Source organism: Salmo salar, chromosome ssa09, assembly GCF_905237065.1.
Source record: "Salmo salar chromosome ssa09, Ssal_v3.1, whole genome shotgun sequence".
NCBI classification, from domain to species: domain Eukaryota; kingdom Metazoa; phylum Chordata; class Actinopteri; order Salmoniformes; family Salmonidae; genus Salmo; species Salmo salar.
The window spans coordinates 33,004,734-33,148,912 of NC_059450.1; the positions used below are offsets into that span (position 1 = coordinate 33,004,734).

The 144,179-nt window shown below is 41.9% G+C and overlaps 5 protein-coding genes across 10 annotated transcripts; 2 read left to right on the plus strand and 3 right to left on the minus strand.

The window, feature by feature from the left end:
• Window positions 1-839: 839 nt before the first annotated feature.
• cf12 (cofilin 2) lies at window positions 840-5,132 on the minus strand. The gene is given in 4 exon segments (NM_001139701.1): window positions 840-1,868; window positions 2,266-2,342; window positions 2,678-2,985; window positions 5,017-5,132. Coding segments are annotated over 4 exon segments (501 nt in total). The 5' UTR covers window positions 5,020-5,132; the 3' UTR covers window positions 840-1,755.
• A 267-nt stretch (window positions 5,133-5,399) lies between these two features.
• Window positions 5,400-44,105, minus strand: LOC106611229 (bromodomain adjacent to zinc finger domain protein 1A). 5 transcript variants are annotated; one of them, XM_045723601.1, is made up of 26 exons: window positions 43,982-44,105; window positions 43,506-43,656; window positions 41,831-42,109; window positions 35,100-35,249; window positions 34,823-34,921; window positions 34,608-34,695; window positions 32,164-32,298; window positions 31,861-31,915; window positions 31,482-31,642; window positions 31,260-31,355; window positions 30,846-30,984; window positions 30,526-30,672; window positions 30,210-30,305; window positions 29,882-30,106; window positions 29,061-29,414; window positions 28,256-28,843; window positions 27,815-27,978; window positions 26,517-26,659; window positions 23,619-23,788; window positions 17,019-17,090; window positions 13,508-13,755; window positions 13,058-13,230; window positions 9,120-9,475; window positions 8,663-8,841; window positions 6,467-6,554; window positions 5,400-6,365 (listed from the first exon to the last, which is right to left on the minus strand). In XM_045723601.1, the coding sequence occupies exons 2-26, from the start codon at window positions 43,616-43,618 to the stop codon at window positions 6,193-6,195; spliced, it is 4,491 nt and encodes a 1,496-aa protein (XP_045579557.1). In that variant the 5' UTR covers window positions 43,619-43,656; window positions 43,982-44,105; the 3' UTR covers window positions 5,400-6,192. The 5 variants fall into 5 exon arrangements, with proteins under 5 accessions (XP_045579557.1, XP_014066694.1, XP_014066697.1 ...); XM_014211219.2 differs by having other exon boundaries at window positions 8,663-8,844; XM_014211222.2 differs by having other exon boundaries at window positions 8,663-8,844; window positions 43,506-43,648; window positions 43,982-44,098.
• An 822-nt stretch (window positions 44,106-44,927) lies between these two features.
• On the minus strand, window positions 44,928-49,645 carry zgc:109986 (class I SAM-dependent methyltransferase). Its single transcript, XM_014211224.2, has 8 exons — window positions 49,471-49,645; window positions 49,238-49,359; window positions 48,486-48,624; window positions 46,585-46,706; window positions 46,320-46,430; window positions 46,104-46,210; window positions 45,438-45,528; window positions 44,928-45,324 (listed from the first exon to the last, which is right to left on the minus strand). The coding sequence occupies exons 1-8, from the start codon at window positions 49,565-49,567 to the stop codon at window positions 45,208-45,210; spliced, it is 906 nt and encodes a 301-aa protein (XP_014066699.1). The 5' UTR covers window positions 49,568-49,645; the 3' UTR covers window positions 44,928-45,207.
• A 227-nt stretch (window positions 49,646-49,872) lies between these two features.
• LOC106611232 (signal recognition particle 54 kDa protein) lies at window positions 49,873-56,748 on the plus strand. The gene is made up of 17 exons (XM_014211227.1): window positions 49,873-49,960; window positions 50,351-50,465; window positions 50,564-50,661; window positions 50,811-50,902; window positions 50,990-51,074; window positions 51,728-51,832; window positions 51,941-52,007; window positions 52,109-52,166; window positions 52,343-52,493; window positions 54,081-54,229; window positions 54,369-54,469; window positions 54,569-54,655; window positions 54,809-54,882; window positions 55,129-55,237; window positions 55,350-55,520; window positions 55,821-55,916; window positions 56,158-56,748. Exons 3-17 carry the CDS (start codon window positions 50,584-50,586, stop codon window positions 56,247-56,249), a joined length of 1,515 nt encoding a protein of 504 aa, XP_014066702.1. The 5' UTR covers window positions 49,873-49,960; window positions 50,351-50,465; window positions 50,564-50,583; the 3' UTR covers window positions 56,250-56,748.
• A 568-nt stretch (window positions 56,749-57,316) lies between these two features.
• Window positions 57,317-94,865, plus strand: LOC106611231 (protein transport protein Sec23A). 2 transcript variants are annotated; one of them, XM_014211225.2, is made up of 18 exons: window positions 57,317-57,513; window positions 61,584-61,817; window positions 66,548-66,692; window positions 67,095-67,411; window positions 68,674-68,818; window positions 69,294-69,452; window positions 70,277-70,392; window positions 70,730-70,853; window positions 71,147-71,227; window positions 71,466-71,555; window positions 79,159-79,265; window positions 80,066-80,219; window positions 80,627-80,704; window positions 80,905-81,066; window positions 82,598-82,684; window positions 91,097-91,252; window positions 91,341-91,406; window positions 93,395-94,865. In XM_014211225.2, exons 2-18 carry the CDS (start codon window positions 61,597-61,599, stop codon window positions 93,482-93,484), a joined length of 2,298 nt encoding a protein of 765 aa, XP_014066700.1. In that variant the 5' UTR covers window positions 57,317-57,513; window positions 61,584-61,596; the 3' UTR covers window positions 93,485-94,865. The 2 variants fall into 2 exon arrangements, with proteins under 2 accessions (XP_014066700.1, XP_014066701.1); XM_014211226.2 differs by lacking the exons at window positions 82,598-82,684; window positions 91,097-91,252; window positions 91,341-91,406; window positions 93,395-94,865 and adding an exon at window positions 81,447-81,663.
• Window positions 94,866-144,179: the final 49,314 nt, after the last annotated feature.

The window sequence follows — 144,179 nt, forward strand, 5'->3', positions numbered from 1 at the left end:
GTCCCCAAATCCAGAAAAAATTCAATACAACATACAGTATAATTTAGAGCCCTTATTGCATGGAACTTCCTACCATCTCATAATGCTCAAATAAACAGCAAACCTGGTTTCAAAAAACAGATAAAGTAACACCTCGCGGCACAACGCCTCTCCCCTATTTGACCTAGATAGTTTGTGTGTATGCATTGATATGTAGGCTGCGTGTGCCTTTTTAAAAATGTATGTAGTTCTGTCCTTGAGCAGTTCTTGTTTATTGATGTTCTGTATTATGTCATTTTGTATTATGTTTCATGTTTTGTGTGGACCCCAGGAAGAGCAGCTGATGCTTTTGCAATAATAAAATACCAAATGCCTAGTTAAATAAAATAAAAACAGTTGACAGTACTCCAATTCATCATGACATACAGTATGATCGGTCATGAATGATTTAGTGTACTCCTACAGAAATAGCCTTAATAGTTTGGCTTCCCTCATAAGACTGTAGACATTACATATAAAAAGCATCAGAGAAACCACCTTACACAGAAATTATAGACCTGAAATGATTCCTTCTTCTACACAACAGAGAATGCTATCTATTCTAAACAATATATTTCTATGCGAATGTTCTGTAACATTGTACTGTTCTGAACTGAGCCAAGAAGATCGTCACCCACTGCATCAGGTTTAATTGAATAAAACATTAACCAGTACAATGTAGCAGAACACAGCATGTAGACCAGATCTTTTCTATTTCCTGTTAGAGGAAATCAGTCGCGTATCTCTTTATTGTTACCCAGCCCTCCTGATGAACAGATGTACACAGACAGACAACACAGAACAAAAGACACTTCTTTTTGTTATCTGCCACAAGGTTTTATTGTAAAGTGGCAACCTCCTCACCCAATCTCAAAAACAATGTTCCACTTAAGGCTCCAAATGCACATATTGCCATCTTTATTGACATATTTGAAATATCTTTCTTTTAGTGTTAAAAAAACTGCAAGCACCAACCCTCCTTTTTACTGTGGTGTCCTGTACATTCAAATGAAAGTAAGGCGGCAATTGAACAGTCAAATACTAATCTGTTCTTGTCCATATGGATAAAAGGAATGAAAACCGGTAACATCTCTATCTAGTTAACATAAATACAGATATTCTTTAGTTATTCTTGACCTTTTTGCCTAAACTTTTGTAGTGTATTAACAAAGTGCTTAGTATATGCATAGTCTATTACGTGTTTTGCCATGTCAAATAACATATTGGATAAGATAGAACATTGAAAATAAATAAGTCAGTCTTATGAAAACCTCATGAGTGCAAAATACTTGCTATTAGCTGTAACCTGGGCAGTGAATATGACTGTCAAGGCATTATAGAAAGCATTCACATTTTCCTACACTACTGAGCATTTAGTCATCATTGTTTAAGTGGCAGAGAACGCAAAAACAGTGCTAATCTTAATGTTTTTGTTGTGGGAGTGTTATTAATCTCAGGTAGTGTGGCGTTGCTGTTCATATTTGTTTGGAAAAACCCGTGATGTGTGATCATTCCTTGAAGGTTAAAAAAAATAAAAAAAATACACAGATTTTTTTGAAGAAGTTGTCTGGCAAAATAACTTGTAGGCTTCCGCATATGTTAATGAGATCTCCTTCCATTGTGTGGAAAAAATACAGACCAAAAAAGGCTAAAGCTATTCCTTTAGACTCAAATGCTATAGATACAGCTGCTAAGATGAAAGCGTCTGGAATCCAGATGGCACGTAGTATTTCCCATTTACAATGGTAACCCTTCGAGTGATACCACCACGTTTCCTCCCAACTTGTCTGCCAGGGTGGCGCGGTCCTGGATGTCGTCTAATCCGTTGACTTGCCATTCGTGTTTGATACCTAAAAAACCAAGGGGAGTATATCAAGTTAATTCCCATCTGTTTTATACTGTTGTGTTGAATACTAAGGAAGCACTTTCAAAAATTGCAGGGGTATCTGGGGGAATTTTGTTTGATCCCACACATTCTTCTCTAAACTTTCAATGGATCTATGGGGTAGAAATTAAATGGTATTTTGAAAAATTTGAACCGCCAGACATTCACGACACTTTCATAGAACATGAATACGAAAAGAAAATAACTCGTAGTTATTAATAATTGATAGTTTTGATAAGATAGCCTAGTTTTTACCATGCAAATTCTCTGACATCACCTGAATAAATTACTGAACCACACGATCATTCAATATAAGGTCAAACATACAGGAATAGTGATTGTATATAGCAATTTTCACTTACCTGTGAACTTCTTTTTAATGGCATCTTTAGAGCTAGCATAGATCATCTTGCTTTTCAAGGGCGCACCCTCAGGTGCCCTGGAATGAGGAAGGAAACACAATGACTTAATAAGCCTAGCTAATAACGGCTTATTCCATAGGAATCCATACTACACAAATGAAAGCAGCAGCAATGTTTCTCAAACTTTTTATACCAGGGACCACCAAGCTATGGTCCTCCTGACAACACTTAATAAGAATTGACTAATTCGGTGTCAGATCCCAGCGATTGAACCAGTGGTTGACACAGCCACTGATCTAGAGTGCCTACCAAATGACACCCCAGCCAAGCTAGGGAATATAGGCTTTTAAGAAACATTATTGACAGTAGCTTTGCACCTTTCAAACTAACAAAGGGCAACGTACAAACTTACCAAAATATAAATACCAGGTCTTCTTTCTTGGATTCTTTTGTTTCGTATGTGGCATCGTATAAGCCGTATCTGCAATCGTTGAGCGGTAAAAGCTTGACAAAACAGGCGTATGGGTCGTCCACCGACTCCCCAATGTCACCAACGAGGATCCACTTGCCCTCCTCTACGATGATCTTCTTCTTGTCATCGCTGAGGCAAAACAGCACAGCCTTTTTACGCTTTTTTACATCTTCGGTAGAGGATGACTTCCTGACCTTCATGTCATTGAAGACCTTGATGACTTCATCGTTGACAGTGACACCTGAGGCCTGTGGAAAGAGGGGAGAATGATATACAAGGTTCATTCAAGGTGTGATTTAGAACTCAAATGTGAACCAGATGATATAGCAGCCTAGATTATTGTTGTCGTCTCTTCAATAGCTAGTAAACACAGGGTACATGGCTGATATTAAAGACTGCAAAGACATCCTGTTTATTTATGATGTGGACATTGAATCTAGGTCTATAGCTAACAGCATGGAGATGGGAAATGCTTTCCTTAACAAGGTATTACAAATACAAACCTTCACACATACAGTATGTAGCTAGCTACCAGTAGTCATGCAGACAGAATAACAAGTGACTGCAGCATTGATCATAGCCTTTCTTTCCTTTGACACTCACAACGAATCAACACCATTTTACTCTGACACTACCTACCGCCACACATGCCGAGTCATTTTGCATAGGCTGCAGGCCGGCAGATGGCGTATTGATGGTTTCATTTTACCGTCCAAAAGCTTTGTATGCAGCCGGCAATACACTCATATCCCCCTCGGACCGGTTCGTACCTAAAACATTCTCGATTCAGGCTGCAAAGGCATAGATTCTTATTTGTTCACCTTTTTTATTTTGTCTTGGAGTAGACTTAAAAAACGTAAAATATGGGTACTTTCTTTATGAGACACACATTTCCACTACAACGCTAAAGCGCTAATGCGCCTAGGAATGCTGGTCCTGGATGTTGCGAATCGCGTTCAGCCAATTAGCTTGCAGCAGTCCGTTGTTAACTCTGGCTGAAAGCAGGGCGCAACATCAGGATGTAACATTATCATGGTGGTGGAAATGGTCTTCTCGCCAGTAAATGTAGTTAAGGAGGAAATCGACGACTTTTCGGCCTGAATGGAGAACGTTTTAGGTACGAACCGGTCCACGGGGTATTGGAGTGTATTACCGACTGCATACACATGCGTTTGGATCAACAATATCGCCATCTATCGGCCTTTGGGCTACTACATAGGCTGCTATGTCAGTTGGCCAAAGTGTTCTCTCTATTAAAGATGACAATTGGACCAGAAAGCCAAGCTGTGGCAATATTAGGACATTCCAACAGTGGTGACTGCTGATTAGCCACCCTCAATATATCAAAAGAGTGCACGAAACTCGCTGACCAGTGACTAGTTGGTGACCACCACACTGTCAACCGTCAGTGAATGAGACAGGTAACTCGCTTGGTGTATAGCAACATGTGCATGTGTCAACGCCCACCGTAGCCGATTAAACTCAACTCCACGAGCTGTGTTGAGGTGCGATCAGTATGGGCGGACTGGAGCTACGACGTCAGAAAATGACGTTTTTAAAAACGACTGATTTGAGTACGCAAAGGATAAACTGCAATTGCACACTTGTCTTTTGGGTCCTGAAATAATTGTGTGACTTCGGAGCACCAGTGCGTCGCCACTCAACTATATTGTAAATAGTTGAGTTTAGTCGGTTAGGCCCACTACAGTAAACCAGTAGCTATGGGAAGAGTATTAATTTGCAAATCCGCATGGGCGTATTGGCTTGAGTGCAATCAAACAAAACAGGAGGCAGGCAAGACAATTACAAGTTGACGTTAGATTGTCCCAATCATTAAAGGTAGCTTGTCGTGTAGAAAAGGTAATCGCTATCAGGTAGCTATGTTATTAGCTAGCAAGCCAACTTGGCTAAACTTTCAGATCATGAAGGTAAACTGTCAGTAGTAGAGTGAGAAACGTTACAGTTAGATAGCGGACTGCGCTATAATTAGGTTAAAATGGCCGCCTGAGGATGCAGGCCCTGTGACAATCCTAAATTGGAACTGATTTTACAAACGAAATCACGTTTATATATATAACAAACATTGTAGCTATAGCTCACCACTGCGGAATGTCGAACTGTAACCAGCAATCAATACGTTGGTGCGTAAGCAAGCAAACCAATGTTACTGTCGAACACTACCCAATGTTGCAACAAAGTTACAAAAAGTTAAAATCATCACTCAACTAGAAACTACCAGAGTAGCTTCAGCACTCAACTAGAAGAGTAAATTATCCTACCATGTTTGTAAGATCGTCGGTCCCGTGAGATTTGCTATTATGTGGTGAAATCTTTAGGGGTATAGCGATATGGGAATGAACGTCCTGACCGGGTGGTATGAGCCACTGCACTTGCGGCGGGCGGGCTCAGCAATGGGATAAGGGGAATTTGTCCTGTGACATACGGTTGACAATAAAGCTAAATTGACTTGCGGACTTCTACACTTAACTTAACTTTCCTGGTGGGGAAGTTGGTGTTATTTCTCAAACCCTATCAAAAGATCGAGCCCATTTTATCTCTGAGGTGTAGAAAAAAATTACCTAAAATATAGACTTTAATATATTCATGCACTTCATATTTATGCATCAGAGATTGGCAACACAAGTGAGAGCTGACCAAGAAATATTAAAACAGTGAATTTATTTTTACATATAGAAAATATACACGATAGCAAATACAAAAGCTGAGGTGAGAAAGATATGGGGACAAAACTCAGTATTTAAACCCTACCCCAAACAGTTTCCTATAGTTTGAACTAAAAACTAGGCCAATAATTCTTTACAAAAACAAACATGTTCTATAAAAATATAATTTAAAGCAAGTTCTTAGCTTAACTAAAATAAATAACCAATGAATTATAGGAAATAAGGAACAGTAAATCAGATTCCAGTGTAGTGTTTCCCTGAAAGATGGGAACCTGAAACAGTCCATGCAAAATGAGTTTTTACTGTGAAACGAACAAATGCAAAATTGTCCATATTAAACTTAATACTCAAGTCATCTAAATTAACTGAAATGGTCAAAGAAAAGTATGTGCACAAAGAAAGTGTAGAAATGCTCACAAGATACAAAATATAAAAATGCACTGTTAAACACTTATTTCCAACCACAATTCGTTTTCCCTGAGTGAATACGAATAGAAAAGAGTAGTTTTCAAATATTCAGTGCAAATACTTTTCACAGCGAGATAGTTGTTCCTGCATTATCTTGAGGGAATGATATTACACTGCACAATGCTTTGGGAATGTTCAGACTTTCCAATGAATGATGGTATTCACTAGAAAACAAATGGATGAAGACAAAAGCAAAACAGGAAGGGACTACCTGAATTTGTCCAATAAACTTGTTTATGTCAAAAAACATTTTGCTACGGTGTGCATTAATGAATACGACCAAGTAGTTTCAGTCAGTCAGCTTTACATCCGGGACCGCTTCGGTGGAGGAGTGGTCCGGTCCGCCAGCCCCAGGTTAGAGATCTCGGAGTTGAAGAAGGCTTGGAGCCTTGCTCCTGCTTTAGCTTCATTTGTGTGCTGAGGGTTGTATTGTAAACAGTTGGCGAACATGAGTTCCACGTCCTCAACGTATGCCGCTGTGAGAGAGAGAGAAAAAAAGTCCCCATCTGGTGAAGTACAGAAACATGACGGCATAAACATGTGTTAGTTAACACAGAAAAGCAAAATATCAACTTACTGGCTGTTTTATATGCACAGTTGTTAACCTTTTCTCGGATAGTGCTCAGCGCAATGGGCTTTTTGATAATGTCAAAGTAGTCTGGAACCTGCAGAAGTGAGGAGACAAAATCAGGTCATTTAAAAAAGACAAAACAATCCACAAATCTCAAAGCAATACAACAAGGTAGTATTGAGGTTGACTAGTGAAGTAGTTAAAACCTCTACAGGATCGGTGCTCCCCCGCAGGACGGTTGAGCTAACGTGCGCTAATGTGATTAGCATAAGGTTGTAAGTAACAAGAACAATTCCCAGGACATAGACATCTGATATGGGCAGAAAGCTTAAATTCTTGTTAATGTAAAACTGTACTGTCCGATTTATAATACCTATTACAGTGAAATAATACCATGCTATCGTTTGAGGAAAGTGCAGTTATGAACTTAAATGTATTAATAAACCAATTAGGCACATTTGGGCAGACTTGATACAACATTTTGAACAGAAATGCAATGGGTCATTGGATCAGTCAAAACTGAACAGTGGCCAAAATCTAAATTGCGCCTAAACTGGAATAATACTTTATGGCCTTTCTCTTGCATTTCAAAGATGGGGGAAAAAAATAAAATTAACAAGTTTCCCCCCCCCCTTTGTATTATCTTTTACCAGATCTAATGTGTTATTCTCCTACATTAATTTCCCATTTCCACAAACTGTTTCAAGAATATGCATATCCTTGCTTCAGGTCCTGAGCTACAGCTACGGGTATGTCATCTTAGGCAAAAATGGAAAAAAAAGGGTCCGATCCTTAAGAGGTTTTAAGTTGCATGGACTCACTGTGTGCAATAGTGTTCAACATGATTTTTGAATGACTACCTCATCTCTGTACCACACACATACAATTATCTGTAAGTAAGGTCCCTCAGTCGAGCAGTGAATTTCAAACAAACAGATTCAACCACAAAGACCAGGGAGGTTTTTGCAAAAGGAGGGCACCTATTGGTAGATGGGTAAAAAAACAAAAAGACTTTGAATATCCCCCTTTGAACATGGTGAAATTATTAATTACCCTTTCGATTGTGTGTCACTACAAAGATTCAGGCGTCCTTCCTAACTCAGTTGCCGGAGAGGAAGGAAATCACTCAGGGGTTTCACCATGATGCCAATGGTGACTATAAAACAGTTCAAGTTTAATGGCTGTGATAGAAGAAAACGGAGAATAGATCAACATTGTAGTTAATCCACAATACTAACTGAGTGAAAAAGAGGAAGCCTCTACAAAATAAAAATATTCCAAAACATCATCCTTTTTGCAACAAGGCACTAAAGTAACACTGCAAAAAATGTCAAAGCAATTTATTTTATTCCTGAATACAAAGTGTTATGTATGGGGCAAATCCAACACAACAGATTACTAAGTACCAATCACCATATTCTCCAGCATAGTGGTGGCTGCATCATGTTATGGGTATGCTTGTAATTGTTAAGGACTGGGGAGTTAAGGATAAAAAGAAATGGAGCTAAGTATAGGTAAAGTCCTAGAGGAAAACCTGGTTCAGTCTGCTTTCCACCAGACACCTTTCAGCAGGACAATAACCTAACACACAAAGGCCAAAGTCGCTTACCAATAAGACAGTGAAGGTTCCTGAGTGGCAGAGTTACAGTTGACTTAAATCTACAGCAAGACCTGAAAATGGTTGTCTAGCAATGACCAAACACCAATTTGACAGAGCTTGCAGAATTTTGAAAAGAATAAATGGGTAAATGTTGCACAATCCAGGTGTGGAATGCTCTTAGAGACTTACCCTGAAAGACTCCCAGCTGTAATCACTGCCAAATGTGCTTTTACAAAAGTATTTACTCTCAGAGGTGTGAATTCTTATGTAAATAAGATATTTCTGGATTTAATTTTCAATAAACGTGCAAACATTTCAAAAAACATGTTTTCACTTTATCATTATGTGGCAGATGGGTGAGAAACAAATAAATTGAATCCATTTTGAATTCAGGCTGTAATAACAAAAATTTGGAATAAGTCAAGGGGTATAATCATACTTTCTGAAGGCACTGTATGCGTGTCACTAGTGACGTAGCTAGTTATGTAAAAGTATAGGAAAACGTATTCATAGAAGTGCTTGCATGTGTGTGTGCTGTTTTTTCTAAATGCATGCATGTCGCTCTGCGTGCCTCTCCTATCAGCCTTTAAGTCATGTATTACCTGTGTCCTAGACACCAGTTTCATGAAGGGCCAGCTGTCTTCATGTCTGACTAGCTCTACAGTCAACTGCTCGCAGGCAGACAGCTCATGGACTCCTAGGTTCCTCCCTGAGCTGCGGCGATTGGAAGAAGAACCTGAGACTGAGGGAGTCAGGACCAGCCTGGGCTTGTGGGAGACCTCTGCTGGAGAAACAGCGGAAGGAGAATATAAACCCAAAGATGAGCACAGTAAGTGAGAAAGCCCCAACTAGAGGGAAGTTGTGTAATTGATACATGACAAAATTAACATTCAACACTTCTATACAGACATACATTTTTTTTGCATTACATCTTCAGCAATATAAAGACCCTGGCACATCATGTTGACACACTACTTTACAAGAACACATTTTTGTATTTTTAAATCACCCAACACAACCCTCTTCCATCTCCCCCTCCACTGTCTTAACTGGTCTTACCTGAGATTGGTCTTTTACGGGAGACTGCCAGAGAGGGAGATGGAGCAGGCTGGCTGCCTGGCCTGCTAGAGGTACCGTTGGTTGCCAATATCTCATGACTGAGCCGGGAGCTGACTCTGCTGCCTGGCCGTGGTGGAGGTCTGCCGTTGGAGACTGGGGAGGGCTTATTGGAGACTGGGGTGGGCTTCTTCCCTGAGGACCTGGAAGCGGCTCCCTTCCCAGCTGAGAGGGCCTGTTTGGGGGTGGTCTGCTGGCTCCGGGGGGTGGAATGACTTGAGTTGGTCCTGCTGTTCAACCGACTTCCTTTGGTAGTAGGCACAGGAGGCTTCACAGCAGTCCGGACCTTTTTAGCGGCACTAAAAGGAGAAGAGGGAGACAGAATTGTGGGAGGGAAACTTCAGATATCTGAATAAACTAAATGTGTTGGGTTGTTTTTATTGTTTTAAAGTATTCAATTTAATAGAAACTACGGCTGTACAACAAAAATCTTGGTTGACCGAGAGTAGTTTGTTCTTTCGATCAATCGATATAGACACCTATGCACTGAGCTTGTCTAATGCTTTAAGTGCACCGTTTGATGAAATAATGACACACAAATGGCTCAAAAGGAAACAAAAAAGACAGCGAGTGTGTCTGGCGCATGTGGTCTCGCTCCTCCCTGCTGCATCTGACAGGCAGCACAGCATGTGTTTATCTCGCCGTCTGTGCTGAAGCTGCAACATAATTACAGCCATTTAGTTTGTTATTTCTGGACTGAAAAGTTCTGTTACCGAAATCCGTCATTTGTTTAGGAAAAATATTCCTTATTCCCTCAACATTTGCGCTCTTTGTTTGAAATGTGTGCATTGCATGCTCGTGACCAATAAGGCCTGACCTATAGCCTATCATAATCGCATTAATAAATTGGTTATAAACTCTATACGTGACAGCAAAATGGATGCAGTGGACATGAAAAATAAACTCGAAACATGAATGTTTACTGGTTGCTCAGGAGGGAAGGGGGAAGTTAGATCTGGGTAAGACATTTTACTTAGTTGTGGAAAGGAGGTTATGGGAGCAAGTGCTGCATGAGGATTATATGTGCCAAACAAGTGCGGTCAGATTACAATAAAAAAATTAATAATTGAGCATTTGGAACAGTGTAAACACAGAAATTATAAGTACCATAGACTGTCCTAATTATATTTTTTATGAAGCCTTTATTACAGCAAAGACAAAAAACATTTATTGTTTAGGCTAATTATTCAAGGCTTCCTTTGTTATTGCATTTTAAAAACAAAAATGCTTGATTGCATTTCAAAGCATGCATGCTGAGTGATTACATGAAGGAATAATTGATACAGTAGCCTATATTGAAATAGGCGTAAATTACAGTATTAAGTCTAAACCAGACGCACTCTTAGGGCTACAGATTATAATTATTGTAATAACAATAAGGAGATCATGAAAAAGGAGGGTATAGGAGCAAGAGCTGCGTACATATTATTAAGTGCTGTTAGATGCCAATATTACTTTTCTGACCACTTGGAACAGTGTAAACACTAAATCAATTATAATACCAGAGTTTGTTAAATTATTATATATATTTTTAAAGCCTTTATTACAGCATAGCAAAGATATGACAAAAGACGAATTTGTGAAATTGCTTTATCTGACATGTGGTTGTGAGGCTTGGTCCTCGCAGAATCAGTAGACTATTAAACAAACACAAAACAGGATACGCCTTATTTCTGTAGATACAGTTGAAGTCTGAAGTTTACATACACTTAGGTTGGAGTCATTAAAACTCGTTTTTCAACCACTCCACAAATTTCTTGTTAACAAACTATAGTTTAGATAAGTTGGTTAGAACATCTACTTTGTGCATGATGTCATTTTTCCAACTATTGTTTACAGACAGATTATTTCACTTATAATTCACCGTATCACAAGTGGGTCAAAAGTTTACATGCACTAAGTTGACTGTGCCTTTAAAACAGCTTGGAAAATTTCAGAAAATGACATCATGGCTTTAGAAGCTTCTGATAGGCTAATTGACATCATTTGAGTCATTTGGAGGTGTATTTGTGGATGTATTTCAAGGCCTACCTTTAAACTCAGTGCCTCTTTACTTGACATCATTGGAAAATCAAATAATAATCTGCCAAGATCTCAGATTAAAAAAAAAATTGTAGACCTTCACAAGTCTGGTTCGTCCCTGGGAGCAATTTCCAAACGCCTGAAGGTACCACGTTCATCTGTACAAACAATAGTACGCAAGTATAAACACCATGGGACCACGCAGCCGTTATACCGCTCAGGAAGGAGACGCTTTCTGTTTCCTAGAGATGAACATACATTGGTGCGAAAAGTGCAAAACAATCCCAGAACAACAGCAAAGGACCTTGTGAAGATGCTGGCAGAAACGGGTACAAAAGTATCTATATCCACAGTAAAAGGAGTCCTATATTGACATAACTTGAAAGGCCGCTTAGCAAGGAAGAAGCCACTGCTCCAAAACCGCCATAAAAAAGCCAGACTACGGTTTGCAACTGCACATGGGGACAAAGATCGTACTTTTTGGAGAAATGTCCTCTGATCTGATGAAACAAAAATAGAACTCCTTGGCCATAATGACCATCGTTATGTTTGGAGGAAAAAGGGGGACGCTTGCAAGCCAAAGAACACCATCTCAACCGTGAAGAACGGGGGTGGCAGCATCATGTTGTGGGGGTGCTTTGCTGCAGGAGGGACTGGTGCACTTCACAAAATAGATGGCATCATGAGGAAGGAAAATTATGTGGATATATTGAAGCAACATCAAGACATCAGTCAGGAAGTTAAAGCTTGGTCGCAAATGGGTCTTCCAAATGGACAATGATCTCAAGCATACTCCCAAAGTTGTGGCAAAATGGCTTAAGGACAACAAAGTCAAGGTATTGGAGTGGCCATCACAAAGCCCTGACCTCAATCCTATAGAAAATTTGAGGGCAGAACTGAAAAAGCATGTGCGAGCAAGGAGGCCTACAAACCTGACTCAGTTACACCAGCTCTGTCAGGAGGAATGGGACAAAATTCACCTAACTTATTGTGGGGAGCTTGTGGAAGGCTACCTGAAACATTTGACCCAAGTGAAACAATTTAAAGGCAATGCTACCAAATACTAATTGAGTGCATGTAAACTTCTGACGCACTGGGAATGTGCTGAAAGAAATAAAAGCTGAAATAAATCATTCTCTCTACTATTATCCTGACATTTCACATTCTTAAAATAAAATGGTGATCCTAACTGCCCTAAGACAGGGATTTTTTTACTCGGATTCAATGTCAGGAATTGTGAAAAACTGAGTTTAAATATATTTGGCTAAGGTGTATGTAAACACTGCAACTATATATATGGATTTATAAAGCCAGGCAAATTAAACAGTTAGGTTATTGGATAATAGACCTAATTAAAATTGGGGTTTCCTCTCCTAAATTTTCTTAGACAATTAAGGCAAGGCCCATTTCCTCACTTCGTTGCTGCCACGCCGTATTGTTCTCAACACCGATATACTGGTTAACTTCGCTATTATGCACATAGCAACATATAGGGAAAGGCGCCAATTCAACTGCATACTGAAGATTACGTGTCAGAACCGTGGACAGCGACCACTAACGCAGGAGAAAGCGCATTTGTTATAGAATAAATATTTTTTATTTCGGTTGCACCATTGTTCTTATGTAATAGCAACACGTACAACTTCAGTAGCACGTCTTGGAGTGATGGACTGTGCCATCCCCACGGCCTCCACAATGGATTAGTCCACTGAGAAAGGCGCAAATTAGACAGGTGTTTTGAACTACAAAAATATATATAATTTGTGACTACTTGACTAAAGAAGTCTCGGTCGACCAACAGCCTAAACGGGGTCTGCCTAATATCAACCCAATGAAGTACAGTGACGCCCAGAACACACCTCTTCTCCTCTTCCTCCTCCGTCGTCTCCTCCCCAGAGTCTCCTTCCTCAGAGTCCTCCTCCTCTTCCTCCAATTCCTCAGAGTCGACAGAGGGCCGTTGGCGGGAGGGGAGGCGGTTGGCTCGCTGTTTGGGACGGCACTCCGGGCAGAACCAGTCCCCTTCTGGGACGGCCTGGACACAACACAGAGCAAAGAGGTTTAGATTACACCGGTACAGTAGACAGCAGAGTTACAGGCGACCGGGAACTACACCCTTTCAGCAGGTTACTTTAGAAGACAACAGGGTCCCCAAATGAACCTCAAAAAGGTTTCATACCAATTGTATCGATATAGTTCCAATTATTTTAAGGGGGGGGGGGGGCAGAGGGTGCTTTCCCCACCATTAACATTGTAGGGGAAACACAGGGTATCCATAGGCCATGTGTGAAGAAAAGCATCATCCATCCTACCTTGAGTTTGGGGCGGACACAGTGGATGTGGTGTCCTCGATCGCAGCAGTCACACAGCAGCATGTTCTCTGCATCTCCCTTCCTGCGACAGACCTTACAGCGGGCGTTGAGCAGGGACTTCGCCCAGATGACACTGCGCTCCAGGGTGGAGAGGTGGAGGAAGACCTGGGACATGCTGGAACAACCCAGCAGAGACTCCCTCCAACGCTCCTGGACCGTCTTCACCACCCGACCACTGTCACTACCGTCTGGTCAGAGAGAGAAGAGACACACACAGACAGACATTATTACAGTAGTATTCACCACCCCGTCACTACCGTCTGGTCAGAGAGAGAAGACACACACAGACAGACATTATTACAGTAGTATTCACCACCCCGTCACTACCGTCTGGTCAGAGAGAGAAGACACACACAGACAGACATTATTACAGTAGTATTCACCACCCAACTAGGGATGGGCATTTAAGATGTCACAATGTATTTCAGATATCCGGATAGTTGAAATACATGCGTTTAAAAGAAACAACTTTTCCTACTGCAATGGGTTCTCGCTCACGCGGAGGTGCACTCGTTTCAGCACAGATGGTGGGGAGGGGTGCGAGATGAGCAGGGGCCAGTGTGTCTGACACGGAAGGAGAGAGAAAGTAGCCAAACCTATTTGCGCAAGTTAGACAAACTTGCTGCGATAGGTTAAAGAAGCTAGCTAACTACACTAGCCAGTTAGTTACTTAGCCTTGCTAGCTGGCTAACTTAAGGCTGCACTCCCCACATCCATTCATATTAAAAAACAGCCTACCTGTTGGTTGATCATTGCAGCCTACTACTTCTCATTTAGCCAACTTATTTCTGTAATATTTATTCCTTTTTGAATCGATTAGAAACCTCCCACTTCACTTGCTACACAAGGAGCCTCTGACAGTAGTGCCGCTTTGATCGTCAGACAAAAAGCTACATGCACCAAAAGTGTGTTGTCGACCAGTACATCTTACTTTATCAGGGCGCACTCAAAGTCAACCTGTTTCATTAAAATGTCTAATATCATGATCTATCCTTGTATGTAGCACTGTCTCGTCGATAATTACATTTCTTAAAAATAGGCCTCTTATTAAAAAAAAAAAAAAAGTATACTCACAAGTAATCAAATACTGACGTCCATTTGGCTATTCAAATATCCGTGCCTATCCCTAGACCCGACCACCATCCCTACCGTCTGAGGTTCAGAGAGAGAAGAGAGACCGGAAGGCCCAGAAGATGCAGCCACCCAAGCCATAGACTGTCCTTTCTGCTTCCGCATGGCTAGTGGTACATCAAGTCTGACACCAAGAGTCCTGAACAGAATCTATCCCAAAGCCATAAGACTGCTAAAGAGCTACAAGGACTGAGTTGACCCACCCTTGTATTTTATTGTTACACAGGACTCACACACTGCTATTGTTTATCATATATCCTGATGCCTAGTCACCTTACCCCTATACATTTCTACCGCCAACACTACAGTATTCCTGCATATAGCTTCTTACCTTCGTGTGTTTTTGTTCTACCTTGTTATTTTTAGTGCTACATTGATTACTACATTATTGGGTTTAGAGCTCGCAAGAAAGGCATTTCACTTTTCTTGTGCACATGACATAAAAAACTTGAAACATGTCACAGAATGCAACACTCCTCTCCATCATCTACAATAAGCCAACAGTCTTCACCACCCCACCACTGTCACAGCACTCAGAGGGGAGACAAACTGTCAGATCAACAGCAATCACTCACTAATTCCCTTAAAATATATAATTAATTATTATACAGCGAGGGAAAAAAGTATTTGATCCCCTGCTGATTTTGTACGTTTGCCCACTGACAAAGAAAGGATCAGTCTATAATTTTATTGGTAGGTTTATTTGAACAGTGTGAGACATAACAAAAAAATCCAGAAAAACATGTCAAAAATGTTATAAATTGATATGCATTTTAATGAGGGAAATAAGTATTTGACCCCCTCTCAATCAGAAAGATTTCTGGCTCCCAGGTGTCTTTTATACAGGTAACGAGTTGAGATTAGGAGCACAATCTTAAAAGGAGTGCTCATAATCTCAGCTTGTTACCTGTATAAAAGACACCTGTCCACAGAAGCAATCAAACAGATTCCAAACTCTCCACCATGGCCAAGACCAAAGAGCTCTCCAAGGATGTCAGGGACAAGATTGTAGACCTTCACAAGGCTGGAATGGGCTACAAGACCATCGCCAAGCAGCTTGGTGAGAAGGTGACAACAGTTGGTGCAATTATTGGCAAATGAAAGAAACACAAAAGAACTGTCAATCTCCCTCGGCCTGGGGCTCCATGAAAGATCTCACCTCGTGGAGTTGCAATGATCATGAGAACGGTGAGGAATCAGCCCAGAACTACACGGGAGGATCTTGTCAATGATTTCAAGGCAGCTGTGACCATAGTCACCAAGAAAACAATTGTTAACACACTACGCCGTGAAGGACTGAAATCCTGCAGCGCCCGCAAGGTCCCCCTGCTCAAGAAAGCACATATACATGCCCGTCTGAAGTTTGCCAATGAACATCTGAATGATTCAGAGGACAACTGGGTGAAAGTGTTGTGGTCAGATGAGACCAAAATGGAGCTCTTTGGCATCAACTCAACTCGCCGTGTTTGGAGGAGGAATGCTACCTATGACCCCAAGTACACCATCCCCACCGTCAAACATGGAGGTGGAAACATTATGCTTTGGGGGTGTTTTTCTGCTAAGGGGACAGGACAACTTCACCGCATCAAAGGGACGATAGACGGGGCCATGTACCGTCAAATCTTGGGCGAGAACCTCCTTCCCTCAGCCAGGGCATTGAAAATGGGTCGTGGATGGGTATTCCAGCATGACAATGACCCAAAACACACGGCCAAGGCAACAAAGGAGTGGCTCAAGAAGAAGCACATTAAGGTCCTGGAGTGGCCTAGCCAGTCTCCAGACCTTAATCCCATATAAAATCTGTGGAGGGAGCTGAAGGTTCGAGTTGCCAAACGTCAGCCTTGAAACCTTAATGACTTGGAGAAGATCTGCAAAGAGGAGTGGGACAAAATCCCTCCTGAGATGTGTGCAAACCTGGTGGCCAACTATAAGAAACGTCTGACCTCTGTGATTGCCAACAAGGGTTTTGCCACCAAGTACTAAGTCATGTTTTGCAGAGGGGTCAAATACTTATTTCCCTCATTAAAATGCAAATCAATTTATAACATTTTTTACATTGATTTTTTGTTGTTATTCTGTCTCTCACTGTTCAAATTAACCTACCATTAAAATGATTAACAAAGAAATGATCAGTCTGTGGGCAAACGTACAAAATCAGCAGGGGATCAAATACTTTTTTCCTCTCACTGTATATTGTCATCTAATTTCAGGTTACCTTTATTGGGGTACAACCAGTCTTGAGTAAGACCATCAAATCCGTTATGCTAGAGGAAAAAGTACAAGATTTCATTTTGCCTTTCTTGCTTCCTATCATCCTTACCTTCACTGTGTTGATCCTCATCTTTCTTCTCCTTCTTCTTTGCCTTCTGGTCCTTTTTAGAGTCTTCGTCACCTGTTGGAGGGGAAATAAGGTGAGGCAATGTTTTGCCATGAGAGTCAAGAGATATCAATTTGTATGTCAAACATAATCAAAAAGTGCTAAACCCTAAAAGATAATAAGCGAGGACTGTTCAAATGACCAGTTTAGAGTGAAAAATACAGGTCACAGCAGACATTAAATCACAGGGAGCACTCATTCCCTGCCTGGCTGGCAGATAAGGTCTGTTGAAAGTAGCGCTGCGAGATTAACCAAAATGTCTTATTTTTCAGTTTTTAAAACAACTGACTGACATCGATTCAATTATTTGAATTCAATTTTTTTTCCTGTGAGCTCAATCTCTAAAGATGAATCAGATCCAGCCTGTGTGATGTAGAAGGGAGTTGTAGTTGCCAACAGGCCAATATTCTTCATTTTATGCGCTAAACTACCTACAATGACCATAAGCCATTGTGCAGCTACTTGTCCGGTCTGTTTTTTTTTATGCCTGGTATGGAAGAGGAATTCGTGATCGTGAGGGGATATACAGAGCAGCTGTTGCTTGGCGAGGTATCTCTCCCTGAAAACACATCATCTAAGTGACTGATAGTTGGTATTCAGCAGTCATAAAAGTATGCCTTAGTTTGAAGAACTACAAAATAGTGATTTTGTCAGACAGCATAGGAAGCAGCTCTATAGAGATGACTAGTAATTAAATAAAGTCAAATAAAATAAATTAAAAGTAATGCGAATAAATGGTTAATTGGTGATAAGCAGTAATGGGCAATCACTACCATCACAGGACTTGTATTAATTGTTTTATTGTTACAGAATTCAACCCAAACAATCAAAATCAGTGATTATTTAAATAAATCGAACTGACCTCAAGTAAGCACTAAGTGCTCAGCCCTAGTTAAAATATGCTCAGATAAAGGCCTCTGACCATGTCCCCTCCATTTTTTCTGGCATGGAGCAAATTTCAGGTCTGCTGAGTGCAGACTTGAACGTTGTGAAAAGTCTGTCCAACTTCCAGCGTGCATTTACTTTGAACACTGAGGCTGTACCCACTTTAAGTTACAGTTATAACGGTGACCAAGTTGGCTACTGTGGCTATTTGATCATAATTAAGGCCTACCAGAGTGACCTACCAGAGTGACCTACCATCAAAAACAATGGAGAAAATGCATCCCATAACATTTTAACATGGGGAGAAAAAAAAAACTGTTCTATCGTTCAGCCTACAGTAGCAGCCAATGTGAGATATTCAATGTAGGCCTACATTCCATGAGACTTTTGAAAAAAACATGCAGGGCTTGACATTTACCTGTTTATCCACTTTGCCTTTCGGACGCAACTGAAAATGTGGTTGATGCAAGAAACCACTTTACAAAATAAAATGCACTATTATTCCCATACCATTATTACAAAGAAGCAGACAAATTATGCTACCCTCTGCCGACTTGATTTATTCAAGCCCGTTTCAAAATACAACACTGTCCCTTTAAGAAAAAAATAAAAGAACTTCACCTGACTCACTTTTCAAAGATGTCTAGAAACGTACACCTTTTGTGCTCTTGTAGGAAGCAATCACTCCCCTATTCCTGACAACAAATGATCTATAACTTAGCTAATAACTCACTAACTAGCAAAGGATATGAACACGTGGCTACATGCAGCCTCTGCTTTGATCTCAAAACCAGCGCATCTACTCATGACCGCTCATGCTGTAAACACAGTCCAGTTCAAAGTAAATGGCACAAATCCATATGGCAATGGTCTATTTGCATACTTTATATAGACCAGTGTTGCATAAACTACAGGTTGAGTCATGCGTGTCATTGCAATAGAATCCTACTCTGATATGTTCTGCCTACAATAAAATCTCTTGCATTGTTTGTTTTATTTGATATGTTGCATTGAAAATGGCTAACATTGAATCAACACAATCACAATTGCCACAGTAAATGGAAATGTTGATAGTGTTAACAGGGAAAACTTTAGAAAAAGGTTGGTGAACACTGTTCTGAGTCAAGATAACTTTCAGTCAAAATGCAAGCCGAGATCTACCGCACAGATTATTTTTTAATATGACTTGAAAAAAACGTAAGCCTATGCAACATTAACCAATTAAAAACAGTACTGTGGCAATGAGGTTTGTGCAGTAAGCTATAGGCCCAAAACCTTATCACCACATATTGGCTTTGCTTGAATTGCCCTGCCAATGAATGCATTGTTGTTCAGGCCATTTTTTAAAATTATATTTCATAATTTGAGGCATGCTATATGATCACACCGGTAATATATCCATTGTTGTATTACTTGTGAAGTACAGCTGAGTGAGCATACATTTTTATTAATTTGCTATTTATTTTACTGGGTGGATGGTGCCTGGATATGGTCAGTCTTAGTGGAGGGAGAGCACAGCAGACTGAGGGCCTGCTTCTCAACATCACTCCACTATCCCTTTCCTCCACTGACCAAAAAACGGACACCATCTTCCAGCTCATGGTGAAACTCGAGTTGCACCGCATTATTTCTGCCTCATGAACAAATTCATGTTGTTACTCCTATGAACAGAGAAAGTGAAATGTTCATTGAAGTTTAAAAAAATACCCAAGCCACTAATAACGCAAGCCTATCGATACACTCCGCCAACCCTGATGTCTTAGCCCATCTGAATCCTGGCTAAGGCCGGCCACCAAAAATGCTGAAATTTCATTTTCCAACAAGATATAACTGCCAGGGGGTGGAGTTGCAATCTACTGCAGAGATAGCCTGCAGAGTTCTGTCATACTATCCAGGTCTGTGCCCAAACAATTAGAGCTTCTACTTTTAAAAATCCACCTTTCCAGAAACAAGTCTCACACCATTGCCACTTGTTATAGACACCCCCCTCAGCCCCCAGCTGTGCCCTGGACACCATATGTGAATTGATTGAAGATGGGAGTTCGTACTGTTCGGTGACCTAAACTGGGACATGCTTAACACACCGGCCATCCTAGAATCTAAACTAGATGCCCTCAATCTCACACAAATTATCAAGGACCCTACCAGGTACAAATCTAAATCCATAAACATGGGCACCCTCAGATATCATCCTGACCAACTTGCCCTCCTAATACACCTCTGTCTTCAACCAGGATCTCAGTGATCACTGCCTCATTGCCTGCGTCCATAATGGGTCCGCGGTCAAACGACCATCACTGTCAAACGCTCCCTAAAACACTTCAGCGAGCAGGCCTTTCTAATGGACCTGGCCCAGGTATCCTGGAAGGACATTAACCTCATCCCGTCAGTAGAGGATGCCTGGTTGCTCTTTAAAAAGTGCTTTCCTCACCATCGTATATAAGCATGCCCCATTTAAAAAAAAAAAAAAAGTAGAACAAAGAACAGATATAGCCCGTGGTTCACCCCGGACTTGACTGCCATTGACCAGCACAAAAACATCCTGTGGTGTTCTGCATTAGCATCGAACAGCCCCCGTGATATGCAACTTTTCAGGGAAGTTAGAAACCAATATACACAGGCAGTTAGAAAAGCCAAGGCTAGCTTTTTCAAGCAGAAATTTGCTTCCTGCAACACAAACTCAAAAAAGTTCTGGGACACTCTAAAGTCCATAGAGAATAAGAGCACCTCCTCCCAGCTCAGCTGCCCACTGTACTAGGAGAGGCTAGGAAACACTGTCACTACCGATAAATCCACGATAATCGAGAATTTCAATATGCATCTCTACGGCTGGCCATGCTTTCCACCTAGCTACCCCTACCAACAGCTCTGTACCCCCCGCAGAAACTTGCCCAAGTCCCCCCCCCCCCCATTTCTCATTCACCCAAATCCAGACAGCAGATGTTCGGAAAGAACTGCATCCCTACAAATCAGCTGGGCTAGAATCATCTGGACCCTCTAAAATTATCAGCCGAAATTGTTGCAACCCCTATTACTAGCCTATTCAACCTCTTTCGTATCGCCCGAGATCCCCAAAGATTGGAAAGCTGCCGCACTCATCCTCCTCTTCAAAGGGGGAGACACTCTAGACCCAAACTGTTATAGACCTATATCCATCCTGCCCTGCCTTTCTAAAATCTTCGAAAGCCAAGTTAACAAATACAGATCACCGACCATTTTGAATCCCCCCGTACCTTCTCCACTATGCAATTTGGTTTCCGAGCTGGTCATGGGTGCGCCTCAGCCACGATCAAGGTCCTAAACGATATAAGCCTTGGCCAGGGACAATACTGTGCAGCTGTATTCGTCGACCTGGCCAAGGCTTTCGACTGTGTCAATCACTGTATTCCTATCAGCAGACTCAACAGCCTTGGTTTCTCTAATGACTGCCTCGCCTGGTTTACCAATTACTTCTCAGAGAGTTCAGTGTGTCAAATCGGAGGGCCTGTTGTCCAGACCTCTGGCAGTCTCTATGGGGGTGCCACAGGGTTCAAATCTCAGACCGACACTTTTGTCGGTCTGTCTGTCTATATCTATATCTCTCTCAATGATGTTGCTCTTGCTGCTGGTGATTCTCTGATCTACCTCTACGCAGATGACACCATTCTGTATTCATCTGGCCCTTCCTTCTTTGGACACTTAAACCTCCAAATGAGCTTCAATGCCATACAACACTCTTCCATGGCCTCCAACTGCTTTTAAATGCATGCTCTTCAATCGATCGCTGCCCGCACCCGCCTGCCCGACTAGCATCGCTACTCTGGACGGTTCGGACATAGAATATGTGGACAACTACCTAGGTGTCTGGTTAGACTGTAAACTCTCCTTCCAGACTCACATTAAGCATCTCCAATCCAAAAATCGGCTTCCTATTTTGCAACAAAGCCTCCGTCACTCATGACGCCAAATATACCCTCGTAAAACTGACTATCCTACCGATCCTCGACTTCGGCGATGTCATTTACAAAATAGCCTCCAACACTCTACTCAGCAAACTGGATGTAGTCTATCACAGTGCCATCCGTTTTGTCACCAAATACTACCCTCCACTGCGACCTGTATGCTCTCGCTACATATTCGTTGCCAAACCCACTGGCTCCAGGTCATCTAAAAGTCTTTACTAGGTAAAGCCCGCCTTATCTCAGCTCACTGGTCACGATATCAACACCCACCCGTAGCACACGCTCCAGCAGGTATATTTCACTGGTTATCCCCAAAGCCAATTCCTACTTTGGCCACCTTTCCTTCCAGTTCTCTGTTACCAATGACTGGAACGAATTGCAAATGTCACTGAAGCTGGAGACATATCTCCCTCACTAACTTTAAGCATCAGCTGTCAGAGCAGCTTACCGATCCCTGTACACAGCACACCCAACTACCTCATCCCCATTTTGTTATTTATTTATTTTTGCTCTTTTGCACCCCAGTATCTCTACTTGCACATCATCATCATCTGCACATCTATCACTCCAGTATTAATGCTAAATTGTAATTACTTCACCTCTATGGCAGATTTATTGCCTTACCTCCCTTAACTTACTACATTTGCACACACTGTACATATATTTTTCTATTGTGTTATTGACTGTACGTTTGTTTATCCCATGTGTAACTGTGTTGTTGTCGCACTGCTTTGCTTTATCTTGGCCAGGTCGCAGTTGTAAATGAGAACTTATTCTCAACTGGCCTACCTGGTTAAATAAAGGTAAAAAATAAATAAAAAAATCCTACTCATTCATTACTGCTGCAGTGCTTGTTGTAGCGCTGAGTGGAAAAAGGCAGAAGGCGCTTTTTATGGCTTATAACTTAAACATGAACTCACTCAAAAACAGCAGCTCTTTGCTGTATTCATTGATAATCTCTCTAGTTATGGTTTTAAACATTTTGAAATCTCACAGTATCAACTTAGCTGGAGCTTTCTTTTATGCCTGCAACGATACTGCAGACAAGGTCATCTAAGCCATCCGAGAGGCTAGAGGTAGGCCTCCCTGGGCCCGCCGGGAAGGCAGAGTTTGTACCTTCAGACACATGAAATGGTTCAAAATGGCAACAGTTGGCCTACCCGGTGCGCAGGGCAGCTGAAGCGGGTGTACCTACCGTCAACAGCCCGTGATGAACATAAAAAAAAGGGAACACAAGGCTTTATCGTTGGGTTTTTTACAGAAATGTTTGGTGATGGAATAAGAATGCCTTGGAGATCACCCAGTTGGTGACCACTGCTCTAGAAAGTTGAGTAAAGAAGTTAAATCTCGTGCTTCTCTCTGTGGGCTGATATTTCTGCGCAGCAGTAGCGGGGAGGTGCGCAGAAGTCATGGGCCTACTGCGCACACTCGTAGCTTAGAGGGAACATCATCTGTGACTAGAAGCTTGGCCTAAAAAGCATTAAGAGATGCTCAATTACAAATTTTTTTATCCAGGAAAAGTCTCATTCTGGATCTCAAAATTACTACATTTAGCATTGATCTAAGTGTGCACACTGTGCGTCCCAAATGGCACCCTATTCCCTATGAGCCCTAGTCAAAAGTAGTGCACTATAAAAGGTATTAGAGTGCCAATTGGGACAATTCCTCTTCTTTGCAGGAAGGCATTATGATGTGAGGAGGAGTTTTGCTGGCCTACCCAGTGGAGCCTTGAGGAACTTTCTCTCAATTCCCTGTTGGATGTGGGCCAGGGCCTGAGCCAGGTAGTGGACAGTGTTGTTGACCATCTGAGGGGTGTTGGGGCTGGGGGACGCTGTGCTCATACTCTCCCCCTTCAGTTCCTGTACCCTGAACAATGACACCTGTAACCTGCACAACACGGACAAGACCGAGAGAGATTGTGTTAAACTTTGATTCCTGGGGAAGCGCAGTCTAAGATACTGTGGGGGGTAAAAAAAAAAGAAAACAGGAAGGTATGTGGAATGTATGACTTATTGTACCAGATGTCGCTTGTTCTTGGGGTCATGAGTTTCCCCATTACAAACATTGACAAAAAGAGTTCAACAAGTCTGTTACCTATAGTTAGCTAACGCACTTTTGTACATCGCACTGTAACTTACAATTTACCTTATTTTAGCGGCCATAAAAACGTAATACTTCCAGGTCAACTGTAATATGAAAACCATTGTAAAGCACAATTTGTACCCTTTCCACAATATCAATGACGAGACCTTCATGCTGCCCGTCTCTGCATGATTGAAGAAGGCAACGAGCGCCGTCGGGTCTTTTTAAAAATGTCAGGTGGGGAAGCGAAACCTGCGTGATAGTGAAAGATAAGCTGTGTGGGGAAACTGCTTTTTTCACCTGACCTGTCCAACTTATCACCTCTAAAATGTAAATATAAACTCTTTAGTGTTTTATAGTGTGTCATTAAATACCCATTTGAAGGTGTGTCGAATTTGAGTCAGGTTTTTAGGGCGGCGCTAAAGTTATCTTCAGAAGTAAACAGCGGCTGTCACGGCTTTTGAGAGTCATGGTGGCTTGCAGTGATGACGCAAAAAATGAATACATTCAGGTTGTACAATTGACTAGGTATCCCTCCTTACCCTGTCCCTTTCCTGTTTTTAATCCGTGAGAGAAGCGCTACACCTGGTGGAGAGAGGCTGTACGACACGTCACAATTTAACGTACAGCGTCAGAGGGGTCCGGTTTTTTCTACTTTTCTCCAATACTATCGAGCCATTACCATGTCAATCAATGCTTGAATAGGAACCTACAACACACCCCAGATTTTGATGACAACACAGTCGCTACAGTTCCATTAGTTTTCATTGCAGCCTGATTGAAAGTCGCGGTTGCGCAAATTTGTATGGACTGGGGTTAGTCAACAGAAAGCCTTTTCTCAACTAACTCACACTGTAACCATATATCTAGCTAACCTCTTGGTCTCAGGCTTCAGCTCCTGTCACCTGACCAGTGAAACCTGTCACCTGACCAGTGAAACCTGTCACCTGACCAGTGAAACCTGTCACCTGACCAGTGAAACCTGTCACCTGACCAGTGAAACCTGTCACCTGACCAGTGAAACCTGTCACCTGAAGAAAAAAAATAAATGCTTTTTACTGATCCGGTGCAGTCTCAGCTCAGGGAGTCAATAAAGATACTGTGAATAAAAAAAGTTACTCATTTTTAAGTGTCTGGTGGCTATGCCTTTTTCTCAAACATAATTGAACTCAATGTAACCATATTAGGGATGTGACAAATGGACAACTTTTCTTAACGTTTAAACTGCCATTTTATCGGGGTTTCCCCCCCATCTTTTAATAAAAAATAAAAAAAATCATACAATTTTATGTCAATATTGACATGATTGATTGACGGTTGGTGGGGGCGGGAGGTGCTGTATAAACAAACTCACTTCCTTGATAACTTCCTCACACAACAGCTCTGCAAAGCGCAAGAAGTATGAATGCCCTGACTTCTCCAGAGGCCGTATCACAGTAAATGCTGCACGGCCACTGCAGAGATTGGATTGACCATGCAGAGCCTTTAATGGTCCAATTACATCCGTATGACCACTAGTGCCGGGCAATGAAGTTCTCTCCCGCAAACCTTTAAAAACACAGAATGCAGCTACAGTAACATGGCGATAATTTATAACCTTCCAGACACTTAAAAGTGCTGCATCAGAAGCGTCTGTACCTTTGCAGACAGTAAAATTCTGTGCCGTCATATAAATGTTATATTGTTTGGTAAGTAAATGTCTTGGTAAGTCGATGATTAAAAAACTAAAGTACTTTAAGGAAAGAGCAGTCAGCGCGCAAGGCAGCAGGCATGCTAGGATTGACAGTTCTGGTTGCCTATTGATGGAAGTGAGTCCCACTTCAGAAGCAGCGTTACTTTACAGACAAGTAAATTATATGAACTGTATGAGAAGGTTTCGTGTCGACGTTTAGAAGCCGTAATGTAGCCTAGCCTAAAATACATGCCGTAGCACTTTCAAAGGGCCACATACCAGTCTATCTGAAAAGCGTAGGCCTAACCGATACAGGCTATACCGGTAGCCTACGGTCATTTCATATATGAGGCAAACACCCCCCCACCCACTCAGCAACGAAGATTAGCCAACCCCGTGCTCGAAAGACTGGCCTGAAGATACTGTACTTCCATCTCGGTCCCATGAATAGCCTAAGCTAGGATATTCTACACGCAGCATACCAAAGACTGAACACTCGTCAGTAGCAAAGAGAAAAAGCAGGCAGTGCGAGAGGCGGAGCAGGCATGAGCATGTTTTGGTAATCTACATCTCGCAATTGTCTTGCAAATTCACCTTGTTGCCTAAAGTTCCTCTTCCTCTGGTTTTATTTCAATTACACGACTTTCCCCAAGCCTTTATAACCATATCGTTTAGTTAGCACAGCATTATTCTCTGTGTTATAGCCTAACGGCACTGATTTTAATTATGTGGGGGGGTTTCAGTTCGGTTCCCAACTTTGTTTTAACGTTTACACCCCTAAACAATATTCATTATAGCTAGCTAATGTCAGTGCACAAGATGACAGACTGGACTATGATGTGGTGAGTGTACAGTACTTACCTGTCTTTTTTCAAGTAATGTATTTCCATGTTCTCCACGTCACAGTTCTCTCCTTTCGTGACACCATTCTCCTTCAGCTCAGGGCTCAGTAGTTCATAGTGTCCTTCCTCCAGTGCTTTCCTCCATACACTCCTCTCCATCACCTACCATACAAGACAGACAATAAGCACCCATGTTTTTACTCACTGAAAATTACGTTCGGATTTAAAGTTTGGGAGTTGGTTTTTTGTTGCATTCAGATGCAATTCATGACTCAACATACAGCACTTCTGCATACCAGCTCATTCCTCATCTTACCCAAGTGTAATTACCTAATCATTACTATAAGAATGAACTGATTTGCACTAATGGAAGTCCCTCTGGATAAGATGGTATGCTAAATGACTCAAATGTAAATGTAATGCGGTTGCATCTCAACTTAATTACTATGTGAAATAAAACAAATTATTAATCAGAAAGAGCTATTGCCCAACCAAAGCCTCGACTATTCCCCAGTGTACCCTGGCAGATGTAGTCTAACCTCGACTATTCCCCAGTGTACCCTGGCAGATGTAGTCTAACCTCGACTATTCCCCAGTGTACCCTGGCAGATGTAGTCTAACCTCGACTATTCCCCAGTGTACCCTGGCAGATGTAGTCTAACCTCGACTATTCCCCAGTGTACCCTGGCAGATGTAGTCTAACCTCGACTATTCCCCAGTGTACCCTGGCAGATGTAGTCTAACCTCGACTATTCCCCAGTGTACCCTGGCAGATGTAGTCTAACCTCGACTATTCCCCAGTGTACCCTGGCAGATGTAGTCTAACCTCGACTATTCCCCAGTGTACCCTGGCAGATGTAGTCTAACCTCGACTATTCCCCAGTGTACCCTGGCAGATGTAGTCTAACCTCGACTATTCCCCAGTGTACCCTGGCAGATGTAGTCTAACCTCGACTATTCCCCAGTGTACCCTGGCAGATGTAGTCTAACCTCGACTATTCCCCAGTGTACCCTGGCAGATGTAGTCTAACCTCGACTATTCCCCAGTGTACCCTGGCAGATGTAGTCTAACCTCGACTATTCCCCAGTGTACCCTGGCAGATGTAGTCTAACCTCGACTATTCCCCAGTGTACCCTGGCAGATGTAGTCTAACCTCGACTATTCCCCAGTGTACCCTGGCAGATGTAGTCTAACCTCGACTATTCCCCAGTGTACCCTGGCAGATGTAGTCTAACCTCGACTATTCCCCAGTGTACCCTGGCAGATGTAGTCTAACCTCGACTATTCCCCGTGTACACTGGCAGATGTAGTCTTACCTTGACTTGTCCCAGTGTACCCTGGTAGATGCGGTCCTCTATATCTAGCAGCAGGTCTCTCAGCCTGTTGCCCATGAAGTCCTCAGCAGGAGCCGCTGTGCCCTCTGGGAGAGGAGCAGACTTGGCTGAGACAGCTTTGTTAACACCAGCCTCTGGTTTAATATCTGGAGAGAGAAAAGACAGGCAAAACAGTGAGTATCCCAAACGTCCAGTAGTTTGGGATACTCCACTCTCTCAATACTCCAATCATTCACTCCTGAAGCGATTGTCAGCTGAAGTGCAGTGAGACAAACCAACATAGTCGACTTGATGACAATTGATGTAAAATAATAAAAAAAGTGATTCAAAAATACATTTGATTGATTTGCCATTTGGATCAGGTTGCTCTAGTCTAGCCAGAGGCCTCTCCTCTACAGTCTGGTAGACTGCAGTAGTCAGTACCTGTCTGGTGGTAGCGGTCAGCGGTTGCTGTACCGAGGAGCTGTGCAATACGTTCCTTCTCCTGCACCAGGACCTCCTTCAGGGTGCTCTCCCTGTGACCCCGTGGATTCAGGGCCTCGATCAGTGCCTCCACCTCCTGGGGACTGCTGTAGAAGGCCCAGTGGTTAGGACGGTTCACTGGGGGAGCAGAGCTGCTCTGGACGGGGGCTGGGAAGATGGTTTTGGAGTCAGGGTCTGGGGTCGAGCCTGTCTGGGAGAGGTCCTCTGGTTCTCCGGCCTCGTTCGGAGACACCTCCATCTCCTCAGCCTTGGCTGGCTCCTGTTCAGAGGTCGGTTCCTGGGGTTCCAGCATGTCCTCAGTCAGGCCGAAGTAGTCATCCTCCACGAAGAGGGCAGATGTGGAAGGGAAGAGCCAGTAACGACGGTATAGGCGGTCGCGCCCCAGGGGGAGGATATAAGTGCAGGCTGCAACCTTCTGGATGCGCTCCTGGAGATCCTTCTCCCTCGGCTGCTGCTCAGTGAGCTCTTCTGGGGTCAGGCCTGGGCTCACCTCTTTAGGCTGCATCTCCTTGAGATTGCTGCCCATCACTAAGGGTGAAATCAAAGGGTTGTGTTAGAATGGCAATATGGTACTAACCAGAGGTGAAAATATTTGACGATGCATATAGAACTGGACTACAGAATATAAAACATTTCCATTGCAAAATGTGCATTCTATTGTTATCCGCAACAATTGATCGAGTCACACTATGTGAACGCTTTCTATGATTGCTAGCAGTATGCCAAGAGGACTGAAGGCTATTACTCTTCCTAGTCCTGTTGATCGTCTGCTCCTCCTCGTCTTCGGTCTGATGTTCCTCCTTCAGGCTCTCAGTGCTGGTGTTCATCTCTTCAGTTTTCATGTCGCCGTTTCTTCCTTCCATCAGCTTTTCATGTTTCTCTTTCAATTTCATCTCCTGTTCTTTTAACTTCTCCTCCTTCCTCTTCCGTACTCTGATTGCAGCCTCTTCCCTCTCTCTGCGGTGCTGCTCAGCCTTCAGTTCCCTGAGCTCCTGCTTGGCCTGTCTCTGCTCGTCAGCGCTGTCCTCTATGAAGTCCCTGGTAGACACCAGAGTCAGCAGCTTACCACACAACGCATGGAGGATCTTCAGCTTCTCACCTGGGACAGAACACCAGACAAATTACACTCAATTCGATAAACAGTACTTATTCCCAAGCATGGCTCTGAAGTGCGACAATTTTGGAGTGAGAACTGGAATTCTAATAAAAGCCAGATATGTTGTAATGATTAAGCCTCGCTCTACCGTTGTTTCCAGGAACCCTAGAGAGAGAAAAAAAAAGTTTGCAGTCGTTAACTCTGTGGTGGTACCATTACTACAGCTTAAATGGCATGTTTCTAGACCAAACAGTTCACCAGATATGACCCATATTACTGGGAAACTGGTTTTCTTCCTGTCTAATTGACAGGCCTGATAACTTTACTAGTAGCCTACATCCGAACACTTGGGGGCACAGAAAGAAAAAGAGATAGCAGAACTGAAGAAGCTTCTTTCCTTAAGCAACAACCTGAAGAGGCTGTGTGTGTGTGTGTATATATATATATATATATGCTTGTCTCAGTGTCACCTGGCAGCAGGTCGTAGACAGCAGTGCAGGACAGCCTCTTGAGCAACCCAGGGTTGGCCAGCCTTAGCTCAACACAGGGGTCGTCTGTAGAGCCGAATCCTCCACGTTTCTGGTAGCGGAACTTGGCGTTGGCAGAGTTGCAGTCAGCCCCCGATGCCAGGATGTGCAGCCTCAGGATCTCTGACAGAGTACAGCTGTCCAGGTCCAACTGCTTCAGACTGCAGCCTACAGAGACATGAAGAGTCAGGCTCTCAGTACAAAAGAAAGAAATATGCGAGTAGTTGTATATGAACATTGACTATATTAAAGACTGTCGTCCTTCTCTCACCTTGGTAGAGCTGAGGCCAGGCAGCAGCCAGGGAAGCCACAGCACTGATGGCAGACTGGGTGGGGTCCGCATCATCATCCAGAGCCTCACTCAGATCTAACAAGGAAGATTCACACACTGACAAACTAATATATTTGCAATATGCTAAACTTTGTCATTAGTCAGTCAATTCTACAGCCTGGGTGAAATGTCACCATTGATAACTTTGTATTGCTCACTACCAAAGTATATTTGGTGACCAATCACGATCGGTTAAGTAGACTAAACAGGGTGTTGACAGTAAACAAGTGTTGTCGAGGCCCGTTTCTGTCCCTACCTTTGGCGTCAACCTCAGCCACCTGGTCGCGGGCCACCTCCTCCTGCTCCTCAGCCAGGGCCTGGAAGATGGCCGACAGGAAGAAGAAGAGCAGCTCACAAAGTGGCCCCTCAGGGTCCGACCCCACCAGGGCCTCCTCCAGAACCTCTGGAACACACAGACAAGGCCCAACAGTCAGAAAACTCTTGACAACAAACACTAAACCAGACTGTCACTACTTTCACACAATGAACTATATTCTAATATCAAACATGGGTGATAAACCTAAAGTTGTAGAACAGGTGATTGTATTTTTACAACGTTTTGCCAGTGTTTCTCACCGAGCGTGAGGCCTTCTGGGAACTCGTCCTTGAGGTCAAAGAGCTCTCCGAAGGCTTTGAGGAACTCCAGCACCATGAGAGCATCTCCAAACAGCTCTGCAGGCAGACGGGTCTCCACCGGGACAGGGGCTGGGAGATCCTGGACATGATTCCATATAGGAGAGTCAGAGGCCTAAACATGCTAACTTTACTTACCAACTTAGAGATCCCATTTAGGACAATGTTTCACAACCTTTGTGTCTTAAAACACAAAAGGCTAACATGGTCGCAGATGTGTTTCTGCTGTATAGCCAACTCATATCGAACACAGAAGTCTATACAGCACCAACTTTCTTGTATCAATTAGAAAAAGTAAGCGTTTCAATTACGGAGGATGAGGCCAAACAAAAACTAGCTAAGGTTGGGGCTGCTTACCTTCAGGTCGTCACACTCCATGTCTTCTCTGGGTTTGCTCCAGATCTTTAGTCTCTCTGCATATTTCTTCTTCTCCTCCTTCAGCTTCTCTCTCTCCTGCAATATAGTATAACGATACATACAGTATAATCTATATTAAGTGATCTGAGACGTTGTATGGTGTACAAACGTAAATTAAAAACCCAGCGACCTCGATCAAAAATAACGTTAATCGTAACGTACTTTTTCCTTTTCCACTTTCATGCGTTCTTTCTCGTCTTTCCTCCTCTGCTTCTCCTCTTCAAACATCTTTTTCATCTCTTCCCGCTTCTTTTCTTTGTCCTCCTTCTCTTTCTTTTTGGCCCCCAGGTCATCTTCCCTCTCCCGATTGGCCTTTTCATGTGCTGAACACGACAGATTTATTGTATAAACAAACGCATATTGTTTTAATGCTGTGAAAGTCACCATTCTTGATATATAGATTAAATGTGACAGCCAAACCATGGGATCATTCGTACATCTTTTGGCACAGACTCATTAGCACTTACATGCTAACAGTGCACTACTTTCTGTACTTACATGATAACAATCTACCAATATCCAACTAATCTACTGCACTCACCCGTAGCCATCATCTCCTCTTTCTGCTGCATCAGACGAAGCTTTTCCTCTGCTGCCTTCAGTAAAGGAAATAAATAATCGAAACACAATCGTCTCTTAAAATGCTTCACAAGTCATACTGAGCAAATTCATGGTGGAAGTCAAACAAAAGGTTAGTATTACAATATAATAAGATTGTTATCTTCGCTGAGTAATCATAACAAAGGGTGTACATATGGGATGTGTCCCAAATGGCACCCTATTCAGTGTAGGACTTGACCAGGGCCTGTAGGGCCATTTGGGACAACTACATTGCAAACCTCACCTCTCGAGGAGAAGAATCATTCTTGGGCCTGCTCCGCCCTTTAGGAGGAGGACTGAAGACGAACACAGGCGGCTGGTCAGGGAAAAACTGGGAGAAGTGCTGTTCTGCCAACTTGTACTTAGCAACAGTTGATGCCTAAGCATGAAACACATAAGAAACTGATGGCAACAACACTAGCACAAAATGACAGTTACTTGATTCTAGGGCTGACCCAAATTAGTCGACAGGCTGTTGGTTGACAAAGATGTTTTTTTTTTTGTCGTCAAGCAGTAGCGTGCACACACGTCGGGAAGTATTCAGACCCCTAGACTTTTCCCACATTGTTATATTACAGCCTTATTCTTCTCTGCAGATCCTCTCAAGCTGTGTCAGGTTGGATGGGAAGCGTCGCATCACAACTATTTTTCAGGTCTCTCCACATGTTCGATCAGGTTCAAGTCTGGGCTCTGGCTGGGCCACTTAAGGACATTGAGACTTGTCCCGAAGCCAGTCCTGCGTTGTCTTGGCTGTCTGCTTAAGGTCGTTGTCCTGTTAACCTGCTCAGGGCCTCTGACTGGGCTTCAGCAAGGATCTCTCTGTACTTTGCTCCGTTCATCTTTGCCTCAATCGTTCAGTCCCTGCCACTGAAAAACATCCCCACAGCATGATGCTGCCACCACACTCCCCATAGGGATGGTGCCAGGTTTCCTCCAGACGTGATGTTTGGCATTCAGGCCAAAGAGATCAATCTTGGTTTCATCAGAGCAGAGAACCTTGTTTCTCATGGTCAGAGAGCTTTAGGAAGACTCCAAGCAGGCTGTGATGTGCCATTTACTGAGGAGTGGCTTCCATTTGGCCACTACCATAAAGGCCTGATTGGTGGAGTGCTGCAGAGAGATGGTTGTCCTTCTGGAAGGTTCTCCCATCTCCACAGAGGAACTCTGGAGCTCTGTCAGACTGACCACCGGGTTCTTGGTCACCTCCCTGACCAAGGCCCCTTCTCCCCCGATTGCTCAGTTTGGCTGGGCGGCCAGCTCTAGCAAGAGTCTTGGTGGTTCCAAACTTCTTCCATTTAAGAATGATGGAGGCAACGGTGTTCTTAGGGACCTTTCAATGCTGCAGAAATGTTTTATTACCCTTCCGCAGATCTTTACCTCGACACAATCCTGTCTCGGAGCTCTACGGACAATTCCTTCGACCTCATAGCTTGGTTTTTGCTCTGACATGCACTGTCAACTGTGGGACCTTATACAGACAGGTATGTGCCTTTCCAAATCATGTCCAATTAATTGAATTTACCACATGGACTCCAATCAAGTTGCAGAAACATCAAGGATGATCAATGGAAACAGGATGTACCGGAGCTCAATTTCGAGTCTCATAGCAAAGGGTCTGAATACTTGTAAGGTATGTTTATTTTTTTTAATAAAATGTGAACATTTCTAAAAACATGTTTTCGCTTTGTAATTATGGGGTATTGTGTGTAGATTTTAATTTTAGAATAAGGCTGCAATGTAGCAAAATGTGGAAGAAGTCAAGGGGTCTGAGAACTTTCCGAACAAACAGCTGTCTGTCCCAAGCTCACTGGTGCAGGAAACTGAGGGCCCAGAAATTTGATACAATGTTGCAAGTTCACTAGCACCAGCTTCAGGCCTGAGCCAAGTTAATACAAAGTTTCCAGTTCATTGCAGACAGGCCATGCTTAGACAATGTGACTTAATGTTTAATTTGTTAGATTTAATTAGGCTATTTTTACATAGTTGGCAATATTTATTCATTTATTTTATTTAACAAGGCAAGTCAGTTAAGAACAAATTCTTATTTACAATGACGGCCTACCAAGAGGCAAAAGACCTCCTGCGGGGACGGGGATTAAATAGAAGTTACACCTAAAAAGTATAATTTTCTTTTAAGATCTAATTTTTATTAAATCACATGACAATGATTGAGATATGAAGACTTATTATAAATGAAACTGTTCCACAGAAATGTTAATATGAAAAACATAACAGGCACACAGATTGGTAGAATCGGTAAGAAATTGGCATTCCACATGAGAAAGGTTGCCGACTCCTCGTATAGCCTATTATAAGCAACTTCAGGAGAGTAATGACAATGCGAAAGCCAGCAGTAGTTTGAAGAGAATGGTTGGGTCATCTAGATCTCTGGCTCCTTCGAGTAATTTGTGTGTTATTTCATCGAACAGTAAGCTTAAAGCATCAGATAAGCTCAATGCATACAGTGGATTTTTATAAAAATAACACATAGGGTCTGTCTATATGGAAAAATACACATTTACAAATCGATTGGTCGAAAGAACAGACACATTTTGGTTGACCAAGGTTCTCTAGTTGGGGACAGCCCTACTTGATTCAAATGGCCACAAGATCCTTAGAGTTTTTGCTTAAAAAGGAACTCACACCAACGGGCATATTTCATAATACTTTAAAGTTCAATCTTAATACCTTGATCATAACGACTCCGTTCTGTGGTTCACAGTGCTGTTTGAGCAGCAGCTTTAGTCTGTCCCGTGAAAAAGTGTTCTTCTTACGGCTAAAATAAGCGAGCAAGAGACAGGAATAACAGTTAGTGGTTCCATTTAAAAAGTCAGTGGGGATTAACTGTTGAATAATAACAATACAAGCTAACAGAACATTGTTAGTCAGTAGGTCAGTCTCACCTCATCTGACCAGCCTTGGTGAATATGGGAACACTGCCTTCCTTGATGGGCCGTACTTTGTACTTGAACACAGACGGGTTGACAGATTTCTTTTTCTTGCTTTAAACACGAGGGGGGGGAAACAAAAAGGTATTAATCCATGCTAACAAAGGTACTAAACAGGGGCAAAGACTTGGTGTGCATGTGCAATGGCACCCTAGTCCCTATAAAGTGCACTACTTTTGACCATAGGGATTAGGATGCAGATGCAGCTCTGAATAGCTTGGCTTAGACTGACCCATTGGCCTTTGATTTGGGGCTTTTAGGAGTGTCCTCCTCACTATCACTGATGACGATGAAGTCCCCCTCCATCTGAAGTCTGGCATGCCCATTGACCGGCCCATTGGAATGGTGGGGAGACTGCACATCCAGGATTTCACATAGCTGCCTGTAGGAAATATTCATAACACATTTCAATTGATTGAAAAACACAGCTGCATGGTCAAACCGATGCCTGCATTGGCCGTGCAGCACTTACGGCGATAAGGCCTCTGCAGAAGTCAGGGCATTTATACTTCTTCCACTTCGTGTAGCAGAGCTGTTGTGAAGGAAGTTGTCTAGGAAGTGAGCTTGTTTAAACAGGACCTTACCGCCCCCACCTACCGTCAACCAATCATGTCAATGCGGAGCTATACGGAGCCCTCCGCTGACTTCCAGGTAAAGTGAGCAGTGTGAAGCAGGTGGCTAGGCGGTTATGTTTTAGAGGACGCATGTCTCGACCGTCGCCTCTCCCGAGCCCATTGAGGAGTTGCAATGAGACAACGTCATAACCAGCAATTGGTGAGAAAAATGGGGGCAAAACACATACACCAAATACATTTCAACTCAGTTTCACAATTCCAGACATTTAATCCTTGTAAAAATTCCCCGTTTCAGGTCAGTTAGGATCACCACTTTAAGAACGTGAAATGTCAGAATAAGAGAATTATTTATTTCAGCTTTTATTTCTTTCATCACATTCCCAGTGGGTCAGAGTTTACATACACTCAATTAGTATTTGGTAGCATTGCCTTTAAATTGCTTAACTTGGGTCAAATGTTTCGGGTAGCCTTCCACAAACTTCCTACAATAAGTTGGGTGAATTTTGTCCCATTTCTCCTGACAGAGCTGGTGTAACTGAGTCAGGTTTGTAGGAGGCCTAGGCTTTCAGTTCTGCCCACATTTTCTATGGGATTGAGGTCAGGGCTTTGTGATGGCCACTCCAATACCTTGACTTTGTACCCCTTAAGCCATTTTGCCACAACTTTGGAAGTATGCTTGGGGTCATTGTTCATTTGTAAGACCCATTTGTGACCAAGCTTTAACTTCCTGACTGAATGTCTTGAGAAGTTGCTTCAATATATCCACATAATTTTCCTGTTCATGATGCCATCTATTTTGTGAAGTGCACCAGTCCCTCCTGCAGCAAAGCACCCCCACAACACGATGCTGCCACCCCCGTGCTTCATGGTTGGGATGGTGTTCTTCGGCTTGCAATCCTCCCCATTTTTCCTCCAAACATAAGTTCTATTTTTGTCTCATCGGACATTTCTCCAAAAGTACAATCTTGTCCCCATGTGCAGTTGCAAAACCGTAGCCTGGCTTTTATATGGCGGTTTTAGAGCAGTGGCTTCTTCCTTGCTAAGGGGCCTTGAAGGTTATGTCGATATAGGACTCGTTTTACTGTGGATATAGATACTTTTGTACCTGTTTGCTCCAGCATCTTCACAAGATCCTTTGCTGTTGTTCTGGGATTGATTTGCACTTTTTGCACCAAAGTACATTAATCTCTAGGAAATCGAACACGTCTCCTTCCTGAGCGGTATGATGGCTGCGTGGTCCCATGGTGTTCATGCTTGCGTACTAATGCTTGTACAGATGAACGTGGTACCTTCAGGCATTTGGAAATTGCTCCCAAGGATGAACCAGACTTGTGGAGGTCTACAGAGTTAAGGTAGAGCCTGTTTTTTCATCAATAACTAAGGTACGGCTAGTGCCCAGGTATCATTAACATTTTGAAGCTGAGCCATTTGCTTATGCTCTGCTGCGTAGTACATATCACATGTACATATAGCGTCAGAAGTGCTTCAACCTCTTTAAAAATAAGACTAGAACATTGACTGACTCCACAGGAGAGATAATTTTCCCGAAAATAAAATGTTCCTTGAGTTTAGAGTGATGAAAAGTAGCTGGTTCACAGCTAACTGCTCTCGGTCTCGTCACCGAGCAGAAGTGTTGCTATGGATACTCAAGTCATGCATGGAGTGTATGCAGCGCAGGACAGATGAGCAGCTAATGGAAGTTATTTCTGATGTAGGGCAGAACGGGGGCTTAAATTTCACAGAAGCAAATTGGGCCTAGGTAGGGTAGGGTCTGAACGTCACGAGCATGGGTAGGGCTTAAAATTCATGCCGTGCAAGGCTCTAGGTCCAGTTCATTAACTTGTGTTTACAATGAGATTGAGCAGATTTAGTAACTGTACTTGTAACAATAGTCATAGTAGCAGAATTTAAAGAATGGTCATTGTTGAGGCCCAGACTTAAGAATATTTGTAACAATACATGTTCACACTAATACCTAAACCACTGGCCTACCCCCCCTTCCCTCCGCCCCTCCCTGCTGTGGGTGCATGTTGCTTCTTGTCTGGCATTCTCTCGCTCAGCTGCCTACTGCGAAGCTGTGATAATGTAATGTCTGGGTCAACTCCTTTTGCTGGCACAGCCAATCACAGAGCCTGCCTTAGGTCCATCCACTCAGTCACTACCATTGTGTTATTTTCAAAGTTCAGTTTATGATGGCTGACCGATGTTCTCTTGGAATAAAGAGGGCTCATTTATTTAGATCCATATGCCCAGTGGCTTCTATAATCTAGTAGCCACAGGATTATGACAGTGAGGAGACAGCCTACAGAGGGGAGGTCTGAGACTTAGTGTGGTCCCAGGAAAATAACCTCTCCTTCAACATCAATAAAACCAAGGAGCTGATCGTGGACTACAGGAATAAGAGGGAAGAGCATGCCCCCATCTACCTCGATGCAGCAGACTTGTCAATCTTGAAGAATGTTTCCCAATACCACTTCTGTGCAGCGGCGGTACCCCGGTCCCAAGGACCCTACAATGGCACGTGACATCCACACTACTCAAATCAAAAGGCCAAAGCATATTTTTTGTTGCCTAATAATGCTGGCAGAAGACTACCCTTAGTAGAAATGGTAACTATAGACTTAATGTTATGGGTAACTGGCTGCTCTTCAGTAACTAACAAGAAATTCATTTAAAAATGTACAATCAGGGCACTCCCTAGGATTTTCTGAGAAGGTGGTGCTGACGTAGGCCTAAATGTTATGTAGGGGGGAGGTCCAGAAGGAGTCAGTCAACTTCCATCTCAGGAAGTTGAAGAAATTATTTACAGTACCAGTCAAAAGTTGGGACCCACACTCATTCAAGGATTTCTTTATTTTTACTATTTTCTACATTGTAGAATAGTGAAGTCATCAAATCTATGAAATAACAAATAAGGAATCATGTAGTAACCCAAAAAAATTAAGTGTTAGATTCTTTAAAGTAGCCACCCTTTGCCTTGAAGACAGCTTTGGACATTCTTGGCAATCTCTCAACCAGCTTCATGAGGTGTGCCTTGTTTAAAGTTAATTTGTGGCATTTCTTTCCTTCTTAATGCATTTGATCCAATCAGTTGTGTTGTGACAAGGTAGGGTTGGTATACAGAAGATAGCCCTATTTGGTAAAAGACCAAGTTCATATTATGGCAAGAACAGCACAAATAAGCAAAGAAATAACAGTCCATCATTACTTTAAGACATGAAGGTCAGTCAATCTGGAAAATTATGAACTTTGAACGTTTCTTCAAGTGCAGTCACAAAAACCATCAAGAACTATGATGAAACTGGCTCTCATGTGGACCGCAACAGGAAAGGAAGACCCAGAGTTACCTCTGCTGCAGAGGATGAGTTCATTCCAGTTACCAGCCTCAAAAATTGCAGCCTAAATAAATGTAACAGACACATAAATAACAACTCCTTGGAGAAGGCCGCGTGAAATCAGGCCTTCATCGTCGAATTTCTGCAAAGACACCACTATTAAAAGGACACGAATAAGAAGAGACAGCCAATGTGTTTGAAGATGGCGCCGGAGGGGATGGCTGCAGTCTTATCGGCTCTTAACCAACCATGCTGTTTTGTTTGTTTTATCACGTTGTTCGTAACTTGTTTTGTACATAATGTTGCTGCTACGGTCTCTTATGACCGAAAAGAGCTTCTGGACATCAGAACTGCGATTACTCACCTCAAACTGGACGAAGAGTTCCTCAGTGAGTCGGACGGGAGGGAGATACTACAGACACCAGACCAGGCCAAGATCCCCGGCATTCGCTGGAGAAGGAAATTGAGATTTCGCAGAAAAAGATCAGGGTGCCTTGTGAGGATCAGGTGACGAGTGGCTAATCTGCATTTGCCTTCTGTCCTGCTAGCTAACATTTAATCGCTGGAAAATAGATGGGACGAACTGAGAGCACGTATATCCTACCAATGGGACATTAAAAACTGTAATGTCTTATGTTTCACCGAGTCGTGGCTGAACGACGACATTAAGAACATACAGCTGGTGGGTTATACACGCCATCGGCAGGACAGAACACCAGCCTCTGGTAAGACACAGGGCGGGGGTCTATGCATACATGTTAACAACAGCTGGTGCACGATATCTAAAGGAAGTCTTAAGGTTTTGCTCACCTGAGGTAGAGGATCTCATGATAAACTGTAGACCACACAATCTACCCTATAGACCACATAATCTACATACCACCAGACCGATGCTGGCACTAAAACTGCACTCAACGAGCTGTAAACCGCCATAAGCAAACAGGAAAACGCTCATCCAGAGACAGTGCTCCTAACGGCTGGGGACTTTAATGCAGGGAAACTTAAATCATTTTTACCCAATTTCCATCTGCATGTTAAATGTGCAACCAGAGGGGAAAAAAGTTCTAGACCACCTTCACTCCACACACAGAGTGAAAAGTACAAAGCTCTCCCTCGCCCTCCATTTGGCAAATCTGACCATAATCCTCAAAAAGGTTCTACAGCTGCACCATCGAGAGCATCTTGACAGGTTGCATCACTGCCTGGTATGGCAACTGCAAGGGCTCCGACCGCAAGGCACTACAAAGGGTAGTGTGTACGGCTCAGTACATCACTGGGGTCAAGCTTCCTGCCATCCAGGACCTCTACACCAGGCGGTGTCAGAGGAAGGCCCTAAAAATTGTCAAAGACCCCAGCCACCCTAGTCATAGACTGTTCTCTCTGCTACCGCACGGCAAGCAGTACCGGAACGCCAAGTCTAGGTCCAAGAGGCTTCTAAACAGCTTCTACCCCCAAGCCATAAGACTCCTGAACAGCTAATCAAAATGGCAACCCAGACTATTTGCATTGCGACCCCCCCCACCACCTATGCTGCTGCTACTCTGTTATTATCTATGCTTAGACACTTTAATAACTCTACCTACATATACATACTACCTCAACTAACCGGTTCCCCCGCACATCGACTCTGTACCGGTAGCGCATGTATACCACCCCGCTCTTGTTATTTACTGCTGCTCTTTAATTATTTGTTATTCTTCTCTTACTTTAAAAAAAGAATAATAATAATCTTAAAACTGCATTGTTGGTTAAGGGCTTGTAAGTAAGCATTTCACTGTAAGGTGAAATGTGACACAATTTGATTTGAAACTTGTCTGGGCTAAGAAACAGGATGAATGGACATTTGCCATGTCTTCGTGAGACGCAGAGTAGATGAACAGACAATCTCTGCATGTGCAGTTCCGACCATGAAGCATGGAGATGGTGCTTTGCTGGTGGCACAGATTTATTTAGAATTCAAGGCACACTTAACCAGCATGGCTACCACAGCATTCTACAGTGACAAGCCATCCCATCTGGTTTGCGCTTAGTGGTACTATCATTTGTTTTTCAACAGGACAATGACCCAACACACCTCTAGGCTGAGTAAGGGCTATTTGACCAAGAAGGAGAGTGCTGCATCAGATGACCTGGCCTCCACAATCACCCGACTTCAACCCAATTGAGATGGTTTGGGATGAGTTGGACCGCAGAGTGAAGGAAAAGCAGCCAACAAGTGCAAAGCTGTCATCAAGGCAAAGGGTGGCGACTTTGAAGAATCTCAAATATAAAAATAGATTGATTTGTTTAACACTTTTTTGGTTACTACATGATTCCATGTGTTATTTCGTAGTTTTGACATCTTCACTATTATTCTACAATGTAGAAAATTGTACAAATAAAGAAATCCTTGAATGAGTGTGTCCAAACTTTTGACTGGTACTGTACATATTACCTCGACAAACCTGTACCCCCTGCAAGCCTATTGTTATTAATGCTAGTTTATTTTTTACTTTGTAAGTAAGCATTTCACAGTAAGGTATACACCTGTTGTATTCGGCGCATTGTGACGAATACAATTTTATATTAGAGCTCCTCTGGTGAACCCCTCCAAAGAGGTCATAGTCAACTCTCAACTACATTGACAAAAATCCATGTATCGGTTTACTACAGAGAACATGATTTCACTGTCAAAGAGCTGGGATCTACATTCACCGAGGTAATGCTAGTGAACATAAATAAACAAGACGTTGGATGAATACTCCTTTGGCTAAATACGGGAACTATCAAAGCACAGACTCATAGGGAGAGAACGGAAAAGGCATTGTAGTCCTTCAGGAAGGTGGTATAACACCAAAATGATATCAGACCCATGGTTAGAAGTGAAACTGATGACACTAGATGAGGTCATATGTATAAAATAAAGTGAAACTGATGACTGTCGGGGAGGTCATCATATGGATAAAATTAACACATTACCCGACACTGGTGCGGCTCAGAACACCCAGATTACAGTAAAGTTGAGTACAACTGACGATGCTTGGTGAGGTCATGTGGTTAAATTAACGCTTTACCTGGTACCGGAGCGGGTCACAACGTCCACGATCTCCCCAGGGAAGAACCTCTCCTTGACGTAAGAATACACATCATCACAGATCTCGTGCAGCCGGGTACGGTATGTGAGGGCTGTGAGGTGCAGCAGGGGGATCACCAGAGCTGAGGGGAAGCTCTGGAGGCTCTGACGACCTCTCTTCTCACAGTCCAGAGCTTCCAGGTAGGTCAGGCCAGGCTTGCCCGTCACCGCACAGCTCCACACCAGGCTGTTGCACAGGATGGTCCTCTCAAAGAAGTCACTTGTGGGGAGACAGGGTGATTCTAGTCAGTACAGGTAATTGCATATTCCTATAGTGTAACGTTACTACTTTTGACAAGGGCCCTAATGTTTAAGGGCATGAAATGAAATTGCTCACTAATTTTGCATGTTGGACTGGACACATGCAAAATATTGCTGCCCACATAATCATAGGAGGAAACGAAAACCAATGCTCACCCCAAATCAGCGTTAAAAATATAACAACCTCACTTGCACAACATGAACAAATACCTTGCTCATCTGTGTACACTGTAAACATCGAGATGCTTTTCCACAGTTTCTGCATCGATAGGACCTCAAAGTCTTCCAAAGTCATGTTGATCAGTCGGTCACACATGCTGACTAAATACAATTCCAAAGAAATCATACCTTAAAACAAAACCACAAATATAAAACAGCCCATCTTCAAAATAGTTATAAAATAATGAACAGAACTAAAAGATGTCTGTCACTGTCCCTCTACTAAATTTACAGTAACATGCGAACTTGCGGTCTCTGGAATATTAGGGCCAGGGTGAAAATTGTTTACCTTTCAAGACCCCCTTGAAATAAGTCAGAGTATTATTCGTAGGCAAGTCCTACATAAAAAGTTTGTTTATGCTATGGGTTACAAATTGCTAAAATATTTCACTATAAACTTCTCAAATAAACACACTAGTTAACATGTTGCTTCCTAGTTAGCTAGCTATAAAACAATCACACAATAGCCCTGCCGAAGTTTCAGAAGGGAACTGAGGCAAGACGAGTTGTGACGAGCGCGAACTGCTCTGCTCTCATTTTAGGACTATGTAAAAGTATCTAAGAGAGCATCCGATAACTTCTAACAAGACTGGCTAGATTTACCAACCAGTTACTCGATAGATATGACAGTAAATTACGGCAATAATTATATCCTAGTCAAATAAAGTTGACTCAAATTGGATATTTTGCAACGCTAGCTTCAAGCTGGTAGCAGGCCCAAATACTTGGTTAACACGGCTGGTAACGTTAAATGGTAGTCGCTCCAACACTACTAACTAGCTATAGTAGCCGCTAAACTAGCGGTGATCAAGCTGGCTACACCTGCTATAAACTAAGTTTGACAACTGGACAGAAATAACAGTTCCGACCCATTTCATCTGATGACTAGCTAAATAGGTGTCAACCAGACAACACATTATTAATGATTTACCAACTAGTTTATAATAAGTAGAACTTTGTCCATCTTCCAGCACTGCAGTGGATTTTAGCTTCTTAGCAAGCTAGCTAATGTTTGCTGTCACTATGGTTAAACATTCCTAATTTGAGTTGAGCCAAAGTCGGATGGTCATTTGATAGCTAACTAACATTGATCATTCTTTAACGTTAATTCATTTATCAGTTTGGTCTTAACGTACTCGTATGTCCTGAAGATTTCATGTGTGACTTTGCAAAGAAACACTTCTTCATCTGGTTTGAGGTCCGCTGGGGGCTTCTGTCTGACAAACGGCTTTCTGTGGAGAAGCGGCATCTTTCTTTATCTTCGTCTCCGATTTGTCCTCTTTGAGACTCAAAAAAGGAGGGAAAAAGAAAGCCAACCATGTAATTACATAAAGTTTTAAATCAGTATTCATCGGCAATAAACTCAGACATGAGGACAGTGACCCAAACATACAAAAAATGGTCGTGATAATCTACAATTTTAAGAGGAAATCTAGCCTTTGTTAATGACACACACTTCCAGTAACACACAAAAGTGACGCTTTTCCAACCAACTCACATGAAAATGTGCTGAAATAATGGGAATCTGTCTGATATGATCAATTAAAAACCTCGATGTTTAAACCACCTGAGAACATTTTCGCATACTAGAGGAAGAATTCAAGAGATTTACCGGATCGGTTATGTAATGTTAAAACAATAATCCGCGGGAGAAAAATACAAAAACTCAACGGCCTGTCCTACTTTTCCAGCGGACGGACTGCGTGTTGACTATAAATTTGATCCGCTCTATTTCACAGATGAGGAGGGCGTAGCTTGAGTGAAGACTATGTTATCTCCATTGGTTGTTTATCCCGCCACTCGCATCATCATCACCACCAATCATATTTATGTTCGTTGAACGTCAGAGGAGTGGAGAAGCAATATGGGATTTGTTACTACTTGAATCAGAGCATCACACAAATTAATAGTAAAACATAACATATCTGTTCTGGTAAAACATACTTTTAACTGATACGCAACTTTTGTACAGGTTTAAGTGAGTGATCATAATCAGTTACAACATATTAAAGCGCCTAACATTTTCCACATGCATCCAACTTCACGTCTGTCCGACATGAGGGGGTATGAATCACCAATATGTACGTGCTTTGTTCTTATGCTGCGTTTACTCAGGCAGCCCTATTCTGATATCTTGACCAATTATTTGCATAAGAGCTTATATGATTGGTAAAAAAAATAATAACGGGTCAGCGTGTGTAAATGCAGCCTTAGTTTGGCTTCTGTCATATTTCAATAAGGCCAATGTTCAACAATGGTTTGTTTACTATAACATGACTGCATGATGCCTGTCTGGTGTGGTTAGAGAGCCTCATAACTAAGGTGCAAAATCCATCAAAGAGGTGGTAATTACAATGGCCACAGAGTCCAAAATGAAACACTATTAAAGCACTGCAAAAGAGATGTGATGCCATGCTGTTGGTAAAGAAGGCAACACAGAAGTTCCTCAGAGCTGGTGCCATTTAATAGCCACTTTCTGCTGTAATTATGCTACCCTCCCATGCTTCCTGTTTCAGTAGTGTGGGTGAGAGGGGAACGTACAAGAACCATCAGGCAAATGTTTTAACCACTCATTTACTACAGTATTTCAGACATTTGTCAAACATTTTATGTAAAAAGGCTGACAAATCATTCACTGAACTGTAAAGTACATAACATTATCAGAGTGATATTTGGGATTTCTTGTCACAGATCACTCGGTCATCTTTATAGATTGTTATACCTTGAACATGATATGGTAGGGCACAGTCCTAGAAGAAAATCCATCTGCAAAAAGCAGCAGAAAGTCAATATCCAAGGGACAGAAAGTCTGAGCGGATGTTTGGTCTTCACTCAGGGTCACAGTACCCTATACAGGCGTATATTTTTGAATGCGTCCGGGTCACCGTCCTTCCCCAGATAGACGTTGTAATCCAGAGGTAGTTCCTCTACCCACTTGCTGAGGTTGATCCCTCCCTGAAGGAGGAGCACAGTACAGCAATAGAGAGGTGTGCATTACGCATCATAGAAACATTCAATTATCAAAGTGTGGAAAACAGACAGTTTTTACAGGCATTTTCAGTACTTACCTGATGTGAAGAAAGTGCTTCCTGGAGGCTTGGAACTGTAACCAATAGAGCACCTTTCTTGCGGAAATTGTGAACGATAAAATACCAGGCTCTACAAAAGCAAGAGGATAGAGACATTAGAGCAGGGTTTCCCAAACTCCATCCTCGGGACCCCAAGAGTTGCACATGTTGGTTTTTGTCTTGGTACTGCACAGCATCATTACCAGATACAATATATGAGGAAGATCTCAATTGCATCCTTACCCCTCACTCCTCATCAAAACCCATTGGAGGAAAAGGTCAGAGGAGCGGGACCTCTGGCTTTCTCATCCAATGGATTTTGAGAAGGAGACAGGACACGAGGAGTATTCAATTGAAATCTTCCAATGATCACTTACTGCATCCTATATTGCAGCGTTTCCCAAACTCGGTCCTTGGGAGCCCAAAGGGTGCACGTGTTGGTTTTTGTCCTGGTACTACACAGCTGATTCAAATAATCATCAAGCTTTGATCATTTGAATCAGCTGTGTAGTGTTAGGGCAAAAAACAAAATGTGCACCCCTTGGGTTCCTGAGGACCGAGTTTGGGAAACGCTGCATTATAGGATAATGATATTTTCTGTTGGAAAATGTTTTGAAACGATATGTCCTAATGAATACACTGGTGTGGTGTCCAAGGTTTACCTACTTAATTTGGTCATTGGGCTGTAGAAAGTACTCAAACACATTGTTCATGATGAGAACATCTGCATTCTGTAACAGGGAATCCTGAGTACTGATATTTCCATGGATGACCTGCAGAAATGTGAGACAATGAGAGAAAGCTGTGGCACTTACATTCTTTAAAAACATAAAATAAAGATCAAGATAAATATATGTAAAATGATACTAATAATCGCTTTACCTGTATTCGGTCACTGAAGCCATACTTCTCCACAGCCATATTCTGAAGCCTGACAAACTCTGCACTGATCTCTACCCCAACAAGCCGAACTGCAGAGCTGTACAGGTACCCCTGAAGCACAAACAGATGACTGGAAGAGTAAATACTTTTTTGCCAAAGAATTCATGACATTTTCCTGCAATATTTTCACATAACCTTTAACATTACCATACATCTCAATGCCATAAATGGTTTCCATTTCATTCCAAAACAAACTGTAATTTACCCCATAGAGTACTGCCCCTAGCCTGGAACCCACATCCACCACTAGTCTCCCAGTCAGGTCTGGTAGGACATGCTGGAATAGGAACTGGAGCTCCAATATCGAGAAGGAGTGAGAGATGAACTCTGCGAAAATAAACATTCATTTGACACAATGCTGCAACATGAGGGTTATAAACCCACCCTTATCTTACACATCTATGCTGAACGAAAATATGAACGCAACTAGCAACAATTTCAAAGATTTTAGTGAGTTACAGTTCATAAGGAAATCAGTCAATTTAAATAAATAAATTAGGCCATAATCTACAGATTTCACTTGACTGGGAATAAAGATATGCAACTGTTGGTCATAAATACCTTTAAAAAAATTATAATAATCTGGCCATTTTCTCATTCGCATGATCAAGCTGTTGATTGTGGCCTGTGGAATGTTGTCCCACTCCTCTTCAATGGCTGTGCAAAGTTGCTGAATACTGTCGGGAAGTGGAACACACTGTCGTACACGTCGATCCAGGGCATCCCAAACATGCTCAATGGGTGACATGTCTGGTGAGTATGCAAGCCATGGAATAACTGGGACATTTTCAGCATTAGGAATTGTGTACAGATCCTTGTGACATGGGGCAGTGCATTATCATGCTGAAACATGAGGTGATGGCGGTGGATGAATGGCACGCTAATGGGCCTCAGGATCTCGTCACGGTATCTCTGTGCATTCAAATTGCCATCCATAAAATGCAATTGTGTTCATTGTCCATAGCTTATGCCTACCCACACCATAACCCCATCACCATGGGGCACTGTTCAGAACGTTAACATCATCAAACCGCTCAACCCACACACCATACATGAGGTCCGAGGTTGTGAGGCCGGTTGGACGTACTGCCAAATTCTCTAAAACTACGTTGGAGGTGGCTTATGATAGAGAAATGAACATTCAATTCTCTGGCAAAAGCTCTGGTGGACATTCCTATATTCAGCATGTCAATTGCACGCTCTCTCAAAATGTGCGACATCTGTGGCATTGTGTTGTGTGATAAAACTGCACATTTTAGAGTGGCCTTTTATTGTCCCCAGCACAAGGTGCACCTGTGTGATGATTATGCTGTTTAATCAGCTTCCTGATATGCCACACCTGTCATGTTGATGGATTATCTTGGCAAAGGAGAAATGCTCACTAACAGGGATGTAAACACATTTGTGCACAACATTTGGGAGAAATAATATTTTTGTGCGTATGGAACATTTATGGGATATTTTATTTCAGCTCATGAAACCAATACTTTACATGCTGCGTTTATATTTTTGTTCAGTATGATTATTGATGGGCTTTGGGTAATTGGATTGTTGGTGAGATGGCATGATCCTTCAGAACAAGTACAATGATTAACCAGGCAAGGCAAACATTTTTTTCCCTTCTACTTTTTACACCTTTTTCTCCCCAATTTCGTGATATCCAATTGGTAGTTACAGTCTTGTACCATCGCTGCAACTCCCGTACTGACTCGGGAGAGGCGAAGGTCGAGAGCCATGCATCCTCCGAAATACGACCCTGCCAAGTCTCTCTGCTTCTTGACACAATGCTTGCTTAACCAGGAAGCCAGCCGCACCAACGTGTCGGAGGAAACACCGTAAAACTGGCGACCTAAGTCAGCGTGCATGTGCCTGGCCCATCACAAGGAGTCTCTAGAGCGCGGTGGGAAAAGGACATCCTGGCCGGGCAAACCCTCCCCTAACCCAGACGACGCTGGGCCAATTGTGCGCCGCCTCATGGGTCTCCGGTCGTGGCTGGCTTCGACACAGCCTGGGATCAAACCCGGGTCTCTAGTTACGCCTCAAGCACTGCTTTGCTGTGCCTTAGACCGCTGCGTCACTCGGGAGGCCCATGCAAGGCAAACCTACCCAGGGGAGCTGTTCTGTGAGTGCCACAGTTCAGGCAGTAGTTGCGGCTCATCTTGCCCTCCTCACAGAGTGTATCCACGGTGTCCTCGTCATACAGGAAAGCATCCACATGCAGTGTGGGCTGGGGGTTCTGTTGGGTCTGAATAATCAATTGATGAACAGAATTAGTTAATTTGTGTTAGTCAAAGGGATAGTCCCACGAAATTACAAAAAGACCTTGGTTTCCTTACACTGTAAGCAGTCTCTGGACAAGGTATGACAGCAATCCATGCTTTGGTTTAGTTTCCCTGGCACAGTTTCCACATGCTAACATTTTAGCATTTGTGACACAAATCCCATTCAAGTCATGGGACCGATAATACATTTTTCACACGTGTTCAAATCATCTGTGACTTGTTGAGCTTCACAAGTTTAGATACTTTTTGATTATTTGGAGATGTGTGAAAAACAGTCCCATGACTTGATTGGGATTTATACCAGACACATTAGCATGTGGAAACAGTTCCAGGGAAACTAAACCAAAGCATGGATTGTTGTCATACCTTGTCCATAGACTGCTTAGAGTGTAAGGAAACCAACGTAATTTGGGTGAACTAGCCCTTTAACATTTTAAAAGTCACATTTTAAGTGTGAGTATTTTTTATTCCTCTCTGAAAATAAAATACACACCTTGCACCAAATACAAGCACCCAGCAAGTACATTTGGCCCTGAGTAAAGATGTTGAGGAATGAAAGCAATTACAGTAACCCACCTTCTGAATAGCCAAGGACTCGGAGGAGAGCACAGCCTCCAAAGGAAGACATGCCCTAAGATCCTCTGAAATACTTTGAAGTATAACCTTTTGATTGTCAACCAATCCATCATCCACTTCATCTACAAGAAACAAAATGAATAGCTAATGTTATACAGTTGAAGCATCATAATCCAACATGAACATGGGATGGTTGGTTTAGGCTTAAAATAGCTCATGCCAGGGTTAAATACCAGAGTTTTTCATCCAGTCAATTAAACGTGGCAGGTCCTTGGAATTTACTCTGGAGAGTAATCGTACGATTTCGTTTTTTGCGTCTGAAAAGTTCATTTCAACAAATATTTTGCCACATACGATTGCTCACGCTTGAATGTATTGAACGCATGTGTAGAAAACACCAGATACGTATTTGAGATTTAAGGAGGCGCGATAATTGGAGCCCTATTAATAGTAGTGGTGAAATGGAGAGAATTTAGTATATATTATTTCATTTAAAGTAACTGATATTGTAGAAATATATTGATTTTGGCAAATTAAATGGACACGTGTTGTATGAAATGACCGTTTACTCTAAGTAGAAAACATGACATTTCAGACGACCTTAAAATACAGGGGTTACAAAGAAGTAAACATAACCCCGGAAGTAGATAGGCATTCTGGGATATCTGGGATTGAGATGACGTTCGTTTGGTTGCTTTTCTCAAGCAAGTTGGCAAGCTTTAGGTAACGATCATCTTTCAAATTATAATAATGGTAATTTAGTAGCTAGCTACTGTTTTGTAAATGTCGTAATGTTAGCACGATAGCTATCCATCGAATGAAATGATGATGCTGTCTTTATATGTATCACATTCTCAGAGAACCACGGCCTTACTCGAGTTGTCGATGTTAACGTTAGCTAGCTAGCAATTTATCTAGCTAGATAGTTTTGAGCTGTGTGGATGCAGTCGGGTCAATATTATGTATTCTTTACATACACGTGTTGTATTAGTTAACTACGGTATTTTTCTAGCTAATTTGTCGAAAAGTTATTGAAGAATTTTTGTCATGTTGTCCTGACTATATGCTGAACTAATCTCTAGATTTCACTCATTGTTTTCGTTCATTTCTCAGTTAAGGAAGTCAACAACGGACGTTTGATCACCAATAAGTGGCAGTGAAAGGTGTGGAGACAAGGGGGTTTCCCTCAACATTGAAGCCGAAGAGGCCGTATTTCTCAACTGATTTTGTAAGTCCCTTTCCATAACATTATTATCCAACATTGAAGTAGTATAGTAGTTGGCAATGGCAGTATAACCATTGTAACAATCAAAATATTTTTTACAGGTTCAACAAGACCTGCCAACATGGTGTTAGCCGATTTGGGAAGAAAAATCACCTCGGCGTTGCGATCACTGAGCAATGCCACCATCATCAATGAGGAGGTATATCTAGTACCAAATCAGACTTGTTATTTTTGTACAACTTTTGGCAAAGTGTTGTTAACTAAATAGTAGTTACATATGTTGCCAGGTTTCAACCATGCAAGACCATATGATATTTCTCATAGATAATGTCTTCTAACTTTCTCTAGGTATTAAATGCCATGCTGAAAGAAGTGTGTGCTGCCCTCCTGGAAGCTGATGTCAACATCAAGTTGGTAAAGCAGCTCAGAGAAAATGTAAAGTGAGTAGCATTATTCAGGAACACATTGTACTGTAGTAGACAAGCTGCATTCTGTATCCTACTAATGTAATCTTTCTTTGACCACAGATCATCCATTGACCTGGAGGAGATGGCCTCTGGGCTGAACAAGAGGAGAATGATCCAGCATTCTGTGTTCAAGGAGCTCGTCAAGGTCAGTGTCATTCTCTGACTATTCTTACTTCATTGTTTGTTAGTCAGGTGTTATGGTGTGAAAGTGAACGTATTGTAATACATTAGTATTACTTTAATGATGGTCTAGTGTAAAGTAACCAAGGAGTTCATTTTTGATTGAAAACTTGGGTAGATGACTGACAGTTGTTGGTGGGATTTCCTGGTTATTTTTTATATTAGTGGTTTTCAAAAGTCATTTGGTCTATTGATATTCCACGGTGTTTTGTGAACTGTTTCAGCAATGTACTATACCATCAAAACAGTCATCCCCATCAAACAATGACCTTAATTGAACTAAGGGATCCAGTAGCTGTAGTCTACCTGTATTTAAAGGTTTTGATTGCTCAGCTCAATACATAATTAGTTTCACATTAGAAGGCCTACCCTCGGACATGGATACTCAACTGATCAGTTTAGATTTCATGTGGGTCTTTGGGTGGGGAGAAGACTTTCCAAGTACTTTTAGATGGCTTGTTTCCACTTTTTTTTTTTTTAAAAGAGGCTTGTGTGGTTGGGAGAGGCCGTCCCTATGTTCTCACTTCACATATTTTACAAAGATGCAATGTTTCTGTGTTTGTTGCATTTGATGCGATGTGAGTGTGTCTAAGATTTAATGTTGTGGTTGTGTCTCAGCTGGTGGATCCAGGAGTCAAGGCTTGGACACCCACAAAGGGAAAGAACAATGTCATCATGTTTGTGGGTCTTCAGGGCAGTGGGAAAACTACAACGTGTTCCAAGGTGAGCCATTCCTGGATTTCAGCCTAAAGATGTGCACATTCAGGTGGTCATTTGTACAAAATATATTATGCCATCACTAATGTTCTGTATTGAATACCTTTTCCACAGCTGGCGTACTACTACCAAAGAAAAGGGTGGAAAACCTGTTTGATATGCGCTGACACTTTCAGAGCTGGTAGTTTCATTTTCAAAATCTATCTGTTTGATATTCCTTCTCAAAAGAAAGAAAATTAGCTAAAAGAAAATTAAGTCAACAACATTTTTATGTGTGTGCAGGTGCCTTCGATCAGTTGAAGCAAAATGCAACAAAAGCCAGAATTCCATTCTATGGAAGGTATGTATGCTTTGCATTTGGTTGCTTCTAATCTGTATGTGATGCATCTCAAGTCATTTTTTTTATGCTAGTGTATATGGTAAGGAACCTTGATGTACAAGTACACCCCCTAGACAGGACGCAAGTCTTTTACAGGGCCTTTGCTGCATACGGTACACTAACGTTGTTAAATCCAGTTACACAGAGATGGACCCTGTCGTCATAGCTGCGGAAGGTGTGGAAAAGTTCAAAAATGAGAGCTTTGAAATAATCATTGTTGATACCAGTGGCCGACACAAGCAAGAAGATTCCCTTTTTGAGGAGATGTTGCAGGTTTCCAATGCAGTGGTAAGTAGTATTTTTGTGCCGCTGTGATCATCTCTCTGCCAGCCTGAGCTTTTGCATCGTCATTATAAAATGTACAGTGCGTTCGGAAAGTATTCAGACCCCCTGACTTTTTCCACATTATGTTACGTTACAGCCTTGTTCTCAGATTGATGAAATAATTTTTTCCCAACATCAATCTACACACAATAGCCCATAATGACAAAGAGAAAAGTTATTTTGGGAGGGTTTGCAAATTTATTACAAATAAAAATGGAAGTATCACATTTACGTAAATATTCAGGCCCTTTGCTATGAGACTCAAAATTGAGGTCAGGTGCATCCTATTTCCATTGATCATCCTTGAGATGTTTCTACAACTTGATTAGAGTCCACCTGTGGTAAATTAAATTGATTGGACATGAATTGGTAAGGCACACACCTGTCTATATAAGGTCCCACAGTTGACAGTGGGTGTCAGAGCTAAAACCAAGCTATGAGGTCAACGGATTTGTCCTTTGCGCCCCGAGGCACAGATCTGGGGAATGGTACCAAAACATTTCTGCAGCATTGAAGGTCACCAAGAATACAGTGGCCTCCATCATTCTTAATTGGAAGATGTTTGGAACCATCAAGACTCTTCCTAGAGCTGGCTGCCAGGCCAAACTGAGCAATCGAGGGAGAAGGGCCTTGGTCAGGGAGGTGACCAATAACCCGATGATCACTCTGAGAGAGCTCTAGAGTTCCTCTGTGGTGGGAGAACCTTCCAGAAGGACAACCATCTCTGCAGCACTCCACCAATCAGGCCTTTATGTTAGTGACCATATGGAAGCCACTGCTCCTAAAGGACTCTGACCATGAGAAACAAGATTCTCTCGTCTGATGAAACCAAAATGTAACTATTTGGCCTGATTGCCAAGCGTCACGTCTGGAGGAAACCTGGCACCATTCCTACGGTGAGGATGTTTTTCAGCAGCATTTACTGAGAGACTAGTCAAGATCGAGGAAAAGCTGAACGGAGCAAAGTACAGAGATCCTTGATGGGGAAAAAAACAGGACAATGACCCTAAGCACACAGCTAAGACAACACAGGAGTGGCTTCGGGAGAAGTCTCTGAATGTCCTTGAGTGGCCCAGCCAGAGACTGGTCTTGAACCAGATTGAACTTCTCTGGAGAAACCTGAAAATAGCTGTGCAGCAATGCTCCCCATCCAACCTGACAGAGCTTGAGATGATCTGCAGAGAAGAGTGGGATAAACTCCCCAAATAGAGGTATGCCAAGCTTGTAGCGTCATACCCAAGAAGACTCGAGGCTGTAATCGTTGCAAAAGGTGCTTCAACAAAGTACTGAGTAAAGGGTCTGAATATTTATGTAAATGTGATATTTTATTTATTAAAACCTGTTTTTGCTTTGTCATCATGGGCTATTGTGTGTAGATTGATTGGGGGGGATGGGACGACAACTTAATACATTTTAGAAAAAGACTGTAACGTTACAAAATGTGGAAAAGGTCAAGGGGCCTGAATACTTTCCGAATGCACTGTATTGCTTTAGAGAAAATGCATCAATGCATGCATGGTCTTACCCCAAGCATGTTTCTATTTCCTCCAGCAACCTGACAACATTGTGTACGTAATGGATGCCTCCATTGGCCAAGCTTGTGAAGCCCAGGCGAAGGCCTTCAAAGACAAAGTAGAAGTTGCTTCCGTCATAGTGACAAAGCTGGATGGTCACGCCAAAGGTGGTGGTGCTCTCAGTGCGTAAGTAAATGTCACTCTTTGTTTTGACAGTTTATCCAAGTTAGGGTCAACTGAGTTTCCTTACGACTGCAGAATTCATTAACTCCATGATAATCCTGATGGTTAGGTAATGTTTCATACTCATGTTGCCTTTTTATAGAGTGGCTGCTACTAAGAGTCCCATCATTTTCATTGGTACTGGAGAACACATTGATGACTTGGAGCCATTTAAGACCCAACCCTTCATCAGCAAGCTACTGGGTAAACTGTTTTCCCTTTTGAATCATGGATCATCATAAGACATTACATTTACATTATGTACAACCAGTATTGAAGGAGTTGTGTGTATTTTGTCCTCAGGCATGGGAGACATTGAAGGTTTGATAGACAAAGTCAATGAACTCAAGCTGGATGACAACGAGGAGTTGATTGACAAGCTGAAACATGGTGAGAATGAGATCATCAGCTGACATACTTGTAATACCAGCCCCATATCATAACTGACATACAGTATGCATATGCTCTGTAGTCTATAACATAGTTGTACATTGTTATGCGGTATGGTTTTTAAGTTTCTTCTAATCACAATTTGCACCGCAGGTCAGTTCACTCTTCGTGACATGTACGAGCAGTTTCAGAACATCATGAAGATGGGACCTTTCGGACAGATCATGGTAAGTAAGCGGCAACCAGAATACCTAATAGGGGAAAAATGTAGGTCCCCATAGGGGTACATACTATAGATGAAACAAGAAGACGGTCAACGTCTCAGCACAAAGGCCTTTCGAAAACAATCTCAACTGTATTTACCCCCCCCTTGGTAAATAATGAATACCTAAGAATATTTTATATTCTTCTGGTCATGTGTGGGATGTATTTAAAGATGACAATGCTAATCTTACTTCTGTTAATGTCACAAGGGTATGATCCCAGGCTTCGGAACAGACTTTATGAGCAAAGGCAACGAGCAGGAGTCCATGGCTAGGTTGAAGAAACTCATGACAATTATGGACAGCATGAACGACCAAGGTAAAGATGCAATCCACTTTCATCAATTAACAACAGTAAGTGATACAAACAAAAGGGTTATACAAAATGCGTACATGTTTTCCTCACTGGTTTCTTTCTTTGGTTTTTGCAGAACTTGACAACAAAGACGGTGCAAAGCTCTTCAGCAAGGGGCCGAACCGAATCGCCAGAGTGGCACGCGGTTCAGGGGTTGCCACCAGGGACGTCCAGGAGCTGCTCACCCAGTACACTAAGTTTGCCCAGATGGTGAAGAAGATGGGTGGCATTAAAGGCCTGTTCAAAGGTATGCACTTTTTGGCTCTTAAAACATTACGAGTTGTCATTCTTGCTTCCTCTGTCCACGTTTCCTCCATTTCCCTCTCAAATCGCATTGGAGGAGGTCTGGGAAGGACCTTGGATCCTCTCCTTCAATGCACTCTGTGAGGGGAGGAAACAAGGACAGAGGAAGCAAGGATTTCATGACTAGTCATGTTTTCAGACACGTTTCACCCCGGAAACGGAAGCACTGGTCCAATTACACAATTTTGCTTTCATCAAGCAGTAGAATGTCTCTAAATTATTTTGCACTTTTACATGTTTGCAGGTGGTGATATGTCCAAGAATGTCAACCCCTCTCAGATGGCTAAGTTGAACCAACAGATGGCAAAGATGATGGACCCAAGGGTTCTCCACCATATGGGTAGGCTTGACTTTTACAATAAGTAATTTCACTTTACCTTAACTTCCTTTGTTACTTTGAGCATGGTTGGTCCAAACGTAATGACATAGATGTGATATAGACTGCAGAATCCCTGATCTACAAATCGCCTTGCAACCCAAATAACCTCTATTTGATCTTGTTTAGCGATTCTGTGCCTCTCTGCCTTGCTCTGGAGTTTAACTGATCCCCCTGAAAAACTCTGATTATCATTTCTCTTCAGGTGGAATGTCTGGTCTCCAGTCCATGATGAGACAGTTCCAACAGGGTGCAGCTGGCAACGCGAAAGGAATGATGGGATTCAACAATATGTGAACCACTGAGCCTTAACCCGGTTAAATAAAAGGTTGTCATTTGGATTTAGCAAGAAGGTGTGAAGAATATTTAGCAACGAGGAGATGAGAGACGAGTTATTTTGCCTCTGTAATATAATTCATTAAGATGTTTGTATAAAATTATGCAGAGGCTTATTTACTTATCAGGATAAATCAAAAGAAGTTCTGTGATTTTTACACTAATTGTAAATTAGGCACAAAAGATACATAAATAATGGGATTATGATGCTTGTCCTGAGTCATGTTCATTAGGCACCAAACAGAAGAAAATGGACTTCAACCGGGAGTCACTATTGGACTTGTCCAATAAGATACCCTAACCTTTTGTGTTTTTAATTGCAAAATAATTTAAAATGTTTTCCGGTGTGCTCTAATGAACCCAACCCTTATTTGGAGATGTTGCAAAGGATATGCTGAAATTAGTTGGACATTTTTTGTTGTCATAATGTAATAAAATTTGTATTGCAATGTTTTAAAAAGCCAGTGTCTCCTTTTCTCTGTTTGGTTGAGCAATGATTGTCATAGTTGTCAATCGTATTTGTTATCGCTCTATCGATTGAACTCTTGTCATAAAGATTAGACCACATCCTTTAATATACAGTACTAGTATGAGCTACCTATGGCTGTTGAAATGTGTTATTATTGGGGCACTGCATTTCAAAGGAAACTGAGCAGAAAATGTAAATGTACATAAAGCTACTGATTTTCATGTTGATTTGTGGTGTTTATCACATACAGCACTTAACTTGGGCAGGAGATCATGGGAGCTGAGTACCAGCACCTCTTATAGAATATTAGCTCAAAAGTATTGCAGAGTTTCTGTATCTACATGTAAACAGTAACGTTACCTGCCCTGAAAATGAGTAAAGGCATCTATTTCAGCCCAAGTCAAGCACTTCACATATTAAATGTGTTCCAAAGGAAACGTTGAACCAATAGTCTCCCTATTCTTATCAGTCCAACAAACAGAACGTGTTGTATAGGTAGTTCTGTCTTTTGGAACAAAGCCAGACAGGTCCAAAACATTACTGTTGAAAATAAATAAGAATGTGATGAAACCTAGTTAACAACTCTCATTAAACGGCCCTTAAAACTATTTTGGGTGAGGGGCTATGATTGGACACCTCTTGACGTGGCATTACTCCTCGCAGCCATGTTGTTTGCTACGTTGTCAGCCAACGTTGTGCTTGGCGCTGTTCACTGTCACTACAGTACGTAGCAGACAACCAGTCTGAGGACATCAGGTAAATATTCAAATGTGCTACTATTTGCTGTAAATATTGACTAAGACATATCTTTGGGATATGTGTATTACGTAATGTATTTTGGATGTAATACTTAAGTTACAGTTGTGTAGCTGTTTAGCGAGCTGAGCAGGGTGATTTAAAAAAAAAAAAATTACACATTGCATTCGCCGGTCGGTCCGCTAACTCTGAAGCTAAATTAGGTAGTTAACATGGTGAATGCAATGATTTATTCTAGTTAGCTAGCTTGTCTACTTTTTTGGTTGGCTATCTTTTTTGTGATGTGAGTTTCTCTCGTGAAATCTTCTCAACAATTGTAATTATTTTTGGCGTGCCCTTGTTAGCTACTGTATCTAGCTAATGTTGTTGTACAGAGACTGGTTGTTCATTCAATCAAAATAGCTTTGCTGTTAATCCAGCATCCGTTTGTAAATCCTGTTGATTGAGTCACCATTTGTATTTATTAGGGATCCCCATTACAGTTGTTCCTGCCAAGGCAGCAACTACTAGGTTTAAACACATTAAAGCACTTACATCACACAAAAGATAAAACAGTACATGATAACATTATTACACTACATATCTACAATACAAAATGTGTTATACCACAATGTACGCGTGTTTATGTAACAGTTTAACTTCAGTCCCTACCTGGGCTCGAACCAGGGACCCTCTGCACACAGACAACAGGGACTCTCAAAGCATCGTTACCCATTGCTCCACAAAAGCTGCGGGCCTTGCAGAGCAAGGGGAACAACTACTTCAAGGTCTCAGAGCGAGTGAGGTCGCCGATTGAAACGCTATTAGCGCGCACCACCGCCAACTAGCTAGCCATTTCACATCGGTTACACTTAGTGTTTGATTCAGGTCAGATACTTAACTAGCTAGATAAAAGCCCAATACAGTGAGTGTTTCCATTTTGAAAGACCTTTGTTAACTATTAAGGAATTGTGAACATTTGCATCTGATAGAATCTCATCAGGTCAAATATTGTGACTTCAGGAGACCAAAGGTTAGTGATGGTTCAATACAATGAGCTTACTACTAGCTGGCACCACTATGCATTCACTAGCATTGAATGAGCTGTATTCCGCCATAAGCAAACAAGAAAACGCTCACAGAGACACAGGACTCCAAGTAGCCGGGGACTTTAATGCAGGGAAACTTAAATCAGTTTTACCAAATTTCTATCAGCATGTGAAATGTGCACCCAGAGGGAAAATAACTCTGGACCACCTATACCCCACACACAGAGATACAAAGCTCTCCCTTACCCTCCATTTGGCAAATCTGACCATAATTCCATCCTCCTGATTCCTGCTCACAAGGAAAAATTAAAGCAGGAAGTACCAGTGACTAGATAAATAAAAAAGTGGTCAGATGAAGCAGATGCTAAACTACAGGACTGTTTTGCTAGCACAGACTGGAATATGTTCCGGGATTCCTTTAATGGCATTGAGGAGTACACCATATCTGTCATTAGCTTCATCAATAAGTGTATCAATGACGTCGTCCCCACAGTGACCGTATGTACATACCCCAACCAGAAGCCATGGATTACAGGCAGCAGCCGCACTGAGCTAAAGGCTAGAGCTGCCGCTTTCAAGGAGCGGGATTCTAACCCGGAAGCTTATAAGAAATCCCGCTATGCCCTGCGACGAACCATCAAACAGGCAAAGCTTCAATACAGGACTAAGATCGAGTCGTACTACTCCGGCTCTGACGCTCGCCGGATGTGGCAGGGCCTGCAAACCATTACAGACTACAAAGGGAAGCACAGCCGAGAGCTGCCCAGTCACAGGACCCTACCGGACGAGCTAAACTACTTCTATGCTCGCTTTGAGGCAAATAACACTGAAACATACATGAGAGCACCAGCTGTACTGGAAGACTGTGTGAGCACGCTCTCCGCAGCCGATGTGAGTAAGACCTTTAAACAGGTCAACATTCACAAGGCCGCAGGGCCAGACGGATTACCAGGACGTGTACTGCGAGCATGCGCTGACCAACTGGCAAGTGTCTTCACTGACATTTTCAACCTCTCCCTGTACGAGTCTATAATACCAACATGTTTTAAGCAGACCACCATAGTGCCTGTGCCCAAGAACACTAAGGTAACCTCCCTAAATGACTACCGACCCGTAGCACTCACTGAAGCCATGAAGTGCTTTGAAAGGCTGGTCATGGCACACATAAACACCATCATCCCAGAAACCCTAGACCCACTCTAATTTGCATACCGCCCCAACAGATCCACAGATGATGCCGTCTCTATTGCTCTCCACACTGCCCTTTCCCACCTGGACAAAAGGAACACCTATGTGAGAATGCTATTCATTGACTACAGCTCAGCGTTCAACACCATAGTGCCCTCAAAGCTCATCAATAAGCTAAGGACCCTGGGACTAAACACCTCCCTCTGCAACTGGATCCTGGACTTCCTGACGGCCACCCCTAGGTGGTAAGGGTAGGTAACAACACATCCGCCATGCTGATCTTCAACACAGGTGCCCCTCAGGGGTGCGAGCTCAGCCCCCTCCTGTACTCCCTGTTCACTCAGGACTGCACGGCCAGGCACGACTCCAACACCATCATTAAATTTGCCGATGACACAACAGTGGTAGGCCTGATCACCGACAACAACGAGACAGCCTATAGGGAGGAGGTCAGAGACCTGGCCGTGTGGTGCCAGGACAACAACCTCTCCCTCAACGTGATCAAGGCAAAGGAGATGATTGTGGACTACAGGAAAAAGAGGACCGAGCACGCCCCCATTCTCATCGATGGGGCTGCAGTGGAGCAGGTTGAGAGCTTCAAGTTCCTTGGTGTCCACATCACCAACAAACTAACATGGTCCAAGCACACCATGACAGTCATGAAGCGGGCATGACAAAACCTATTCCCCCTCAGCAGACTGAAAAGATTTGGAATGGGTCCTCAGATCCTCAAAAGGTTCTACAGCTGCACCATCGAGAGCATCCTGACTGGTTGCATCACTGCCTAGTATGGCAACTGTTCGGGCTCCGACCGCAAGGCACTGCAGGGGGTAGTGCGGACGTCCCAGTACATCACTGGGGCTAAGCTTCCTGCCATCCAGGACCTCTATACCAGGTGGTGTCAAAGGAAGGCCCTAAAAATTGTCAGACTCCAGCCACCCTAGTCATAGACTGTTCTCTCTGCTACCACACAGCAAGCGGTACCAGAGCGCCAAGTCTAGGTCCAAGAGGCTTTCAATCAGCTTCTACCCCCAAGCCATAAGACTCCTGAACATCTAGTCAAATGGCTACCCAGACTATTCATATTGCCCCTCCACTCTCCATACCACTGCCACTCTCTGTTGCCATCTGTGCATAGTCACTTTAATTAACTCTACCTACATGTACATACTACCTCAACTAACCGGTACCCCCACACATTGACTCTGTACCTGCACCCCCCTGTATATATTGTTATTTTTTTACTGCTGCTCTTTAATTACTTGTTACTTTTATCTCTTATTCTTATCCGTATTTTTTAAAACTGCACTGTCGGTTAGGGGCTTCACTGTAAGGTCTACACCTGTTGTATTCAGCGTGTGTGACTAATACGATTTGATTGGACTTCTATTCAGATTCAGTGTGTTTTCAAAGTAAATTATTTTGAACATTTGATCAGACAGTGGGTGAAGAAGTGGGTCACAGTCAGGATCATATTCTGTACCTTAGCCAGGTTCTAGCCATGACTTTTAGACCCATTTTTTCCCCCATGTAGAAGTAAGCCAGAATTTCCCATAGCATAGGTTACATCACATTTGACTGCATTTCCTCTACCCGTCTATTGATATGACACATTCAAATTGGAAGTAAACATGCTGGAGTGTAACATTATGCTCAAAGTCCAAAAGGGTATCTCAGGACACTGCAAAGGTAAAAAGCCAAGCAATTATAAAAATATAATATTATGAGACTCCTTGCAGTGCAGTGGACTATTATATAATTAATGCTATGTTGAAATGTCAAATGGAATCATGACCATAAAATGTATAGCCTATATTGCTATAACACGCAGAAACTCCTTTCTCTCCTTCTCAGTCTGTAGGGTGCAATGGCGACCTTCCCAGAGTTTATCGCCCAGAATGAGGAGCGTGATGGGGTGCGTTTCAGCTGGAACGTCTGGCCCTCCAGTCGTCTGGAGGCCACCCGCATGGTGGTCCCCGTGGCCTCTTTGTTCACCCCCCTGAAGGAGCGCCCAGACTTGCCCCCCATCCAGTATGAGCCTGTGCTGTGTAGCAGGGCGACCTGCCGCGCTGTCCTTAACCCGCTCTGGTGAGACAACAATACTTTTTCACTTTTGTATTTTTCACGGTTCAAATAAAGCAGATATACACTACACTCGGTGGCCCATTTATTAGGCACACCCATCTAGTACTGTGCCTCCAGAACAGCCTGAATTCTTTGGGACATAGAAACGCTGCTCAATTGGTATCAAGGGACCTAACGTGTGCCAGGAAAACATTCACCACACCATTACACCAACAGCCTGTACCTTTGACACAAGGCAGGAGGGGCCATGGACTTATGATGCTTATGCTATATCTTGACTGCCACCAGCATGACACAATAGGAACCGGGATTCGTCAGACCAGGCAATGTTTTTCCACTCCTTAATTGTTAAGTTTTGGTGATTGCCTGCCCACTGTAGCCAATTATTCTTGTTTTTAGCTGATAGGAGTGGAACCTGTACTGATCGTCTGCTGCAATAGCCCATCCGTGACAAGGACCGACTAGTTGTGCGTTCTGAGATGCCGTTCTGCACACCCCTGTTTTACTGCGCTGTTTGTGGCCTGCCTGTTAGCTTGCACAATTCTTGCCATTCTCCTTCAACCTCTCTCATCAACGAGCTGTTTTCGCCCACAGGACTGCCGCTGAATGGATGTTTTTTGTTTGTTGCACCATTCTCGGTAAACCCTAGAGACTGTCGTGCGTAAAAAGCCCAGGAGGCCGGCCATTTCTGAGATACTGGAACCGGCAGGCCTGGTATTGACAATCATTCCACGCTCAGGTCGCTTAGGTCACTCGTTTTGCCCATTCTAACGTTCACTCAAGCACTAACTGGATGCCCGTCTGCTTTATATAGCATGGCCACGTGACTCACTGCCTGTAGGAGCGAACCATTTTTGTGAACAGGGTGGTTTACCTAATAAACTGGCCACTGAGTGAATAAATGCCTGGTACATTTTGATAATTGTGCTCCAAATCTTTTTTATTTTTCACTGGAACAAAGCAGCATTCCCTATTCCAGGGGTCTCCAACAGGTAAATTGCGAGCTACCAGTAGCTTGCCGACCACCTATGTGTAGCTCGCCAAACAATTCTGAAAGTACATGCAATTTTCACGTGTTCCACCTCTGTCATAACCAAATCTACCTTGTATCAGACACCGGAAACTCCAGCTGCTATCTAACCAACTCAACATTGACATTATCCCACCCCTGGTTAGACACTACTGGCTTATAAAGCCAATATCTGCCAAATAATTTCCAGAAATATTGCCCGTTTCTGTCTGTGTAGTGCGGGCGTTTGTCTAGCACTCCTTGTGTAGTCAGTAGTGATGGGTCGTTTGCAAACGAATGGCTCTTTTTTGAACGGCTCTTTTTGGTGAATGTCGGTAACCCGAATCGCAAATGTAATTTGGCTCCCTGATTTGCATGCTATTTCTATTGCTTTTTGAGCCGCAGATGTCGATTATTAAAACAAGTCCCGAGGGGGTGTGGTACTCCGCGATGCGTCGTGCATAAGAACAGCCCTTTGCCGTGGTATATTGGCCATATACCACAAACCCCCGAGGTGCCTTATTGCTATTATAAACTGGTTACCAATGTAATTAGAGCAGTACAAATACATGTTTTGTCATACCCGTGGTATACGGTCTGATACAAAAGCTGAACATACACACATCCAGGTACTTTCCACAGGAGCTGGAGTTGTAGGCAAACTCACGGAAAACAGAAAGGACAACGCCGCACACTGCTGCTCATGCTCCCAGGTGATATTTATTTACAACAACGTTTCGACCCTTAGGTCATCATCAGGCATCCATATCCCAGGTGATGGTGGAAGGTAATATATATATATATAGGGGCAGTATTCAGTGACATCACTTCCTGAAACAGGAGGTAAAAAAAGTATAACAGTTTCACAGTATTAACATTCAATGTATCAGAATATATGATCATACACAGGGAAAGTGATCAATATTTACAGTAATATACAGTTGAAGTCGGAAGATTACATACACTTAGGTTGGAGTCATTAAAACTCATTTTTCAACCACTCCACAAATTTCTTGTTAACAAACTATAGTTTTGGCAAGTCGGTTAGGACATCTACTTCGAAAAGACTTGGAATGCCCATCACTGGCAGTTGATGTGATAACCGTCTTGTGAGTTGACAGAAATACTTTCCCCAAAACCTTCTCAATTAAATGTTAACTGCACAGTTGGCTTACCTGGTAAAAGTATATCATTTGTATCTATTTGTTATTTAAAAACTTTGCCATGAAATGAGCAGCAGCAGTACAGAATCATTGCTAGACTGGCACATTAGATGGCACACTAGATGTGCAATTAAAGGTCCCAATTAAAGGGGAATTACACAAATCTACATTTGTTACCCTTTTTTTTCTATACCTCCCCCCAAAAATGGTCTTCTGATGTGATTTAAGCATTGACATTGACTCGGAACATCCAATTTTGATGAACCATTGTAAATTTGAGTGTGAAATTAATTAAAGCCAGGAAAAATAAAACTAGGAACATAATTTTGGAAAATATTAAACATAATTTGGGGAGAAAAAAAACAGATTTTATAGGGCCCCTTTAGAGTTTTTTTTATTAACCATTATTTTACCAGGTATATTGACGGAAAACAGTGCACGTCTTTCTCTTTTACACTAAGGACCTGGAGCTGAGTTGTGTTGCAGGGGAGGGGAGAGGAGAAGAATGTGCTTTTTCTTTAAAGAAAAAACATCAGTAGCTCACAACGTTTCATTTTGTAAAAGTAGCACTCATGCTCAAAGGTTGGAGACCCCTGCCCTATTCTCTCTCTTCCTCATTCATGACTTGTAGTCTACTCCTCCATTTGTAGCCTAACTGTAATCAGGTGATTTACACATCCTCAGCCTTCAGAAGGTTCACATGTACTGTTTAAATAGTTGTAGTCTGGGAGCATTTCCATGTAAAAGGACCCATGACCACCAACATGTGACGTTCATAGGAGCATGTCAAATTGGGTGTCAAATGAAAGCTAAGAGTCTATATGTTTGAGAAATTAAGGCATATAAAAATTGAGTAAGTAAAGGCTTTGGTTTCTGGTCAAAAATATGGAAAAGGGGTCTTGAGACCTTATGGTAGATGTTGTCTAAAAGGTATTAGAAATACATCAAAACACTAATGTTGAAGTAAATACCCCTTCCAACTGATATCAGCACTTCTATTTAGTTTTGGATAAATTATTTGCCTTCTGTAAGTTTAAGAAACATTGCCTTGTGCCTTGTAACTCAAAAATCTACATATCTTGAAGATATTTCCTAATTTCGATCCCTCGTGAGGAGGGAGGATAATGAAAGTTCACAGAAGTAACAAGTAAAGGTAGACCTACCAATTTAGTTTGTGTTTTTACTGATATCAAGTTTGTTTATGAATTATTAAGTGATTAAAACTTGTAAGTCTGTTACCAAATCAGTAATGAAATTACTGCAATTGAATTGGCTACAATAGGAAATCAGTAGTCACAAATCACAGTTAGGTCACCTGCTACTGTCCTCCATTCCTCTGGCATACTATTATGTTCAGCTCATAATTGTTTATTTTTTTCTCTTTCTGTCTGGTGGTCAAAGCAAGACTGTGAAAAGAGTCTGAACAACCCCTCCCTTTGTCTCTCTGCCGCTCTCTCTCTTTTCTCTCAAGTTAATGTCACCTCTCACGGCTCTTTCTGACAGTGTTTCCCAAACTATGGGCCGCGGTGGGCCTGATGTGGTCTTGTTAGGGGCTGAGCTCATTACAATAATAGCCAGTGTTTAGAATAATACCCAAATATGCAAATAAAGGATATTGCCTATTTCTACCTTTGTGTACCTATTCAGGATACATCACCATGACGGGAATGATATACATATCCATAATGAATTTCTGTGTAGTACAGATCAGGGAACCGTTATTCTGTTACCGGAGTCTGTCTCCTACTGTATTTGAATAACCAAAATACTGTATGTATTTTTTTCAAACTCAATGTGTCATGCCACATCTTTGAATTGTAATTCAGAACCGATTAAGAGCTTTTGGAAAATGTGGTTGCATAACAAACTGAGACATTTTACCGTAGTTCTGTTACCAAACTTTGCATCTGCACATTCTTCCAGTAAATGTGTATGTGAATTGTTCTGTGTACATTTTCTTCGTAATTGTAACGGCTGTCGTCGGAAGAAGACCAAGGTGCAGCGGAGTTAGTGTTCATAATTTAATTCAGAAAGAACACGATATAATTACAAAACAAGATATAATTACAAAACAAGAAACAACCGACAGCTAAACAGTACCGACAGCTAAACAGTACCGACAGCTAAACAGTACCGACAGCTAAACAGTACCGACAGCTAAACAGTACCGACAGCTAAACAGTACCGACAGCTAAACAGTACCGAACAGAAACAATTACCCACAACCCCCAAAGGAAAAGTAGGCTACTTATGTGTGACTCCCAATCAGCCACAACCCTCTACAGCTGTGCCTGATTGGAAGTCACACGGCCAAAATAAACGAAACAATCAAAAAACACACTTCTCTTCTGCCACGTCCTGACCCAACTACACCCTCTACTGGTCAGGACGTGACAGTAATCCTTGTGCATAGAGTTGTATTGTTTGTTAAACTTTGAAATCAATGTTTTTTGTTGAAAAATGTGAGTCAAAGCGTAATTCTGTTACAGTGGAATTTCCACTAAACTGTGTGGTCATTCTCTCTCAGATTTTTACCACAATCATTTTGTCTCTCAACCTAGCCAAGTGGATTACGGAGCCAAACTATGGGCTTGCAACTTCTGCTATCAGAGAAATCAGTTTCCACCTACCTATGCTGGGATATCAGAGGTGAACCAGCCAGCTGAGCTGCTGCCACAGTTCTCCACCATTGAATATGTTGTCCAGGTAATGTTTCTATTTGATCGATGCTGGATTCTCATATTGTAATACAGTATTTTTTTTTCCCCCAAATCAAAATATTTTCATTTATCTCAATTTTATCCGTTTTATAATAGTTTTTAACAGCATTCAGAATAAGATCTCATCTTTCCTACACATTTATGTTATTTCATTTTCATTTAGTGCATTAAAACAAGGCCTGTGATGGCCCTCTCATACATCTTGATAATGTTACTTGAAAACCATTTTGTCATTTTTTTATTACTCCACCTTAAAATGAGTTTGCTGTCCCCCTGACCCCCACAGAGAGGTAAAAATGAAACTGTCAGTCATCTGTTGGATTCTAGCATCCTTTCACTGTTTTATGCAATAGGATAGTTGACCAGGTTCTCTCTCTTTACCCCACAGAGAGGTCCCCAGATGCCTCTGGTCTTCCTGTACGTGGTGGACACCTGCATGGAGGATGAAGACCTGCAGGCCCTGAAGGAGTCCTTACAGATGTCCCTGTCGCTGCTGCCTCCTACAGCCCTGGTTGGCCTCGTCACCTTCGGACGCATGATCCAGGTCCACGAGCTGGGCTGCGATGGCATCTCAAAGAGCTACGTCTTCAGGGGAACTAAAGACCTTAACGCCAAGCAGCTGCAGGAGATGCTGGGCTTGACCAAACCCACTGCTGCACAGGCAGGACGGGGACCACAAGCTCCACAGCCCCCCCTCTCCAACAGGTAAACCACTCTTCAAAGCTACAGTCTACAAAGCTACAGTCTACAGCATTGTTTTGACATTGTATACTGAACAAAAATATAAACGCACCATCTAAAGTGTTGGTCCCATCTTTTCATGAGCTGAAATAAAAGATCCCAGGCATTTTTCAGACCACGAAAAAGCTTTTTTCTCTCAAAGTTTGCGCGCACATTTTTTTTACATCCCTGTTAGTGAGCATTTCTCCTTTGCAAAGATAATCCATCCACCTGACGGGTGTGGCATATCAAGAAGCTGATTTAAACAGCATAATCATTTCACAGGTGCACCTTGTGCTGGGGAATCTAAAAGGCCACTCTAAAATGTGCAGTTTTGTCACACAACACAATGCCACAAATGCCTCATGTTTTGACGGAGCATGCTATTGGCATGTTGACTGCAGGAATGTCCACCAGAGCTGTTGCCAGATAATTAAATGTTAATTTCTCTACCATAAGCCGCCTCCAACGCAGTTTTCGCCCAGGGACTCCACATCCGGCTTCTTTACCTGTGGGATCATTTGAGACCAGCTATCTGGATAGCTGATGAAACTGAGGAGTATTTCTGTCTGTAATAAAGCCCTTTTGTGGGGAAAAACTTATTCTGATTGGCTGGGCATGGCTCCCCAGTGGGTGGGCCTGGCTCCTAAGTGAGTGGGCTCATGCCCACCCATGGCTGCGCCCCTGCCCAGTCATGTGAAATCAATAGATTAATTAATTTCAATTGACTTATTTCCTTACATAAACTCAGTATAATCATTGAAATTGTTGCATGTTGCGTTTATATTTTTGTTCAGTATAGTAACTTTTTTATTCTGGTCTGTAGATTGGTTGAATTGGCTGATTTATTGAATGTATAAGAAAAAAAATACACATACAGCCACACACCAATGCCATGGCAGTACATACAGTACCAGTCAAAAGTTTGGACACTCAAGGGTTTTTCTTTATTTTTATTATTTTCTACATTGTAAAATAATAGTGAAGACATCAAACCTATGAAATAGGTGTCATCAAGGCAAATGGTGGCTGCATTGAAGAATATATTTTGATTTGTTTAACACTTTTTTTTTTCTTTATTTCCCATATGTGTCCGCATAGTTTTCTACATTGTAGAAAATAGTAAAAATAAAGAAAAACTCTGGATAGAGTTGGTGTGTCCAAACTTTTGACTGGTACTGTACATTAAAATAATTTAGCATGACACAAAATGAGTCTAATCTTAGGATTTATTTCCTTTTGCCTAGATTCCTCCAGCCTGTCCAGAAGATTGACATGAACCTGACAGACCTGCTCGGAGAGCTCCAGAGGGATCCCTGGCCTGTCACTCAGGGCAAACGGCCCCTCCGCTCGTTAGGGTCGGCCATGTCCATCGCTGTTGGCTTGCTGGAGGTTAGACCTAGACAGAAATATAAACTGCCTCAATGCAGACCTGGGTTGAAATAGTATTTTAAATATTTAAAATACTTTTGCTTGATTTGATAGATTTTTCCTTACCCAACCTCACCAATAAAATAGTTATCTGGCATCTCAGGCAGACTCAAGCAAGTGTTTTCAAAGTGTTTGAAAGATTTTAAATAATATTTAAACCCAGGTCTGTTCATATTTGTTATTGGAATATAATGGTACATATTTCAATGACACCATTTTCAATATTACCGTTTTAGTCTGATCAGCCCCCGCACACTACTTCAAATTCATATTTCCCTGTGTTCCTCTGTATGAAGTAGGATTTGTAAGATGTATAAACCTATTATGCCGTGGGAACAGGCCAGAATTACTAGCTTTAGTCTGTGTTGGGTTGCATTGTTTACTCAGCTTCATAGAAATGTTTCGTAATAAAATGTCCCTTTTTTCCACCATCCAGTGCACCTTCCCTAACACTGGGGCACGCATCATGACCTTTATCGGTGGACCAGCCACTCAGGGTCCAGGTATGGTGGTAGGAGATGAGCTAAAGACCCCTATTCGCTCCTGGCACGACATTGAGAAGGACAACGCCAAGTTCATGAAAAAGGGGACCAAAGTAAGTTTTGGCTCAACCTTTGACTGTTCACTTTTCCTGTTATTTAGATGAGTTTACCATGATCTGAACTTTTTTCAGGTCCGTTGCCACTGTCTGTGAATGATGATGAAGTCGTGTGTTACACCACATTAAAGTGAGACAATCAGTTAAATGGCTAGATGTGTGTTATAGCATAACAAGTTACAGACAGGTATTACCTTTTTCTGTATATTATATTATGGGATTTTTCTGCCATGGAAATCCTTGGGCGGGCTTCCTAAGTGTTTTTTTCGGCCGCCTAAATGTTTAAATTTATTTTTATAATATTTGAGAACTAATAATCACCATAAAAGCTAGACAGTTAGGTAGAATAGAAAATTCCCCAAACAATGAATTTATCAGTAAAGATTTGATTATGTTTGAGCAAAGGAACATAGCATTAGAATTGCAGGAAATTAGCTTTAAAACTGATTGCTATCTCAGCTCCATGGCAGAATATGAAGATTCGATGTAAAATAGCTTTAAAACTGCAACATTTTTCTTTCAGATCCATAGCAAAATGTGTAGAATTGCAGAAATGTCCTTTACACGTTTAAACATTTCTCTCACCTCAATGAAGAAATGTGTAGAATTACAGGAAATTGACTGAAAATGCAAAAACATCTCTACACCACCAAGATGGGAGGCCTCTAAAATGTTCTCTGAAATTCAACCACGCCCAGTGAGCGTAGTGCCACGCCCCCTGCCACGCACACCACCCCTTTTTGATCCAGAAAACAACCTGATATTGGATCCTCTTTTTATCCTGTATGAAGTTGGGGTAAAACCCTTTTCTTCATTTTCAGCATTACGAGGCATTGGCGAGCCGTGCCTCCACCAACGGCCACATCATAGACATCTATGCCTGTGCTCTGGACCAGACCGGACTGCTGGAGATGAAGTGTTGTTCCAATCACACCGGGTGAGGACGCTCTGTCTGGTGAACACACAGGCTGAGTCCAAAATGGCTCCCTATATAGTTCACTACTTTTGACCAGGGCTTACAGGGCCCTGTCAAAAGTATTGCACTATATAGGGAATAGAGTGCCATTTGATACGCTGAACACACACACATATGTCAATAACACTGGCTCCTCCCATAGTAAGAGGAGAGTTTGTCCTCTGTTCTTCTTCTCCAATGCTCTCGTCTGATGCTTTGAGGAAGAGAAGGAAGGCGAGGAGAAAGGAGGCGGCGAAGAGAGACTTCTGAGATTCACCCTATGTATAGTTGAACTCCTATGAGTATATTTGTTTTGCAGAGGCTACATGGTGATGGCAGACTCTTTCAACACCTCACTATTCAAACAAACCTTCCAGAGGGTCTTTACCAAAGATGTGTCTGGAGCCTTCAAGATGGCCTTCGCTGGCACTCTGGAGATAAAGGTAGAGCCATTGCACAGACTGGCTGTGTCTGAAATGGTACCGTTTTACCTAATGTAGTGCACTTTTAAGGAATAGGGTGTCATTTTAGAACACGGCCACTGTCCACGCATACCCAATACATTGCTTCTACGTAGTGTGGATATTGGAACAGAGCGACATGCTCTCTTGGACAGTTGATTCTATCCATAAAACTCGATGGGAAATTTCAGATTTCTTGACTTTGTATTTTACCAAATAGAATTGTGTGCAAACTGCTAATATCTTCTAATATCACCTGTCCTTCTTCATTTCAGACGTCTCGAGAGATCAAGATTTCAGGAGCCATCGGGCCATGTGTGTCATTAAATGCCAAAGGACCGTGTGTGTCTGAAAATGTGAGTCCATGTCAAATACATAGACCAGTGACCGAATACTCTACGTCATCAATCAGCTGATATGCAGAACAGACTTGTACTTTTGACCGGTCAACCCTTTTGTAACTGTAGTTGTTTATCCAGAATATTGTGTGTCCTGAATCTCTGCCGAAGGAGATGCAACAACGTTGCTCTGTTTCTGATCCCTTCTAGAACAATGTCATTCTGATACTGATACCTTCTGTTTGTTTCCTTAAAGGAAATTGGAACAGGGGGTACATCTCAATGGAAGATATGTGGTCTTGACCATAACACCACTCTGGCAGTGTACTTTGAGGTGGTCAATCAGGTATGCCTTCATATTACACACTCTGGATTGTGATCACTAAGCTACTTTTGTCAATAACTGCCATGTTTTGTGTTAAAAGCTTTTTATTGTCAAGATCGCTAAGTAGTCGTTTTTATATCACAGTAATCTGAGATTAGGTGATCCACAGAGCAATATTCCACTTGTGCCAAAGACTCAGAGAATTTGATTGCACCACCATAGAGGGTACTAGCTGTTCCATAGTGATCTCTTCCACTGCTGTACTGGGCTGGTCAGAGGTACTGGATAGAGGTGCAACAGTATCACTGTGCCACCAGATGGTGTGCTTGTATATTAAACCACTATGGCCTCTTTATGAAACATACAGTAGTATAAAATGGATCTATAAATGTAATTGAGATGATCACATTCATTTTAATCCAATACATCCACTTATGATAAACTGAAAGATTACATTTAAATGATTTTAGATGGGCAGTGTTGCCATAGGTATATTTATTGAGGAAGAAAACGTTTGGATAGACAGTAATGTTTGTATATGTACAGTTTAGTACTGTCTGCAATCTAGTTCAAACATTGTAGTTCAACATTGTAGTTCAAACAGACAATGGTCCAATGTCTCTGATTGACTGTACAATGTGCATTGTAAGCTAACCTTTTCAGTTAGAAACAGAACAGATAAGATCGCTGATATGATGATCTTGGTGTATAGATCCACTAGAGACTGTCAGTCTGTTGCATCCTGTCACCACAATGATCCTTCATATGGTCCTTCTCTGGTGTTTAGTCCCAACCTGTATTGTATTTCATATTCATTCATCTTGTTCACTCAGTAACAATTGGCACTTTTTTTTCAGGGAGTCCTGGGATTCATAAAATCAAGTCTGTAGTTTGTCTGTATTTTAATCTGTAGTCAGGCTAGTTTTCCAGATGGCACCACAGTGACAGAGTCCTGGCCTAGTGTAGTGTCCATAGTGTCTTTACCATCCTTTCATAGTCACCTCTGACATAGACTTGGCCTCTGGTGACCCTATTTTGGAGTTGGTTTCTGACAGGAGTGATGGGTTGGAGATGTTGTGATGCTGGTGATCTTGGCTCACTATCTCAAGTTGGATGGCGGTGCTCTGTGGGCAGGAGTTCTTCAGAGGGTGCTGGAACAGCCATCGTATTTTATTCAGGCTTTTCCGCAGAGCCGCTCTGTAGCGCCTGAGAGGGAGAAAGAGATGGGAGGGAGAGAGAGAGAGAATAAATAAATAACCAACAATGCAGTGTAGCCAGCCACTCGGCCTCATCGGCTCTACAGCTCTGCTCCATCACTGAGAAGTTCAATTCATAATCTCAAACGCTCAGCTTTTCCCCCTCATAACAGTCGTCATTTAGAAATGTACTGGAGCTAGCTTGTCAATTCCATCAGGATTTGTTTCAATTGGCTATTGGCAATTCATATCACCTGTACAAGATTGAGCCTCGTTCTTGAGATATGGGGGTGGGGGAAGTTGGACTAGTCTTTATATTTGTTGAATGAGAGAGAGAACTACTCACTACATTATTGAATGACTGTTTGGGATATTGATTGTAAGTGTTGTTGGAAAAAACCCTAGAGTTACATATTATTATTTTGGATGATTTTATCTCAATATTTTGACTCCCAAGTATCGATTTGTAGAAATATTATATACAGTGCCATGAAAAAGTATTTGTCCCCCTTCTAATTTACTCTACTTTTGCATATTTTTGATACTGAATGTTATCTGATCTTTAACCAAAACCTGATATTAGATAAAGGGAACCTGAGTGAACAAATAACACCACAATTCCATATTTCATAAACAAAGTTATGCAACACCCAATGCCCCTGTGTGAAAAAGTAATTGCCCCCTTACACTCAATAACTGGTTGTGCCACCTTTAACTGCAATGACTCCAACCAACCGAACGCTTTCTGTAGTTGTTGATCAGTCTCTCACAACGCTGTGGATGAATTTTGGCCCACTCCTTCATATAGAACTGCTGTAACTCAGTGACATTTGTGGGTTTTCAAGCATGAACTGCTTGTTTCAAGTCCTGCCACTACATCCCAATTGGGATTAGGTCTAGACTTTGACTAGGCCATTCCAAAACTTCAAATGTGTTGCTTTTTAGCCATTTTCATGTAGACTTGATTGTTTGTTTTGGATCATTGTCTTGCTGCATGACCCAGCTGCACTTTAACTTCAGCTCAATTCTCTGATACAAAGCAGAATTCATGATTCCTTCTATTAAAGCAAGTCGTCCAGGTCCTGAGGCAGCAAAGCATTCCCAAACCATCACCATGCTTGACCGTTGATATGAGGCTCTTACTGTGGAATGCAGTGTTTGGTTTTTGCCAGGCATAATGGGACCCATGTCATCCAATGTATGCCAGTTAGGCTCTACACCAGTTGCAAAGCGGATTAATGTGCTTAATTTTAAGTTATTAGGACGCTTTAGTTGTGATACAATCCTTATCAAACATATAGGCCTATGGGCTAGGCTAGATGAGGTGTGCGACTATGATTTGAAAAAGTCGCACAAAAAAGGCATGCGTCAGACTATTCTTAATGTAGTCTTGTCTTTACATATAGAAAGTCTTCAGACCTCTTGACTTTTACCACATTTTGTTACGTTACGGCTTTGTTCTAAAATGTATTAAATTGTTTTTTCCCCCTCATCAATCTACACACAATACCCCATAATGACAAAGCAAAAACAGGTTTTTAGAAATGTTAGCTAATTTATTACTTATAAAAACTGATATCACATTTACATAAGTAGACCCTTTACTCAGTACTTTGTTGAAGCACCTTTGGCAGCGATTATGGCCTGGAGTTTTCTTGGGTATGACGCTGCAAGCTTGGCACACCTGTATTTGGGGAGTTTCTCACATTCTTCTCTGCAGATCCTCTCAAGCTCTGTCAGGTTGGATGGGGAGCTTCGATGCACAGCTATTTTCAGGTCTCTCCAAAGATGTTCGATCGGGTTCAAGTCCGGGCTTTGGCTGGGACACTCAAGGACATTCAGACTTATCCCGAAGCACTTCTGCGTTGTCTTGGCTGTGTGCTTAGGGTCATTGTCCTGTTGCAAGGTGATCCTTCGCCCCAGTCAGGTCCTGAGCGCTCTGGATCAGGTTTTCATCAAGGATCTCTCTGTACTTTGCTCCGTTCATCTTTGCCTCGATCCTGACTAGTCTCCCAGTCCCTGCCGCTTAAAAACATCCACACAGCATGATGCTGCCACCACCATGCTTCACCGTAGGGATGGTGCCAGGTTTCCTCCAGATGTGACGCTTGGCATTCAGGCCAAAGAGTTTATCAGACCAGACAATCTTGTTTCTCATGGTCTGAGAGTCTTTAGGTGCCTTTTGGCCAACTCCAAGCGGGCTGTCATGTGCCTTTTACTGAGGAGTAGCTTCCGCCTGGCCACTCTACCATAAAGGCCTGATTGGTGGAGTGCTGCAGAGATGGTTGTCCTTCTGGAAGGTTCTCCCATCTCCACAGAGGAAGTCTAGAGCTCTGTCAGAGTGACCATTGGGTTCTTGGTCACCTCCCTGACCAAGGCCCTTCTCCCCCTATTGCTCAGTTTGGCCGGGCGGCCAGCTCTAGGAAGAGTCTCTTAGTGGTTCTAAACTTCTTCCATTTAAGAATGACGGAGGCCATTTGTGTTCTTGGGGACCTTCAATGCTGCAGAAATGTTTTGGTACCCTTCCCAAGACCTATGCCTCAACACAATCCTGTCTCGGAGCTCAACGGACAATTCCTTCGACCTCATAGCTTGGTTTTTGCTCTGACATGCACTGTCAATTGTGGGACCTTATAGACAGGCTGTGCCTTTCCAAATAGTGTCCAATCAATTAAATTTACCACAAGTGGACTCCAATCAAATTGTAGAAACATCTCAAGGATGATCAATGGTGTCACGTCCTGACCATAGAAAGATGTTATTTTCTATGGTAGAGTAGGTCAGGGTGTGACGTTTTTTCCTCTGTTTTCTATTTCTATGTTGGGGTTTTGTTTGGGATGATCTCCAATTAGAGGCAGCTGGTCCTCGTTGTCTCTAATTGGAGATCATACTTAAGTAGGGTTTTTTTCCACCTGGGTTTGTGGGAGATAGTTTTTTGAGTAGTGTATGTTTCGACTCTGCGTCACGGTTTGTTGTTTTGTTCTTTAGTTTATGTTTATGTATCGAAACAGTTTCACAGTGTAAATAAAATGTGGAACGACACACACGCTGCACTTTGGTCCGCTTCTCCTTACGACAACCGTGACAAATGGAAACAGGATGCACCTGAGCTCAATTTCGAGTCTCATAGCAAAGGGGCTCAATACTTCTGTAAATAAGGTATTTCTGTTTTTATTAAATTTGCAAAAGTTTCTAATCCTGTTTTCGCTTTGTTATGATGGGGTATTGTGTGTAGATTACTGAGGATTTGTTTTATTTAATAAATTTTTGAATAAGGCTGTAACGTAACAAAATGTGGAAAAAGTCAAGGGGTCTGAATTCTTTCCGAAGGCACTGTATACACACACACACACACACACACACACAGACACACAAAACTAACCAAAAAAAGAAAGTATTTCTATTTAAATCTCCATAGAAACAGCCCCTCTCAACGTTGATTGACTGAGGTTACAGGAATAGAAAGCCATGGATTTGGAGATGAAAAAGAGGCGGGTATCAAGTTGATTTTGATTGGAGGTGTTTCTGTGCTTTGGACCAAATGTTACCACCTCCCAACACTAAAATATGGAAGAGATACAACAAAGAGCTGTGCGATCTAAACTAGCAGTGGTCACAGCAAACGTTCTTATTTCATCAATACTGTTAAGCACAAGCATATAAAGGTTGTAATATTGTAGACAACTATCTGATGATTTATTTTATGTGATTCATAATGACATCGGCCACATTTAGACATTAATTTAGTAGCACCCTCTTGAATTGACCTGTATTTCACTACATACTAGAGCATGAGTGAACGCCCTACAACGTTTGGAACATCAAATCACAATAAAGTCGCAGTATCGAATCGCAATACATATACAATTGTGAGAATTGCAATACATATTGTATTGACACCTAAGTATCTTGATAGTATTGTGAGGTCCCAGCCCTATTGGTTATCCCTTCTGAATCATGGAGTTGATCACTTCTCAATTCCCTCTGATTTTGGTTTCATGTGGCCATTGATGGGCCACAAGGATATTGAGTGAATTTATATTGAGGTATAACAGCTTCATAATATTGAGCCTTATTCTTCCTGAGACACAGCATTGAAATTTCTTTATATTGTCTGAATGACTGTTTGTTTGGGGCTATTAAGGGGAAGTTGAAAGGGGATACCTAGTCAGTTGCACAACTGAATGCATTCAATTGAAATGTTTCTTCCGCATTTAACCCAACCCCTCTGAATCAGAGAGGTGCAAGGGGCTGCCTTAATCGACGTCCATGTCATCGGCGCCCAGCGAGCAGTTGTTGGCTATTGCTTACGTCTGCGTCATGGAGTTGATCCATGGGTTGAGAGCGGAGGTGAGGAGGATGAGCCAGGTAGCCACGGCTGAGGCTGCTGCTGGCGGGTCATGGCCACTGAACGTCTCATAGAAACAGGTGGTGATGTAAGGCAGCCAGCACACTAGCAGGCACACTTACAATGGAGAGAATTAAGACAGGAGATTATCAGAGTAATTACGTTAAAGTATATTTATGGAAAAATACAGAAAGGCGGTTATTTTACTAATTACGGGAACGTTACAATAATTCTATTTGGTATATTTATGGAATCTCGCAAATATATAACAATGAGCCTTATTGTGATGCGTGTAATGTTATTGTAGCACATTAATATTAACAAATTCAAGAAGACTGAATTTCACCATCTACAAATGTAGCCAACAGAAAAATGTGAGTAACAGCCACTGATGGACCTTGACATTTTGTTTGCATTTGTTCCTTACATAAAAGGCTTTTATTCTGTGTCTGTGCTCAGTGCTCAGAGTATATCAAAGGGTTATATCAAAGGCTTTGTTTTAAATAAATTACATCAAGAAATCAATAGCTTCACTGTACTATTCACAAGGTTAAGCACCAGTGAGACTCACCCACAGTTGCCACCATCACTAAGGAGCTCCTGAAGTAGTTATTAGCAGGGACATAAAAACAGTGCTGGTCATTGCAAACAAACGTCCCTCGCCGCACCTGTTTCCTCACAATATACACAATGTACGCATACGTGGAGCACATGATGAGTATGGGTGCTATGATCCCGACCACGATGAAGAGCAGACTGAAGCCCTTGTAGTCTGGCTGGAAGCTGGGGGCACATAGGAACCTGGTGCTGCTGTAGGTGTAGCGGCCGAAGCCCAGCAGTGGCAAGGCTGCGTTGATCAGGCCGTAGAGCCACACCAGAACCAGCACCACCCTGGTTCTCCTGGCCGTGCAGATGGTGCTGTAGCTCAGGGCGAAACAGATCTCTGTAAACTTGTCGATGGTGGCCCAGGTCAGGGAGTGGATGGAGGCCAGCTGAAGAAGCAGGTAGAGGAAGGCACTGCCCTGGCAGAGGGGCCCGTCGCTGGGGTAGCCCTGCGTTCTGAACAGGCTGTTGTGGACTCCGAAGGGAATGATGGAGAGACCAAGGGCTAGGTCACTTAGGCAGAAGCTCAGGGTCAGGGCCCAGGTTTCGGTGCGGAGCTCCTTGTTGAGAAGAACCACCAGTAATAAAACCACATTACCACACACAGAGCACAGACTGGAGACCACCATCAGAGCTGCATAGACCTGGGCCACCGGCATCCTCACGGCCTCCCTGGGTTGGCTGGCTGCTAACTCTCCTCTCACCTGGTTCAGTCCATGAGCACTGACTGGCTGACTTGACTGGCTGACTTGACTGACTGGTGGACAGAGTCTGACGTGTAAAGTCACGTTATCCTGTGTGTGTCGATCCTCTGGGGCTCCAGGGAGCCGGTTGATGTTGTGATGTGTCAGTCTCCTGCTGTTCTCTGGGAGGGGATGGTCCTCCAAGTCATCAAGCTATCCTCCTATTCTCCGGCCTGTGGAGTCCAGTACAAAGGCTTAGCTTGCTCCTTACTATACACTATTAGAGTGTGGAAGGGAAAGAGAAACAGACCAGAACAACTCACTTTCAAGCACTAGATTTTTGAGGAGTGAGAGAGGGAGAGAGATGCTCTCTGTGTAAACAGAAGCTTGAGATCCAATATCCTCTCCTCCACTCTAATGGCTGCAGCACAGTTAATGAGCCATTTGGCTCTGGAGTGTTTTTGGGGTTATTGGTAAGGAGCATGCCTCTAATTTGATCTAAGCTCCCAATCATGAATTATTAATGAATTATTAAGCCCCCTCATATCACACAATTATTTCAGTTGTTCTGAAAGTTGTCCAGAAGGCAGTAGCAGTTGTGTGTTTGTACAGGGCAAACCATTTTAATAAAACTCACAGGCACCACCCACTTATATTAGCCTAGTTAGATGGGTAATTTACATTTATCATATCTTGGCGTTGTTTTATAACATGTGCACATTTATAATCAGATATCTTGTTCTCAATTGTTTTCTAATGATCCTACCAACCGTTCTTGTCTCCTCTCTACACAGCATAATGCACCTATACCCCAGGGGGGCCGAGGCGCGGTCCAGTACGTCACCCAGTACCAACACTCCAGTGGACAGAAACGCATCCGAGTCACCACCACAGCCAGAAAGTAAATACACACAGACATGCGCGCGCGCACACACACACACACACACACACAGATTGAGTATTTAACTCACTTCAAAACATAAAACTTATAAAAACACACAAACATATTCATCTGGATTTGATTCATCATTTACATCTTCTTTTCAAAGTAACTATAGACTTTAAGGTTTATCTACCACTTTTTATTCCACTATGGAACTACATCTGCAAATGCATCTTGTTTCCATAGCAACACGATAGGGAAAGAGGGCAAAGTGTGTTTGTTGTCTTGTGATCAGAGGAGGGGATTATCTTGGTTGTTACTGTTAAATGTGTATTTATGTAGATACTAACTGAGCTGTGATGTAACTCTCAGTATGGGGTTTGATCAGTGTTGAAGTTCATGTTTGTTATTGTATTTTATTGTATTTTACCTTATGAGATCTGTGTTTATACAATGCTCAGCATGTGACAGGGCAGTGGCAAGTGGAAATTTGTATAGATAAGCAGTCCCAGACTGTTTTTAAAACATCAGTTCAATTTACTTGGGGTGGACTTACTCATTTAAAGGGCTTATTATGCTTAAAGGCTTTTCGATGTCAAAGCAACCAGAACAAAACATCTGAAATCATATCCCTTATTTAACTCATGTAGCCATACTAACTATAGTAGAGATTCGTGTTGGTAGTATCACTTGCCTTATAAAGGAGAACCTTACAACTGAAATAAAGAAAGGTGTTTGCGTCAAATGATATGCAATGCTTATGCAGGTTGTTTCTCTCTCCTCTTTCTGTCTCTGCCTCTCTCACCCCTCCCTCTCAGCTGGGCAGATGCAGGGACCCAGATCCAGAGCATTGCAGCATCATTTGACCAGGAGGCCTCAGCCATCCTGATGGCTAGACTGGCTGTGTATCGCGCTGAGACGGAGGAGGGTCCTGACGTGCTACGCTGGCTGGACAGACAGCTCATCCGACTGGTAAGACAGTATTCTCACTACTATTCCTAGTCGTTGCATCCCAAATGGCACCCCATTCCTTTTATAGTGCACCACTTTTGGCCAGAGCCTTATAGGTAAGACAAAGCAACACATGACATGGAAGATTGGCAGGGGTCAAGGCAGGGGGCTACTTTATTTTCCCCTCCACAGAGCCTTCATAAATGGACCATTTAAAAAAAAAAAATGTAAATGGAGATGTTGAAATGTAACAATATCATTATTTCCTACTGCTAACCAGTGAAAGTAGCGATTTCCAGGCTAGCAGGCATGCTCAAGTAGTGTGATGAAGTGTGAAGTCACGTTTTATTTTTAAGTGTAGACTCTGTTGCAGGCAGGACTTTCTGGTTGGTCTCCTGTTTCATTGCCTTTTTCTCTCTCCTTTCCAGTGTCAGAAGTTTGGAGATTATCATAAGGATGATCCCAACTCCTTCCGCTTCTCAGAAACCTTTTCTCTCTATCCCCAGGTAAGTGATCATGTGCTGAATGACTGATTGGCTCTTAGTTATAGCTAGTACACAGATGTGTTATAAATAGCTTAACGGTAAAAATATATATTTTTAAGTAATGTTTCAGTCTTTGTATGAAGAGGATTTTAAAATGCACATTATAGCTTTGGCAGCATGATGGAATGCTTTTTAAAACCTGCTTCTCATTTGTCCCTCAGTTTATGTTCCATCTGAGAAGGTCTCCCTTTCTGCAAGTGTTCAACAACAGTCCAGATGAGAGCTCGTACTACAGACACCAGTTCATGCGTCAGGACCTGACCCAGTCTCTAATCATGATACAACCCATTCTCTATGCCTACTCCTTCAACGGGCCCCCAGAGGTAAGACCGACACACACACAGACCAACACACACACGCGCGCACAGACACAGACATGCACAAGCAGACACACACACACAGACACTCACAAACAAATTTTTCCATTGAAAAATGTGCTTTCCGTCTTCTTTCTAAACGTAAATCATGGATGCCTAATGAAGACCTCAATCTCTCTGACTCTCCCACCTCCCTCCCACTCACATTCTACAAGCCAAGCTGTGTTCCTCAGGTCAACAGAGAGAGAGTGCACAAATTCCCCGGTCCTTTTATTACAGATAACCTTGTGGTTAATTAGTGTAGTGTGTGTGAGTACAGTAATGTGTTCCAGACAAGCGTTTCTTTCAGTGCAGATATCAACAGTGTGATTTTTAACAACTTACAGACAGACAGCGTAGTACACACCTCTCTGAAATGGGTAAGTTATTTAACAGTGGTTGCATCAAATGGCTCCTTATTCCCTACATAGTGCACTACGGGGTTCTAGTCAAAAATAGTGCACTACGTTGGAAATAGGGTGCCATTTGGGACTTACATGCTGACCAAACCGGACGCGCGCGTGTCACCTGCCTGCGCCTGTTGATTTTGTACCCTCACACCAAACACGATCACGACACGCAGGTTGAAATATCAAAACAAACTCTGAACCAATTATATTAATTTGGGGACAGGTCGAAAAGCATTAAACATTTATGGCAATTTAGCTAGCTAGCTTGCTGTTGCTAGCTAATTTGTCCTGGGATATAAAGATTGGTTGTTATTTTACCTGAAATGCACAAGGTCCTCTACTCCGACAATTAATCCACACATTTAATCCTAGCTAGCAACTTACCTTGGCTTCTTGCTGCACTCGCGTAACAGGTAGTCAGCCTGCCACGCAGTCTCCTCGTGGAGTGCAATGTAATCGGCCACAATCGGTGTCCAAAAATGCCGATTACCGATTGTTATGAAAACTTGAAATTGGCCCGAATTAATTGGCCATTCCGATTTAATCGGTCGACCTCTATTCCTTTTTTAGATTAGCAGAGACCTAGGCTACGTTTTCAAATGGCTCCCTATTCCCTATATAGTGCACTAGTTTTGACCTTAGTGCACTATATAGGGTGCCATTTGGGATTCAGTTGTAATGTTTCCACTGGCTCTGACTTTATATTCTGTCTACTCGCCTGTTAAACATTGAAAGTTAAACAGAACCACTCTATCTGTGCTGTTTGTGTCCTTTAAAACACCAACACATTTTTTTGTACCTGAGATGAGAGTTGGTGTGTTGTGACATTTGTTTTGGAATATGCCGATATTGTGACATTCCTATCAGTATCTGGGATTAACCCCCACCCCATACCTCAACAAACCTGGTTTAGTCATTAAACAGTATTATTGATTGGAGCTGCATTAGAAGGATGACATTTCAATTAGAGGGCAGTGGTTTAAGATGGTGTCATGTTTCTCTCCTCCTAGCCTGTGTTCAGTATCCTGCTATTAGTATTGTTTACATGTGGTTTAAATGTAGAACCTTTTCAACTTTTCTTCTCCTAGCCTGTGTTGCTGGACAGTAGCAGTATCCTTCCTGATCGCATCCTTCTCATGGACACCTTCTTCCAGATCCTCATCTACCATGGCGAGGTATGTTCATCAGTCATCCAATCATAATCAACATACCTATTAACAGACTACATCAAATATTATATCTGTTTGGGCTTCTTGCGGTCAATTTGCAGTCTACAAGTTATTTTGTATTATGTTCCAGCCCCTTCACCATCCGCTCAAGAAAAAATCATCACGCGGCTGAATCTATTTGATGATCCCTGTTCTATCGTAACACTAGACTGATTTCATTTCAGGTTGCAGCCAGATACTATTGTCCTTATTTGACATTTGTGAATAGATGAGGGAGTAGTAGGGACTGTAATGCCAGTGTTGCACTAGTGCAGGGATCATCAACTAGATTCAGCCGCAGTGGATGGTCAGGGTGCCGGAACATAATTACACAGAATTTGCAGACTGCAAATTGACTGCAAGTAGCCCAAACAGATATAGTATTTGACTAAAACATAATCATTTCAAACCTTACATTTGTATACCTCTCTATTATGCGTCAGAATACTTTGGGACAGATTTCCATAATTAAAATCACTTGGACCTGATTTGCTGGTATTTTTTGTCTTTTATGCACCCCCCCAAAAAAAGTGTTTGGACACACCTACTCATTCAAGGGTTTCTTTATTTTTACTATTTTCTACATTATAGAATAATAGTGAAGACATCAAAACTATTAAATAACACATATGGAATCATATAGCAACCAGAAAAGTGTTAAACAAATCCAAATATATTTTATATTTGAGATTCTTCAAATAGCCACCCTTTGCCTTGATGACAGCTTTGCACACTCTTGGCGTTCTCTCAACCAGCTTCATGAGGTAGTCACCTGGAATGCATTTCAATTAGCAGATGTGCCTTCTTAAAAGTTAATTTGTGGAATTTCTTTCCTTCTTAATGCGTTTGAGCCAATCAGTTAGGGGGGTATACAAAGATGTAAAGGTCAGTCAATACGGAACATTTTAAGAACTTTGAAAGTTTCTTCAAGTGCAGTCACAAAAACCATCAAGCGCAATGATGAAACTGGCTTTCATGCGGACTGCCACTGGAATGGAAGACCCTGAGTTATCTCTGCTGCAGAGGATACGTTCATTAGAGTTACCAGTCTCAGAAATTGCAGCCCAAATAAATGCTTCACAGAGTTCAAGTAACATACACATCTCAACATCAACTGTTCAGAGGAGACTGTGTGAATCAGGCCTTCATGGTCGAATTGCTGCAAAGAAACCACTACTAAAGGACACTAATAAGAAGAAGAGACTTGCTTGGGCCAAGAAACACAAACAAAGGACATTAGACTCGTGGAAATTTGTCCTTTGGTCTGGAGTCCAAATTGGAGATTTTTGGTTCCAACCGCCGTGTCTTTGTGAGACGCGGTGTGGGTGAAGGGATGATCTCCGCATGTGTATTTCCCACCGTAAACCATGGAGGAGGAGGTGTTATGGTGTGGGGGTAATTTGCTGGTGACACTATCTGTGATTTATTTAGAATTCAAGGCACACTTAAACAGCATGGCTACCACAGCATTCTGCAGCGATACGCCATCCCATCTGGTTTGGGCTTAGTGGTACTATAATTTGTTTTTCAGCAGGACAATGACCCAACACATCTCCAGGCTGTGCAAGGGCTATTTGACCAAGAAGGAGAGCGATGGAGTGCTGCATCAGATGACCTGGCCTCCACAATCCCCTGACCTCAACCAAATTCAGATGGCTTGGGATGAGTCTGACCGCAGAGTGAAGGGAAAGCAGCCAACAAGTGCTTAGCATTTGTGGGAACTCCTTCAAGACTGTTGGAAAAGCATTCCAGGTGATACTGGTTGAGAGAATGCCAAGAGTGTGCAAAGATGTCATCAAGGTAAAGGGTGGCTATTTGAAGAATCTCAAATATAAAATATGTTTTGATTTGTTTAACACTTTTCTGGTTTCTACATGATGTGTTATTTCATAGTTTTTATGTCTTCACTATTAATCTACAATGTAGAAAATAGTAAAAATAAATAAAAACCCTTGAATTAGTAGGTGTTCTAAAACTTTTGACCGGTAGTGTATATATGTGATGTATTCAATAACTATGTATTCATACTATGTGTCACGCCCTGACAATAGAGAGCCTTTTATTCTCTATGTTGGTTAGGTCGGGGTGTGACTAGGGTGGGTAATCTAGGTTGTTTTATTTCTATGTTGGTATGGTTCCCAATCAGAGGCAGCCGTTTATCGTTGTCTCTGATTGGGGATCATATTTAGGCAGCCGTTTCCCCACTGTGTTTTGTGGGATCTTGTTTTATTTTTGTGTAGTTGCCTGTGAGCACTCCAGAACGTCACTTTTCGTTTGTTCTTTATTGTTTTTTTGTGCGGTTCACTTCAAATAAAATGTCGAACCGATTTCACGCTGCGCTTTGGTCTGAATGTTCTTACGACGATCGTGACAGAAGATCCCACCACAACAGGACCAAGCAGCGTGCCCAGGAGGAGAGAGCATCTTGGACTTGGGAGGAGATTTTGGATGGGAAGTGATCCTGGACTTGGGAGGAAATCCTTGCAGGACAGGATTGCCTTCCTTGGCGGCAGACGCAAGGAGAGAAGGGAGGACAGCGACGACACCGGGGTTCGCAGCAACAAGAAAACCCAAAGGACAGCCCACATTTTTTTGGGGGGGGGGCACACGAGGTGGTCGGCGGAGCCGAGGAGTGAACCAGAGCCAATCTGGGAGAAGAGGGAGAAATTGGAGGAGAGAGAAATGAGAGAGTTGTTGTGTTGGTGTATGATGCACGACATTCGCCCTAAGGAGCGTGTTATCTGTTTGATGCCACCTGAGTCAGCTCTCCGTACTCGTCCTGAGGAGCATGCTAGCAGTCTGGTAAAAACTGTGCCAGCTCCACGCACCAGGTCTCCAGTATGCCTTCACAGACCTGTACGTCCTGTGCCAGCTCCCCGCACTCGCCGTGCGAAATGTGTCATCGTTCCGGTACAATTTGTGCCGGCTCTACGCACCAGGTCTCCAGTGCGCCTCCACAGCCCAGTACGTCCTGTGCCAGCTCCTCGCACTCGCCCTGAAGAGCGTGTCACCAGTCTGGTGCAACCTGTGCCGGTCCCACGCGTCAGGCCTCCAGTGCGCCCCCCAGTCCGGCATGTCCTGTGCCTGCTCCCCGCACTCGCCCTGAAGTGCGTGTCACCAGTCCAGTGCCACCTGTAACGGCTCCACGCACTAGGCCTCCAGTGCGCATCAACAGTCCAGAGCTTCCGGCGACAGTCCCCAGTCCAATACTTATTTTCCTCATTAAAATGCAAATCATTTTATAACGTTTTTGACATGCGTTTTTCTGGATTTTTTTGTTGTTATTCTGTCTCTCACTGTTCAAATAAACCTACCATTAAAATTATAGACTGATCATTTCTTTGTCAGTGGGCAAGCGTACAAAATCAGCAGGGGATCGAATACTTTTTTCCCTCACTGTAAATGATCACACTGGTAATATATAATTTGTTGTATTACTTGTGAGACAGCTGAGTGAGCATAATAATTAGCCTTTATTTACTGGACTGATGGCCTGCATCTGACAGTCAGTCTGAGGGTAGGGAGGGAGCAGCGGTGAGGCTGCTGGTCACCCGACTCACCGTCCCTCCTCTCTCCACTGAGAAAAGGAGACAAGTTTTGCCATCAGTTGGAAGACTAAGTCGCATTGCATTATTTCTGCCTCTTGCAGCAATTCATGTTACTCCTATGACCAGAGAAAGCAATGTATTCCTTGATACAAAAAAAAACAAGCCGCAAATAATAACAATGCAGGCTTATCGAAATGCAATAAAAGAGCTATACTCTTTTATTGCAGCTTAAGTGCTGGTTGTAGCGTGAGTGGAAGTAGGGAGAACACGCATTTAATGGCTTATAAAACTGTTGAACAAAGTGTTGATAGTGCTGAATAACAACTTAAAATGAACTTACTCAATAAAACAGCAGCTCTTTGCTGTATTAGTTGAGTCTGTCTCTAGTTATGGTTTTAAAAGTTTTGAAATCTCACATGATCAACTTTTCTGTGCGTTAGAGGCTTCCTTTTACAGTATATGGCGTGTGGAAACTGTGGAGAAAGACACTGTCTGATTGGCCAGCGGTAGGCCTTTAGGTGCCCTTGATTTGATCTCTGGGCCTGCCGAGTAGGCAGAGTTCAACCTTCAGACACATGAAATGATTCAAAATGAGAACACTTTGCCTTCCCGGCACTAGGGCTGCTGAATCACATGCACCTACCGCCAACAATGCAAAACAAATGCAAAAATTAGGTACGCAAGGCTTTATTGTTGGGTTTTTTCAGAAATGTTTCGATGGGGATCGACTAAGAATGGTTTGGAGATCGACCAGTCGATCGCAAACGACCGGTTGGTGAACACTGATTGAAGTGGATTTAACAGGTGACATCAATAAGAGATCATAGCTTTCACCTGGATTCACCTGGTCAGTCTGTCATGGAAAGAACAAGTATTCCTAATGTTTTTTTACACCCGCTTTATCAATAATGGCTGTTGATACTAAAAGGCTTTCGACTGTCTTGAATGGTCTTTTCTATTCAAATCTTTTGACCTTAAGCAAAAATATACAGAAATAATATAGTCAACAAAAATATTTTAATGCAACATGTAAACTGTTCATTTCAGGAGCTGAAATAAAAGATCCCAGAAATGTTCCATACACACAAAAGCTTATTTCTCTCAAATTTGGTGGAAGAATTTGTTTACATCCTGTTAGTGAGCCTTTCTCCTGTGCCAAGATAATCCATCCACCTGACAGGTGTGGCATATCAAGAGCGGACAATAGAAGGCCACTCTAAAATGTGCAGTCTTGTCACATAACATGGGGAAAAACTAATTCTGATTGGCTGGGCCTGGCTCCCCAGTGGGAGGGGCTGGCTCCCAAGTGGATGGGCCTGTGCCCTTAGCCCACCTATGGTTGCGCCCCTGCCTAGTCATGTGAAATCCATAGATTAGGGCCTAATACATTTTTCAATTGACTGATTTCCTTATATGAACTGGAACTCAGTAAAATCTTGAAATTGTTGCATGTTGCGTTTATATTTTCTCATGAAATTGCTTTAGAAAGAGGTACAAGACAGGGAAGCCCCCCCCGCTAAAAATACTTTCTGAATACTCAAATTCAAGTGGAAAAAAACGAAATAATGGCAATAAGAAAAATAATAACTCATGATCTACAACAATCCTTTATATTGACCACAAAAAAATATTAAATACTTAGGATGCTTAATTAGTGACAACACACAACACATACAGTTGAAGTCGGAAGTTTACATACACTTAGGTTGGAGTCATTTAAACTTGTTTTTCAACCACTCCACAAATTTCTTGTTAACAGTTTATAGTTTATAGTTTCGGTTAGGACATCTACTTTGTGCATGACACAAGTCATTTTTCCAACTATTGTTTACAGACAGATTATTTCACTTATAATTCACTGTGTCACAATTCCAGTGGGTCAGAAGTTTACATACACTAAGTTGACTGTGCCTTTAAAAAGCTTGGAAAATTCCAGAAAATGATGTCATGGCTTTAGAAGCTTCTGATAGGCTACTTGACATCATTTGAGTCACTTAGAGGTGTACCTGTGGATGCATTTCAAGGCCTAACTTCAAACGCAGTGCCTCTGCTTGACATCATGGGAAAATCAAAAGAAATCAGCCAAGACCTCAGAAAAAGAATTGTAGACCTCCAGAAGTCTGGTTCATCCTTGGGAGCAATTTCCAAATGCCTGAAGGTACCACGTTCATCTGTACAAACAATAGCACGCAAATATAAACACCATGGGACCACGCAGCGTCATACCGCTCAGGAAGGAGACGCGTTCTGTCTCCTAGAGATGAATGTACTTTGGTGCGAAAAGTGCAAATCAATCCCAGAATAACAGCAAAGGACCTTGTGAAGATGCTGGAGGAAACAGGTACAAAAGTATATCCACAGTAAAACGAGTCCTATATTTACATAACCTGAAAGGCCGCTCAGCAAGGAAGAAGTCACTGCTCCAAAACCGCCATAAAAAAAGCCAGACTACAGTTTGCAACTGCACATGGGGACAAAGATTGTACTTTTTGGAGAAATGTCCTCTGGTCTGATGAAAGAAAAATAGAACTGTTTGGCCATAATGACCATCGTTATGTTTGGTGGAAAAGGGGGGATGCTTGCAAGCTGAAGAACACCATACCAACCGTGAAGCACAAGGGTGGCAGCATCATGTTGTGGGGGTGGTTTGCTGCAGGAGGGACTGGTGCACTTCACAAAATAGATGGCACCATGAGGGAGAAAATGATGTGGATATTTTGAAGCAACATCTCAAGACATCAGTCAGGAAGTTAAAGCTTGGTCGCAAATGGGTCTTCCAAATGGACAATGACCCCAAGCATATTCAAAGTTGTGGCAAAATGGCTTAAGTACAACAAAGTCAAGGTATTGGAGTGGCCATCACAAAGCCCTGACCTCAATCCTATAGAAAATTTGTGGGCACAACTGAAAAAGCGTGTGCGAGCAAGGAGGCCTACAAGCCTGACTCAGTTACACCAGCTCTGTTAGGAGGAATGGGCCAAAATTCACCCAACTTATTGTGGGAAGCTTGTGGAAGGCTACCCGAAATGTTTGATCCAAGTTAAGCAATTTAAAGGCAATGCTACCAAATACTAATTGAGTGTATGTAAACGTCTGACCCACTGGGAATGTGATGAAAGAAATAAAAGCTGAGATAAATCCTTCTCTCTCCTATTATTTTGACATTTCACATTCTTTAAAGTGGTGATCCTAACTGAACTAAGACAGGGAATTTTTACTTAAATGTCTAGAATTGTGAAAAACTGAGTTTAAATGTATTTGGCTAAGGGGTATGTAAACTTCCGACTTCAACTGTATATAAAGATGACTTAATCCCATTACTTACCAATATGAAAGCAGATCTTATTAAATGGACCAATAAATCTTACATGTAGATTAAACCTCTTCAAAATGGCATAGCTCCCAAATATTTTATATTTATTCTCGGTGATTCTAAATACCCCACCAAAGACATTCTTTAAAAAAAACTATACTCCTTCATAACATACTTTTTTATGGGCAAATAACACTCATAGAAATAAAAATTTAAGTTTTAGATCTTCCTAAGTCTGAGGGGGGTTTTAACCTTCCAGACTTGGAATTGTATCAACTCGCCACCCAAGGCTTTTATTTGCGACATATAGTTAAGTGCACTAAAGAGGAACAATGGGTACATATTGAAGATGAGCATGTGCATCCCCAGAATCTTTTCACGTGTCTATTTTCAAAGGATAAAGCTAATAACATTAACTTCATAGTTAAGAACACTATAACAATATTGATGAAAATGATACATATTCTACAATAACTATTATCACTACCTAAAAACACAACCCAATGGAACAATCCTTGGATAGCTTTTCACAATTCACCGATTTAATATGGTCCACATGGAAAACTGACTTGGTAATAGGAAATATATTTATTTCTTTGACAAAATTAAAAAGCAATTTTGGACTGACCAATGTAGATATTTTCAAATACATGCAGCTTAAAAATGTTTGATTTGAAATCTCTTGGTCATCAGCGCAATCTTGAGGGAATCCTATTTGAGTCAGAAAAGGATGTTCATATGATAGGTAACCTATACAGAACCTTGCAGAGAGCATATCCAACTGACAACCTCTTAGAAAAAATATAAACTATTGGAACCAAGACTTATATTAGCACAAGATGGAGGGAATGTTGGAGCATAACTAACGAAATTATTTTACAGAAATGTACGCTTAATATTATACAAGCGACCTGTCTTAAGTGTAAAACTAACAATGACTCAATTATCCATGCCTTCTGGTAATGATATAAAGTCCAAAAGTTATGGGTGGAGTTAGAAAGTTAGCTGTCAGAAGTATTACAATGTAAATGTACTTTTCATCTGTTTGCATATTTCAAGATATGGCATATGAGGGTGCATAGAGATACTTTTCTCAGCAATCATCTTTAAAAAATGTATACTTAAATTGGAAATCAACCAATACTCCATAGTTAACACAATGGAGATGTCAGATGCTTTGTTATCTAAATATTGAAAATGCGTCGTCGACGGAGAGAAATAAAATGGTGCAGTTTGAGGCCATGTGGCGGAGAGGGATGCGGGCGCTGGAGATGGGGGTGTGAGGTCGTTGATGTTTGTGTGCGTTTGTATGTGTATGTTTTGTATTGTTTTGTAAAGAAATACGTTAAACACAGTGTCATTGATTGCTATTGAAATAATGTCAAGCAAAACCAATCTGCTCCTAAACAGACTTCTCTTAATTTCTCAGATCTGTAAACGTCTACATGTAATTGTTCATGTCTTCAGGACATCTCTAACTGGCCTCTCTCTAACCCTTTCTCTCTGTCTATCCATCAGACTGTGTCTCAGTGGCGTAAGGCAGGCTACCAGGAGATGCCCGAGTACGAGAACTTCCGCCACCTGCTGCAGGCTCCAGCGGACGACGCCCAGGAGATCCTGCACAGCCGCTTCCCTATGCCCCGCTACATAGACACAGAGTTTGGCGGATCACAGGTACATACACACACTCGCTAAAATGTATGTGAATGTCAACTGTCAAGTCTATTCAACTTCCTGTATGGATGTTCTTGTTGTTTTCTAGGCTCGTTTCCTGCTATCTAAAGTTAACCCATCACAAACCCACAACAACATGTATGCATGGGGCCAGGTAAGACTTCTACTGATTATTTCATTTATTTTTTTACCCAGGAACTAGAGAAGATACTATTAATAAAAAGTACATACTGCTAAGGATGGTGTTTTTAGTATTTTATAATGTAAAGGATAAGCACGTTGTCTCTTTCTGAATGGCATGTGTGTGCAATAGTGACTGTTGATCCTGGAGGAGCATAGGGTCCACTGTGGTTCAGCCTGACTCAGCTTAATGTCGTATTGAAAGTCATTATGTAGCTGGAGAGAGAGTCCCTGTACCAGTTTGTCATGGCTTACAGCTGCTACTACAGCTTATTAGAGGAGACACACAGAGAGTACTGGACCTATGGATCCTTTTGAATTATTATTACACTCCTCCTGAGACGCACACAATCCTACTCCTGTTCTTGACTAATAATTTTTCTTCAACTCTTACTTGTCTGTTTCTTTTACACAAGCTGGTAAAGTCTACACAAATTAGTGTAGTCATCTTACATTCTTTAGTGGATAATGAAGGTGTAACTTAGTGGCGGTCGGTGCCATTTAAGATGAGGGAGGACACTCATTTTGTTCATGAGCATGGCCTTATTTCTATTACAGCACATTGGATGACTGTCATTCATAATCCATTCATCCAGCTCAATGTAACATCGATAGGTTTAGGCTACTACGGGATACTCAGATTTTTCCTATAGCGAATGATCATGAGGTTGCTACAACCTTGTCTATGAATGAAAGTTTAGAACTTAAGTGCACAGTTCGAGAGAACATTTTGAGTAATCATGGTGACACAGTGGCACATTCAATACCGCATTGCACACTATTGCCTGCAGCTAGTTGACCTAGGGTGTAATCATTAGTCCAACAGTTGAAAACGAGTTTCTATTGGACAAATTCAGGTATGTTTATCCCCATTTCATTCAACAGAATCAGTGGAATGAATACACCCCTGATCACGTGCAAACACAATTTACTTTCATAGCTACCACATTCAAACAGCATGATCACTTTACGCGTTGTATAATTCCTACTTATATCTACGCACTCTCCTCCTCTCACCTTTTCCCTTTGCTTGTGGACTTCAGTGTACAACACATCAACTGTCTGTGACCATGCAAAAAAAACTTTCCAAGCCAAACCTTCATATCATAACCGCTAATCGCTACAAACAGCATACATCTTTGTAACCATATTAGCTGACGTCATAGTCAACATAGCTACTAGAACTAACGCAATAGTGAACCCGCTAGCTACAATCATGCAGTACAGTCAGCAAGCAGTTTAGCAGTTACACCAGTGGGCCCCAGTGGTAATAAATTGATAAAGCCAAAAGCTTACCTTGACTTGGAAGAGTTACCGTGTTGGATAGCCATAGCCAGCTAGCTAACATAGCATCCCTCTCTGTTTGAGCCGGGTGTTTGAGTAGGCTAAACTAGCTAGCTGCATTCATTAGATAAGTGAAAGTGGATAAAATACAACGAAATATAGCTCTCTCTTGCCTTGAAGAAATTAGTTTGTTAAACTGTTCAACTATTGTCTTTCTCTCTCTGTGTCAATTACTCACTACATTTTATGCACTGCAACGCTAGCTAGATGTAGCTTATGCTTTCAGTACTATTTATTCTCTGATCCTTTGATTGGGTGGACAACATGTCAGTTCATCCTACAAGAGCTCTGATAGGTTGGAGGACGTCCTCCGAAAATTGTCATAATTACTGTGTAAGTCTATGGAAGGGGGTGAGAACCGGTCCTCCTGCTACACCAAGGTGCTACCCTACAGAGTGCTGTTGAGGCTACTGTAGACCTTTGCAAAACAGTGTGTTTTTGAATACGTTATTTGGTGACGTGAATAGTTTTATTTAAAAATGATCACTTTTTTTCATGTTTAATTATTTTTATGAAATTCACTGAGGATGGTCCTCCCTTTCCTCCTCTGAGGAGCCTCCAGGGTGTAACCACTTTTCCAGGTTATATAACTGAATTACACTCTCGTCCTCTGTGTAGGAGTCGGGAGCCCCAATCCTGACAGATGATGTCAGTCTACAGGTATTCATGGACCACCTGAAGAAGCTGGCTGTGTCCAGCGCTGCCTGAGACTGAGACAGATCCTATGTAACCACTGAACGTCAGCATCACAGACCATGGTTCCACCTCATCATCCACTCAACAGCAGACCTGGGTGCAGATTGTATTTGTTTTCTTTCAAGTACTTAATCTGCGCTTGATTGAGCTTGTCTGGCGCAATAAAGCCAATGGAATAGACCCAAAAGCAAACCCCTCCCATCTGGCACTCGAGACAGGCTCAAACACTTAAAGTATTTGGAGAAAACAAATACTATATGAACCCAGGTTTGCTCAACAGCAGTCAACTCATACTATACTTGGGAGAGTCAACAACCAGAAGTCGATATGTCTTCCTCTTTCTCCTTTTTAATATTGGAAATGGCTATATACAGGAATGTGACGAAATACAGAAAATGATCTGCAGAACAGCCTTTTTATGCGACTAGTCGGTGGTCAATGATTGTAAAAAGAACAAACAAAAGAAAACATCAGTTGGTGACTACTAGCTTAAATGTTTGGTCCCGGATCAGTATATGAATCGTAAGATGAGTCTGATATTTATGTAGATGTACTTTCCCCTCAGAACACTAACTAACCCAACATCCAGTTGGAGACATTTTATTGGATGTTTTATTTTGATGCTTCAATGGCAATACGTCTACTTTATCTAGAACAATACAGCATCCAGACTTACTTTATATTATATTTTCTGTCTGTGTTTCTATAAAAAAATATATATCAAACAGAGAAATGTATAATACTATCGTCCAGTCAGTCAGAGCTGTCATAGCTGCAGGCTACAGAAAGAGAACAGGTGGGTGTTGTATCGTCAGTTGGTAAAGCTTGGGGAATCCAATACAACTTAATTTAATTCGTTTTCTGTTCTCCCTGCATATGCCACAGAATAATAGGTTATTTTCAGACCTTTAGTGTGTGCTATCTAATTAATGTTAGTCATTCATATCAAACACTCATTGTGGTACAAAACCCTGCCTAGTACAGAGGTTGGATCGTAATTTGATCACCTTGTTGTGGAATAACTTTCCTGCAATGCATTATATTTAACAGTTGTAGTGTATTTGAGGTTTAAAAAGGCTTCGGAAGTTTGTTATGTCAGACTTTTCCTTTACAAAAATTGTATCAACCCCTAGAAAAATGGCATTAATTATAATCCACATAATTTACATTTTCTATTTCTGCAGGATTATTTTCCTGCTGTAGCAAACTAGCTCAAATGAAGATCCTACATCTGTACTACACAGACAGTGGTACTAACATGCTCCACGATACAGACAGATTTGCAGGGTATTAAACCTACCCTTCCTATTCTCCGGATCTCATATCATATCTGCCTTGTTACTAACAGTGTTATTTTTGACATTTCTAATAAAATACCTTACTGTAAAAATCATTTTTGTTGTGTATTAACACTTTCTATTTGATTTACTTTGAGTGATGCTGTTTTCAACTAGATGTTTTATCTGATTTTATGAACTTGTACAGGTAACTGCCAAAATAAAGGAAACTAGGGCTGTCCCCGACTAAAATAAATCTTGGTCAACCAAGAGTCGTCCAATTGATTGGTCCAAATTTTCAAGTGTATTTTTCTTATATTGACACTTCCTATGTGGTTTAATCAAATCAACTACACTGCTCAAAAAAAATAAAGGGAACACTTAAACAACACAATGTAACTCCAAGTCAATCACACTTCTGTGAAATCAAACTGTCCACTTAGGAAGCAACACTGATTGACAATAAATTTCACATGCCGTTGTGCAAATGGAATAGACAACAGGTGGAAATTATAGGCAATTAGCAAGACACCCCCAATAAAGGAGTGGTTCGGCAGGTGGGGACCACAGACCACTTCTCAGTTCCTATGCTTCCTGGCTGATGTTTTGGTCACTTTTGAATGCTGGCGGTGCTTTCACTCCAGTGGTAGCATGAGACGGAGTCTACAACCCACACAAGTGGCTCAGGTAGTGCAGCTCATCCAGGATGGCACATCAATGCGAGCTGTGGCAAGAAGGTTTGCTGTGTCTGTCAGCGTAGTGTCCAGAGCATGGAGGCGCTACCAGGAGACAGGCCAGTACATCAGGAGACGTGGAGGAGGCCGTAGGAGGGCAACAACCCAGCAGCAGGACCGCTACCTCCACCTTTGTACAAGGAGGAGCAGGAGGAGCACTGCCAGAGCCCTACAAAATGACCTCCAGCAGGCCACAAATGTGCATGTGTCTGCTCAAACGGTCAGAAACAGACTCCATGAGGGTTGTATGAGGGCCCGACGTCCACAGGTGGGGGTTGTGCTTACAGCCCAACACCGTGCAGGACGTTTGGCATTTGCCAGAGAACACCAAGATTGGCAAATTCGCCACTAGCGCCCTGTGCTCTTCACAGATGAAAGCAGGTTCACACTGAGCACGTGACAGATGTGACAGAGTCTGGAGACGCCGTGGAGAACGTTCTGCTGCCTGCAACATCCTCCAGCATGACCGGTTTGGCGGTGGGTCAGTCATGGTGTGGGGTGGCATTTCTTTGGGGGGGCCGCACAGCCCTCCATGTGCTCGCCAGAGGTAGCCTGACTGCCGTTAGGTACCGAGATGAGATCCTCAGACCTCTTGTGAGACCATATGCTGGTGCGGTTGGCCCTGGGTTCCTCCTAATGCAAGACAATGCTAGACCTCATGTGGCTGGAGTGTGTCAGCAGTTCCTGCAAGAGGAAGGCATTGATGCTATGGACTGGCCCGCCCGTTCCCCAGACCTGAATCCAATTGAGCACATCTGGGACATCATGTCTCGCTCCGTCCACCAACGCCACGTTGCACCACAGACTGTCCAGGAGTTGGCGGATGCTTTAGTCCAGGTCTGGGAAGAGATCCCTCAGGAGACCATCCGCCACCTCATCAGGAGCATGCCCAGCCGTTGTAGGGACGTCATACAGGCACGTGGAGGCCACACACACTACTGAGCCTCATTTTGACTTGTTTTAAGGACATTACATCAAAGTTGGATCACCCTGTAGTGTTGTTTTCCACTTTAATTTTGAGTGTGACTCCAAATCCAGACCTCCATGGGTTGATAAATTGGATTTCCATTGATTATTTTTGTGTGATTTTGTTGTCAGCACATTCAACTAAGTAAAGAAAAAAGTATTTAATAAGATTATTTATTTCATTCAGATCTAGGATGTGTTGTTTAAGTGTTCCCTTTATTTTTTGAGCAGTATATATGTACTGAGCTTATCTGATGTTTTAAGCACACTGTTTGATTAAACAATGACTAAACACAAATTACAAGAGGAAGTCCAACCAGCAAATTGATTGTGCCGGGCCCAGACTTGTTACTCTGTGTTTTAAAAAGAGACAGCGAGTGACTGTGTGACGAGCACCCGTTGTTTCTCCTCCCTCCTCCACCGACCACCATATAACATCAAAGTGTATCAAATCAAATGTTATTAGTCCCATGCACCGAACACAACAGGTGTAGACCTTACAGTGAAATGCTTACCGTAATTTCCGGACTATAAACCGCAACTTTTTTCCCACGCTTTGAGCCTCGCGGCTTAAACAATGACGTGGCTAATATATGGATTTTTTTTCTCCAAAAAAACACATTCTGTGACGTGCTCAGTTTTTTGGCGGCATGAAGCTTTCATTAGACCAATGAAATTGCCGAACGGGTTAAGGTCAAACAACTTTTTTGTTTATTGTTTAGATTAAATCGAGCGCTCTCAAACTTCCATCATTCTGATTACGGTAGTCATTTTGTCACCCTGATCCCTCGGGGTACAACAAAGTATTTGCAGCCACTCGACATCAGTGTAAATCGTGCATTTAAGGTGGCGCTCCGTGTTCAGCGGGAGGCTTGGATGACAAGTGGGGAGAAATCCTTCACTAAAACGGGCTGCATGCGAAGAGCAACTTATGGTCAAGTCTGCCAGTGGGTCCTGACAGCGTGGAGCATTGTCAAAAAATCCACTATCATCAACGGGTTTCGAAAGGCTGGACTGCTGCATGTTGAAGAGGGCTCAGCGGGGGATTTGCCTCCGGATGAAAGTGACGAGAGCGACACTGAAAACGATCCAATATCGGATTAAGCAATTCTGAGGCTATTCAACTCCGACACTGAAGGAGATGGTTTCAGTGCACAGGAGAAGGAAGATGGTGACCAATGACTTTCTTGGTAGGCTACTGTTTACTGCAATTTTTTTGTTACAAGCCGTGTTTCGTTAAAGCCTATTTATTTTTGTTACAAGCCGTGCTTCGTTAAAGCCTATTTATTTTTGTTACAAGCCGTGTTTCGTTAAAGCCTATTTATTTTTGTTACAAGCCGTGCTTCGTTAAAGCCTATTTATTTTTGTTACAAGCCATGTTTCGTTAAAGCCTATTTATTTTTGTTACAAGCCGTGTTTCGTTAAAGCCTGTGTAAAGTTAATTTGTTTCAATGTACCGGTAGGCACCTGCGGCTTATAGACATGTGCGGCTTATTTATGTTCAAAATAATACTTTTTTTTAAATTCAGTGGGTGCGGCTTATATTCAGGTGCGCTTAATAGTCCGGAAATTACGGTACTTACGAGCCCCCAACCAACAATGCAGTTTCAAAAATACGGACAAGAATAAGAGAAAAGTAACAAGTAATTAAAGAGCAGCAGTAAAACAACAATAGCGAGACTGTACAGTCGTGGCCAAAAGTTTTGAGAATGACACAAATATTAATTTTCACAAAGTCTGCTGCCTCAGTTAGTATGATGGCAATTTGCATATACTCCAGAATGTTATGAAGAGTGATCAGATGAATTGCAATTAATTGCAAAGTCCCTCTTTGCCATGCAAATGAACTGAATCCCAAAAAAACATTTCCACTGCATTTCAGCCCGGCCACAAAAGGACCAGCTGACATCATGTCAGTGATTCTCTCATTAACACAGGTGTGAGTGTTGACGAGGACAAGGCTGGAGATCACTCTGTCATGCTGATTGAGTTCGAATAACAGACTGGAAGCTTCAAAAGGAGGTTGGTGCTTGGAATCATTGTTCTTCATCTGTCAACGATGGTTACCTGCAAGGAAACACGTGCCGTCATCATTGCTTTGCACAAAAAGGGCTTCACAGGCAAGGATATTGCTGTTAGTAAGATTGCACCTAAATCAACCATTTATCGGATCATCAAGAACTTCAAGGAGAGCGGTTCAATTGTTGTAAAGAAGGCTTCAGGGCGCCCAAGAAAGTCCAGCAAGCACCAGGACCGTCTCCTAAAGTTGATTCAGCTGCGGGATCGGATCACCACCAGTACAGAGCTTGCTCAGGAATGGCAGCAGGCAGGTGTGAGTGCATCTGCACGCACAGTGAGGCGAATACTTTTGGAGGATGGCCTGGTGTCAAGAAGGGCAGCAAAGAAGCCACTTCTCTCCAGGAAAAACATCAGGGACAGACTGATATTCTGCAAAAGGTACAGGGATTGGACTGCTGAGGACTGTGGCAAAGTCCTTTTCTCTGATGAATCCCCTTTCCGATTGTTTGGGGCATCCGGAAAAAAGCTTGTCCGGAGAAGACAAGGTGAGCGCTACCATCAGTCCTGTGTCATGCCAACAGTAAAGCATCTTGAGACCATTCATGTGTGGGGTTGCTTCTCAGCCAAGGGAGTGGGCTCACTCACAATTTTGCCATGTATAAAGATTGGTACCAACACATCCATCCTCCGTATAAAGAATGGTACCAACACATCCTCCGAGAGCAACTTCTCCCAACCATCCAGGAACAGTTTGGTGACGAACAATGCCTTTTCCAGCATGATGGAGCACCTTGCCATAAGGCATAAGTGGCTCGGGGAACAAAACATCAATATTTTGGGTCCATGGCCAGGAAACTCCCCAGACCTTAATCCCATTGAGAACTTGTGGTCAATCCTCAAGAGGTGGGTGGACAAACAAAAACCCACAAATTCTGACAAACTCCAAGCATTGATTATGCAAGAATGGGCTGCCATCAGTCAGGATGTGGCCCAGAAGTTAATTGACAGCATGCCAGGTCGGATTGCAGAGGTCTTGAAAAAGAACGGTCAACACTGCAAATATTGACTCTTTGCATCAACTTCATGTAATTGTCAATAAAAGCTTTTGACGCTTATGTAATGCTTGTAATTATACTTCAACATTCCATAGTAACATCTGACAAAAATATCTAAAGACACTGAAGCAGCAAACTATGTGGAAATTAATATTTGTGTCATTCTCAAAACTTTTGGCCACGACTGTACAGGGGGGTACCTGTACAGAGTCAATGTGCGGGGGGCACCGGTTAGTTGAGGTAGTATGTACATGTAGGTAGAGTTACTGAAGTGACTATGCATAGATGACAACAACAGAGAGTAGCAGCGGTGTAAAGAGTCTGGATAGTCATTTGATTAAATGTTCAGGAGTCTTATGGCTTGGGGGTAGAAGCTGTTTAGAAGCCTCTTGGACCTAGACTTGGCACCGTGCGGTAGCAGAGAGAACAGTGTATGATTAGGGTGGCTGGAGTCTTTGACCATTTTTAGGGCCTTCCTCTGACACCACCTGGTATAGAGGTCCTGGATGGCAGGAAGCTTGGCCCCAGTGATGTACTGGACCATTCGCACTACCCCCTGCAGTGCCTTGTGGTCGGAGGCCGAGCAGTTGCCATACCAGGCAGTGATGCAACCAGTCAGGATGCTCTCGATGGTGCAGCTGTAGAACCTTTTGAGGATCTGAGGACCCATGCCAAATCTTTTCAGTCTCCTGAGGGGGAATACGTTTTCTTGTTCCCTCTTCATGACTGTCTTGGTGTGCTTGGACCATGTTAGTTTGCTGGTGATGTGGACAGCAAAGAACTTGAAGCTCTCAACCTGCTCCACTGCAGCCCCGTCGATGAGAATGGGAGCGTGCTCGGTTTTCTTTTTCCTGTAGTCCACAAACATCTCCTTTGTCTTGATCACGATGAGGGAGAGGTTGTTGTCCTGGCACCACACGGCCAGGTCTCTGACCTCCTCCCTATAGGCTGTCTCGTCGTTGTCGGTGATCAGGCTGCAGGGCCACTGTTGTGTCATCGGCAAATTTAATGATGGTGTTGGAGTCGTGCCTGGCCGTGCAGTCATGAGTGAACAGGGAGTACAGGAGGGGAGTGAGCACGCACCCCTGAGGGGCACCTGTGTTGAGGATCAGCGTGGCGGATGTGTTGTTACCCACCCTTACCACCTGGGGGCGGCCTGTCAGGAAGTCCAGGATCCAGTTGCAGAGGGAGGTGTTTAGTCCCAGGGTCCTTAGCTTGTTGATGAGCTTTGAGGGCACACTGGTGTTGAATGCTGAGCTGTAGTCAATGAACAGCATTCTCACATAGGTGTTCCTTTTGTCCAGGTGAGAAAGGGCAGTGTGGAGTGCAATAGAGACTGCATCATCTGTGGATCTGTTGGGGCGGTATGCAAATTGGAGTGGGTCTAGGGTTTCTGGGATAATGGTGATGTGAGCCATGACCAGCCTTTCAAAGCACTTCATGGCTACAGTCGTGAGTGCTATGGGTCAGTAGTCATTTAGGCAGGTTATCTTAATGTTCTTGGGCACAGACACAATGGTGGTCTGCTTAAAACATGTTGGTATTACAGACTCGGACAGTGAGAGGTTGAAAATGTCAGTGAAGACACTTGCCAGTTGGTCAGCGCATGCTCGCAGTACACGTCCTGGTAATCCGTCTGGCCCTGCAGCCTTTTGCATCAACTGAATGTTAAATGTGTTTCCTGTCAGGTATTTTAATTGTCTACTTGTTGAATGTTTGTGAAGTCTTGATTTGTTATTGTTTGTAAAGTCTTATTAATTGGTGTTGGACCCCAGTAAGATTAGCTAGCGTTACGGCGTTAGCTAATGGGGATCCTAATACAAATGACAAATTACAGTATAGCAAAGATTATTTGTAAAATAGTTTACTTGACATGTCATTGAGTGAGGCTTGGTGCTTGCGGAATCAGTAGGCTATTATTAAACAAAAACTCAAACAGGCAACAGAAGCAGGATCTGTCTTATTTCTGTAGATATATTGATTATTTATAAATCCAGGCACATTTATTCGTTAGGTTATTGATTATAGATCTAATTAAGTTGAGGTTTGCTCTCTCGTCACTTTTCTTAGACAATAAGGCAAGGCCTGTTTTCTCATCTCATTCTGCTGCTGTTTCCCCCACATTGTTCTTAACACCAATATGCTGGTTAACTTTGCTATTATGCACATAGCAACATGGTCTAGGAAAAGGCACCAATTCAACAGCTCACTGATGTGCTTCTGAACCGCGGACCCCGACCACTATCCAACGCGGGAGAAAGCGCATTTGTTATAAATATAATTTTTATTAGTGTTGCACCATTGTTCTTATGTAATTTAACCAGATACAATTTCAGTAGCACATATTAGACTGATGAACTGTGCCATCCCCATGGCCTCCACAATGGATTAGTCCGCTCAGACAGGTGCCAATCGCACCATGATTTTTAAAAAAATCTATATGTTTTGCTGCTACTCAACTAAAGAAATCTCAGTCGACCAATAACCTAACGACCAAACAATCGACCAGTCGACTAAATGGGGTCAGCACTAAAGAAAACACCAACATAAAGTATCTTAATAGGGCGTTGGGCCACCACGAGCCACCAGAACAGCTTCAATGTGCCTTGGCATAGATTCTCCAAGTGTCTGGAACTCTTTTGGAGGGATGCGACACCATTGACCCATGAAAAATTCCATAATTTGGTGTATTGTTGGTGGTGAAAAACGCTGTCTCGGGCGCTGTTCCAGAATCTCACATAAGTGTTTAATTGGGTTGAGATCTGGTGACTGACACACACACACACACACACACACACACACACACACACACACACACACACACACACACACACACACACACACACACACACTTTAAACCCCCTATGCTCCTTTGAGACCCCTCTTTCAAAGTCACTGAGCTCTCTTCTAGCCATGGTAGCCAAAACAATGGACAATTGGGCATTTTTATACATGACCCTGAGCATGATGGGATGTTAATTGCTTAATTAACTCAGGAACCACACCTGTGTGGAAGCACCTGCTTTCAATATACTTTGTATTCCTAATTTACTCATTTGTTTCCTTTATTTTGGCAGTTACCTGTATGTTCCTACATGCTGCCCATCTCCTTGAAGTTGTAAAGCACAATCACAACCTGAACTTAAGCGAACCAGAGCAGTTAACTGAATTGGCATAAATGTTCTTTATTGAAAAGACATGTCGGTTTGAAAGTCAGGCATTCAAAGAAAGCACGATAGAACATCCAGAGCACTGCAATGGATACAAAGCTATTCTCTGACATTCAGTACACACAATACCCCATAACGACAAAGCGAAAACAGTTTTTTTGAGATTTTTCCAAATGTAAAATAGAAAAGAAAAAATAAATACCTTATTTACATAAGTATTCAGACCCTTTTACTATGAGACTCGAAATTAAGCCCACGTACATCCTGTTTTCATTGATCATGCTTGAGATGTTTCTACAACTTGGAGTCAACCTGTGGTAAATTCAATTGATTGGACATGATTTGGAAAGGCACACACCTGTCTATATAAGGTCCCACAGTTGACAGTGCATGTCAGAGCAAAAACCAAGCTATGAGGTCGGAGGAATTGTCCGTATACCTCCGAGACAGGATTGTGTCAAGGCACAGATCTGGGGAAGGGTACCAAAACATTTCTGCAGCATTGAAGGTCCCCAAGAACACAGTTGCCTCCATCATTCTTAAATGGAAGAAGTTTGGAACCACCAAGACTCTTCCTAGAGCTGGCTGCCCGACCAAACTGAGCAATCGGGGGAACCCGATGGTCACTCTGACAGAGCTCCAGAGTTCCTCTGTGATGGGAGAACCTTCCAGAAGGACAACCATCTCTGCAGCATTCCACCAATCAGGTCTTTATGGTAGTGGCCAAACGGAAGCCACTCCTCAGTAAAAGGCACATGACAGCCGGCTTAGAGTTTGCCAAAAGGCACCTAAAGGAGACTCAGACCATGAGAAACAAGATTTTCTGGTCTGAAAAAACAAAGATGGAACTCTTTGGCCTGAATACCAAGCGTCACATCTGGAGGAAACCTGGCACTATCCCTACGTTGAAGCATGGTGGTGACAGCATCATGCCCTTGGGGATATTTTTCAGCGGCAGGGACTGGGAGACTAGTCAGGATCGAGGGAAAGATGAACGGAACAAAGTACAGAGAGATCCTTGATGAATACCTGCTTCAGAGAGCTCTGGACCTCAGACTCGGGCGAAGGTTCACCTTCCATCAGGATAACGACCCTAAGCACACAGCCAAGACAACGCAGGAGTGGCTTTGGGATAAGTCTCTGAATGTCCTTGAGTGGCCCAGCCAGAGCCCGGATTTGAACCTGATCGAACATCTATGGAGAGACCTGAAAATAGCTGTGCAGCTGACAGAGCTTGAGAGGATCTGCAGAAAAGAATGGGAGAAACTCCCCAAATACAGGTGTGCCAAGCTTGTAGCTTCATACCCAAGAAGACTCGAGGCTGTAATCGCTGCCAAAGGTGCTTCAAGAAAGTACTGAGTAAAGGGTCTGAATACTTATGCAAATGTGATATTTCATTTTTCTAAATTAGAAAACATTTCTGAACCTGTTTTTGCTTTGTCATTATGGGGTATTGTTTGTAGATTGATGAGGCAAAAAAAATAAAAAATCCATCTTAGATTAAGGCTGTAACGTAACAAAATGTGGAAAAGTTAAGGGGTCTGAATAATTTTCAAATGCACTGTATACCAGCAGAGCGCAGCAGATCTCACTGAACACTGAGGTTATCAATTTACAGTGAGAACGTTCACTGTGTGGCATTTCAGTTGTAGAATAGCACCACAGCCATTGTGCAAGCAGCTTTTCACTGGATCAGACCTCAAAATGTATCTATTGTTATTGTTACGTTTACATTTTTAAAATGTAACCTTTATTTAACTTGGCAAGTCAGTTAAGAGCAAATTCTTATTTACAATGACAGACGACACTGGGCCAATTGTGTTCCGCCCTAAAGGACTCCAATCAGGGCTCAAAATTACACAACCTGAAATTACATTTGAAGAGAGATGAGTCAGCTTTTGCATTTAGCGGCACATTTTCTTGTAACCTTACATGAGGCATTGTTGGTCACACGTTACAGGTTACATAGGGCAAATTACTCATCGTTCCCTAATAAGCTGTACTATTTGTTCAAAGTAAGCAAAGCACCATTTTTTTTTTCATGTCAGCCACTGATATAGTGTTATGAGCAAATGACAAGAGCATACAAGAAAAGATACAAGAGCATACTATTTGGTATTTTATTAGGATCCCCATTAGCTGTTGCAGAAGAAGCAGCTACTCTTCCTGGGGTCGGCACAAAACATGAACACATGACAAAATACATAACACCAATAGGCAAGATCAGCCACACAAATACTGTATAAATATTAAATGTATATATAATACAAGAAAATAACAGAATAGACTAACAACAGCAGAGAGAATGGGTAGTCTGTTGATGAAAAAAGGCACTGAAATAGACAAATCAAAGTGTTGTATGTACTGTATGTATGTTGCCATGAGAACAAGTGAGCAGACATTCTAAGTAAGGACCCTGATCCAATTTGGATTTATTATGGATCCCCATTAGCTCTTCCTGAGGTCCAGCAAATTGAGGCAGTTATGCAATTTAAAAAAACATGACAATACATTTACAACAGATTTCACAACACACTAAGTGTGTGCCCTCAGGCCCCTACTCCACTATCACATATCTACAACACAAAATCCATGTGTACGTGTGTGTATATTGCGTATGTTATGTGTGTGTATGCATGCGTCTGTGCCCATTTTGTGTTGCTTCACAGTCCCCGCTGTTCCATAAAGTATATTTTTATCTGTTTTTTAAATCTACTGCTTGCATGAGTTACTTGATGTGAAATAGAGTTCCATGTAGTCATGGCTCTATGTATTACTGTGCGCCTCCCATAGTCTGTTCTGGACTTGGGGACTGTGAAGAGACCTCTGGTGGCATGTCTTGTGGGGCATGCATGGGTGTCCGAGCTGTGTGCCAGAAGTTCAAACAACCAGCTCAGTGCATTCAACATGTCTATACCTCTCAAGTACAAGTGTAGTAGACTGTAAAGGGAATAGGGTGCAATTTAACCGTTCTTTAGAAACCTCTTTTGTGAGGGACCTGGCAGCCCCCCGTGCCGTAGTAGTACTTTGCATTTACAGCTGAAGTCGGAAGTTTACATACACTTAGGTTGGAGTTTTTCAACCACTCCACAAATGTCTTGTTAACAAACTATAGTTTTGGCAAGTCGGATAGGACATCTACCTTGTGCATGACACAAGTCATTTTTACAACAATTGTTTACAGACAGATTATTTCACTTATAATCTACTGTAACACAATTCCAGTGGGTCAGAAGTTTACATACACTAAGTTGACTGTGCCTTTAAACAGCTTGGAAAATTACAGAAAATTATGTCATGGCTATAGAAGCTTCTGATAGGCCAATTGACATCATTTGAGTCAATTGGAGGATGTATTTCAAGGCCTACCTTCAAACTCAGTGCCTTTTTGCTTGACATTATTGGAAAATCAAAAGAAATCAGCCAAGACCTCAGAAAAAAAATTGTAGACCTCCACAAGTCTGGTTCATCCTTGGGAGCAATTTCTAAATGCCTGAAGGTATCACGTTCATCTGTACAAACAATAGTTCACAAGTATAAACACCATGGGATCATGCAGCCGTCATACCGCTCAGGAAGGAGACGCGTTCTTTCTCCTAGAGATGAACGTACTTTGGTGCGAAAAGTGCAAATCAATCCCAGAACAACAGCAAAGGACCTTGTGAAGATGCTGGAGGAAACAGGTACAAAAGTATCTATATCCACAGTAAAACGAGTCCTATATCGACATAACCTGAAAGTCCGCTCAGCAAGGAAGAAGCCACTGCTCCAAAACCGCCATAAAAAAGCCAGACTACGGTTTGCAACTGCACACGGGGACAACGATCATACTTTTTGGAGAAATGTCCTCTGGTCTGATGAAACAAAAATAGAACTTCTTGGCCATAATGACCATCGTTATGTTTGGAGGAAAAAGGGTGAGGATTGCAAGCCGAAGAACACCATCCCAACCGTGAAGCACGGGAGTGGCAGCATCATGTTGTGGGGGTGCTTTGCTGCAGGAGGGGCTGGTGCACTTCACAAAATGGATGGCATCATGGGGAGAAAATTAGGTGGATATATTGAAACAACATCTCAAGACATCAGTCAGGAAGTTAAATCTTGGTCGCAAATGGGTCTTCCAAATGGACAATGACCCCAAGCATACTTCCAAAGTTGTGGCAAAATGGCTTAACAGCAAGTCAAGGTATTGGAGTGGCCATCACAAAGCCCTGACCTCAATCCTATAGAAGATTTGTGGGCAGAACTGAAATAGTGTGTGCGAGCAAGGAGGCCTACAAACCTGACTACGTTATACCAGCTGTGTCAGGAGGAATGGGACAAAATTCACCCAACTTATTGTAGGAAGCTTGTGGAAGGCTACCCGAAACGTTAGACTCAAGTTAGCTGAAATAAATAATTCTCTCTAATATTATTCGGACATTTCACATTCTTAAAATAAAGTGGTGATCCTAACTGATGTAAGACAGGGAATTTTTACTAGGATTACATGTCAGGAATTGTGAAAACTGAGTTTAAAAGTATTTGGCTAAGGTGTATGTAAACTATCGACTTCAACTGTATATAGAGCCTTGCAGCAGAGAATTTCAAGTTTGGTTGAATGTACCAGTAATTTAAATCCATTTCAGTTTTTCCTACAACTTGTTTAGTAATTATGTGACCAATTTTACAGTATCTGTTTTTTTATTCAACCATGCACAGGTTATTGGGGAGGGAAGAAAATGTGTTTTGATCCATGCATTTCTATACAGCTGTAGAGCTGGACTGATCAGAGAGACATGGCAAGGTTTAGGCATGTCTATATGGAGTTATATTAGTGCCAACATAAATTGAATCTGTATTTAACCTTTTTGAATCTGTTGGCACTATTTTCACTCCAAATTCCTGCGGGTATGTCTGGGGGTGGAGGACAGATTTCACTAATCATCTATGGCTTTTGTACGGTGAGACAAGGAATGTTCTCAGATTTGGTCCAATTTACTCAAATGTCCAATGGAAATGTCTGCTTTATCAATTTCTGCCGTGTTCCTTCAAATAGGACCATCTCTTAGGCTTTTGGGGCTCTGTTCAGTCTGGAAAGCTGAAGCGTTACAGATTCCACGATAGAAATGTAAAGGTAATTTTCGATTGAGCCGACATATGCAGCATTTACCGTGAATGCAGTCTCAGCTAAAACGGGAACATTGACTTTTAAATTTCAATCATGGCGTAAAGCTGAAGGTAATTTTCGATTCAGCCGACATATGCAGCGTTTACCATGAACTACCGCTAAAGTGAGAACATTGCCTTTTACATTTAAATCACGCTGTCAAGCTGAACTTCCACAATGTGAATTGAATAGAGCCTGGAACATCCCCATCCAATCAGGAGGAAGCTGTCAGCCTAGGTCATGTTCAGGTCAGAGCAGAACAGAGTGCTATAGCTCAGCTATAAGATTGCTTTTCCCGATTTACTCTCCAACCTTAAACCTCCACCCAGTCTCACATCGAAGACACGCTGTAATGTAATATATGGAGACAAACAACCCCCCAGAGAGCTAGATAGGCGGCAACATCATTAGAGTTCAGCAGAGGCAGATTGGCACACCAAAAGAAATACATGTAATAAGCAGCTCCGGGCTGACTGACAATATATTCATTGTGCTGAACATGTATTTATGGTACAGCACTTGAAACCATATATTCAGATGTGAGAACACGTATCTGCCCTATGACACATCCATGATGCATAAAGCGTGACATTTGAGTTTGTTTTCATTTGATCTGGTCAGTGAAAGAGAACATGAAGTTATAAAGGCTTTTATACAACATGAATACATGAAGGGACCTATACAGTGATATAAATTGCAGTTGAGTTTCCATGGCAACTTTGGCTCGAATGAACATTTTACACATAAGTATATTATTTCAATTAATGGCTATTGATTGAACTAAAGCCTATATGGAGGTTTAAAGGTTATATGGCGGTCGGCTTGTACGCTGTGCTGAAGAGTCAATCAAACTCCATACATCATCACGTGATAATATCGTGCATGCACTCATCATGAGTTTAATTGCTATTCAAGTAGGCAGCACACTTGTTTATTGATGATAGTAATACCAAGAGACTGTGACTAGATTTATGAGGCAATGCTGTACTTATCTCATAATCTGACTATACATAATGAATGAGCCATTCACTAACATTCATCACAACCTACACAATAGTTCTGAAATATATATTTTATTTTCATACTAATTTGTCCCTGTTTTCTAGTGCTTCAATTGGCTTCAATAGCCATGCTATTTTATAGGCTCATCACAGAGTCCAGAGTTTGGGTGAAACACACCACTGATGTATGAATTGGCCGTAGCAGTTAAATGACGTGTAGACTGAATCAAAGTATTTGCCTTCTGTTGTTAGAGAAATCTCTCACCATTTAGCTGTGAAAAGGTATTTTAGCTTGATGTTCTGTGCCAATCAACTGAACTTTCATGACATAGCTCTGTTGCCAAGGCTGTGAAATGAATTATTTAGAGCGAGTTTGACCAATCCAGGACGAGAAATCAAACTGCAACTGAGAAAAATTACCCAATAACGATGTGCCTCACTTTGCACAAATGTTTTGGTTGATTAGTTCTACTTCCAGTCTCTTTAATAGGCCTTATGTATGACAATGTAATGATAAGACTCATGTCCCGATGGATATCAAATAGCAGACGTCCTGAGAAAGCTACTACTACTACAGCTCAAGTCCCATAGGAACATAGGACCATGTGTTTCAGATTATCCCTCAGGAATTTCTTTCATTCATTCTGCAGATTCAGCAGATGTCCATTTGGGCTGACATTCAAGATACTCTCCTGTGTGTATTTGACATTTAACCTTGAGAAATCTGAGAAAGCGTAACCAAATATACATATGACTGTGAACCATTTCATGGATTTATTGAGCTACCATGCACTTAAAGAAAAACGTTCATGTCTAAAAAATTATCCTACTGACGTGATTTTCAGCTGTATTAAGCAATCACTAACTCAGCTTCACTTTCTCACATAAGGCGATTTTTATGGCTGGAACCATTTTCTGTGAGCTAATTAACAGTGGATTAGATGTGGTGTTGCTTTGGACCGGATCAGTAAGGCTCATCCTCTGTTTGTCCGTTACTCAATCCTCCAAGCCCTTGATTGCAATGACAGCAGAGGACAGTTGCCTAAGTAATGTGACTGAATAAACAATACTGCTATAATACATGGCCAGGCAGCCACATTTTAGAAGAGAACATTGTGTCATTGTATTGTTTTTACACTTTTGTCAAATCACGTCAGTTAATTTATAGTGGAATCTGAATGTGTCATCTAACTTTCTGGAAAGAAGCCTTCATCATTTTCCTCCTCTCTACTGTCTGCCTCTTCTCTCCAGTCCAGCCTAGTCCAGGTGTCTCCAATCCAGTCTAGTCCAGGTCTCTCCAATCCAGTCTAGTCCAGGTCTCTCCAATCCAGTCTAGTCCAGGTCTCTCCAGTCCAGTCTAGTCCAGGTCTCTCCAATCCAGTCTAGTCCAGGTCTCTCCAGTCCAGTTTTTTCCAGGTCGCTCTGCCTTTTTGCCTCCCCTGTCATTCTGCCCAAGACACGGTCAGCCAGTCCCTTCACTGAGCTGGTAGCTGTCAGAATGACTTTCATTGCATGTGCCTCACGGTTACAAAGGTCAAAGGAATATAAAGACAGATGTGCATTGTTTTCCTTATTCCTCACGTCAAAGAATGTGTTTTGTTGAGGGAGGAGGAAATGCTTTCTTTCCTTGCTTTCTGTTAAGGGATTTATATGTTTGAATGTAATGATTAAATAATTCTACCCTGAAACTTAACTATTAGGGATGTGGTCTATATAACATGTAGAATGAGTAACTAAAGGGTTAAACATAAGTATAACGAGGTTGGACTAGGATAAGAAAAGAATTTGTGTCTGTGTGTGTTTAAGTAAACATCAAGAACTGTTAAACTGTGGTTGACCTGCCCTAGCTTGAACTCTGAGGGTTTAAGATATGAGAGGGAGTCCCCCTCAAGGTTTTCCTAATCTCAGAGGAATGAAACTGTCGGCTGGGTAATGATCTACAGTGTTAAGGGATCTGGGCCTTAATGTTTGTGTGTATGTGTGTGTGTAAATACGGAGCCTGGTATATAATGATGTTTCTGTACAATGGAAGGCAGAGCGCTCTCCTGAATAAACACGTCTGATTCTTGTAAGCTGGGCCTCCGTCTGTGTTATTCAACCAGAATCTTACACATTCTGGGTGGCAGACTGAGTATTTTAATTGAAGTTAACATTGAGAACATAATTCTCATATCAATTGGTCCTTTGAGCCGGATCCAAAAATCTGTCCCTGTCTTCCTAAGGTAACACGCCGAAAACCGTGCATGGGCGGGTCATTGACTCGTTAATTAAAGACCTGTCCCCTGAAATTGGGGTTCCATAACAGGCCGGTAAATATCTAAGGTTGACAGAGACGGTGACGGGATCCAACCTACATTGCTTTTCCCAGCCTACAAGACAAAGGTCAGTAAGTCTTTATTCACGGATTTGGGGAATTGACGTCTAGGCTACTTTCAGAGAAATATTTTTATGATTCTTGTGTGGTTTGGACATTGATCTCTAGATCTGATTGCGTATTCTAACCTGGTGACCTAACCTGGTGACCTATCTTTAGAATGTTGTGTAGAGAACCCTGATATAGGTACTATTCTATGGAATTGGGAGTAGAAGCCACCTAGGAATTGTTAAATCCTCAGTGACTTTGTCCGAAATGACATAGGGTATCTGCACTACCAGAGTAAACTAGCTAATATTGAGATCTAAGAGAACGATTTGTTAAACCTGATCAAGGATATATTATGCAAGCTGAATAACGAGGTATTTACCACTGGAAACTAGTGGAAAGAAGGAATACACATAGAAGTAATTGAATACACATAGAAGTAATTAAATAACGACGATAGAAGGGGGATGGTCAGATCTTCCAGAGGCGCACATCTAGGTCTGATTATCCATTTAAGAAAGGAAACCTAATATAGCGGAGTGAGATACGTGATATTAACGAGTCAATAATTGCAAGGAACGACAGAAAAATAGGCTGTTAACTAGGGCTTTACAACCCCTGGAAAATAGCTTATAGTCATATACGTATGAGACCTAATGTCCGATCAAAAGTCACCTCTATAGATAAAGTTTCAAGAAAGAGATAGTAATTGCAACACAGACACATTGGGAAATTTCCACGGGGGTAAGAAGATAATTGCGTGTGAGAGATATATTGATCAGTCAAAAGCCATAAGGAACAACGGAAAAATGGGCTGTTGACCAGGGCCTTACAACCTCTGGTAAATAGCTTATTGTTGTATACATGTGAGACCTAATAATCTATCAAAAGTCATAAAAAATATTATTCTAAGATCCTAGAGGAAATTAACAGTAGGTAAGGAATACACATAGAAGTAATTGAATCAGAGTTTTAAAAGCACACACATAGAATAAGGAGATAATTATTTGCGTGTGAGATAGACATATTGATCAGTCAAAAGTCGCAAGGAACGACATAAAAATAAGTATAACTTATGGTGGTATACGTGTGAGATCTAAATAATATATCAGGATTCATACAAATAAATATTCTAATATTCTAGGAAAGATTACGGTATGTATTTTGTAATATAGGTTAAGGATAATAACGGTAGAAAACACACATAGAGAGTAATAGATAACACACAGATTGTGTGATGAAGCATAATAACTCTGATAGTAATTCAACGAACATGAGTAGTAAATCCTCTCAGACGGAGAGGACTCCCAAGGCCCCCACAGAGACACAGTAAAGGAGAACAGGATTTAGCAAACTTATTGAGAAAGTCGAGAAAAGTGGATAGAGACAGTCAAAAGAAAGGGGGAAATAGATGCTTTAACTGTCACAAACCGGGTAATTTTGCTAGAGATTGTGAGGCACCGTGTAAACACTACAATAAAGTAGGCCATAATCACCGAGACTGGGAAAAGAGTGAACCGGTTGAGTTAGAGCATCTAACAGTAACTATCGGGGTAACTGTGTTTAAGAAAAAATAAATGGATAGGAATAAGGAAAATACATGTTTCAACTGTCAGAAGTCGGGGCATTATGCATTATGCAAGGGATTGTGAGGCACCGTGTAAACACTACAATAAAGTAGGCCATAATCACCGAGACTGGGAAAAGAGTGAACCGGTTGAGTTAGAGCATCTAACAGTAACTATCGGGGTAACTGTGTTTAAGAAAAAATAAATGGATAGGAATAAGGAAAATACATGTTTCAACTGTCAGAAGTCGGGGCATTATGCATTATGCAAGGGATTGTGAGGCATCGTGTAAACATTGTAACAAAACAGGACATAAAAACCGAGATTGTCAGAAGAAGAAAGAGAAAGGGGGGAAAAGGGAGAGTAGAAAATGGATGGAACCAGACGATAGAAAGTGTTCGAATTGCAATAAGACAGGACAATTCGCTCGAGAAGGTAAGGCTCCCTGTAAACATTGTGGCCGAGTAGGACAAAACCACCGAAATTGCAACCCTAAGCAATAGCATTGGTGGTTCAGAGGTAGAATCCTTGCCTACCATGTGGGAGACCTGGGTTTGTTTCTCAGCCTATGCATCAGTTGATTAAAATTGTAGGTGCGGATTGTCATTCAACTGTTGGTATGTTTTACCTGGAAAGATACGGTTGTTAGTGGTTGTTTAAGATATAAACTGAACGTTTTGATAGCTTGTTCAGTTTCAATGGAAGAGACAGTTACCTAAATCTAATGAATTATAATGAGCGGATAAGTGATTGCGATTGAGTAGAACCCACCGAAATTTGTTTTTTAGTTGAAAGGAGTTGAATGAAGTATTTGATAAATTTGGCGATCTACATGGTACTTTTAAAGTCGTAGACATTTCATAAGTGTGAAGCCGAAAGAGAGGAGAAAGTTGTAACATATGTTTTAATCTTACGATAGAGGTAAGGTAGAATGTTGTTTGAGTAGAGATTATATTTTTGTCTGCTGGAAAGAATAGGGGAGCTAGTTGCACTCGCTGGGATATAGATTGGCTGTAAAGCGATTCAAGTCTGGATAGTTGAATTGTAAAAGTTGTGTGATAGTTTCTGGTTAATGATTCTTGGTTTGATTGTTTAGTTAACACCAGTGAATTTAGGCAGGAAGTTAAAGTATTCTAACATTATAAATCTGTTTCCATTACGTGGAACAACGTCAGGTCAGTGAAGTGAATTGTAGGTTGAGTTAATTTTATTTTACAGGTACCGTGCACATTAATCACAGTAGTGTGCGTCTTATGGCAGGGTAGTCCTATCAAACACTTTGAGAGCCTGTTTGAAGACAGACTGAAGGGGTTTTAATGTTGTAAAGCAAGCTTGGGCCAAATTGTATGTTAAATAGAGGAGTTTCATAGATTTGAAGTAAAATATTGTATCCAAGGGTAGCGCATGTTCAATTAAGTACACATAACCATTGAGGAAGTTTAAAACTAATGATTAATGATTTGAGGGGTTTACAGTGGAATTATTATTAGGTTTTGTTTATAGTCAACGTTTGGGGTTCTGAATTGGTGTAGTATAATGAATGCTGACCAAGTGTTTGTGTTTTTATTTCTCTGGGAAAATGAGTGCTTCATTGTCTCTCTTTGGAATGTTTCCTAGAGCCAAGATTTCTTAAAGGGGTATACACACATATGGAATCTTAGAAGTTACACACACATGGAATCGTTGAAGTTTTATTTTCTGAGTTTTAACCTCTATGGGCTAGGCGGGACGAATTCGTCCCACCTACGTAACAGCCACTTGAAGCCTGTGGCGCGATTTTCAAAACCTTAAAAATCCTATTACTTCAATTTCTCAAACATATGACTATTTTACAGCTATTTAAAGACAAGACTCTCATTAATCTAACCACACTGTCCGATTTCAAAAAGGCTTTACAACGAAAGCAAAACATTAGATTATGTCAGCAGAGTACCAAGCCAGAAATAATCAGACACCCATTTTTCAAGCTAGCATATAATGTCACCAAAACCCAGAAAACAGCTAAATGCAGCACTCACCTTTGATGATCTTCATCAGATGACAACCCTAGGACATTATGTTATACAATACATGCATGTTTTGTTCAATCAAGTTCATATTTATATCAAAAACCAGCTTTTTACATTAGCATGTGACGTTCAGAACTAGCATACCCCCGCAAACTTCCGGGGAATTCGCTAACATTTTACTAAATTACTCACGATAAACGTTCACAAAAAGCATAACAATTATTTTAAGAATTATAGATACAGACCTCCTCTATGCACTCGATATGTCCGATTTTAAAATAGCTTTTTGGTGAAAGCACATTTTGCAATATTCTAAGTACATAGCCCAGGCATCACGGGCTAGCTATTTAGACACCCGGCAAGTTTAGCACTCACCATAATCATATTTACTATTATAAAAGTTTGATTACCTTTTGTTGTCTTCGTCAGAATGCACTCCCAGGACTGCTACTTCAATAACAAATGTTGGTTTGGTCCAAAATAATCCATCGTTATATCCGAATAGCGGCGTTTTGTTCGATGCGTTCCAGACACTATCCGAAATGGTAAAGAAGGGTCGTGCGCATGGCGCAATTCGTGACAAAAAAATTCTAAATATTCCATTACCGTACTTCGAAGCATGTCAACCGCTGTTTAAAATCAATTTTTACGCCATTTTTCTCGTAGAAAAGCGATAATATTCCGACAGGGAATCTCCTTTTCGGCAAACAGAGGAAAAAATCACAAAGGCGGGGGCGGTCGGGTCACGCGCCTAAGCCCAGAGTCCCTTGATCGGCCACTTGAGAAAGGCGATAATGTGTTTCAGCCTGAGGCTGGGATGACGACATTCTGTTTTTTCCCGGGCTCTGAGCGCCTATGGACGACGTAGGAAGTGTCACGTTAGAGCAGAGATCCTTAGTAAAAGATAGAGATGGAAAAGAAGTTCAAGAAATGGTCAGACAGGCCACTTCCTGTAAAGGAATCTCTCAGGTTTTGACCTGCCATTTGAGTTCTGTTATACTCACAGACACCATTCAAACAGTTTTAGAAACTTTAGGGTGTTTTCTATCCATATGTAATAAGTATATGCATATTCTAGTTACTGGGTAGGAGTGGTAACCAGATTAAATCGGGTATGTTTTTTATCCAGCCGTGTCAATACTGCCCCCTAGCCCTAACAGGTTAAGTCAACTTTAATTTGTCTAAGATAGTAAGAAACACTTCTGTGAAGGGGTGGTATGACTCTTGATCTCTATCATGGCGTTCCTTTGTGGTCTGATCAGCCTCATGGGAGGGCCATTTGGATAGTGAATTTAAGGTCATTTAAGATACGGATTTTAAGGTAATTTGTGTAATTGATCATTATGATGGAGTTAACCTGTCTGGGCTAGGGAGCAGTATTTTCACGGCCGGATGAAAAACGTACCCAATTTAAACAGGTTACTACTCTGGCCCAGAAACTTGAATATGCATATAATTAGTAGATTTGGATAGAAAACACCCTGAAGTTTCTAAAACTGTTTGAATGGTGTCTGTGAGTATAACAGGACTCATATGGCAGGCAAAAACCTGAGAAACATTCAAGCAGGAAGTGGAAAGTCTGAGAATTGTAGTTCTTCTTTTGATTCTCTATCGAAGCTACAGTGTCTGTGGGGGACGTTGCACTTCCTAAGGCTTCCATTGGCTGTCAACAGCCTTCAGAAAGTGGTTTGAGCATTCTCCTGTCACTGGGCAGAGTATAGGAGCTCAGTTACTGAGTGGTCTGCCTGGCATTGGATATGCGCGGTCACGCGAGCACGCCGTTCCTTCTTTTTCTTCTTGAATGAATAGGCTATTGTCCGGTTGGAATATTATCGCAATTCTTCATTAAAAATACCATAAAGATTAATTTTAAACAGCGTTTGACATGCTTCTAAGTACGGTAATGGAACATTTTGACTTTTCATCTCTCGTTCCGCGCTCGCGCGTTATGCCTTTGGATAATTGATCTGTACCCACGAACAAAACGGAGGTATTTGTACATAAATATGGATTATTTGGAACAAAAACAACATAAGGTAAGAGAATATTTCTAATACTAATTCTGAGTGTAGGTTGCCCCGATCTTGGCGGGTGTCTGAATAGCTCACCGTGATGGCTGAGCTATGTACTCAGAATATTGAAAAATGTGCTTTCTCCGTAAAGCTATTTTAAAATCTGACACAGCGGTTGCATCCAGGGGTAGTCCATCTATAATTCTTTAAATAATTGTTATATATTTTGTCAACGTTTATGATGAGTATTTTTGTAAATTGATGTGCACATTCACCGGACGTTTTGGTGGGAATACTTTTTCAGAAACTCACGCGCCAATGTAAAATGCTGTTTTTGGATATAAATATGAACTTTATCGAACAAAACATACATGTATTGTGTAACATAATGTCCTAGGAGTGTCATCTGATGAAGATCATCAAAGGTTAGTGCTTCATTTAGCTGTGTTTTGGGTTTTATTGACACATGTCCTTGCTTGGAAAATGACTGTGTGATTATTTTTGTCTATGTACTCTCCTAACATAATCTAATGTTTTGCTTTCGCTGTAAAGCCTTTTTGAAATCGGACAATGTGGTTACATCAAGGAGAAGTGTATTTTTAAAATGGTGTAAAATAGTTGTATGTTTGAGAAAGTTGAATTATGACATTTTGTTGTTTTTGAATTTGCCGCCCTGATATTCCACGGGCTGTGTCCCGCTAGCGTCCCACCTAGCCCATAGAAGTTAAGAGTTCTTAGACAAATTAGTAATTTAAGCATATGGGAAGGCAGTGTATTAAATGTAACACAACAAGGCTGTGAAATTGATATAATAGTATTATTATATTTTGTTGTTGAATAAGGGTATAAAGTAGCAAGAATAAGTTAATAATGGAAGACTTAGGTTAAGTATTTAGGATCATAGAGGGTATCGAGAAACTTAAGTAGCTATAGAATACTCTCAGAGATTACTACTATAGACTTGTTGATTTTTCTTAAAACCATGAGGGCCAACAGGGAAACAGGGAGACATTTAGTCAATATTTGGAAACAACCCATATTTGATACTGACTGTTATGAGAAAGAGCGACAGACAGATAGTTTGAGGGCAGACGGAGAAGTCCTCCCCCGCACTGCTGGAACCTTGAAGGTTTGGGAGGTAGTAGGAAGAAAGGAGGGGGGCCAGGAGGAGGAGAAGAAAGAAGTGACACAGAATGGTTAGATAACCTGTTGAATGTGGTTGTTACCCCCACAGAAAAGCCGAGGCCATAAAAAAGATTACTCCCACCTTTGAGGACTTATTAGAGGGGGGTGTAATTAGAGAAAGAGATGCACAATGCAATTCTCCAATGTTTTGGTAAAGAAATCATCCCGAGGTATGACTGAAGAATGTTATATAGACTCAGCTTCTATAAAGAGTGATTTAGAGTGGGGGGGGGGCAGTGCGGGTAGTTGAGGATTCTGTTACAAGGGGAATGGTGATCACTTCTGGTACACCTATTACACATGCCCAGTTGATTTTGAATTTATTAGATACTGTACAGTTGCCAGAAAAGTTAGCTATTTGTAGGTGTGAAGCTCACTCTAAAGGAATGGATAAAATTAGCAAGGGCAACAGGAAAGCAGATGAGGAAGCATAAAAGGCCAGTCTTAAACCATGGCCATTTAAACAGTAATTGTTAAAAGAAGAAGTGAACATAGACAAAACGGTATTACAGAACTGTCAAAGTAGAGCACCAGTTAAGGAGATTTCAAAATGGGAAAAGTTAGGAGCGGTCTATACAGATGGGATTTGGTAAAGGGATAAGTTACCCATACTACCGAAGTCATTGTTCAGATATGCAGCAATATTGATACATGGGCAAAGCCATGTATCAACAGGGGGGATGATGGAAATAGTTAGGAAAGGCATACGGAATTACAAATTACTTAAAAAAAATGGTTCCAGATGTGTTATTTGTGCATAGAATAATCATCAAGGTAGAGTAAGAGCACCACTGGGAGAATACCCCCCAGGTACAATATCCATTCCATCAATTAGAAATGGACTTCATTGATATATGTTATAACCTATTCCAAAGTGAGGGAAAGAAGGGTGTTTTGCAATAATAGATAAGAATAGTAAATGGGTAGAAGCGTTCCCAAATTACTTGGCGGACACGATTATGGTAGCTAAAATATTAGGTCCAGATATTATCCCTAGAGTTGGTTTACTAGGATCTATTTCTTTAACCTCTTGGGGCTAGGTGGGACGCTAGCGTGCCACCTGTGGTGCACTCCATCAACAGCAGGTGCATTTCAAGAGCGGCAAATTTGAATCCAAATAAATGTCAAAATTCAAATTTTTGAAAAATACAACTATGTTACACCATTTGAAAGATAAACATCTCCTTAATCTAACCACGTTTTACGATTTCAAAAAGGTTTTACGGCGAAAGCATAAATTTAGAGTATGTTAGGACAGTACATTTACAAGAGTTGTGTGTAATGTTTTGTCAAGTCAAAGACAGGGTCACCAAAACCATAAAACCAGCTAAAATGATACACTAACCTTTTACAATCTCCATCAGATGACACTCCTAGGACATTATGTTAGACAATGCATGCATTTTTAGTTCTATCAAGTTCATATTTATATACAAAAACAGCGTTTTACTATGGCATTGATGTTGAGGAAATCGTTTCCCTCCAATAACCGGCAGTCAAGTCAGCGTCACAAATTAAATAATTAAAATTAGAAAACATTGGTAAAATATTATATTGTCATTTAAAGAATTATAGATTTACATCTTTTGAACGCAATCAACTTGCCAGATTTAAAAATAACCTTACTGGGAAATCACACTTTGCAATAATCTGAGCACTGTGCCCAGAAAAATACGCGTTGCGATACAGACTAGACGTCATGTTGGGGAGATCTAAAATCGAAAATACTATGTAAATAATCCATTACCTTTGATTCTCTTCATCAGATGTCACTTCCAGGTATCACAGGTCCATAACGAATGTAGTTTTGTTCAAAAAAGCTCATCATTTATGTCCAAAAATCTCCGTCTCGTTAGCACATGATGTAAGCCAGCCGGACTTCTCGTCATGAACGAGGGGAAAAAATATATTTCCGTTCGTTCAAACATGTCAAACGTTGTATAGCATAAATCATTAGGGCCTTTTTTAACCAGAACATGAATAATATTCAAGGTGGACGAATGCATAGCCTTTTATAACGTATTGGAACGAGGGTACCCAACATGAAGTAGCGCGCCAGGTGTCTAATGGGACATCACCGTTCCATGGCTCTTGTTCGGTCAGATCTCCCTCCAGAAGACTCAAAACACTTTGTAAAGGCTGGTGACATCTAGTGGAAGCAATAGGAAGTGCCAAAATATTCCTAAACCCCTGTGTTTTTCAATGGGATAGGTTTAAAGTCAATACAACACATCAGGTATCCACTTCCTGTCAGAAAATGTCTCAGGGTTTTGCCTGCCAAATGAGTTCTGTTATACTCACAGACACCATTCAAACAGTTTTGGAAACTTTAGAGTGTTTTCTATCCATATATAATAAGTATATGCATATTCTAGTTACTGGGTAGGATTAGTAACCAGATTAAATCGGGTACATTTTTTTTATCCAGACGTGCAAATGCTGCCCCCTAGACCCAACAGGTTAAGCAATGGATTAGATTTCAGCTAATCAGGTAGACCATATAGAAAGGCCAGAGTTAGAGAGACCAGAACAGGTAGACATAGAAGTTGAAGATATACAAGCAGAGCACATGAGAAGACTGTTTGTTAACCTCTCTAGGGTAGGTGGCACCAAATCGTCCCACCTACGTAACAGCCAGTGTAATCCCGTGGCGCGTTATTCAAAAACCTCAAAAATGCAAAAACTTCAATTTTTCAAACATATGACTATTTTACACCATTTTAAAGACAAGACTCTCGTTAACCTCTATGGGCTAGGTGGGACGCTAGCGTGCCACCCGTGGTGCACTCCATCAACAGCAGGTGCATTTCAAGAGCGGCAAATTTGAATCCAAATAAATGTCAAAATTCAAATTTTTCAAACATACAACTATTTTACACCCTTTGAAAGATAAACATCTCCTTAATCTAACCACGTTTTACGATTTCAAAAAGGTTTTACGGCGAAAGCATAAATTTAGAGTATGTTAGGACAGTACATTTACAAGAGTTGTGTGTAATGTTTTGTCAATTCAAAGACAGGGTCACCAAAACCATAAAACCAGCTAAAATGATGCACTAACCTTTTACAATCTCCATCAGATGACACTCCTAGGACATTATGTTAGACAATGCATGCATTTTTAGTTCTATCAAGTTCATATTTATATCCAAAAACAGCGTTTTACTATGGCATTGATGTTGAGGAAATCGTTTCCCTCCAATAACCGGCAGTCAAGTCAGCGTCACAAATTAAATAATTCAAATTAGAAAACATTGGTAAAATATTATATTGTCATTTAAAGAATTATAGATTTACATCTCTTGAACGCAATCAACTTGCCAGATTTAAAAATAACCTTACTGGGAAATCACACTTTGCAATAATCTGAGCACTGCGCCCAGAAAAATACGGCGTTGCGATACAGACTAGACGTCATGTTGGGGAGATCTAAAATCGAAAATACTATGTAAATAATCCATTACCTTTGATTCTCTTCATCAGATGTCACTTCCAGGTATCACAGGTCCATAACAAATGTAGTTTTGTTCAAAAAAGCTCATCATTTATGTCCAAAAATCTCCGTCTTGTTAGCACATGATCTAAGCCAGCCGGACTTCTCGTCATGAACGAGGGGAAAAAATATATTTACGTTCGTTCAAACATGTCAAACGTTGTATAGCATAAATCATTAGGGCCTTTTTTAACCAGAACATGAATAATATTCAAGGTGGACGAATGCATACTCTTTTATAACGTATTGGAACGAGGGTACCCAACATGAACTCGCGCGCCAGGTGTCTAATGGGCCATCATCGTTCCATGGCTCTTGTTCGGTCAGATCTCCCTCCAGAAGACTCAAAACACTTTGTAAAGGCTGGTGACATCTAGTGGAAGCAATAGGAAGTGCCAAAATATTCCTCAGCCCCTGTGTTTTCAATGGGATAGGTTTAAAGGTAATACAACACATCAGGTATCCACTTCCTGTCAGAAAATGTCTCAGGGTTTTGCCTGCCAAATGAGTTCTGTTATACTCACAGACACCATTCAAACAGTTTTAGAAAAGTTAGGGTGTTTTCTATCCATATGTAATAAGTATATGCATATTCTAGTTACTGGGTAGGAGTGGTAACCAGATTAAATCGGGTATGTTTTTTTATCCAGCCGTGTCAATACTGCCCCCTAGCCCTAACAGGTTAATCTAACCACACTGTCCGATTTCAAAAAGGATTTACAACGAAAGCAAAACATTAGATTATGTCAGCAGAGTACCCAGCCAGAAATAATCAGACACCCATTTTTCAAGCTAGCATATAATGTCACATAAACCCAAACCACAGCTAAATGCAGCACTAACCTTTGATGATCTTCATCAGATGACAACCCTAGGACATTATGTTATACAATACATGCATGTTTTGTTCAATCAAGTTCATATTTATATCAAAAAACAGCTTTTTACATTAGCATGTGACTAGCATGTGACTAGCATTCCCACCGAACACTGCCGGTGAATTTACTAAATTACTCACGATAAACGTTCACAAAAAGCATAACAATTACTTTAAGAATTATAGATACAGAACTCCTCTATGCACTCGATATGTAGCTTTTCGGTGAAAGCACATTTTTCAATATTCTCAGTAGATAGACCGGCATCACAGGGCTAGCTATTTAGACACCCAGCAAGTTTAGCACTCACCAAAGTCAGATTTACTATAAGAAAAATGTTATTACCTTTGCTGTCTTCGTCAGAATGCACTCCCAGGACTTCTACTTCAATAACAAATGTTGGTTTGGTTCAAAATAATCCATTGTTATATCCAAATAGTGGCGTTTTGTTCGTGCGTTCAAGACACTATCCGAAAGGGTAAATAAGGGTCACGAGCATGGCGCAATTCGTGACAAAAAATTCTAAATATTCCATTACCGTACTTCGAAGCATGTCAACGGCTGTTTAAAATCAATTTTTATGCAATTTTTCTCATAAAAAAAGCGATAATATTCCGACCGGGAATCTGCGTTTAGGTAAACAGACGAAAGAAAATAAAGCATTCGGTCGACTCGTGCGCACGCGCCTAAGCCCATAGTCCTCTGATCGGCCACTTGCCAAAAGCGATAATGTGTTTCAGCCAGAGGCTGCCTCGATATCGTTCAGCTTTTTCCTGGGCTCTGAGAGCCTATGGGAGCCGTAGGAAGTGTCACGTTAGAGCAAAGATCCTCAGTCTTCAATAAAAAGAGCCAAGATGAAACACAACTTGTCAGACAGGCCACTTCCTGCATGGAATCTTCTCAGGTTTTGGCCTGCCATTTGAGTTCTGTTATACTCACAGACACCATTCAAACAGTTTTAGAAACTTTAGGGTGTTTTCTATCCAAAGCCAATAATTATATGCATATTCTAGTTACTGGGCAGGAGTAGTAACCAGATTAAATCGGGTACGTTTTTTATCCGGCCGTGTCAATACTGCCCCCTAGCCCTAACAGGTTAACCAAACCCGTATGTCCAAGATTGTGTGTCCAACAGGTGACTTACAGGAGAAGGTGATTCACTCAATGCAACCAGGAGACTGGGTCTGGGTCCAATCACTAAAGAAAATGGACTGGAAGCAACCACGGTGGGAGGGCCCATACCAAGTACTCCTGTTGACAGCCTTCGCCATAAGGATAGCTGAAAGAGCTACCTGGGTTCATATCAGAAATTGCAGGAGGGTAAGACACACTGACACTGTCGAACAATCACAGAGTTAGGAGAAGAACCGAATACCAATAAGGTTCGGGGGTTACCTCTCTAACGAAGATTCCCTAACCCGCCCGATCCTCACTGTGTGTGTTCATAGAAGTGAAAGTATGGGTTGACCTCTAGCCAATGATATGTTCTCCGGGAAGGGGTGGGGCTTTACAGGGGTACTGGTCAGTCTGAGCTGTCTGATTGTGGGAGCCATATGCCTAATACACCATGAACCCCTCAAGAAGCCAGAAGGTGGTAATTTGACCCATAATGTAGAAGATGATGATTTTGTATTACTAAAGTTCAAAAGGTCACTTAATCTGGATAAAAAGAAAGTGAGAGTAGAGTTAGGAAAGGATGTGTCGGTTGAGTTCTATGTAGACCAAATAGGGTCCCTAACCTCATGGCAATCTAGGATTCTGACTTCATGGGGAAGATATCTATGTAGATCGCCGTGTAACTCATGGAAGCAGGTCATAGCTCACACAGAGAGAGAAGGCTATGTCAATCCACACACCCAATATAAAAACAGATGGAGCATAGTAAAAATCAAGGTGTTTGACTGTAATCCGGAACAAGGGAGGTATTGTTTAAAGGTACGAATAACCATTAAAGGCGTAAAGCAAGAGGATTTTGGGATATGGTATGTGGGATTTGACCAGACCTTGGGTGACACTATAGTACCATTCAGGGTAGTAGAGGTCAAAATAAGAGATGGTTCTACGACTAGCCAGGATACAAGCAATACCCCTGATAAAATGGATGTCCCACGGGGAGTCATTCAGAGTCTAGAACCGGTGAGGATAGTTCAAACTAAAGATCTTAATGAAGTTATAGAGGTAGAACCAGGGTTTGCGGATACAAATTTATGGATGGAGTGGATCCAATATACAGCAAGGTCTATGGCTAAGGAAGATGCCTGTGGAACAGCCAAACCCCCATTAACGACTACACCATTCCCACTTGAGGGGACTAATTCACCTAGAGGGGTAGCGTGTATGGTAAAGCTTTTCCTGAAAGCAGGAAAGCCTGACAATGATAGCTGTACTGATCTACATTATATGTATCCCTATGTGCCTATTAGATCTAGGCTTCCCCCCTTTGCAGTGGCTGGAGGAGACTATTACTGTTTGGTCAGGTACAATACTCATGGGAGAGACGTGAGGGAGGTGGCAAGATGTAACAGGACTGAAAATGTTACTACTGATGAGACTATGAGGGATCTGACAGGATGGTTGAGATCCGAGGACTTCAGTAAAATTGAGAAGCCAAGAGCTGATGTCTGGTGGTTGTGTGGAGGGGTGAAATTGTGGCCGAATTTACCTGTGAATTGGACAGGTATTTGTGCATTGATACATTTAGGCATGCCTTTCACCCTTATTCAACACAAAGACCTAGAGCAAGGTAGAAGAGAGAGGAGGAGTGCTCCGTTAGGGTCCTTCGACGATAGAGTATACATTGATATTATTGGGGTTCCATGAGGGGTGCCAGATGAATTTAAAGCAAGAAACCAAATATTAGCAGGGTTAGAATCAAGCATCTTCTGGTCGTCCACCTTAAATAAGAATGTGGATTGATAAATTATATCTATTATAATCAACAGCGCTTCATCAAATATACTAGAGATGCGATAAAAGGATTAGCCGTACAGATGGAAGCAACTAGTTTGATGGCCTGGCAGAATAGAATAGTATTGGATATGTTGCTGGCTGAGAAGGGTATGTGTGTGATATTGGGGTCAATGTGCTGTACTTTCATCCCAAATAACAAAGCTCCAGATGGTTCAGTGACCAAGGCCCTGGCTGGTTTAACCACATTGGCAAATGAGTTAGCAGAGAACGCTGGGGTGGAGTCTTCCCTGACAGGGTGGTTCGATAGTATGTTCGGGAAATGGAAAAATGTTGGAATCACTGTGTTCTGGGCTGTTTTCACCTGTATTAGTGTGTTATTGTTGAGTGGTTGTTGTTTGATTCCTTGTGTGAGAGGTTTGATTAATAGGATTCTGGAGAGATCAATGACGCAACAGATGGTGAGATATGGACCGATCCCAAGTTCAGACCAGTGGGACAACAAATGCATGCAGCGGAGTCTGGTGGAGGATTCATTCAATTACAAGGAGCCAACGTTTGATGAAACAATCTTCCATGTTTAGATTGATTGTTCCTTTCATGAATATTATGATAAAAATCCTAACCGGAAGAGTTATAATTGGATGTAGGCCTAGGACAATCATTGATGAGTATCGAATGTAAATACATGTATTGTTTTTGTTTATTCTGAGGTAGACATTTAGGATCCCATATAAGCGTTTGGTGTATCAGTGTGTATTATTTAGTAATTAAGGGTGGATTGTTAAGGGATTTATATGTTTGAATGTAGTGATTAAATAATTCTACCCTGAGACTTAACTATTAGGGATATGGTCTATATAGCATGTAGAATGAGTAACTAAAGGGTTAAACATAAGTATAACGAGGTTGGACTAGGATAAGAGAAGAATTTGTGTCTGTGTGTTTAAGTAAACATCAAGAACTGTTAAACTGTGGTTGACCTGCCCTAGCTTGAACTCTGAGGGTTTAAGATATGAGAGGGAGTCCCCCTCAAGGTTTTCCTAATCTCAGAGGAATGAAACTGTCGGCTGGGTAATGATCTACAGTTTTAACTTCCCTTTGACAAAATACATAACAATTATTTTAAGAATTATAGATACAGAACTCCTTTATGCAATCGCGGTGTCAGATTTTAAAATAGCTTTTCGTCGAAAGCACATTTTGCAATATTCTGAGTACATAGCCCGGCCATCACGGCTAGCTAATTTGACACCCATGAAGTTTGGCCCTCACCAAACTCAGATTTACTATAAGAAAAATTGGATTACCTTTGCTGTTCTTCATCAGAATGCACTCCCAGGACTTCTACTTCAACAACAAATGTTGTTTTGGTTCCAAATAATCCATAGTTATATCCAAATAGCTCCATTTTGTTCGTGTGTTCAAGTCACTATCCGAAGGGTGACGCGCGAACGCATTTCGTGACAAAGAATTTCAAAATATTCCATTACTGTACTTCGAAGCATGTCAAACGCTGTTTAAAATTCATTTTTATGCTATTTTTCTCGTAAAATAGCGATAATATTCCAACCGGGCGACGTTGTATTCATTCAAAGGCTGAAAGAAAAAAAATGGAGAATTCTCATGAATGCGCATCTCCAGTGTCACTGTTCCCAGCCTGACCACTCACAAAATCTCCTGCTGTTCTTCTCCCAGAGACAGGAGACACATCATTCCACTTTCTGGCGCCTTCTGAGAGCCAATGGAAGCCTTAGAAAATGTCACGTTACAGCAGAGATGCTGTATTTTCGATAGAGATGCAACAGAAGGATAACAAATTGTCAGACAGGGCACTTCCTGTATGGAATCTTCTTAGGTTTTGGCCTGCCATATGAGTTCTGTTATACTCACAGACACCATTCAAACAGTTTTAGAAACTTTAGAGTGTTTTCCATCCAAATCTACTAATTATATGCATATTCTCGTTTCTGGGCAAGAGTAGTAACCAGTTTAAATCGGGTACGTTTTTTATCCGGCCGTGCAAATACTGCCCCCTAGCCCCAACAGGTTAAGGGATCTGGGCCTTAATGTTAGTGTGTATGTGTGTGTGTGTAAATACGGCGCCTGGTATATAATGATGTTTCTGTACAATGAACGGCAGAGCGCTCTCCTGAATAAACACGTCTGATTCTTGTAAGCCGGGCCTCCGTCTGTGTTATTCAACCAGAATCTTACACATTCTAGGTGGCAGACTGAGTATTTTAATTGAAGTTAACATTGAGAACATAATTCTAATATCACTTTCCCTTCTCCTTTCATTTCCTTTCCTCTTGATTCATATTATTCCACACCATATTGGACATGTGCTGTCTATACATTGACTTTAGATACACAGGAGATACACATTGGGAGAAATTCTAAATAATTTTCTGCTGTGCTATAATCCTAGTTTGACAGGTAATCCTGAGATTTATTCCTTTGGTGGATAATATAGGTCCGGACACATTGCTCTAATGAGTATCTATCCACAATCAATGTATGTGGGCTGTATAGGGAATAGTGTGTCATTTGGGATGCAGACTCCTCTGTTTCAGTAGTACTGGATTGTCTAACAATTAGACAGGATGGTGTAACAAGGACTGGATGAGAAGATGTCAGCCCAGCTCTAGTCCTTAGTTCCCATATATACAGGAGTTGATATTTCTCACATTTTGTACACAATGTGACGTAGAAGTCCGTCACTGGCCGCGGGCAGAATTTGGAACTTTAACGCACACAGACATTCATCACTCATCCCTGCTCCGTTATCAGATAAATGTGGGTCGACACAAGTTAACTTCTCTATCTTAGTACATGCATTTCACACTTACGTCAGTAACCGGTTATGGTAAAAAGAAATAAACAGACAAGTGTTCATATTTAATATAAGCAATATTTATTATACTTAGATGTTATGGATGAGCGCGTTGTTTGTTTGTTCTGTTCCTCTCTCTCTCCATCTCTGTAGTTTACGGGTATGCTGGATAAGGACCCGAGCTAAGGGAATTGGGTTGACTTTGTAGTGCCTGTCCCGAGTGGCTCATTAATGTAAATGGACATATTGAAAGACACTGTCAGTAATGATGTAATTTTGTAAATGTTATATTGTGATATTGTTTAATAAAAAACGTGTTGCAATGTATATACTTTAGTATGTTTAGTTAAATGGAAAATGTAGGTTTGAATAGGTAATTGCTTAATTAATTAGTGTTAATTGTTCTGAGGGGAGGGGCTACCCCTACAAAAGGAGCCTCTCTTTCAGTTCATGGAGAGGCATTTTGGATTGAGCTGTGGATGGGGCAGCATTGTTTTTAGCTGTCCCATAAGGTATACGTTTGATGGCAGTACTGTTGTTTTTGTTCCAGAATCACTATGTAAATAAACACCCTTGCACAGAAGAACTTTTGCGGCTCCGCAATCTTTTTATTTTGATAGAGGTTAGGTTTTCCAGTTTAGCCTTCTGGCCTACTCTACGTGACACACACATTTGTTTACATCCCTGTTAGTGAGCATTTCTCCTTTGCCAAGATAATCCATCAACCTGACAGGTGTGGCATATCAAGAATCTGATTAAACAGCATGATCATTACACAGGCGCACCTTGTGTTGGGGACAATAAAAGGCACTCTAAAATGTGCAGTTTTGTCACACAACACAATGCCACAGATGTTTTGAAGTTTTGAAGCAGCATGCAATTGGCATGCTGACAGCAGGAATGTCCCCCAAAGCTTAATTGAATGTTCATTCCTCTACCATAAGCCGCCTCCAACGTCGTTTTAGAGAATTTGGCAGTACGTCCAACCGGCCTCACAACACGCCAGCCCAGGATCTCCACATCTGGCATCTTCATCTGCGGGATCGTCTGAGACCAGTCACCCTGACAGCTGATAAAACTGAGGAGTATTTCTGTCTCTAATAAAGCCCTTCTGAGGGGTAAAAGTCATTTTGACTGGCTGGACCTGGCTCCCAAGTGGGATTTCCAGTCATGTGAAATCCATAGATTAGGGCCTAATGAAGTTATGTCAATTGACTGATTTCCTTATATGAACTGTAACAGTAAAATCTTAGAAATTATTGCATGTTGCTTTTATATTTTTGTTCAGAATAAAATAAATACATTTTGTGGAATTACATAGAAAAGTTCTGTGAAAAGAAAAGTTAACTCATTCCACTTTCAGAGAGTAAAAATATACTGTGTGAGTACACTGTGAGAGAGCGAGTTCATCAAGTCATACAGGGAATATTACGCATGAGTTAGATCTATCATATATTGTACTAATATGCATCCAGTTCTCCAGTTTTATCTCAGGGCCTTTCTGTCTCTATGGTAACGGCTGTGCATTCTAAGATACCTTTGACACCTTGAGTAATGAGCAGTAACTGCACGAAACAAAGGCTATGTTTAATGTTCACATCGATGAAAGCCCACTGGTAATTTTACACAAAAGCTGCTTGCCCATATCACCCCCAGACACAATGTCTAACCAAACAACAAGGCAGTCATTCTCCAGTTAACATACTGACGCTTCTAAACTCAGCAAAAAAAGAAACGTCCTCTCACTGTCAACTGCGTTTATTTTCAGCAAACTTAACATGTGTAAATATTTGTATGAACATAACAAGATTCAACAACTGAGACGTAAACTGAACAAGTGCCACAGACATGTGATTAACAGAAATGGAATAATGTGTCCCTGAACAAAGGGGGGTCAAAATCAAAAGTAACAGTCAGTATCTGGTGTGGCCACCAGCTGCATTAAGTACTGCAGTGCATCTCCTCCTCATGGACTGCACCAGATTTGCCAGTTCTTGCTGTGAGATGTTACCCCACTCTTCCACCAAGGCACCTGCAAGTTCCCGGACATTTCTTGGTGGAATGGCCCTAGCCCTCACCCTTCGATACAACAGGTCCCAGACGTGCTCAATTGGATTGAGATCTGGGCTATTTGCTGGCCATGGCAGAACACTGCAATTTATTGCCCTGCACACATCTGCAGTCCTCATGCCTCCTTGCAGCATGCCAAAGGCACGTTCACGTAGATGAGCAGGAACTCTGGGCATCTTTCTTTTGGTGTTTTTCAGAGTCAGTAGAAAGGCCTCTTTAGTGTCCTAAGTTTTAATAACTGTGACCTTAATTGCCTACCATCTGTAAGCTGTTAGTGTCTTAACGATCGTTCCACCGGTGCATGTTTATTAATTGTTTATGGTTCATTGAACAAGCATGGGAAATAGTGTTTAAACCCTTTACAATGAAGATCTGTGAAGTTATTAGGATTTTTACGAATTATCTTTGAAAGACAGGGTCCCCATATTCTCGGGCTTCATTGATTACGATGCATGTTTATGGCGTTCACGTTGGCACACATCTATGCACAAGAACTACAACTGATTAGACAGACACCTGAAAACAGAACTAGAACAGTTACAGACAGACACCTGAAAATAGAACTACAACTGATTAGACAGACACCTGAAAACAGAACTAGAACAGTTACAGACAGACACCTGAAAATAGAACTACAACTGATTAGACAGACACCTGAAAACAGAACTAGAACAGTTACAGACAGACACCTGAAAATAGAACTACAACTGATTAGACAGACACCTGAAAACAGAACTAGAACACTTACAGACAGACACCTGAAAATAGAACTACAACTGATTAGACAGACACCTGAAAACAGAACTAGAACAGTTACAGACAGACACCTGAAAATAGAACTACAACTGATTAGACAGACACCTGAAAACAGAACTAGAACAGTTACAGACAGACACCTGAAAATAGAACTACAACTGATTAGACAGACGTCTGAGAACAGAACATCTCAAATCACTGCATAGGAAAATGGTGTGCCACTGTCACATCTTTAGAGTTGTGCTGCATCTCGTTTTCACTGAGTTAACACGGACTCTTCAACATATTACTGTTACTCAGTTTAGCAAAGTCCTGACTGTTGCCCGTCACCAGATCTGGGTTCAGATAATATTGGAAATCTTGTTTGTTGAGTCTTCTTGGAGTGCCAGATGTGTGGGGGTTGCACTTTTGAGACTATTCTATTGGTTCCATTATGCCAGGCAAGCTCAATCGAGCACAGATCAAATATTTGAAATATGTGAACTCAGGTCTGCTTGTTTTCCCCTGTAGTGTAGTTCTGAGTCTTGTATGCTGTAGGTGTCATAACGAGGTGAAGTGGTGTTGCGTACTTCCTGGAACTAACATGTTGTTCAACAATAAACAATCATTAGTAAGCTAATGTATTTACATTACCGGCATGTCGTAGTGTTTGCATTTATGAATAGTCAAATGCATCATATGATTTACTTCAGCTCACCTCATCTAAATGTTTACAAGCATTTGCTCAACAGCCAATAATATAGTAATTACAGTGCTCATCTGAAACAAATCAAATCAAACTTTATACAACAAGTGTAGACATTACCGTGAAATGCTTACTTACAAGCCCTTAACCAACAGTGCAGTTCAAGAAGAGTTATTTACCAAATTAACTAAAGAAAAAAATAACATCAAATTAACTGATGATTGATGATAGTTTGTCATCGATAATCTTTCCACATTTACCCTCAGCACATATTGCAGTCCTTCTCAGCATTACTAGCCAAACAGATATTATACCTGATTGTCTATTTAAGTGATAATGTAGGAGAAGCCCATGTTTGGAGGATTTATTGGCATGGGTGACAAAGTCGAGGGCCGGCGAACCATGCCAATATATCCTCCAAACACCGGCTTCGAGGGCATTATAACTTTTATACAACAGGTTACTGTCACAGTTGTCGTAGGAATGAGAAGAGCAAGGTGCAGCGTGTGTGTCGTTCAACATTTTTATTTACACTGTGAAACTATGCTATACATAAATAAACTGAAAGACAAAAACAACAAATTGTGAAGCAGAGGTGAAACATACACAACTCAAAATGAATCACCCACAAACCCAGGTGGGACAAACACCAACTTAAATATGACCTCCAATTAGAGACAACGATGACCAGCTGCCTCTAATTGGAGATCATCTCAAACAAAGCCCAACATAGAGATAGAAAAACTAAACTAGAAAACCCCCCTGTCACGCCCTGACCTACTCTACCATAGAAAATAACAGCTTACCATGGTCAGGACGTGACAGTTACCAACATACTCAAATAAGGTTTGACATATTTTCAGTAATTTTATTTTTATTAATTTATTCATACTATTTCATCCTTCCACGAGATATAGTCCCGACACACATCTAAGGTTGCTACCCAAGCCGGCTGGTCATTCGTTCTATCAGTTCGGTTGCCAGAGATGCGACCCAGTTGTTAAGTATTTTTGTTCTGTATCTATGGACAGTCATTCATTCTGAATGTTCCGTTGCCATACTGGCTGGCAAAGTTCTTATCCTTTGCTTGCTAGCTAGCCAACTATGGCTAATTTACAGCGCAGCCAGAATAACAGCAAAATAGCTGTATTTACGTTTGTTTAAAAGCTGTTTTCTATGGACATTTATCTGGATACATCCATAATAATGAGGAGCTAGCCAACAACACAGCTAACACAATCACTTCAAACTGAAGCTGGAAAGACTGAAAACTAGCTGCACTTCGTTTAGTTTTAGCTGTTTTCTATTAACATGTCTTGAAAAATGATGCCAGCTGATTCATGATTTTGACTAGCTGAGAAAAGCTGTGTGCCTGTCTGTCTCATCCCGACTCCCGACATGTTCATTACTACGGGACAGCTGAATATCTCATTTCAGTATTGAAAGAATGTTGCAAATGTCGGAGAGACAGACAGCAAGGTTTATACAAATCTCTGCTGTTAAAAACCAAAAGCTAGTCTAAAAGAAATGGGAGATAATGTATAGATCAAGTTGATGAGACAGTGGATTGTGCAGTCATATAGAACAGAGTAAATCGGCATTTCAACCTCATAGCTTTAGCCGGTGGTAACTTGTGGAATAGACACCAATCAGAATCCAGGAATAGACCCACCCGTTGTATAATATGCTGTAATCATTGATGCGTTTTAATGTGGTCCTGCTTTGTTGTGTTTGATGATGACACCAACTGCTGTGTAAACTGACGTTGGGGTTGTCTTGATGGCTTTCATACAAAGACACCCCCCATCCTAACCTGATATGCATATAAAACAGTAATCACAATGCCTTTACATTCATCATTAGTAACAGGTACACTATAGGTGAATATGTATCCACACTAGATACCCTGAGGACCTTTTACTTTAATATTTTATCTGCAATCGTCCTTTCATGCCAGCCTGTGAGCCAGCGAAATCACTGGCCCCTGAAGGGCATTTATGATAAATACTATGAGGTGCTTCAAATGGGAAACGCAGGCAGTAATAAAGCTTTATCAGAGCAAATGGGTCCTAAATAGACAATGAGGCCCGAGCTGATGATGCGATACATAGTGATGAATCTCTCTCTCTGCTGCCTGCCCAGCACTTTGGCTTCTGACTTTGCCTTCTGTCTGTCCCCTAGAATGACCTGGTACAGGTGGATGGTCGGCTGCTGCCACTGTAGTTTGTTGTCACTGAAACTTTGTCCCAAATAGCACCCTATTCCCTATGTAGTTCAATAATTCCCTATATAATGCACTACTTTTGACCAGGTCCTGGGGATAGGGAGCCATTTGGGACGCAGCCTCTGCCTTCCCCAGTGCTTCCTCCTCTCTCAGTCAGTCCCAGCCCTCTCAGCCGTCCTTGTGTCCTGTGGCCCAAGGTCAGCCTTAATGATGACAGACTCAGCATGCAGCTGCCATCCAAGCCTGGCTACCTGTGCCCTGTTATACTCAATTAAAGTGACCCTGCATGTTTAGTTTTTTGCAATTTGTATGATACGTTACAAATCCAATTCGTGCTTAAGATACCGGAAGGCATCTTTAACTTCACAGCCTTGAGTCACTACTTTTGATCAGGGCCCATAGGGCTTCCGTGAGGCTCCCATCGGGCTCCGGTCAAAAGTAGTGCACTATATAGGGAATAGGGTGCCATTTGGGTTAAAGGCATAGTGTGAGGGGAATAGACTATTCTTTAAATGCTTTATAACAGTATTTCTGTACTTCTGGAGGAAAGGGTGATGAAGGCTATAATGAGTGTGAGGGGAATAGACTTCATGATAGACTTTAATTCTGGAGGAAAGGGTGACGACATAAGGTTGTTGTTCATCATTGTGAGTATGAATAGCAATGATGTGAACTGAAAATATAATCTAGGCCATTTTGCAGATGCTTTTTCCCGAAGTGATTATAATGATGTGGGCATACATTTTACGTATGGGAGGCCTCAGGAATCAAACCCACAACCCTGGCGGTGCAAGCACCTTGCTCTACCAACTGAGCTACAGTGTCCTCCAGGGGTCCTGGAGTCCTCCAGGTGGGATGTGCATTACCACCAACAGCAACAGCATGGCTCCTTCTTCCTTCCTCTGTGGAATAATATGACCCATGGGTCTTGTTTTTGTTATTTGGGAAAATGTTTTATATTATATGTGTATGAAATCCAAAACTTGAATTGCGTTATTTATTAATGTTGATAGCATAATTTTGTAAGTGCCTTTCTCTTTGACGTTACAACTGTTTTAGTGTTTGACAAGCGTTCATGTGCTTAGTGTGACACTGAATATGTTGGAGGTCGACCAGCCAACTAAAACTTCACACATGCCAACACTGATTTCAATCAAACGTGATTATGCCAATGAGTGTGATATTAATCCATGTAATAGTGAATTTTCTATTGGAAAACAAGGACGTGTGTGTGTGTGTGAGAGAGAAAGATCATTCATCGTTCTTTCTGCTGTACTCTATAACCCACATGGATGAGTTATACAGGAACTAGGCATTCAGTGACTTTATTCATATGCTTTATAAGTGATTTCTTTCAGTTGAAGTATGAGGAGCAGGTGAGGACAGAATCATTCACTCTCAGAAAGAGTTTTAACTTTCCTATGATTCACTCTCTTTCTGAGAGTGGATGATTCTGTCCTCATCTGCTCCTCATACTGAAAGAAATCACTTCAAATTGCGCCAAAATATGTAAATCAGGATCGTTATCAAGAAAACCCACAGAAATCAAACCCCAAACATGGTATGAAATACAATCCAACTTGGATGGTTTGTTGATTTAGTTTTTGACCCCCTATCGAACACATTGTTCAAAAAGACAGATATGCAATTAGGCTTTGATGGGAACCCAATTAGCCAGGGAACATTACTCTATGACTGTCAGTCAGTGCTGAACCATTACGCTCCAAATATAGTAGCAGGTTAATGGATTAAAGACAGCACTATCAGCTAATGAACACTTTGGCCGTGTGTCCCAAAATTCACCATATTGTTTATATAATGTACCATAGAGGGCCCATAGAGCTTTGGTCAAAAGTAGTGCACTACAAACAAGCAAAACAAACAAGAACCATCACAGTAATCAGGGTCACTATTTATGTATTTGTATTTATTTTACCGTTATTTTACCAGGTAAGCTGACTGAGAACACATTCTCATTTACAGCAACGACCTGGGGAATAGTTTCAGGGGAGAGGAGGGGGATGAATGAGCCAATTGTAAGCTATACTTAGGATTATGTCAGTTATATTTGTTACAAGCATATCAAACAGCCATGTCACTTTAGAAACATTATGCATAATGTACATTTCCAGTGAGCAGGCAAGCAACAGTACATGATTAAAAAAAAAATCTCTAGTGGGTAGTAATTTAAAGGGACATTTCACACATATTCATCGTCTGCGCATCCCTTCATGGCAGCAATGTATCCATCTGCGAATAGATTTTTTCAGCAGGCTAATGCCTCATGCTATAAGTCTAGGATTGTCTAGAAAAGGTTCCACAAACATGATGGTGAATTTAGTTTACTGCAGTGGCTTGACCAGTCACCATGATCTCAATCTAATTGAGCATCTGTGGGATGAGATGGAACGAGCTATTTGGAGTAGAGATCCACTACCAGCCAACTTGACACAACTGTGGGAAGCATTGGAGTCAACATGGGCCAGCATCCCTGTGGAACGCTTTTGACATCTTGTAGAGTCCATGACAAATTGAGGCTGTTCTGAGGGCAAAAGGGGGTGCAACTCAATATTAGGAAGGTGTTCTTAAACGGACAGCGTTTTAACTACTTTGTAGATATGAAACAAACAGAATCCTAATATCGGTCAAAAATATCAAATTCCCAGTTTATGCTACAAACCAACTTTATAAAAGGTTTTAAAAATGGGTTCTAACTCAGCAAAAAAAGAAAAGTCCTCTCACTGTCAACTGCGTTTATTTTCAGTAAACTTGACATGTGTAAATATTTGTATGAACATAACAAGATTCAACAACTGAGACATAAACTGAACAAGTCCCACAGACTTGTGATTAACAGAAATTAAATAATGTGTCCCTGAACAAAGGGGGGTCAAAATCAAAAGTAACAGTCAGTATCTGGTGTGGCCACCAGCTGCATTAAGTACTGAAGGGCATCTCCTCCTCATGGACTGCACCAGATTTGTCAGTTCTTGCTGTGAGATGTTACCCCACTCTTCCACCAAGGCACCTGCAAGTTCCCGGACAATTCTGGGGGGGAATGGCCCTAACCCTAACCCTCCGATTCAACAGGTCCCAGACGTGCTCAATTGGATTGAGATCCGAGCTCTTCGCTGGCCATGGCAGAACACTGACATTCCTGTCTTGCAGGAAATCACGCACAGAACGAGCAGTATGGCTGGTGGCATTGTCATGCTGGAGGGTCATGTCAAGATGAGCCTGCAGGAAGGGTACCACATGAGGGAGGACGATGTCTTCCCTGCAACGCACAGCGTTGAGATTGCCTGCTATGACAACAAGCTCAGTCCGATGATGCTGTGACACACCGCCCCAGACCATGACGGACCCTCCACCTCCAAATCGATCCCGCTCCAGAGTACAGGCCTCAGTGTAACGCTCATTTCTTCGACGATAAACGCAAATCCGACCATCACCCCTGGTTAGACAAAACCGCGGCTCGTCAGAGATGAACACTTTTTGCCAGTCCTGTCTGGTCCAGCGACGGTGGGTTTGTGCCCTTAGTTGTTGCCGGTGATGTCTGGTGAGGACCTGCCTTACAACAGGCCTACAAGCCCTCAGTCCAGCCTCTCTCAGCTTATTGTGGACAGTCTGAGCACTGATGGACGGATTGTCCGTTCCTGGTGTAACTCGGGCAGTTGTTGTTGCCATCCTGTACCTGTCCCGCAGGTGTGATGTTCGGATGTACCGATCCTGTGCAGGTGTTGTTACACGTGGTCTGCCACTGCGAGGACGATCAGCTGTCCATCCTGTCTCCCTGTAGTGCTGTCTTAGGCGTCTCACAGTACGGACATTGCAATCTTTTGCCCTAGCCACATCTGCAGTCCTCATGCCTCCTTGCTACATGCCAAAGGCACGTTCACACAGATGAGCAGGAGCCCTGGGCATCTTTCTTTTGGTGTTTTTCAGAGTCAGTAGAAAGGCCTCTTTAGTCTCCTAAGTTTTTATAACTGTGACCTTAATTGCCTACCGTCTGTAAGCTGTTAGTGTCTTAACAACCGTTCCACTGCTGCATGTCCATTAATTGTTTATGGTTCATTGAACAAGCATGGGAAATAGTGTTTAAACCCTTTACAATGAAGATCTGTGAAGTTATTAGGATTTTTACCAATTATCTTTGAAAGACAGGGTCCTGAAAAAGGGATGTTTCTTTTATTTGACTCAACATTCCATGACGTATACTAAGGCATTGTTGGCAGACTAGATGGATGCAGTTTAATGCATGATCTAATATAATTCACCAATACATTTCTTGGTAGTCCAAAAAATATTGCTATCAGGTTGTAAATCACAGCTGGCCTGTTACATTTTTTGCTGCCTCCATTCGAAAGGACTCAATATTTTGGACAAAAACGGACAAATGTAACTAAGGCTGGGAATGTCAGTACAATCAAAAGTCAGTTATAACATGGCTAATAGGCTAGCATGCCTATTTATGTAGCAAGCTAAAATCACAGAGCCTAACGTTAGATAGATAGCTAGCTAGCTACCTTTTCATGGTTGTTTGATCAACAGGACAGTAATGTTCCCAAATGTAAGAGGACTCCTGTGGTATTGACATATTTGCTGAAATCCAGGTGTATTTGTGGCTTTGGGCGAATGAGTTCTAATGATCTAAAGTCGCGCTGTTGCAACTGCCTGTAAACATACAGTCGAGTTCAAAGTGAATGATGGCAGGTCCAACTGCCTGTAAACACACAGTCCAGTTCAAAGTGAATGATGGCAGGCCCAACTGCCTGTAAACACACAGTCCAGTTTAAAGTGAATGATGGCAGGCCCAACTGCCTGTAAACACACAGTCCAGTTCAAAGTGAATGATGGCAGGCCCAACTGCCTGTAAACACACAGTCCAGTTCAAAGTGAATGATGGCAGGCCTGTGTGGCAAATGGCTTGCTTGCATAAAGGCATACTGTAGCTCTGATTTGGCAGGTTTTTAGAAAGGTTAACTAATTTATTAAAAATAAAAAACATAAAATACCTTATTTACATAAGTATTCAACGACAAAGTGAAAACAGGTTTTTTGAGATTTCTGCAAATGTAAAATAGAAAAGACATCCTGTTTCCATTGATCATCCTTGAGATGTTTCTACAACGTGGTTGGAGTCCATCTGTGGTAAATTCAATTGATTGGACATGATTTGGAAAGGCACACACCTGTCTATATAAGGTCCCACTGTTGACAGTGCATGTCAGAGCAAAAACCAAGCCATGAGATTGAAGGAATTGTCCGTAGAGCTCCAAGACAGTATTCTGTCGAGGCACAGATCTGGGGAAGGGTACCAAAAAAAGTCTGCAGCATTGAAGGTCCCCAAGAACACAGTTGCCTCCATCATTCTTAAATGGAAGAGGTTTGGAACCACCAAGACTCTTCCTAGAGCTGGCCACCCAGCCAAACTGAGCAATGGGGGAGAAGGGCCTTGGTCAGGGAGATGACCAAGAACCTGATGGTCACTCTGACAGTGCTCCAGAGTTCCTCTGTGGAGATGGGAGAACCTTCCAGAAGGACAACCATGTCTCTGCAGCACTCCACCAATCAGGCCTTTATGGTGGAGTGGCCAGGAGGAAGCCACTCCTCAGTTAAAGGCACATGACAGCCCGCTTGGAGTTTGCCAAAAGGCACCTAAAGGACTCTCAGACCATGAGAAACAAGACTCTCTGGTCTGATGAAACCAAGATTGAACTCTTTGGACTGAATGCCAAGCGTCACATCTGGAGGAAACCTGGCATCATCCCTACGGTGAAGCGTGGTGCTGGCAGGAACATGCTGTTGGGATGTTTTTCAGCAGCAGGGACTGGGAGACTAGTCAGGAGCAAGGCTAAGATGTACAGAGCAAAGTACAGAGCTCTTTGATGAAAACCTGCTCCAGAGCGCGCAGGACCTCAGACTAGGGTAAAGGTTCACCTTCCAACAGGACAACAACCATAAGCACACAGCACACAGCCACTACTGTAAGTCGCTCTGGATAAGAGCGTCTGCTAAATGACTAAAATGTAAATGTAAGACAACCTAGGAGTGGCTTCGGGACAAGTCTTCGGGACAAGTGAACCTGATCAAACATCTCTGGAGAGACCTGAAAATAGCTGTGCAGCGATGCTACCCATCCAACCTGACAGAGCTTTTATTTTATTTATTTTATTTCACCTTTATTTAACCAGGTAGGCAAGTTGAGAACAAGTTCTCATTTACAATTGCGACCTGGCCAAGATAAAGCAAAGCAGTTTGACACATACAACAACACAGAGTTACACATGGAGTAAAACAAACATACAGTCAATAATATATTAGAAAAATAAGTCTATATACAAAGTGAGCAAATGAGGTGAGATAAGGGAGGTAAAGGCAAAAAGGCCATGGTAGCAAGGTAAATACAATATAGCAAGTAAAACACTGGAATGGTAGATTTGCAGTGGAAGAAAGTGCAAAGTAGAAATAGAAATAATGGGGTGCAAAGGAGCAAAAGAAAGAAAGAAAGAAATACAGTATGGGAAGAGTTAGTTGTTTGCGCTAAATTATAGATGGGCTATGTACAGGTGCAGTATCTGTGAGCTGCTCTGACAGCTGGTGCTTAAAGCTAGTGAGGAAGATCAGTGTTTCCAGTTTTAGAGATTTTTGTAGTTTGTTCCAGTCATTGGCAGCAGAGAACTGGAAGGAGAGGCGGCCGACGGAGGAATTGGCTTTGGGGGTGACCAGAGAGATATACCTGCTGGCGCGCGTGCTACAGGTGGGTGCTGCTATGGTGACCAGCGAGCTGAGATAAGGGGGAACTTTACCTAGCAGGGTCTTCTAGATGACCTGGAGCCAGTAGGTTTGAAGACGAGTATGAAGCGAGGGACAGCCAACTAGAGCGTACAGGTCACAGTGGTGGGTAGTATATGGGGCTTTGGTGACAAAACGGATGGCACTGTGATAGACTGCATCCAATTTATTGAGTAGGGTATTGGAGGCTATTTTGTAAATGACATCGTCGAGGATCGGTAGGATGGTCAGTTTTACGAGGGTATGTTTGGCAGCATGAATGAAAGATGCTTTGTTGCGAAATAGGAAGCCAATTATAGATTTAACTTTGGATTGGAGATGTTTGATGTGAGTCTGGAAGGAGAGTTTACAGTGTAACCAGACACCTAGGTATTTGTAGTTGTCCACATATTCTAAGTCAGAACTGTCCAGAGTAGTGATGCTGGACGGGCGGGCAGTTGCAGGCAGCGATCGGTTGAAGAGCATGCATTTAGTTTTACTTGTATTTAAGAGCAGTTGGAGGCCACGGAAGGAGAGTTGTATGGCATTGAAGCTCGTCTGGAGTGTAGTTAACACAGTGTCCAAAGAAGGGCCAGAAGTATACAGTATGGTGCCGTCTGTGTAGAGGTGGATCAGAGACTCACCAGCAGCAAGAGCGACATCATTGATGTATACAGAGAAAAGAGTCGGCCCAAGAATTGAACCCTGTGGCACCCCCATAGAGACTGCCAGAGACCCGGACAACAGGCCCTCCGATTTGACACACTGAACTCTATCAGAGAAGTAGTTGGTGAACCAGGCGAGGCAATCATTTGAGAAACCAAGGCTGTTGAGTCTGCCGATGAGGATGTGGTGATTGACAGTGTCGAAAGCCTTGGCCAGGTCAATGAATACGGCTGCACAGTATTGGTTCTTATCGATGGCGGTTAAGATATCGTTTAGGACCTTGAGCGTGGCTGAGGTGCACCCATGACCAGCTCTGAAACCAGATTGTATAGCGGAGAAGGTGCGGTGGGATTCAAAATGGTCGGTAATCTGTTTGTTGACTTGGCTTTCGAAGATGTTAGAGAGGCAGGGTAGGATAGATATAGGTCTGTAGCAGTTTGGGTCAAAAGTGTCCCCCCCTTTGAAGAGGGGGATGACCGCAGCTGCTTTCCAATCTTTGGGAATCTCAGACAACATGAAAGAGAGGTTGAACAGGCTAGTAATAGGGGTTGCAACAATTTTGGCAGATCATTTTAGAAAGAAAGGGTCCAGATTGTCTAGCCCGGCTGATTTGTAGGGGTCCAGATTTTGCAGCTCTTTCAGAACATCAGCTGACTGGAGCTAAGAGTGGAGCTAGGCACTGCAGGGTACGGCTAAAAGCTATGAGAATTGGTCGTCTAGGACGTCTGGAACAGAGAGTAAACGGAGCAGGTTTCTGGGGGTGATAAAATAGCTTCAAGGTATAATGTACAGACAAAGGTATGGTAGGATGTGAATACAGTGGAGGTAAACCTAGGCATTGAGTGATGATGAGAGAGATATTGAGATATTGAGCTTGAGAGGATCTATAGAGAAGAATGGGAGAAACTCCCCAAATACAGGTGTCCCAAGCTTGTAGCGGCGTACCCAAGAAGACTCGAGGCTGTAATCGCTGCCAAATTTTCTTCAACAAAGTACTGAGTAAAGGGTCTGAATACTTATGTAAATGTAATATTTCAGTTTTTTTATATATATAAATTTGCAAAAAATTCTAAAAACCAGTTTTTTCTTTGTCATTATGGGGTATTGTGTGTAGATTGATGAGGGAAAAATATTTTTAATCAATTTTAGAATAAGGCTGTAACATAACAAAATGTGGAAAAAGTCAAGGGGTCTGAATATTTTCGGAATGCAGTGTAATTCCCAAACATTCTAAGAATGTATGAAAACGTGAAAATGACCATGTCTAAAGTGCTCGCTTGTCAGAAATGATATAAAAACATGTCATTCTTCCTGGGGGTGTATATGAACAGATTTTAATAAGATTTTATTTTGCTAAAATTCTGTCAGTTCCACTTTAATGTTTTGTACTATCAGTGTATGATGCTATTGTGTGGCCCTCAAATTTGTCCTCTAACAGTTTATCTGCACAGCGCAATAGCTTTCTGGCAGATCAGAGAGAGAGATGCTTTGAATATGGGATAACATTTGGCTCGTCGGCCAACAAATCCCATATGCATTGTGCCAATAGCAATTAACACAAAACCTGGCAAGACCCACTCAATTAATCAAATGGCTGGTGGGAGTCAAAAAGCCATGAATCCGATCCTGCTGGCTGCACTGTCTGATGACACAACATACCCTCCTCTCTTAGACAGTCAGGCCTAGCTTAAATCAGCATAGCTGACATCCACATGACACACAATTACATTTCTTGCCACTGCATGGCATTCTGTCATGGATTACTGGCACAAAAGGGCCAAGAGTTTTATATATAAGGACATGAATAATGGCAATGGAATAGTGGCTATATCCTCAATGGCACTCTCAACCCTATATAGTGCAGGTACGTTGACAAGAGCCCTATGGGTGCCATTGGGGATACCATTGGGGACACACAGTGTCTTTCCTTGCCCCAGCAGGCTCTGAGAAGTGGTCACTAGCAAGGTCCATCATGTCTGCGACCCAAATTGCACCCAATTCCCCATATAGTGCACTACTTTTGACAAGGGCCCAGGGTCTATAGGGCTCTGGTCAAAAGTAGTGCACTCTTTAGGGAATAGGGTGCCATTCGGGACAAAGGCATATTTACAAAGCATGTTCCCTTCCTCTTGGAACCTATAAGGTCTCACTCATAAATAGGCATAAATATTCATGGGATGTCGTCTTTGATTTAACATCTGCCCACCAAAAAACTAGAAAACCAAATCAAGACAAAAAACAGACTCTGCCTTGCAAGGCAGCTGTGACACCTCAGATTGGATGTCAGGTGTGTTTTGAAGGGGCCATGTTGATAATGAGGCCAAGGAAGGGGTCAACCCCAATTAAACAGTGCAGGATGGAGAGTTACTGTTTGTCACTACACTGTAGTTTGTTAAGGCCAAGGGGACAAACATAGCCTCGGAAGCGCAGGCTTTGAGTCAACAAGACAAGAAGGATGGTCCTGCAAGACTAATGCACATCCATAGCAATTGTGTGCTTCTCAAGAGAGACACTTCTTTTGCTACTATGTACGTACAGTTTAAGTCGGAAGTTTACATACACCTGAACCAAATACATTTAAACTCCGTTTTTCACAATTCCTGACATTTAATCCTAGTAAAAATTCCCTGCCTTGGGTCAGTTAGAATCACCACTTTATTTTAAGAATGTGAAATGTCAGAATAATAGGAGAGAGAATTATTTATTTCAGTTGTATTTATTTCATCACATTCCCAGTGGGTCAGAAGTTTACATACACTCAGTATTTGGTAGCATTGCCTTTAAATTGTTTAACTTTTGGCCCATTCCTCCTGACAGAGCTGTTGTAACTGAGTCAGATTTGTAGGCCTCCTTGCTCACACACACTTTTTCAGTTCTGCCCACAAATTTTCTATAGGATTGAGGTCAGGGC

Bases quoted from the DNA above. Each gene is read 5' to 3' on its own strand.
- LOC106611229 (XM_014211219.2), bottom strand. From the start codon at position 43,618: ATGCCGCTTCTCCACAGAAAGCCGTTTGTCAGACAGAAGCCCCCAGCG. The intron at 13,756-17,018 runs GTAAGGATGATA...CTCTCTGACCAG, and splicing joins TGAGGATCAACACAGTGAAG to ACGGTAGTGACAGTGGTCGG. The intron at 9,476-13,057 runs GTGTGTTCTGGG...TTCTCCTTTTAG, and splicing joins GAGGAGGAAGAGGAGAAGAG to TGCCGCTAAAAAGGTCCGGA.
- zgc:109986 (XM_014211224.2), bottom strand. From the start codon at position 49,567: ATGAACTTTTCAGACGCAAAAAACGAAATCGTACGATTACTCTCCAGA. The intron at 49,360-49,470 runs GTATTTAACCCT...TGTTTCTTGTAG, and splicing joins TGACTGGATGAAAAACTCTG to ATGAAGTGGATGATGGATTG. The intron at 46,431-46,584 runs GTAAATTACAGT...TTTGTGCTTCAG, and splicing joins TAGGGGCAGTACTCTATGGG to GGGTACCTGTACAGCTCTGC.
- LOC106611232 (XM_014211227.1), top strand. From the start codon at position 50,584: ATGGTGTTAGCCGATTTGGGAAGAAAAATCACCTCGGCGTTGCGATCA. The intron at 51,833-51,940 runs GTGAGCCATTCC...CCTTTTCCACAG, and splicing joins AAACTACAACGTGTTCCAAG to CTGGCGTACTACTACCAAAG. The intron at 54,230-54,368 runs GTAAGTAAATGT...GCCTTTTTATAG, and splicing joins GGTGGTGGTGCTCTCAGTGC to AGTGGCTGCTACTAAGAGTC.
- LOC106611231 (XM_014211225.2), top strand. From the start codon at position 61,597: ATGGCGACCTTCCCAGAGTTTATCGCCCAGAATGAGGAGCGTGATGGG. The intron at 66,693-67,094 runs GTAATGTTTCTA...TTTACCCCACAG, and splicing joins CCATTGAATATGTTGTCCAG to AGAGGTCCCCAGATGCCTCT. The intron at 81,067-82,597 runs GTAAGACCGACA...TTCTTCTCCTAG, and splicing joins CCTTCAACGGGCCCCCAGAG to CCTGTGTTGCTGGACAGTAG.